At 51.6% G+C, this 109,749-nt stretch overlaps 4 protein-coding genes and 1 pseudogene across 5 annotated transcripts in view; all 5 read left to right on the forward strand.

Moving 5' to 3' along the window:
• The first annotated feature begins 2,234 nt into the window (after positions 1 to 2,234).
• Positions 2,235 to 2,730, forward strand: LOC126506988 (60S ribosomal protein L26). Its single transcript, XM_050151036.1, has one exon. The coding sequence runs from the start codon at positions 2,247 to 2,249 to the stop codon at positions 2,682 to 2,684; it is 438 nt and encodes a 145-aa protein (XP_050006993.1). The 5' UTR covers positions 2,235 to 2,246; the 3' UTR covers positions 2,685 to 2,730.
• Positions 2,731 to 6,537: 3,807 nt separating this feature from the next.
• Positions 6,538 to 13,547, forward strand: LOC126506922 (prothymosin alpha-like; annotated as a pseudogene).
• Positions 13,548 to 19,068: 5,521 nt separating this feature from the next.
• Positions 19,069 to 56,245, forward strand: Elmo2 (engulfment and cell motility 2). The gene is made up of 21 exons (XM_050151127.1): positions 19,069 to 19,137; positions 29,619 to 29,737; positions 29,961 to 30,001; positions 30,422 to 30,494; positions 31,111 to 31,161; positions 34,316 to 34,497; positions 35,861 to 35,960; positions 37,166 to 37,317; positions 41,042 to 41,120; positions 43,999 to 44,049; positions 47,319 to 47,441; positions 47,676 to 47,810; positions 48,438 to 48,542; positions 48,623 to 48,731; positions 49,199 to 49,335; positions 50,711 to 50,874; positions 50,978 to 51,090; positions 51,206 to 51,313; positions 52,033 to 52,115; positions 53,645 to 53,722; positions 54,874 to 56,245. The coding sequence occupies exons 2-21, from the start codon at positions 29,660 to 29,662 to the stop codon at positions 55,072 to 55,074; spliced, it is 2,163 nt and encodes a 720-aa protein (XP_050007084.1). The 5' UTR covers positions 19,069 to 19,137; positions 29,619 to 29,659; the 3' UTR covers positions 55,075 to 56,245.
• Positions 56,246 to 57,525: 1,280 nt separating this feature from the next.
• On the forward strand, positions 57,526 to 68,555 carry Slc35c2 (solute carrier family 35 member C2). Of its 2 annotated transcripts, none has more exons than XM_050151157.1 (10): positions 57,526 to 57,607; positions 61,486 to 61,832; positions 62,148 to 62,298; positions 63,164 to 63,227; positions 63,833 to 63,905; positions 64,324 to 64,492; positions 64,574 to 64,657; positions 66,847 to 67,022; positions 67,515 to 67,644; positions 67,821 to 68,555. In XM_050151157.1, the coding sequence occupies exons 2-10, from the start codon at positions 61,713 to 61,715 to the stop codon at positions 67,940 to 67,942; spliced, it is 1,089 nt and encodes a 362-aa protein (XP_050007114.1). In that variant the 5' UTR covers positions 57,526 to 57,607; positions 61,486 to 61,712; the 3' UTR covers positions 67,943 to 68,555. The 2 variants fall into 2 exon arrangements, with proteins under 2 accessions (XP_050007114.1, XP_050007113.1); XM_050151156.1 differs by lacking the exon at positions 57,526 to 57,607 and adding an exon at positions 57,636 to 57,795.
• A 39,407-nt stretch (positions 68,556 to 107,962) lies between these two features.
• Positions 107,963 to 109,749, forward strand: part of Cdh22 (cadherin 22) — a 122,940-nt gene continuing 121,153 nt past the window's right edge. The window contains exon 1 of the mRNA XM_050151287.1: positions 107,963 to 108,304. The gene's annotated coding sequence lies outside the window, so the exon portion shown is untranslated. The remainder of the gene's footprint in view (positions 108,305 to 109,749) is intronic.

Below are 109,749 nucleotides of genomic sequence, written 5' to 3' on the forward strand. Positions count from 1 at the left end.
GGGAAGAGGAAGAAGTGGGCTATGACAGAGACTCAGGAAAGGCAGAGCGGCCACCATTAGCAGCTTCCAAGTTGTCGCAAGTCGAAGTAAAGGGAGATGAGACTGTACATCTTCACGACAGCAAGGAACTGGCCACGGTTTAACACCAGGACTGCAATAAACAAAAATTATAAAGAAAAAAAGGAAGGACAGGAAAAGAATAAGAGAGAGGGGAGGTGGGCAAGAAAGAAACAGAAGAGAGAGAGGAGAGAGAGAGAGAGAGGGAGGGCGGGAGGGAGGGAGAGAGGGAAGGAGAGAGAGAGAGAGAATAAAATCCATCTTCAGTTGGGGCTCCAGTGAGTTTCTTTAAAATCAGTAGCTCTGTGAGAGAAGATAGGTCCATAGAATTAAAAGAAAATCGACAACTCAAATACATTTTAAAACTTCTTTAAACTCAGAATATATAAACAAGCATGAACCATTTATCAAAACTTATTATCTACTTGGGCATGAGGAAAAATCTTGCAAAAAATGAATTACCTGAATATTTGACAAGCTGTCTTTTCTGCTACAATCTAATATAAAAAGAAAGAAAGAACTCAAAAGGTCACCAACCATATGCTCACAGGTTGGAAATTACGTTGTGGGAATTGCTTTAACTTTTAGTTAAAGATTTGTTTCTTTTGCCTGTGCTGTGGGATATTACTTTAACTGTGTGAAGGTGTGTTTGTTTATGCTGCATTTGTTTAAGGATGTGAGGATGTGTTTACTCAGGCAAAGAAGTGTCGCATTTGTTTCACCTTGCCTGCCTAAGGCACCTGATTGGTCTAATAAAAAGCTGAACATCCAATAGCTAGGCAGGAGAAGGATGGGGGTGGGGGCTGGTGGGCGGAGAGAATAAGTAGAAGAGAATGAGAGAGAAGAAAGGGAGAATGGGGGAGAGAGAGGGACACGCCTGGAGGCAGAAGTCAGGCAGCTGCCAGTCAGCCAGTCAGCCAGACACAGGAGGAAGCAGGAAAGGAAGATACACAGAATGAAAGAAAGGTCAAAAGCCCCAAGGCAAAAAGTAGATAAAGAGAAAAAGGTTAATTTAAGTTAAAGAGAACTAGCCAGAAGCAAGTCTAAGCTAGGTCAGCTGTTCATAACTAGTAAGAAGTCTCCGTGTCATGATTTGGGAGCTTGTTGGTGGCCCAAAAGAAAAACACCTGGTACAAAACTAAGAGTTTTTTAGACACAGACACTGCCTGCACCAGCTGGATGAGGATCCTAATCTTCATCCAGTAACTGATGGAAGCAGATGCAGAGATCCACAGCCAACCACCAGCCTGAACTCTGGGAGTCTGGCTGAAGACAGGGAGGAGGGATATGAGCAAGGGGCTGGTCAAGATTATGACAGGGAAACCCACAGAGACAACTGACCCCAGCTCATGGGAGCTCACTTTAGACTGACAGCTGGGGAGTCTTCATGGAACTAAACTAGACCCTCTGCATGCGGGCAACAGTTGTGTGGCTTGGTCTGTTTGTGGGGTCCTGGCAATAGGACCAACATCTATCTCTGGTAAGGGAAGCTGACTTTTTGGAGCCCATTCCCTATGGTGGGATGCATTACTAAGCCTTAATACAGGAGGGAAGGGTTTAGTACTGCCTCAACTTGAAGTGCAGGCTTTGTTGACTCCCCATGGGAGGGCTTCCCCTTTCTGAAGAGTGGATTAGGGTGCAGAAGAGGAAACTGTAGTTGGTATGTAAAATGAATTAAAAAAAAATTAAAAAAGAAACACACCATTAGATCATTCTTGTATCCAAGAAAATAAAAAATTAAATTTAAAATGACCTGGAAAACAACACAAAGGGACCTTTCTCATACAATGCCCAGGAGACAGAGGGTATCCTGATCATAAATAAAATGTCACAGGTTTGAGAATCTTTAGAGGGCATAGTGGCGCACACCTTTAATCCCAGCACTTGGGAGGCAGAGGCAGGTGGATCTCTGTGAATTTGATTTTTTTTTGGGGGGGTTTTCGAGACAGGGTTTCTCTGTAGCTTTGGTGCCTGTCCCCGGAACTAGCTCTTGTAGATCAGGCTGGCCTCGAACTCCCAGAGATCCGCCTGCCTCTGCCTCCAGAGTGCTGGGATTAAAGGCGTGTGCCACCACCGCCCGGCTCTCTGTGAATTTGAGACCAACCTAGTCTACACAGCAAGCTCCAGGCCAGCCAAGGTTACATAATGAGACCCATCTAAAAACAAAACAAGGGATCGCAGCCGCCAAAATGAAGTTCAATCCGTTTGTGACTTCTGACCGGAGCAAGAACCGCAAACGGCATTTCAATGCACCTTCTCACATTCGGAGGAAGATCATGTCTTCCCCCCTTTCCAAAGAGCTGAGACAGAAGTACAATGTTCGCTCGATGCCCATTCGAAAGGATGACGAAGTTCAGGTTGTCCGGGGACACTACAAAGGCCAGCAGATTGGCAAAGTGGTCCAAGTGTACAGGAAGAAATACGTCATTTACATTGAACGGGTGCAGCGAGAAAAGGCTAATGGCACAACTGTCCACGTGGGCATCCACCCCAGCAAGGTGGTAATCACCAGGCTAAAGCTGGACAAAGACCGAAAGAAGATCCTGGAAAGGAAAGCCAAGTCTCGACAAGTAGGAAAGGAGAAGGGCAAATACAAGGAAGAAACGATTGAGAAGATGCAGGAGTAGGGGCGTCTCATACAGTTTCCATTAAAGACTGCTTGAGTAAAAAAAAAAAAAAAACCTCCACCAGCTCCATCAGAGGTTTTTGTTTGTTTGGTTGGTTGGCTTTTTTGTTTTGTTTTGTTTTTCAAGACAGGATTTCTCTGTAGCCTGACCTGGAACTTGCTCTGTAGACTGGGCTGGCCTTGAACTCACAGAGATCCACCTGTCTCTGCCTCCCAAGGGCTGGGATTAAAGGCGTGCCCCACCACCCCCCTGCTGGCACTTCATTCTTTTTTTTGTTGTTGTTTTGTTTTGTTTGTTTCTAGAGACAGGGTTTCTCTGTAACTTTGGAGCCTGTTCTGAAACAAGCTCTTGTAGAGCAAACTGGCCTCGAACTCACAGAGATCCACCTGCCTCTGCCTCCACCGCCCAGGTGCACTTCATTCTTGAGGATACCTTGGTTGACCAGTTGCTCCGGCTGCAGGGGAGCCCCTCCCCTTGCTGCCATCAGCCCTCCTCACACCACTCTGCACTTGTGGGAATCACCTCAGCTTGACCAGGAAGTCCATCTTCTCTCACAGACCACCTAGAGAGCTTATTGGAATGCAGACTCTGCCTGTCTAACAGGCTTCCAGACTAGTGCTGCTGAGGCCCTCTCCACACACATACACACGCACACATATGTACCTGAACACACATGTTATGGGGAGCCCACCAGAGATAAGCTCTCAGAACGCTTTATAGTCAGTCTATAGTTTTAATTCCAGCTAGCTGAGACTACATTTAGATATTTGTAAGGCCGAATATTTAGAATAGGGGGTTTTATTTTTATTTTTTTAGATTCTACCCAGGGAGCCTCATTTTTTTCTTTTATTAATTGTGATGAAAGTTATTTTTGTTATCTTTTTTACTTCCTTTTTTTACCCATCTATTTATTTTACATCCTGGCCACAGCCTTCCCCAATCCTCCCTCTTAGTCCCTCCCCTGCATTCGCACCTCTCATCCCCTCCTCTTTCAATTCCATTCAGGAAAGGGCGGTTCTCCCTAGAGTATCAATAAAATATGGCATATCAGATCTCAGGAAGAACAAGCATTTCCCCATGTATTAAGGCTAGGCAAGGCAGCCCAGTATGAGTAGGGCCCCAGCAGACAGAAAAAGAGTTGGCAACAGCCCCTGTTCCCACTGTTAGGAGTTCCACAAGAGGACCAAGCTACACAGCTGTCCCATATATGCGAGGGCCTAGGTCAGTCCCGTGCAGGCTCCTTGGCTGTCTGTTCAGTCTCTGTGAGCTCCTAGGAGCCCAGGTTAGTTGATTATGTAAGCCTTCCCATGGTTTCCTTGAACCCTCTGGCTCCTACAATCCTTTCTCCTCCTCTGCAGAATCCCCCAAATTCAGCCTAATGTTCAGCTGTTTGGTCTCTGCATCTGCCTCCATCAGTTGTTAGATGACGCCACTCTGATGACAATTGGGCCAGGCACCAGTCTGGTCACAGGAGATGGCCAGTTCAGGCTACTTATCAGTCTAAACTGGGGTCCTCCCCCATAGACTCCTGGGAGTGATCTCCCCTGCACCAGGCTTCCACCAGACCCCGAAATACCCCTCCCCGGCAGTACCTCTCAGCACTTTTCCTCTCCATGTCCCCCCAACCTGATCACTCATGTTCCCATCCCCACCCTCCTCAGTTCACTCTCAAAATTTCTTCCATTTCCCCTTCCTTTGGGAGATCTAGGTGTTCCCCATGAACCCTCCTTTTTTCCTAGTCTCCCTAGGACTGTGGATTATAGCATAGCGATCCTTTATTTTACAGCTAATATTCACTTAGGAGTGAGTACATGCCATGTTTGTCTTTCTCAGTCTGGGTTACCTCATTCAGGATGATTTTTTTCCCTAGTTCCATCCATTTGCCTTCAGACTTCCTTTTGTGTCCTTGTTTTTTAACAGCTGAGTAGTACTCCACTGTGTAAATGTACCACATTTTCTTTATCCATTCCTCAGTTGAGGGATATCTAGGTTGTTTTCAGGCTCTGGCTATTACAAATAAAGATGCTATGAACACAGCTGAGCAGGTGTCCTTGTGTTATGACTGAGTATCCTTCAGGTATATGTCCAGGAACAGAACAGCTGGATCTTGTGGTCGATCAATTCCCAGCTTTCTGAGAAACTGCCACACTGACTTCCAAAGCGACTGTACAAGTTTGCACTCCCACCAGCAATGGGGGAGTGTTCCCCTTGCTCCACATCCTCTCCAGCATGAGCTGTCACTTGTGTTTTTGCTCTTAGCCATCTTCTGAGGTGTAAGATGGTGTAATATGGAATCTCAGAGTCTTTTTTTATTTGCCTTGATGGCTAAGGATGTTGAACATCTCCTTAAGTGCTTCTCAGCCGCTTGAGAGTCTTCTGTTGAGAATTCTGTTTAGATCTGTACCCCATTTTAAATTATTTGTTGCTATCTAGCTTTTTGAGTCCTTTATATATTTTGGAAATCAGTCCTCTGTCTGATGTGGAATTGATGGAGATCTTTTCCCACTCTACAGGCTGCTGTTTTGTCCTATTGACGGTGTCCTTCGCTTTACAGAAACTTTTTAATTTTATGAGGTCCCATTTATTAATTATTGATGTTAGTGCCTGTACCTGTAATCTCCTGTGGCAGTGCATTCGAGATTATTTTCCACTTTCTCTTCTAGCAGGTGCAGTGTATCTGGATTTATGCAGAGGTCTTCGATCTACTTTGAGTTTTGTGCAGGGTGATAAATATGGATCAATTTGCGTTCTTTTGCATGCCGGCATCCAGTTAGACCAGCACCATTTGTTGAAGATGCTTTCTTTTTTTCCATCGTATAATTTTGGCTTCCTTGTCGAAAATGAAGTGTCCTTTGGTGTGTGACTTTACATTTGTGTCTTTAATTCTATTCCATTGGTCTGCCTATCTGTTTTTATGCCAATACCATGTGGTTTTTATTACTATAGCTCTGTAGTAAAGCTTGAAATCAGGGATGGCGATACCTCTAAAAGTTCTTTGGTTGTACAGGATTGTTTTAGCTCTCCTGGGGTTTTTTGTTTTTCTGTATGAAGTTGAGTATTGTTCTTTCAGGGTCTGCAAGGAATTGTTTTGGGATTTTAAAGGCAAAAGCTGCATCCTGGTATCTTATTTGGCAGTTTCAGGGGCTGCTTTCGGGAAAACAAGCAGTTTGACAAAAGCTAAAATAAACAGCTGGAGGGGGAGGTTTGCACAAGCAGGAGGCTTAGCAGAGTCCAAGATAAGTTACCTGGGGCATCTTGGTCTTGGGATCCTAGACTAGAGCTAGGTAAATTTCCACAAGATTCTCCATCAAGAAGGTCAAATTCTAGTCAAATGCAAATGGCCTCAGTAACAATACAAGATGGAGGAATCTCTGCACTATCTTGCCCTATCACAGACACATATGTTCACACACATATACAGACATATAATGCACACAGACATATATATACATGTATACACACATATACATGGACAGATGCACATACATGTGCACGAACACACATATGCATATAAATACACATATGTACACATATACATGTACAAAGTTATGCACATACACACATCTATGCACATCCACATGTCCATATGCAGACATATATACACACATACACACTTTGAGTAGTAAGAATGTACACGGTCTCCAAACAGTCTCCTTGCAGAATGGCTACGGCCTCTCTACGGTTCAGTTGAGGTACCAAGACAGCGTCTTTGGGAGTAGGGGTGTCTCCTCCAGCAAAGGGCAAAGTCTATGCCAGTATGTGTCGTGGTATCTTAAGAACAAGGGCCAGAAGCAGGATTAGTCATGTGACCATGTGGACTTTCATGCTGCAGGTTTAACAGGCTGAGGAAGGCATGGCCACACCGGGTAGGATGAGTCACCCTGCGGTGAGGAGCCCAGGAAACTGCAGAACAGTGGGGACCCAGGGCACCACTGGGACATCTTGAGCTGGGTTGGGAGAAGACAGTTAGACAAAGGCCAGAGCAAGGGCTCACACCCTGGTGAGCAAGGGCTGCTTCACCCATGATGAAATGGTGGCCAGGAGGGAGAGTCTGCCAGGCTGAGTGGCAGAAGAGAAAGGATGAATCTGAATTGTCACCCCGGAGCCAGTCACAGCAGCAAACACTGTAGTTTTTGTTCACCATCCTTCACTGAGGGAGCCCAGTGGGTAGAAGGGCTGTCTGTACAGCCATGAGGGTCTGAGCTAGAATTCCCCACCAAAAACTGCCTGTCTGTGTGCATCTGTAGCTCAGCGCTGAGAGTGAAGGAAACAGGAGGTTCCTAGTTGGGGAAGATGGGACTGTTGATAGCCAACCTAGCTCCAAGTTCAGTGAGAGACCCTCTCTCCAGGGAATAAGGTGAATGATGATTGAGCAAAGCACTGGATGTCCTCTGCCGGCTTAGCACACACACATGGTCATGCACACCAATACAAACATATGCATATACACCACACACACATCCACATACACACTTGCACACCCACACACTAACACATATACCACACTTGCACCCCACACTCACAAGCACACATTTGTAAACACAATCACACACATTCATATATATGCACACTTATGTTGACTTCTCATATATATATGCACATCTCATATATATGACATTCATATATATGCACACACACACACACACAGTTGACATCTCTTTGCTTACGCACTCCCAGACTGTGAATGTGAGGATGGTAGTTATTAATTAAGATGTTCTGTGGCTATCACCTGAGGTCTTCCTGCTGGCAAAGCAATCCTAGTGCTGTTGAGGGCAGAGCTCCTGTTCAAATGAGCGCACTACCCACAGGAGCCCCCCCCCCCCCCCCCCCCCCCCCCCCCCCCCCCCCCCCCCCCCCCCCCCCCCCCCCCCCCCCCCCCCCGCCTCCCTCCCTTCCTTGTACAGCAAAGTAGCCCACCCACGGAGTACCGGTACAGCTGCTTAATAAATCCCCGGAGGCTGAAGAGATGGCTCAACAGTTAAGAGCACTGGCTGTTCGTCCAGAGAACATGAGTTCCCAGCAGCCTGGTCAGACTGCTTAAAAGCCCCTATAACTCCACCTACAAGGAATCCAACCCCCTCTCCTGGCCTCTCATGTGTGAATACCCATATGTTGACACATACACATAATTAAAAATACTCCTTTTTTAAAAAAGCTCTGAGAAACTGGATGTGGTGGCATGCACCTTTGATCCCAGCACTCAGAAGCAGAGTGGATCGCGGAGTTCCAGGTCAGCCTGGTCTACAGGGCGACTCTGTAGACTCCAGGATAGCCAGGGCTACACAGAGAAACCCTATCTCCAAAAAAATAAAGCAAAACCTCTGAGACCCAAGTTTGGGAAAGGGAGGTAAAAGGATGGAGATTTCAAGGTTATCCTTGTCTACATAACAAAGTCAAGGCTAACCTGGGCTACATGAAACCCTGTCTCAAAAAATCAAGAGAGAAAAAGTGGGAGAGGGAGGGGAACAGGGAAGAAGAAAGGGCAGGAAAAACAAAGGAGAAATTCAGAGCCTCACACTGTCCCTCAAGTGAAGCTGTTACTGGGAGACAAGCCAGGGGGCGCTCCAGACCTAAGGGATGTGGAGTGGTTTCCAGCACTCTGACCCTCAAGGTCAGAGTCCACTTGTTCAAGCCCCAGATCTGCTACTAAATAGCTATAGAGCAAATGGCTTAATTCTGTAAGCGCCAACTTAAGCCTGTGAAAAATGAGAGCAATAAAAATAATTCCTGATCCAAAGAGGTGGGGTGAAGGTTCAACACAATGCAGTGTAGAAGTTCCCAGGAGTAAATAAATTAATGTACAATTCTTAAACTGGTGCCTGCCCTCCACCTCTAGTTACACTGGTAAGTGGTGGCTATTATTTTCATTACTATGTGTGCTGGAAACTTTGCAAGTTTCAGTGACTAGCCTCCTCCCTTTATGTGTGTGTGTGCGCATGCACACACACACACACGCACACGTGCACACACATACATACACACACATGCACATACACACGCACACACACTTTGGGTGTTGGAAAGGGCACTTTCTGCTCCAGCAATGCAGTCTCTCCAGGCTATCTGTGCTTGTTCCCCTGGGCAGACAGCTCCCTGCTCCCCACAGTCTCCAAGTGCCCACCCTTCCTTCCCTCTGCTTCCACGCACACAAATGCACCAGAAACCCCAGTTCCCAGAAGAACGATTTTCCCAAATTAAGTTATCATGAGTTATGTGAACCCCAGGCTCTGAGAGCCAAAGCGAGACTGGCTGGCTGCCTTGTGCCCTTTGCTTCCTGCTTAAAGAACCAAGTCCCCATAAATTTCCTCCCCGTGCTGCATTTGCTCATTTTAAGCCATTTTGCTTCTCTTTCTATTGGAAGCAGAGAGCTGTCCTGAGGGAGACAAGGTAATGTTGTCTCGGAAGAAGTCTCAGGCCAGGAACTCAGACAGAAAGAACTAGGTTTGAATGCCAGCTTCCTCTTAACCAATTAACAATGGCTGTCTCAGGTTTTTTATTTGTAAAATAAGAGTGATAACACACATACACACGTACACGCACACACGCACATATGCACATGCACACAGTGGAGTGGTGGTTTGAATACAAATAGCCCCCAGAGGTTCATATATTTGAATGCTTAGTCACCAGGGAGTGGTACTACTTGAGAGGGATTTGGAGGTATGGCCTTGTTGGAGAAAGTCATTGTGTCATTGGTGGTGAGCTTCGAGTTTTCAAAAGCCTAAGAGAGGTCTCTGTCTTCCCGCTGCCTGCAGATCTGGACACAGAACTCTTGGCTACTTCTCCATCATCGTGTATGCATGCATGCCACCGTACTCCCTGCCATGATGGTAATGGACCAAACCTCTGAAACTGTAAGCAGGCCACAATTAAATGTTTTCTTTTATAAGAGCTGCAGTGGCCAGGGGCTGGAGAGATGACCTAGCAGTTAAGAGCACTGGGGGCTCTTTCAGAGGACCCAGGTTCAATTCCCAACACCTATATGGCAGCTTACAACTGTCTGTAACTCCTGTTCCAGGGGATCCCACACCCTCACATAGACATGCATGTCGGCAAAACATTATTGTACATAAAATACAAATAAATAAATTATTTTAAAAAGTAATATTTAAAAAAGAGTTGTGGTGGTCATGGTGTCTCTTCAAAGAGGTAGAATCATGACTAACACATACTCACACACACACAAACATGATCAGAAGGAAATAAATTTAAAAATTAAAAGACATGAAAATTAAAATCCAGGAATGGTGGACGTCCATGTCTGAAGCTCCATAGTTTAGATTAAGGAGGAATAATCAGGAATTCAAGTAAACTTTGACCACACAAGAGATTCAAGGTCAGTCTGCAAGAGACGCTGTTGCATTAACAACAAAAACAATTGTGTTATGCTATGCTCTCCTCGCTCTGAAGATGGTCTGTCATGAGAATTCCCTTTGGGAGGGGATGGAAACCGTGTCTACACCTTCCTATTCCCCCAAGGACAAACCAAAGCACAATGGATCAGTGAGTCTATTGGCTTATTTGCAGAGCTCGGGTGAGGGTGGCTTAAATGAGTATGAGGGACCTCAAAGTAGCCTCACCAGAAAAAAATTTCCCAGATGGCTGATGGCTTTCCCAGAGCCACAGAGATGGAGTCCTCCCCTTCAGCTGACATTTCCAAGTCTGTACACTCTAGGACCTCCTGAGACCCCCAAGGCCATGTATAACTTGGGCAGAATCACATACAGTTGGCTGGGAGGTGTAGGAGGAACTTACTAGACTCCCTGGCAAGGGTCAACCCTCTCTATTCACTCCTTCTCTGGGAAACAGCAACAGCCTACAGGCCCACTCACGGTCGTCTCTTGCAATAAGGCACAGATGACCTGGTAAAAATGGCAACTCTTGTGCTCAGAGGACCACATTCTATACTGTGGTTCTTCTGACAGAATCCATGGGTGCTGATGGAATGACCAGCGCATTGCTGTGGCAGGAAACAGTCAGTGTTTGTCAGCCGGTTCTTTGCCCGTAAGAAACCCAGAAGCCATCAGCTTTGAAAGAGAGAATGTTTATTTTGGCTCACAGTCTGGAAGGTTCCAGTCCATGGTAGGTGTGCACTACTGCATTTTGGACCTGTGGTGATGTGGTCCTTCATGGTCTGAGTTGAGCTTGTGGTGGAGGAGGGCAGCTCAAGTCATGGCTAAGCCTAAGAAAGAGGAAGAAAGTGGTGTCCCACTGTCCCCTTTGAGGACATATCCCAGTGACCTAAGACCTCCCCCAAGCCACACTTCTCTGAGGTATCCACCACTTCCTAATAGCACCAGGCTGAGGACTGAGTCTGTAACACATGGGTCTATGGGGGCATTTAAATTCTGTAATAGTTAATGTTGGTTGTCAACATGACGGGACCTAGGAGGCAAGAGGGGGCACATCTGGAGGAAGTTTCTAGATTGTGTTAACTGAGGTGGAAAGACCTGCCCTGAATGTAGGCAATGCTATCCCATATAAGACCCAGCCTGAATGTGAGCAGTACCATCCCATATAAGACCTGCCCCAAAGGTGGGCAGTGCCATCCCATGTAAGACCTGCCCCAAATGTGGGCAGTGCCATCCCATGTAAGATTCATCCTGAATGTGGGTGGCACCATCCCCATATAAGACCCACCCTGAATGTGAGCAATACCATCCCATATAAGATTCATCCTGAATGTGGGTGACACCATCCCCATATAAGACCCACCCTGAATGTGGGCCGTGCCATCTCATAATAGATCCTCCCTGAATGTGGATGGCACCATCCCATGGACTGGGATCCTGGACTGAATGAAAAGGAGAAAGCTAACTGGGTACCAGCCTTCATCTCCCTCTGGTTCTTGCCAATGAATGTGATGTGACCACCCACGTCACAGTCTTGCCACCATACCTTCCTCACCCTTAGCTTGTGACTTCTCGTTTTCATGGGGTGGAGGAAAGAAACCATAAAGAAAGAACAACCTCTCCCCCACCCCAGCCCTAAAGCACCCTTGAATCTCGTTCCTTACCAGAAATGCCTCTCCCCTCCTCCAAGATCAGGGCCACTGTGCAGGCTCCACTGTCACTCTCCTGCTTACTCCCAGTCCTTGCTGCTGCTGCTACCTGCTTTGGGCCTTGTATTAGTAATCTTTCTCATTCCTTCCAAAAAAGTATCCAACAAAAGTAATTTAAGGAAGGAAGCGCTTCCCTGGGAAGGAAAGAGATTCAAGGGTGCTTTAGGGCTGGGGTGGGGGAGAGGTTGTTCTTTCTTTATGGTTTCTTTCCTCCACCCCATGAAAACGAGAAGTCACAAGCTAAGGGTGAGGAATCAAACCAAGATGAGAATATGCCCCGGAGCCTCCTGGTGCTGCCCAGAGCCACATGGTACAGTGACTTTGCCCCAGTGTGGGGAGGGCCTTCTTGAGCCAGAAAAGTATTGTGGTTTGCTCTGGCTTTATTCAGTGCTTGGGTCCTGGTCTAAGGAGAGTTGAGATTCCTTCCAGAAGTCACTGGGCAGGGGAGAGAGCATCAGAGTCGAAGACAAGGGAGTAAAGGCAGGGTCTGCTGGGCAAGGAGGGAAGTGAGGCCATGGGGGTGGGGAATGCTGAACTGTACAAAAATATTAGGTCAAAGGGATTAAGGAACTGCGAGGGGCATGCCCCTGTGTTCCAGTTTCAGTATCATTGCAGGGGAATTAAAAAACTATGGACAGTTCATTCAGTAAATACTGAACTGTTTAAAACTTAGGGGATGGCTCAGAAGAGAAAGAGAGGACCTGAGTTCAGATCCCAGAACCCATGTAAAAGCCCAATGTGTTAGTACACGTCTTCTGTAGAACATTGGTTTATACTGTGTGAAGATGTGTTCCCTGTGGATGGTTTAATAAAGAGTTAAATGGGCAATAGCTAGGCAGGAGAGACTAGGTGGTACTTCCAGGCAGAGAGAGGACTCTGGGAAGAAGAGAGGCAGAGGAGCCAATGAGATGTGGAACAAGTCAGACACATAGAATGGGAGAGAGGTCAAAGGCATGTAGCTGAAGAGACGGCTCAGTGGTTGGGAGCACTGGCTGCTCTTCCAAAGGACTCAGATTCAATTTCAGCACCCACATGACAGCTCACAACTGCCACAGCTCACAGCTCCAAGATCTAACACTCTCACACAGACATACATGCAGGCAAAATACCAATGCACATAAAGTAAATGAATTTTTTTTAAAAAAAGAGAAGTGATAAAACATAGATTAATAGAAACAGGTTAACTTGAGTTATAAGAGCTAGAAGGGCCCCCACTGGCTGCTCTGAAAAGCCATCTTTGCATTGTTCCCGGTGTTGCTTGGCGCTGGCTGCAGCTGCCTTCACCACCCGCCTCCGCCTCCTCCTCAGCAGCGGACTCTGCAGCTCTCTCGCCAGAGTCCTAGAACTCGATTCGCCTTGCCCTCGCTGCAGCGGATCCCCGACGTGCCCCACTGTGGACACCAGCTCCGAGATCACCACTGAGGCCTTGAAGGAGAAGAAGGAAGTTGTAGAGGAGGCAGAGAATGGAAGAGACGCACCTGCCAATGACAATGCTAATGAGGAAAATGGGGGGCAGGAGGCCGACAATGAGGTAGACAGAGAAGAGGAAGAAGGTGGGGAGGAAGAAGAGGAGGAGGAAGAAGGTGATGGTGAGGAAGAAGATGGAGATGAAGATGAGGAAGCTGAGGCTCCTACGGGCAGCAGGTAGCTGAAGACGATGAGGATGATGATGCTGACACCAAGAAGCAGAAGACTGACGAGGATGACTGGACAGCAAAGGAAAAGCTAAACTAAGGCCGCCGTGATCTGTTCACCCTCCACTTCCTGTCTCAGAATTTAAACATGGTCACCTTCGAGAAGAGGAGCAGACCCTGCCCACCCACAGATGACATGCGTTCTTCATCAACCCACCAAAACCACAACATGAATTTGCAACAGGGGAGGAAAAAAACAAAACTTCCAAGGCCCTGCTTTTTTTCTTAAAAATACTTTAAAAGGAAAATTTGTATTTTTATTTACATTTTATATTTTTGTACATATTGTTAGGGGTCACCATTTTTGGTGATGACGGGTGACCAGACCAGCCTTCAGAGCGTTCTCTGTCCTACTTCTGACCTTACTTGTGGTGTGACCATGTTCATTATAATCTCAAAGGAGAAAAAAAACCTTGTAAAAAAAACCCAAAAATGACGACAACAACAACAACAACAAAACAATCTTATTCTGAGCATTCCAGTAACTTTTTTTGTGTATGTACCTAGCTGTACTATAAGTAGTTGGTTTGTATGAGATGGTTAAAAAGGCCAAAGATAAAAGGTTTCTTTTTTTTCTTCCTTTTTTTGTCTATGAAGTTGCTGTTTATTATTATTTTTTGGCCTGTTTAATGTATGTCCAACAATAAACCGGAATTTTACTTTGCTGAGTTGTTCTTAAAAAAAAAAAAAAAAGAGCTAGAAGGGCCAAACCTAGGCTAAGGCCAAACTTTCATAATTAATAATAAATCTCTGTGTTATACAGCCCACAGGAAAGTATTATTACATTTGGTGCCAATGTGGGGCACAAATAATGTTTTGCTGTCAGCTTAGCAGCTGCGCATGAATCTACTAATATTTTAATGATCATCTGCAGCCTCACAGCCCCGCAGTCAGTGCCCTGACAGCCAGGCCTTCCTGTCCCACGCCCCACCCCGCTTTGCTGTGGCTCCTATATGTAGGCTTAAACTAAGTCTCTATCAATCTATTTACCAACAAAAACTTGGAAGTCAGATGTGGGGATAAACACCTGCTAGATCAGAAAAGCCAAGAAACAACCAGGGTAGGGTGGAGTCTTGTGTTTACTGGCCAGCCATTGTAGCCCAAATAGTAAGACTTGCTTCAGTGGGAGACGCTGTCTCAAAGGATTAGGTGAGGGGGGGGAGGCTGGAAAGATGGCTCAGCAGGTAAAGGCACTTGCTGGATAAGCCTGATGATTTGACTTTGATCCCTGGAGGAAAGGTGGAAGGAAAGAACCAGCTCCTGAGAGTTGGCCTCTGACCTCCACATGCACACACACCATGGTACCCCCTGACCCCCACTAATAGATAAACAAGGTGGAGAGCAATCCAGGGAGGTACCAGGTGTCAAGTTCTGTTCCCCACATTTACTCACACACACAGGTGCACGTATGCATAGGCCCCTTGAACATGGGCATGTGTACGTGTGCACACACAAATCGAAAACTTATAATTAATTGGAGGCCTATGATGTACCAGGCCCTATGCCAAACACTCCAGATTTGCTATCTCTCATTTAGATCTCGTGACCATCCATTGAAGCTGGTACTGTTATTGTCCCATTGTTCTGAGTCTCAGAAAGATCTAGAACCTCTTCTGGGGGGAGGGGTGTATGACAGCAGCGAGGGTTATGCTACCTTGGTGTGCTGAGTTCATGTATTGTGTCTCTCAGCTGAGTTACTCCACAGACTCAACCCCACCAACAGACAGGGGACCTGATCTTGGCTGCCCAGTGGTTGAGCTGGGGTAGCATGAGGGGGGGAGGGCTAGGAAACCCTTCCTATTTTGCTGAGTGCAGCTGCCCATTCCAAGGCTACTTAGCTATAAGGGAGAGACATTGCCCAAACTTGGCTACCAGGACTTCGACTCCAATCAAAGAAAGTACATGAGAAGGGGAGAAAGGAACAGAACCAATTTATTTTGGCAACTTGAACTCTCAAAGTGTCTCTGGTCACTGTAGCTTCCTGTCACTCACAAGTTAGTCACTCGCCTTTCAGGAAGCTCCTTTGCTGCTAAAGATAGCTCCTTAACCGATTGAGCCATGCCCCCAGCTCTGCCGGTGGCCTTTTAAACAGTGTTTATGTCACATTAATGGATTAATCGTGTGTCAGGGCACAAGTGTGGAGGTCAAAGGACGATTTCCAAGATTCAGTTCTCTTTCTCTGCCATGTGGTTCCCTGGAATTGAACTTAGTTCCTTAGGTTCAGAGGTAAGCACCTTCATCCCTTGAGCCATCTTGATGCTCCGTCAGTGAGTTTTTAAAGAGCTTATCCTGGACTCAACCAGCCTGGAGGGAAACCCTCTTAAATTTAATGCTCCTAAGAAACCATAGGCAAAGACCAAAAGGAAAAGAATTGCAAGCCCCACAGTGATTGTTCCTGGGATCGGTGTGCACTGAGTATGGCCAGGGCCAGAGAGAAGAGGTGGAGACACAGACGTTAAGGAGGCTTTCTCTCAAAGTTGTGTGCACACAGGGTCAGCTCTTTAGTCACTGGCAGAGCTGGGGGTGAGGCTCAGTTGGTAGATGGCTTGTCTAGTGTGAAGGAGGCCCTAGGTCCTATCTCCAGGCTGCACAAACCAGGTGTAGTGGTTTATGCTTGTAATCTCAGCTCTCAAGAGGTGGAGGCAGGAGGATCACAAAGAGTTCAGGGTCATCCTCCGCTACACAGCGGTGCTGAGACCGATCTAGTTCTGAAAGTCACTGACAAAGGTCAAGTCAACTGTCTCCAGGTGAGTGTTTCTGGGCCAGTGGAGAGCTTTCTATTCCAGGTGACTATTTGGGGACCGTGGCATTCTCCACACGGTGGCTCTGTCATTACCCCACACATCATGGTCATCACAGGGTCAAGGCTGGGTGTAGCCCACAAGGAGGAAGAATAGGGAGGATGTGCCAGCTGACTTCACACCTCAGCCTGAGGTTTCATGCCTTCGTGTCCACTGCTGAGAAAAAGGTACCCAGCTGGCTTTCGGTCTTTGTCACACATGAGTCATGGGGTGAGGGTAGGGCAGCCATGTAACTACAGAAGCAGGAAAGGGCCACTGGTGGACAGCTAGCAAATCCCACCAAGTCGCTGATCGCAGGGAACCTAATTTCCAGCAGGTCCTATTCTAACTGATACTAAAGATCGCTGAATAAGTATCTCGGGGGCTCAGGGAAAGAAAGGTGCTCATGGGCTGGAGTAACTGGGGAGGCAGAGGAGACAAGGGAATGCCGCCCAGAGGAGGAACTGCAGAGCATCCCACGGTACCAGGAAAGGGCTGGAGGACAGGGCCTGGCATCCTATTTTGGGCTAGCTCAAGGCAGGAGGCTCACTGAAGCCCAAGAGTGGCAGGCTTGCCGGTCAGTTGCCTGGGATTTTGTGCTAATTGCACATGACCTGTGGTCTCTGCAGGCTCTAAACTAGACTACAAGGTGGGAAGCTGACTGAGGAGAGGACTCTGGGCTGCTCTGGGGAAGCGATCATCTGTGCTGAGGTGAGACTTTCTGGGGTGTGGCTGTTGGGGTCTCCTCCCCAACACTTCTGTAAATAATCCCTCACCCATTGTGCTGGTCGGTTTTTCTCAGCTTGACACAAGCTAGAGTCGTCTGGGAAGAGGGAGCATCAGCTGAGAAAATGCCTCCTCCATTAGCTTGGCCTAGAAGCAAGTCTGTGGAGTCTTCTCTTGATTAGTGATTGATGTGGGGTGTGGTTACCCTGTGGGCGGTGTTACCCTTGGTCAGGTTGATTGGGCTGTATAAGAAAGTGCACTGAGCAAGCCAGTAAGAAGTGTTCCTCCATGGCCTCTGTTTCGGTTCTTCCTTCCAGGTTCCCAGCTTGAATCTCTGCCCTAGTTCTCAGCGATGGACCATAGATGGACCCTTTCCTCCCCAGGTTGCTTTTGGCTGTGGTGTTTTATCACAGCAATAGAAGGAAAACGATGACACCCATGTTCTGTAAGTGAGACCGATGAACTCATTGGTTCCCCAAGCTGGACTTGATGGAAGACACTTTGGTTTGTCATTGGCGCCTTAAGGGTGGCTTAGACATTTGTTCAGATGTTCCTGCAATAGCCTGTTACAAAATAAGCAAACAAACAGATAAACCACCCACAGCCATGAGGATGTTCACAACACTATGGTTGACAATAAACGATAACAGCATGAACCTGACAGGGTCTTCTGAACCCCCACTGAGCAGCAGACAACCTTGGCTCAACATGGTGGTGTAGACAAGGGTGGGTACGCTATCCCAGGCTGTGGTTTATGTTCGGGAATAAGGCGATGTTGGAGTCGCAACCCACATTTTCCTATGCTGCCTCTCGCGAAAACAGAGACAGAAACTGTGGCTGAAGCAAGCAGTATGTGGACCCACTGGAAGCTGATGCCCCTGCAGGGGCTTTATCAGCACCGTGACTGTGAGGGTAATTCTGCTGCCCGGGTACCACCCTACTCACCAGTTGAGAAGAACTGTTTTCTATTTTTTTTTTTTTTTTTTTGGTTTTTCGAGACAGGGTTTCTCTATGGTTTTGGAGCCTGTCCTGGAACTAGCTCTTGTAGACCAGGCTGGTCTCGAACTCACAGAGATCCGCCTGCCTCTGCCTCCCAAGTGCTGGGATTAAAGGCGTGCGCCACCACCACCCGGCCCGTTTTCTATTCTAAAACGTTTGCAGGAGTCAGTGTAACAGTGCCTATAAAACTGTTTCAAAGACAGCGAAGTACCACATGAAACGTGGCCATTATTTTATCTCTCTGCTGAGTGTCCGTTTCAATACAGAATGGATAACAAGATGTCTGTCTTCTGGGATTGCCATAAGGATCTGCTAAGAGAAACGATTTAAAAAAAAAAAATGGAATTAAACACAGAGAAAGTGCCCTGCTGTCTATCACCGGTTGTATAGTTGGTCCCGTAAGACACCCCCACTCCCACCCCAGCCTTCTCTTCTGCAACTGGGGATCTCATACTGCCCTCCCTATCAGCCTACTGGGAGCAGTAAGGGAGATGGCAGGAGTGAGTCCTTGGCGCGGTGCCCAGCCTTGTTAGATCCGCAGGTGCGGTGACGAACGCCACCTCCCACGGATCCCTACCAACAGCACAGCTGAGCTGTACCCCTCTGCCTCTGCTCAGCGCCCACGGTCAGGCCTGGGTGCCGGTATAATTAGCTCCATCTCGGCTGCTCATAGCCTCTGACACGACTGTCACCTCCCACTCAGTTCCCCAAATCAGCTATTCCCACTGCTGAGTCGATCAGGTGAGCGTCACCAGAGGACAGCTTGCTCCTTACAACAATGTGTCGCAAGGACCCAGAGGTCTCCCCCGAACTCCCTTCACCCTTAGGCTGTGTACAGAAATAAAAGGAAAAAAAGTTTGGGTGGGGAGCAGCCTCTAGTGTCTGCTGGGAAATCACGTTCCTTCAGACCCAATAGCCTGCAGGAGAAAGGCAATCTGTCTCTTTAAGAGGCCTCCGCGGAGGGGCGGGGCCGGCCAGCGACGCTCCAGCCCGCGCCCTCCGTTAGTCCCGCCTCCTCTTTAGTGACAGACAAACAGCCCAATGGAAGCAAGAATATTAAGCTTGACGGCAAAGGGGAGCAATAGGAGCCCGGGCCGGCCTGCGCAGGGCGGGGCCGAAGGAGGGCGGGGCGGACGAGGCCCGAGGAGCAGCGGCGGGACACGGGCGCGGAGCTGGGCCTCGGCGGGCGCCGGGTGAGTGAGGGGCGCGCGGGGCCGGGGGCGGAGGGACGGAGCACTGAGGATGGGGGACCCGGGACCGAGGATGGGGTTGAAGCCGAGGGCAGTGGCTGCCTGAGCTCCAAGCCCGGGCACGGCGATGGCCCGGTCATCCCCCTGCCGTCGATACCGGCCCTCTCCTTTCCTTCTCCGCCGCCCTGCTTCGGTGCAGGCCGCTCTCATCTGCTTCTTCCCGCAGCGCTGCAATGCCGGGGATGCTCCGGGGCCAGTCTCCACCCTCCTCTCTTTCCCGGGCCTTGCAGATCTGGTCCTTCGCCGCCCTGCCTGGGCTCAGGCTGCTCCCCGGCCTGGTTCTGTTCCTTCTGCATCCCTTTCTCTGGCCTCCCTCCGAGTCCTTCCCTTGGTATAGTCTAGTAAACTTTTCTCATCCTCCCAGCCTTCCTTCAGGAGGCTTCCGGGGTCCCGAGTTCTGATCCGGGTGCCATACTCTGAACGCTCTGGTGTCCCTCACAGCGCTTACACTCCTGTAGCTTTACAGCTGTTTGAAGTGTTGTTTGATGTCTGCCTGTTCTAGCAGGTAGAAGGACCGGACCTGATGTTGCTCCATGCACCCACAACGTCTCAGCAGGGCAGGCATCATAAATATTTACTAAATAAATGAACGAAGGGCTTGGATATGTCCAGAGGAATGCAAGGGCAGCCCCTGACATCCCATCTGTGGGACATGGAAGCCACCTTTTGGTATGCTCCTGTGTGTCAGGCAGTAGGCTCACCCTGGACTCTCCCAAAGAAAAATAATGCAAGTCATATTTGTTAATTAACGAAAAATAATGCAAGTCACATTTGTTAATTAAAGAAAAATAATGCAAGTCACATTTGTTAATTAAACTTTTCCAGCAGTCACATCTTGAGAATGTAAAATAAGCAAGTGAAAATAACTTAGTAATGTCTCATTTAATATGTTTCAGTATGTAATTAATAGTTCACATAATTTATGTAAAGCCGTGTTAATGGAGTTGGTGACTTTGTGTGCGCACGCTAACTTCTTGAACTCTGGTGTGTACTTTGCACTTGGGACAGCCCTTCTTGCTCACAGAGGCACAGCAGCAGCAGCCAGCAGCAGCCGTTTGTCAAGTGGTCCGTAACCACAAGACTACGGTGGCTGCGCTGGCTGGGAAGCGCTCAGGGCTGTGGGTATGTCAGGGTGTTTCATGCATTATGGTCTTTTGAGGGGACTGTCGTCATTCACATTTACAAGTTAAAAGGAGCAAAGTTCCTGAGAGAGTTTACCTCTCCGGATTCATTCTACAGTTTGTGAGCGAAGGAGCCAGGGCTAGGGCCTTCATCTGTTGTTCTTTTTAACAGTCGGATGGTGTATGTGTGTGTCTCTCCGTGTGTGGTGTTTTCCCAGATAGGGTTTTTCTGTGTAGTCCTGGCTGCCCTGGAACTTACTCTGTAGACCAGGCCTGCCCCTGGTTAAAGGCATACATCACCATGCCCAACTTGTTTGTTACTCTTGAATCTCATAATTTTTATGCTTTGATGCTACCTCTAAGAGGTGCCAAGAAAGTTTGGGGTATGGTTTGTGAGGAATAGACTTTAAAAAAAATCGCACTAATATTTAGTATATTCTAGCATTCTCTGTGTCTAGGTCATGTCTTCCTAGGTGGCTTACAAGCAAACATAGTTAAGGAAAACCTGTCCTGGGTTTGGAGGTGTGCACCTTTAGTCGGGCACTATGGAGGCTGGGGCAGAAGGATCCCCTGAATACAGAAGTTCAAAACCAGTCTGGGCAGTGTAGTGAGACTCCAACTCAAAAGGAAAAGAAAAACCCACAAGGCAAGTCCTCTGACCAAGTCACCATTCCTCAGCCCGTCCGCATTATTGCAGCCTGGTTCCAGGGTCAGGGCAGAAAACCTTCCATGACCTGTAGGATCTCAGAGATGCCTGGGATACTGGACCAGAGCTGGCAGTCAGTTAGTTCTCCAGGTGCTCACTGTTGCAGCGTTGTTCTGGGTCACTTGAGGTGGCTGCACAGTGTGAGAGCCTTCGTCTTCAGGATGCTCAGGATGGACGTAAACAGAATCGTATCACATAAGATCACTAGCGTGTGTACAAGAGAGCACATGGTGTGGGAATACCCAGAATCCCTTCTGTGTCAGAAATTGCCAAGTAGTGTCTTGGTCCAGCTGCGTGATGAGAGTGTGTGTGTGTGTGTGTTCGTGTCCACCCCAAGAAACTGAATTTGAACTTCTAGGCAGGGTAGAGCTTCATAGCTCACTGGGTCCCCGGTGTGGAAGCTGCTTGGTTTATTTACTTACATGCTTGGCTGCTTAAGGCACTTGAATTCCTCACCCCACTGGGAGTGCTCATTGAATTGGGGTTCCTAGGACCTAGTGGCTGAGTAACGGTTATGTTCCTGCAGTGGGACCAGAATAAGTGTCTCCACTGAGCGTAGTAGCAACAACACCACTTTTTTTTGTGGGTTTTCCTCTCCCCACTGCCCTGGCACTTGTTCTCCCATTTTGCCCACAGTATACCGCAGGTAGGGCTCCTTCATGCTGGGATACATGGTTCCCACAGTGTAACAGGTAGGGCTCCTTGGTGCTAGGATACGTGGTTCCCACAGTGTAGCAGGTAGGGCTCCTTCGTGCTGGGATACGTGGTTTCACAGTGTAACAGGTAGGGCTCCTTGGTGCTAGGATACGTGGTTCCCACAGTGTAACAGGTAGGGCTCCTTGGTGCTGGGATACGTGGTTCCCACAGTGTAACAGGTAGGGCTCCTTGGTGCTGGGATAAGTGGTTCCCACAGTGTAACAGGTAGGGCTCCTTGGTGCTGGGATAAGTGGTTCCCACAGTGTAGCAGGTAGGGCTACTTCATGCTGGGATACGTGGTTCCAGGAGTTTGTCAGTTCACACAGTTGAATTCTTCCTACTTTTGCCAGGTATTACGTGAAGCGCTTTGCCTACATTATCCCATTTCATGCTCATATGAAGTGCTGGTTCTAATCCCTGGTTTAGCTGTAATAGGGAGGCTGTCAAAGCTGGGATCCAGATGCAGGTCTGGCTGCTCCAGGATGCACACCCTTAATCACTCAGTGCCGTTGCTTCATGGGAGGGTCAGGGCGGGAAAACAGTTCATTCCCTGCCTCCACATCCAGTCCAGAGACACTGTGCTTGCAGCAGAGCTATGTGGCAGGCGAGGAGTGCCCCAGAAGTGGAGGCTGGGCTTTTTGTTGTTGTTGTCCCTAACTGGTGTCCTGGCCTGGCCTGGCTTTGCTAGTTCCCCTGGACCTCAGTTCTCTTCTTTATGAAATGAGAGGAAAAGCTTGGCCTCATTCTCAGAGAACAACGCTGTGTTGTTATGGTCTCTTTTGAAGGAGTTGGGCCCATAGCCTCCGGTTTTAGGGACAACTCAGGCTACTCTTAGCCTGCTGAGCCCCACCCTAGCCAAGCTCTTTCTCTGTGTGTAACCATTTGGTGAGAAAGTTTTTTGATTTTTTTTTTTAAGTTTTATGTGTATGGGTGTTTTGCCTGTAGGTATTTATATCACCATATGTGTGCCTGTGGAGTCCAGAAGAAGTCGTCAGACCCCCTAGAACTGGAATTAGAGACTGTTGTTAGCTGCCATGTGAGTGTTGGTTTGAACCCAGATCCTCTGCAAGAGCAGCCAGTGCTCTTAACCACTGAGCTATCTCTCCTGGCCTGAGAAACGTTTTCTTAAAATTCATCCATATTTTCTCTCTTTGTTTCTATTCCCCCTGAAATCTGACCCTTTGTGAGAACCACTTGTCTCTACAGTTATAGTCAGGGATGTACGAGTTTCAGGAAATGGATAATGCCGTCACTAATGGTTCATTACTTTTAAAGACAGTGAGGCCTGAGGGCATTTGGGTGGAATTCTATGGGCTCAGCTCTGTGCTAGGCATTGTACTGAAAACTGGGGACAGCTGGTAGATAGGGAGGAGGTGTGTCATCCAGTGACCCTGTCCTCAGGCTGCTTCCCCTCCTGGAGCAGGGTCTCCATCTCAGCCTCCAGTAAAATCATCTGCAGGAGACTTCAGTGACCCAGCCAGCCACTGGGGGTACACAGCCAGTTTGGAGAGCCATTGATCTAGAGTGGTGGTTCTCAACCTTCTTAATGCTATGACCCTTTAATACAGGTCCTCATGTGATGACCCCCAACCATATAATTATTCTCGTTTTATATGTTCATAACTGTGATTTTTCTTCTGTAATGAGTCATAATATAAACATCTGATATGCTGGATGATCTTAGGTTTCTGTGAGAGGGTTGTTTAACGTGCAGAGGGATCGTGCCCCACAGGTTGAGATCTGCTGGTCCAGGGCCTTTTTCACGACCTCATGATGCTGTGAACCACTTTGAATTGCATCTGAAGGCAGGTCCCAATCCAGAGGGTGTGAGCTGGAGGAGACTGGCTCCTAAGGAGTATGCCATGTGCCTAGTTACCGGGTAAGAGGCTTTCAGAGGCAGGATTATAAAATCCACAGTCGTGAAGGTGTGTAGCAAGGACTGGCACCATCACCAGTACCTGAGGGTCAAGGATTAGGAAGCCACAAGGGAGGACTTGTAGAAGGTGGCCGTTTGGACAGGGTGCTGGAGCTGATGAACAGCAAAGGGGCAGAGTCGTCCTGGTTTCCAGGGGGTGGGTGAGAGGTGCATGATTTGCACAGGGGTAAGTGTGGACACCACCACGGAGCTGGCCTAAGGGTGGATGTCTTGATAAGACCAATTACCCACCGTCCTCCAAGAACTGAAGTTCCGTAAGGTGGCTGCAGCGTGAATGAGCTCAGGGAAAGTTGCCATGCAGCCTCTTAACACATATGTTGCTTTTTCGCATGGTGGCCCTTAGCCACAGTTGGGCGAGGCCTGTGTTCAAATGTCAGTGCAAAGGAGATCCCTCGGTTTCTGTGGGTTTGGTAGTCCTGATCTTCTCTCCTGTGGCAGTTCCCGTTCTGCACCTAAGGGCCACACTCTAGTGTGGCTGAGCTGAGGGAAACTGAGTCATTCTTCAGATGAAAAGATCACAGGGGAGAAGCCTCTACTGAGATTGTGAGCTTGATTAAAAAGAGGGTGTGACCTGTAGTTACCTCCTTGGTGAGGCAGCATTCTGTCACAGGAAACATAAACCAAACTCACCCAGGCCTCCCCCACTCATGGCAAGCAGCATAGATCAGAAAGTACACAGGGATCCCTACCAGCTGGGGGCAGGGGGAGCTGGTAACTTTCTGGCATCCTCTCTCCCCTACACCTCCTGGGAGAGATTGTCTTCCTTCTCGAAGCTGGGCTCCAGTTCTACTGGTGGATTCAGCCTTACGCTTCCCTGCAGGGGTGCTGGACGAAACCTTCCTTCATGATGCACCTCTTCCAGATTGTTCTGTTGGAGCGCCTGTACTGCCATGCTCAGCTGTGCCAGCTGTGTCATTGGAGGGCAGCATTGGTGCTGTCCTTCCAGGACTCTCGGATCTGTGTGAACCTCTTCCATTTGTTTGATCATCTTTGTGTCTGTGGTGCCTTCAAGGCAGCTGCAGGCGACTAGGGTCTTGCTCAGGCCCAGAGACTTGCCTAGCATCCCTGAAGTCATGAATAAAGAAAGCTGGGGAGGAAGAAGGGTGAAGAATCATTGGGCCAGAAGGGGCTGCCACCTGGGAGTGGGACTCCAGGGCTCTCCAGGGGCCGTGGGCTGGGAGTGGGACTCAGGGCTCTCATGCTGGACGGTGGCTGTTGAATTGCTTGCACTGCTGTGAGTGGTGGAGCGAGTGGCTATTTATAGCCCTGAGAATTTTGCAATGTTATTGAATTGCTTCGAGCTAATTTCCCACTTCCTTTCTGAGATAGAAATGAAGAGAGTAAGCAGACACGTGCTAGAGGGTTTCCCTGCAAGGAGCTCCTTCATCCCTGAGTGCGCATTGTCTGGGAAGTCCTGCTCCGTTTTCCTCCCTCCTTGTGGTCCTGGGGAAAGGAGAAGATATTGTTTTCCCCTAGCTAGATTCCCCAGTAAGGCTTATTCTAAGTTCGTTCTGAAAACAGGATTGTGTGGGGATATTGTGTTGCAAGGCTTCCGGACTTGATGGGAACAGCTCCTGCCTCCTGCCTGTTGGGAGCCAGCTCTAGTTAGTAGAAGTGGAAGAAGCCAGAGCCACAGGGTTTTGGTGTACAGAGGTCCTTTTCGGTAGGAGGAGCTAGTGAAGAAATCTGTGGGGACACAATGTGGGGACAGTGCACACACAATGAAGAGTGCTCCAAAGGGGAGGTGATGTCCCAGCTGGGTCCTGAAGCTTGGATAGGAGCTCTCTGACAGTTAGTAGAAGGGACTTTTGAAAGGTACAGGAGAAACGAGGGAACTTGGCCACAAGCAGCCAGGAAGGGTCTGCCTAGACTGGCCCAAGCACCGCCCGTGGGAGTGTGGGCAGCCTTCTGTAGACCATGGAGGACCATTTCCTGTTGGACAGGGCTCTGGGCACATCTGGCTTTGCCTTTCAGTGCATGGACTTGAAGTCTCCACTGAGCAGCTGGGATGTTCACACACAAGGCTGCCTTCTTTGGTACGGCTTTCTAACACTTAACACCTGGTGACCAGGTGACTCCAGGTGACTTAGGATACCCCTGACTTCCCTTATGTAGAATACGTATCCATACAGATTGGCTGTGGGGTCCAGGTGGCACAGGCTTGTCACCCTAGCTGCTTAGGAGACCGAGACAGGAGGATTACAAGTCAGGCCTGGGCAACTTTATGAGACTCCTCCCCACTGCCTTAAAATAAAAATAAAATACAGTAAGATTAAAACAGGGCTGGGGATACAGAGTGCTCTCTAGCAAGCTCAGAACTCTGACTTAGAATCTCAGTATCTCTGTAAAGGAGAGGGAGGAGGGAGGAAGCTTCCTTCACCTGTATAATTGTTAGCTAATGTTACCTCATCAAAGGAAGGACAGCGTGGAGGGAAGACAGTGAACTTGGACATCACTGAGATCCAGTTCTGATGTAATTCCCTTCCCTCTTGCCCCTCCCCCCCTGCATCCCTCCCTCTCTTCCATTCCCTCTCTCCCTTCCAGTCGGATGAATAGGATGGAGGGTGAATTTCTCTGAACTTTGACCACCTTTCCTATTTTTTTTTTTAAATGTTTTCAGGGTCCTGAGGCATCAGCTATAAAATGACAGAGAAGCAATGAGTTAGAGGCTGTCTATACACAAGTGTCATGTCTGAGGGCCCAGAGTCACCCTGTGAGCGGGCCGCTGAAAGCAAACCAGCCCTCCCTACGTGGGTTTTGCTCATGAATTTAGCCAGTGCTAGCTGAGTGCCCACTGGGTACATCCATCATCTCGCACCATGACACCACTGTCTATTTTGGCCTCTGTTGTAGTTTCTCCCAGCTTGGGGCAATCTTAGACTTGGACTTTTCCCTTACAGCGAACAGAAATGCAGGCTAACACAGTGTAAAGGGCTGTCATTGGCAGGATACAGGGGCATTTTATTTAAGAAGTGTCTCCGTGGCATTTGGAAAGTGGTCAGGCTTTGCCTATCCCGTAATTTTTTTTTCTCATTGCTGGTTTTTGGCCTCACGTCAGCTGTGCGGGATAGCTTCCTCTGTGAGGCTCATGGCCTTTCCTATGGCGTTGGTTTGTGAGTAGCTTTGGCTCGCCCTGACACTCTCGCTGGGGCTGTGACCTTCCTGCTCTCATGTCTGTTACCACCAGCCTCTTCAGTCAGTGTCCTTCAAGTTCAGAGATGGGATTAGATTTGTCCACAAAAGCCAAGTGTTCTCTTCCTTTCCTTCAGCTGGGACAGTAGTCTGCTTGTCTGTGAGGAAGACAGTTGCTGACTGTGGGCTTGTTACCATCCCTTGGGTGCCCTGGGTGGCTGGAGATTTTCCTGCTCTGTATAACATGGGTAGAGTTTTGAAATGAATCATTCAAGACCAGCTTTGATTTGATGTGATGACTAAATTACTTGGAACCAAAACAAAGTAGTGACGACACACTCAGCTTGCGACCTTCAAAGGGAGTGCTCAGGAAGGAGTCCAGAGAGTTTGGCATGTTTCCTGATGGCAGAATAAGGGTTAACTCCTTGAGGACCTTTAGAAAGGTCATCCTCATTTGGGCATTTTTATGTTCTGCTTTGGAATCGTGAACTTGCACCTCAAAGGGCATCCAGGGCACTTTAGAACTAACACACTCGTGTTTCAAGAACAGAAGACAGGGAGGTGGGTAAAGACGTGACAGTTGTGGGCTCTGTCCACCTGCTTTCTTCAGCAGGGACAGCGTCCCAGCCTGGTGCTCTTTTCCAAGTGCCTGCTACTCACTGTGTGCACGTGTGTATGCATGCATATGTGCTTTTACCCACTGAGCCATTGATCCAGGCCCCACTTATTTTGAAAAGAAAAATCCCTTGTTGACAAATCGTCTGGAAAGCTGTACTGTACACTTCCATTTATAGGAAGCACCAAAGCAGGCCCGGCTCCTTGGTGGTGGCGAAGTCAGTAGGAGCTAGGAGGGCAGGTGTGTTGTCTAGAGTGGTACTGGGTGGAGGTTTAAGGGATCCTCGTGTGTTCCTATTTTTATAATCTGTATCCATATGCACATATGTGTAGATATGCTTCAGGTCCGTGCGCTTAGTTGTAAATTACAGGTCAGTTCTTAGAAGTGACCTCACCACATAGGGATATCCTGCTATCAGGGTCCCAGCTCCACGCGGGCCCAGCACACTCTGCCCTGCTGTCCCTGGAGCCCCTCCTCCAGAAGTTAGTGTCATGGGGCCAGTTTCCTTTTAGAGGTTTGGTGTGGGCCTAGGCACATAAAAACTGCACATTAAGGTTCTGCCAGGAGCTGCAGAGACAGCCACCCACTGCTGTCTCCTTAGGGAATTCAGACCCGCTCAGGGGAGAGGGAAGAGCTGGCTGACTCTAAGCTCTGGCCATCTACCCCACTTACTAGCTGGGTCAACTAGGGCCTGACCAAGCCTCACTCTTGTCCTCCTCAAGTCTGGTGCTGCCCTGCCTCTTCCTGAGGGCTGCTGGGAAGCAGCAGTGGATGTACTTTCACACCCTGATGTTTTTGACAACTGGCTCTTGACACAGCCCACCCCTCAGGAAATGGTGTGTGCTTCCTCCTCTCTTTCTGGGGGTGTAGAGGACACACTTCACGAACCCTTTTCACAAGAGAGGTTTGTGCCCACCAGGCTGTGAGAACTGGCATCTGCTGGAGCTGGAAAATTGATATCACACACGATTAACAGCTTAGCAACAGCGGTGTTACACACGCCAACAGAGGCAGGCGGTCCCCATTAGCCAGGCATGAACTGCAGCGAGGGGCTGAACCTTGAGGAGGCAAAAGGTCTTTTTCATTAAGAGAGCGCCCGCTCCTGAACCTGTAGGCAAGAAGTGTAAATATACATTGAAATAATCCATCAGCAGAGTGACTGCCTTCGTCAGACCTTGGAGAGAGCCTCAGTGCTGCCCAGAATACCACTAAGCCACCAGAGTTGCCTAGGATACCAGTCACATGAGCCCATCTCCCAGACTTGCCCCAGATGATTTATTTCCCTTTATTTTCAAGGGCAGTGGGGGGCAGGGGGCTCAGATGCACTTCCTCAGCTCCGCCCTCTAGAGGGGTCTTTGTGTGATGGGGGGGCTCAGATGTACTTCTACAGCCCTGCCCTCTGGAGGGGTCTTTGTGTGTGATGGGGACATACACTTAGATTCCCCACCCTCTAGAGGGGTCTTTGTGTGTGATTGGGAGGGGGCTCAGATGCACTCCCACAGCCCTGCCCTCTAAGGGGTCTTGGTGTGATGGGGGGGGCACACTTAGCTGCAGACCCACAGCCCCACCCTCTGGAGGGGTCTTGGTATGAGAGCATCCTTATTGCCTGCACTCAAACTCCTGGCAGCCCTTGCCCTTGGCACTAGGGACCAAAATAGCATTTCCTGTTTCAGTTCTCTTCTCCATTTTCTGAATTCCACATTATCCCACAGGGAGGAGGCTCCACACTGTGTCTTTTGAAGGGGCAGGAGTGGTCACAGCAGTGGGGAGGAGAGAGCAGGCTGGGCCTTGCCGACACTGGGATCTGCTGAGCATAAGTGGCCTGGCCCCTTCAGCCAATCACTCAACCAAGAAAAGACTGTCTCTTCCCTTCTGCTTCAGAGCATGGGCTTCTCTCGTCCTGAGGCCCCAGGATGGGAATTTGCACCCAGTGAGCTCTGCTCCCACCCAGTCCTGTTGGCCCCTCACACTGACTGTCACACTGGCCGATCTTGCTGCCGCCCGGGCTGCAGATGATAGAGAGCTTTGTCCCATTTCTGCTGCTGATTGGATCTAAGGAGACAGCGGCCCGAGGAGAGGCTGCGGCATGAACTTAGACACTGCACCGAGCAGTTTCGCGCGTCATTTTAGATGTTGTCTTCAGCCCTCCCGAGTGGACAGCGAGAATGAAGAGGAAGGCACACTTTGACCTTCCCTTCTGTTTGGTTCTCTCTGCAGGCAGCTGTGTCTGTGTCTTGAAGCAGGGCCCGCTGAGAACAATGCCTCCTCCTTCGGACATTGTTAAGGTGGCCATTGAATGGCCAGGTGCTAATGCCCAGCTCCTTGAAATCGACCAGGTATGTCAGCTGTAAGGAGGGGTCAGGTGCACAGAGGAGGAAGTGTTTAGGCCCAGAGGCCACTGGCATCATAAGCAAGGGCAGTGACAGGAAGGCTGTACGCTGGGCCTGGTCCTCCCCAGGGAAGGTAGTCACTGTGGCTTGGGAAAGACTTTTCATCAGAGGCTGAGTGGTCCTGCTGGTAGCATACCATGTGCTGAAGGATCTCCCCCCTCTCTTTCAGAAACGGCCCCTGGCATCCATCATCAAGGAAGTGTGTGATGGGTAGGTTGACTTCCTTTCCACAGTGACAGCTAAGAGTGGGGGAGGCTGCCCTGCCCTCGAGGAACTTGTACAGAGAGGGTCCATTTGGGCTGGGTCATTGTCTTACCAAGGAAGGTCAGTTAATGAGGATGTCCCTGAGGCGTCCTGAGATTCTCATTTATTCTTGGACCTAGGAGTGGCCTTTGGGAGGTGTGGGCAGTATGTGAGACTCACACCCCTCTGTCTGTACCTCCTCTTGTGGTACTGACCCTCACTATGGTGGAGAGCCTTCCTTTCTCAGGAGCTCTGCCCAAAGCTTTGTTTGGGTTCCACTGTGCTCCAAGGCTGACAGTCCTTAAGTCACTGTTGAAAATCATTTGTTACTGCTCTAGACAAGCCCAGAGGAGAGGCCAAGAGGGTGTATTGTTTTCTCTCACACAGGTGGTCACTGCCAAATCCAGAGTACTACACACTCCGCTACGCAGATGGGCCCCAGCTCTATGTCACTGAGCAGGTAAGAATGAAGTAATCAAGGTCAGGGCAAACTTAGCTTGCAAGTGACCTGCCAAGGAGATGGTACTATCCAGCTTCCTGGCTGTCTAGGCGGCCCATTTCCTGGTTGAAGAGCTGCCCTTTGGACAGCATGGAGCACACCAGCCTGCTCCCCAGTGGCTGAGTGCCTTTGCTTCTTGAGACCCGGAACTCTTGAGGAGAATCTTAGGATTTCTTTGCAAGGAGCAAGCAGGAGGAGGCCTGCTGCAGAGCCTCAGTGAACTATAGTTGTCCCTCAGTCCCCATGGGGAGTGGTCCCTAGAAGGCCAGCACAGCAAACTCTGGGTGTTCAGATGTCATATAGCTGCCTCTCATCTGACACATGCACATGAAAACCCAGTCGAGAATGTGCTTCGTGCAACGGGCAGGCCAAGGAAGTTCCTGCTGCCCAGCAATGCTTTGCGTATACCGTTCAAAGCAAACCTCCCCCTGCAGAGATCTGTGGTTCACTGCTGGCTGGATCATCTGCAGATGAGGAGAGCCAACTACACCTTTAAAATGACGGCAAGTGCCTATTGATTGACCTCCATGCACTCTTAATCTTGTCTTTTTGTTTTCTTTGATTCTCTGCTTCCCAGACTCGAAGCGACATTAAGAATGGGACAATCTTACAGCTGGCTATCTCTCCGGTAGGTATTCCAGTTACCTAACACCAAGTGCTGTGGTGGGACCAACTCTGCTGTTGGAAATCCCTCACCCTCTCAGCCTGGCTACAGCTTATGAGCAAGGGCAGCAGGCAGCTCTTGGCATTGGAAAGTCACTCCGGCTCTCGGGACTGAGAGGGCAGCCTACCTCAGCATGCGGGTTTCCAGAAAGCTTTGCTGGAGCCTGAGCCTCGAAGGTAAAGCTGGAACTAATGGAAGGAAGGAAAGACCTGTTTGCTAGTGTAGAGACCATGGCTTCAAGGTGTGCTGGGGCAGCACTGGTGGTCCAAGGACCCTGGAGACAGTCCCACAGTTCCTCGCTCGGCTGTCTGTGGGCTCAGACCTTACTCAGAAAGAAAGGGAATCAACAAAGAAAGTGGCCTGTGCTTCCCTTTGGTGTTACAAAAGTTACTTTCACAGGCAGGCAAGGGAGGCTGGTGGGAGAGTGATCTCTGAGACCCAGCGAAGGCGGTGGGATGACAGGGTTGATGGACATGAGGAGGACTTAGGAGATAACCTTAGTGAATGTGGCAGAGTGCTGGGTGGGGTTGAGGGGGTGCTCAAGGGGATCCTCTCATTCTGTATAAACAACCCTAAACATGATTAAAGGAAGCTAGCAGAAAGGGAGGAGCCTGGAGTAGTAGCACAGGCCTGTGACCCCAGCATTGGGAGGTAGAGGCAGGAAGATCATGAGTTGAAAGTCATCTTCAGTTATAGGCTAGTCAAGGCCAATCTCAGCTGTAGATCATACAGATAGTACCCTGTCTCAAAACAAAAAGAAGGGGTGTAGGTGGGGTGGGGGTAGTGGTGAGGAAGGATGGGAAGTGACTCAAGCAGAGAGCAGGATAGGGAAGAAGTGGCCTGAGGCTCGTGAGGAGCACAGCGAGAGCAGGGCGGCTGGAGGCACAGACTGCACAGCTCCGGTTCCAACAGGAAAGTGGACAGCCAGGTGTTCTGAATGACAGTTGGGGGCACTGTACCAGGGAGCTCAGTCTCAGAGGGAATAGGGGAGGACAGGAACTCAGGAGATATGGAGTCCAGAAGTGTTGCTGTGAGAAATAAGTAAAACGCATTAACGTGTTACAAAACTTGTGAAATTTGGCAAAGATGTGAAAGGTCTTTGTGCCCAGTCCTGCAGCCCGCTCTCCAACCAGAGGCTCCTTTCTTTCTCTTGCAGTTTTTTGTGTGTCCCATGGATGAGTTCAGATGGGAGAGGGCGAAGGTGCAGGAAAGGGGGTAAGGTTGCAGTGTGCATCAGGGCAGGGAGGCGGGCTTGCGACAGAAGTGATCACCAACGCTCAGCCTTGTAGGAAATTTAAGGCTGTGTTTTCTTGTTGAGGGAAGGACCAGCTTGTCCTAGGAGGGGACGGGGGAAGAGTGCCAGCCAGCACTTACCTTGTTTCTCTAATCCCTCCTGATTGCATCAGCTAATCCTACCAAAGAACCAAGAGGGAGGCATTCTCGGTAGCCCATTTTACAGACAAGGAGACTGAGGATTTAGGTTGAGTAGCTTGTCACTTGTACAACTGAAAAAGTAGCCAAGCCTAGTTCAGACTTGGACCTGTGAGGCTTGGCCAGTTTCCTCAGCATCCTGTTCACCTCCCTCCACTCGTGAAGGTGCTTCTCCACGAGACACACCATCCCCTTGCAAACACACACTAGGCTCTGCTGATTTCACATGACAGTTGTCAGAAGTGCAGAGTATCTTGTAGACCTCTGCATGAAGTGGAGGGGACAGCAGCCTGGGAAGGCCATCTCTGGAGGGAGGTTGACATTTGGATGGAAGTTTCTAAGTGTGATGCAGACCGGTACCCTACAGACTGTCTTGTTGGTGATCTTTTTCCTCTGTCCACTACATTTTCTGCTGTAGGGTTAGAAGGATTTGTGATCCCTGAACGGGCACAGCCCCCCCCCCCCTTTTCTTTTTCGAGACAGGGTTTCTCTGTACCTTTGGAGCCTGTTTTGGAACTCACTCTGTAGACCAGGCTGGCCTCCACCTCACAGAGATCTGCCTGCCTCTGCCTCCTGAGTGCTGGTGCTGGGGTCAAAGGTGTGTGCCACTACTGTCTGGCTCAGGCTCCTTTTTGTAACAGAGAGGCAAGGGAGGGGTAGCTGGCTCTGCTCCCCGGCCTCCAAAGAACTGGGTTCCTGACACCAAGCAGACAAGCAGACCTGGGGCAGTCTGCTCTTCCTGCTCCTTTCCAGAGAAAGTGTTACGTTCAAAGTGTGTGCGATGAAGCAGTGAGCTGATTCTGACTGTGTGGTAGCAAGTTGAGCATAGGGGTGATGAGTGGGCATCCTGCTTGGGGAGGACCCATGGTGGGAGGCGTTTGTCCTCACCAGCCATCATGTCTGGGAAGCTGTTCACGGTCGTGGCTTCTGGATCCTCCATCCTTCACATTTCACAAGCATGATTCTTTTGGAGTGATCTAGAACTTTGAATTTTAAAGTTTTAATTGTCAGGCCTATTACACTTTAGAATTAGATCCATCAGAGTCATCAGATTAAATTCTAGGGCAGGGCCCTTGTCCTCTGACAGATGATGTCCAGTTCTCCCCCACCCCCGTTGCTTCCAGGGGTGGTGCTTGGCTTTTTAGCAGAACCCCTACTGTCAGGTAGTGCTCATCAGTAAAATGCTTCCTGTTAAGCCAGATCTGCTTCTGCAGACTTGCACAGTTAGGAGATATCCCAGTTTTCTTTATCTTCTTGGTAGGAATTAAAAGAAAAATCTGTAGACCAGGGGCTAGCATGATGGCTCAGTGGGTTAAGGCACTTGCCGCCAAGCCTGATGGCCTGAGTTCTATCCCTTGGACCTCATGGTGGAAGAAGAGAGCCTACTCCTATAATTTATGCTCTAATTGCCACACTCAGGGTATGGCATGCACATGCGTACACACAAAAGAGATGTGATTTTAAAATAAATCCATAGGCTGTAGGGGTATAGAAAAGGAAAAGATACGGATATCTACAGATCAGTCTCAGAATTCTGGAAATTCTCTTATTGGTCCGTCCCATAAACATTTATTTAGCAGTTCCTAAGCCACGTGAAAACCTAACTCTGCCTGGGGCTCGGCTGCGAGCCCATAGTAGTAACCTGCTGTAGGAGCAGATGGCATCTCTTTTGTCTCTGGCCTCACAGTCCCGGGCTGCACGCCAGCTGATGGAAAGGACCCAGTCATCCAGTATGGAGACCCGGCTGGATGCCATGAAGGAGCTGGCAAAGCTCTCAGCTGACGTGACTTTCGCCACGGAGTTCATCAACATGGATGGCATCGTCATGCTGACCAGGCTGGTGGAGAGCGGAGCCAAGCTCCTGTCCCAGTGAGTATGGCCCAAGTCTTCCCTTGACCTACAGGGCTCCTCTTCTCACCTCTGGGTGTCAGCAAGGAGTCCAAGTCCACATACAGAGAGCTCTCGTCCGTGTTGGGGTCCTGCATCTCAGAGTCCAGGGGACTCTCGTGGGTTGAGTGACCCAGTGTTGTGTTGTACTAGGTGAGTAGTGAAAGTAGGGGCCGTGGGCGTCAAGAAGGAAGCCAGTGCACAGCAGAACTGTAACTTATGGAAAGTGCTTGGCCTGATGAGGTTCAGGGGAAAGAGGGGAGCTGTCTGTCATCTTAGTGACCTGCCTGCCCTCCCTGATCCCATCCCCTCTCTCCTGATGTGCTGCCTCCCTTTGGATGCCATCTCCCTGCTCCACACTGTCAAGAGGAACTCAGGACTTGGCACCACCCCTGGACACCTCTACTTCCCTCCAGGCTCAGGTGGCTGTGCCCTATTTATGATCAGCAGTGAGTGATAGGGGCCCAGGTCTCCAACTAAACCTGTGGAGCCTAAGCTATCAGGCAGGGAGTCAGAAATCTCACAGGCAGCAGATCAGCTCCCAAAACTGTCAGCCAAGCCAAGCAGCTAATCCTAGGCATTTGTTGTAAAGTCTTGGATCCTCCAGCTGCACCAAGCAGAAGCCTCTGACTACCGTTGGGAGAGTGTTGGGCTGCAGCAGACCAACCTTAGTCTCCTCTCTGAAATGGGATTGACACTCAGCCCCGAGTTCTGCTAACAGCGTTATTACCTCTGGCAAACGGGGCTCTGGCTCGTTAACTGTAGAGCACTGTGCCACTGCATGAATGATTAAATCTGTAAGGAGAGACAAAAGGCAGACGATTAATCCTTACACCACATTATTGTAAGGGCACAGCAGACCTCATCAGCTTGCTCTTCCCACAGCCCTGTAAGACGAATGCTCAGAGACTAACTTGATCTTACAGAAGAGGAAGCTAGAGCTGGGGAAGACAAAACAAGCATGGCTACTGCTCAGACAGAAACCGAAGGTGTATCCACGCCCAAACTGTCCCTTTCACCCCATGCCTCTCGGTCTAAGGGGCAACATGGGATATAAGCTCTCATAGGTCCCCCAGCAAACTGCATTTTGACAGAGTCTTTGTTTGGGGAGCTAACAGACTAAGCAAGATGGTGAAGACAAGCCTGGGTGCCTACAGCCCACTGACTTTGCAGTGTAGGTACCTGGGCCACATCTGGCCTGCAGCTGACTGGACGCTGCAGGCACTGACTGCTGCTTCTGCAGATTTCCCATGGGTGTTTACTGAGAGCTGTCCCTTTTGTAGCTGCCTTCACACTTGTGCTCCCTGGATCTGAATCTGTGTTCTGTGTGTTGCACATGTCTCAGCTACAGTGAGATGCTGGCATTCACCCTGACTGCCTTCCTAGAGCTCATGGACCATGGCATTGTCTCCTGGGACATGGTTTCCATCACCTTTATTAAGCAGGTGAGGTCTCCAGCACTCTGTTTGTCTCCTCCCTCTCCCTGTACGTTCTCTGGGACATGGTTTCAATCACCTTTATTAAGCAGGTGAGGTCTCCAGTGCTCTGTTTGTCTCCTCCCTCTCCCTGTACGTTCTCTGGGCATAAGGGGAGAGCAGACACTGCAGTCTGTATGCAGTCTCTGGCAGGAGTCATCTTTGTATTCCCTGGGGCTGGATTTTTCATCCTCAAGCAATAATCTTCCCAGGACTCCTGAATGTTGTATACTCTAACACATGCTCCTCAATTTACTGTAGGTTCTTTCTTGATAAACCCATCATATGTTGGAAATGTCACCAGATTAAAAATGAATTCACTTCCCTTGGCCCGTTGAACATCCTCCTTAGCAGCTTGTAGTGGCTCCTTTGTTTGTCTCTTGACCGCATCCCTGGGAAATATGGCTCAGTTTTCACAGCCTGGTCTCAAGAGAGGCCATTGTCACTTGCCCAGGAAAAGCTCTCAAGTCACAGTTTGCTTTCTCTCTCGGGGCCTGCACCAAGGACAGGGCTCAGAGCAGAACTGGTTGTCAGGGAGGCTGGCACAAAACAGCCAGTCATCAGCTCTGAGCTACCTGCTTCCTCAGCTCTTCTGAGAGAAAGCTGCATCTCATTTGCAAATGTGCTTCCTTTGTGCAAATCTGACAAGTAGCCTGCTTGGTTACAAGATGAACCAGAGCAGCTAGAAGAGCCTTTCCCAGTCTGCCATCCGGTCTGCTACCAGAAGGGGCAGTCTCAGCCCAGAAAACTGGATGAAAACCAGGCTGTCCATTGCCTAGCAGTTCACATCTTTGGCTTGAACCATTGAGAACTTCCCAATGTTAGGAACACTTAGGCAGAAGTGAAGTGACAGTGTGTGGAGGGTTTGGCTGATGCTCTAACTGTAGAGAGTGGAAGGGCAGGTAAAGATAAGACACAAGAGTCAGTACAGCAGGTCCACCTCAAGTTGAACTCTTGTTTTGAAAAGGATTAAGGTGTTCATCACTCAAGAAACACAGTTGAGTGGATACTGTCACATAGATGGAGGCGTCCATGCTGAGGGAATCCTGGTTCATTGGCCAGAGCAGTCATAAACCAGATGTTGTGATCCACATAGAGGCAGTCTGCTGAGAAGAGAGCATCAGGGGCTTCCTCGGCTCCAATTTCCCATCCAGTGTGCCTCTCCCTGGATCTAGATTGCAGGGTACGTGAGCCAGCCGATGGTCGATGTGTCTATCCTTCAGCGGTCCCTGGCCATCCTAGAGAGCATGGTATTAAACAGCCAGAGCCTGTACCAGAAGATAGCAGAGGAAATCACCGTGGGACAGCTCATCTCTCACCTGCAAGTGTGAGTAAGGGCCTGCCCTCCCCTGGCCAGTCCATCCTCTGTCTTATAATTCTGCCTGGCCCTACACATTCCTTCAGCACCTCCTCCTCCTCTGTGGGAGTTCTTTTCATAGTTCAGACCCCAGCTGCCAGGCAAGGTTAGACACTCCCTCTTCTATGGGCCTGATAGTCTTGTTTGTACCCATGACAATGATATTTATGTAAAATACTGTATTTCATCACCAGTTGCCATCTGAAGTTCTGAGCTCCCTGGAAACAAGGACTCAGCCATTTCTGAAGCCCCTTCCTGATGTAAATGGAAGCTTGGTTTGTCGGGTGGTCATTTACTGTGGTGGCAACAGTGTGATGAAAACATCCAGAAATTTGGGCTACGTGTAAGTTTGGGATGCCAGCTCAGACCCAGGCTCTGGCGTGCCAGGGTTTGGCCTTGAATTACCTACTTGAGTCCTTTGGCCTTGATTTTCTCATCTCTGGATCTATAAGTCATCTCTACCTTCCACACCTATGTGGGTCAAGGGAAATTTAAAAACTAGCATGATGGCCAGCCCAGATGGTTTTAGTTTGCTTTTTTTTTTTTTTTTTTAGCAAGCTTACTTTATCAGAACACACATTTAGCCTGTATTAAAAGCAGGAGACATACAGGCACCACTTGGAGCTAGTGTTCATGATTAAAGGGACCAGACTTGCCTAAAGAAGGGTGGTAATCCTGTTGATTGACGCTGATGCTCCTTCCTGCTTGTTGGCCTTGATTGGAATGGGCCGGATGCCCTGTGGGGCCCTGAGCATGCAAGACGGGTAGATGCAGCTTCACCCAGGACCACCAGCCCAGGAGTGGCTCCCATCAATCACTAATTAAGAAAATGCTCTCCAGGCTTGCCTACAGCCCAGTCTTACAGAGGCATTTTTTCGCTTGAGATTCCTTCTCTCAGATGATTCTAGCCTGTGTCAGGTTGACATAAAACTGGCCAGCACAACTGACCTTTTGTCTAGGAGTCCACATCTTTTCCTTTCCCCAAGACCACACATTAATAAAGACATCAAAATAGAAAACATTTTACAAGCTTAAAAAATCTCACAGCCTTACAAAATTCAAGCACTTTAGAAGTAGTTTCTTTAAAAATATAGTCTCTTTTAAAATCCAAAGTCTCTATAAAAGTCTTAAATCTTTTTTTAAAAAAAAAAGTTTGAAGTCTCTCAACTGTGGGTTCCTGTAAAATCAAAAATAAATACTTTCTTGCTTCAAGAGGGAAGAACCAGGGCACAGTCACAATCTGAACAAAGCAAAACCAAACTCCATCTGTAAATAACTCACAATCCTCTGAGGGGCTTGGGTCAGTTCTCCAGCTCCGCCTCCTGCAGCACACACAGCTTGTCTTCTGGGCTCAGGCTGCCTCCACTCCACTGCTGTTGCTGTTCTTGGTGGCCATCCCGGGTACCAGCATCTCCAAGACGCTGGGGTCACACTCTGCAGCTGGGCTGCGCTTTCACCAATAGGTTCTCTTCACGGTGCCACGCCTCAACTTCTCTGCACGGCCCCTTCAGTCCTGGGGCTTCCACTGCACTCCAGCTGCACCTTCCCCAGTGCTTCTCCTGGCCTCTACCATGCCACGCCACTGGTGCTCTCCAATAGTCCTTCATGCCTTTAAAACCAGTACCACCTGGGTGACTCTTACATGAGGTACCAACCTTGGCTGCCTCTGGAACACAGCTTCCCTGTGCTCTCAGGAAACACTTCCCAGATTTCACCTCCGTGATGCTGGTCTCTTCTTAATCACTGCTAATTTCTCAGCTTCAACAAACCAGCATCAAGTGTCCCAGTAAAGCAACGGTTTCGCTTCAATGGTTCTGATCCCTTGCTAATCACAGCTGATTCTTCAGCTCCAGCTGAGCAGACACACAGATGTACTGGCAGAGTCTTTGCCTCCCTCTGGAACTCAACAAGCCAGGTCATCAGCCTCTGCATTTCTCTCAGTGTTCTTATCTTCCAGGCTCCCACAGAACAGCTCTCCAAGCTTTGAACACTCAATGGTTTTTATAGCCCAAAGTTCTAAAGTCCTTCTACAGCCCTCCCAGAAATATATGGACATGTCTGTCACAGCAATACCCCACTCCTGGGCCCAGTTTCTCTCCTAATTAGGGTTACTATAAACACCATGACTGAAAGCAAATTGGGGAGTTTAGGGTCTGTTTGCCTTATGCTTCCACATCACTGTTCGTCATTAAAAGAAGTCAGGACAGGAACTCAAACAGAGCAGGAATCCAGTCAGGAGCTAATGCAGAGGCCATAGAGGGCTGTACTTACTAGCTTGGTCAGCCTACTTTCTTACAGAACCCAAGACCACCAGGCCAGGAATGGCCCCACCCACAATGGGCTGGGTCCTCCCCCATCGATCACTAATTAAGAAAATATCCTGTAGCCCGTTCTCATGGAAACATTTTCTCTTTTAAGGTTCTCCACTTTTAGGTAACTCTAAAGCTAGCCAGCACAACCCAGGAGTGCTCCTAACCCATTTCCCCATTAATCTAGAATACACATATGTGTGCCCTGATCCCACCTTGTCACTGGTGTTTTGGGAGGAGGAGTGGGACCCATGCTGTCCATGCTGACCCTGGACTCATGTTCCTTTTCCTTTCACATCTCACATTTGGGAATTACAGGTGGGTACCACCACCCCTGGCGTCATCTTGTCATTTTTAAAGGATTCCTCAGCCCCAACTTTCATACTCAAAGAGCCAGGATAGAGAGATCACAGACTCTTGATAGAGATTTCATGGGTCCCGGCAACCTTACTCCTCTTTCCTCCTCTCTGAATTGGAGGTGACCTTAGCTGCTCTCCCTGAGAACAGTAGAGAATTGTGACGTTCCTTAGACTTTTGTCACCAGTGTACATATGAGGCACCCACAGTGTGGCAGATAGAAGCCCCAAGCCAGCATTATACGATTCTGGGGAAATGCTTATGATTATTTTATTTACTTAAAGTAAGATAAATTTGTAGTCAAACTTTGAAAACACGGAAAAACATAGCACATTATTTGCTCATCACCCCACTCCAGACTGGACCACTGCTGAACACTAAGTTGAACGTCCCCGTAGCTTTTTCCTTTGTATGTTTTCACCAAAATTTAGATCTTGCTCTACATTCATATGTACCTACGTTTTTCTTCTTTTTTTCTGGCTAAATAATTCATCTTGAACATTTTCTCATATCAAGCTTTTTTACAAGGATGCTTCTAACCCTGTTCTACATCCCAGGTGTTTGTGGAAACGAGTACCAGCTGAGCTTTTCTCTCCTTGAGAAGGTCACACACAGTCAGCTAGATACTCTCTGTACCATATCTGGGCTTCACAGATACTCCAAACCCATCTCTGAATCCCAGGTTAATAATCTTCACCCCAAAGCAAGATTTTTAGGAGGCCCTTAGGAGTTGCGCATATTAAACAGCCCCCAGTGAGAGCATTTGGATTACTTAACATTCTTGTCTTTTTAATAGGACTCTAGTGTAACAGCTCGTCAATAAATCATGCATAGCTTCCTGATTACTATCTTGGATAAATCCCTCCCGTGAATTACGGGGTCAAGTGTGCGCCTGCGCAAAATGCTTTTCTGACTTAGCCCCAGGTCATTGTTTGATCACAATCTGCGAGTGTTTTAAGCTGTCTGTGAGCACCATCCTCTTGCTCTGCAGTCCCCTGATTCCCTTGCCTCTGTCTCTGTTGACACAGTTCTAACCAGGAGATCCAGACCTACGCCATCGCTCTGATTAACGCACTGTTCCTGAAGGCCCCGGAAGACAAGCGACAGGTCTGTAGCTGCCTTTCCAAACTTTTCTCTTGGGCTCTTCTGAGAGAAATGCCACAGTGCCTGCTCTTCAGGGCAAAGAGAGGGATCCACCGGTGCTCCCAAGTGCTCCTTCCCAACATTTCCTGCCAGAGCCCAGTAGGGTGTTTTTGCTAAGGAAGCCCCAGGAAGGAACTGGGAGGTGGGGGACCTGCTTTTGGGATCAGGGCAGAGTTCTGATGGGTTTCCTCTGAAGGCTGGAAGGTAAATATTTTTTTACTTCTTGTGGCAACCTGTGAAGTTCGGCTGTTGTAGCCAAAAGCAGCTTCAGACAGGTAAACACTGGTACAGCTGTCTTCCAGTCAGATTGTTTACACAGACAACACACCCAATATGCCTTTAGTTTGCTAATTCCTGGGCTAGAGGACCGAGAAGAGGAAGGGGTAAGGGGAGACCCTCTGACTGCCACTGGGGCTGAAATGGGGCTGGGCACCAAGTTTCACTGTGGAAGTCCCTGATCTACATCCTCAGCCTCCATCCTCGCTCACCAGCTGTGTGGCGCAGGTGGTTGTGACAAGCTCTTCCTGTCTTATATTTAGTCGCTTACCTAAAACTGTGGGGGTGACAGCATTTGCCCTGATCACTCACTCATGGCACTGTCCTTAGGTCACAGGAGAGCCCTGTTTTATAGTGTGGGACCTGGCAGCTGGTTAATGGGGCTGACACTGACCTGAGTGGAGGACCTGGACAAGTGCTTGTCCTTCCTCTGACTAGGCCCGTGACTAGCCTTCCAAGTCTGAGTTCCCCTTTTTGTGAAATGAAAGGACAAAAATGAAACAAGCTCTAAGCACCCTTCCTGCCCTGACGTCCCAGATCTCTGCTAAAAGCATACATAGTGTACAGAAGTAAGACTTTCTAATTCTCTGTCACTATCATGAGCCACAAAATGAAGTTCAAGTGGGGCCATGCACCAGGCTCTGGAAAGTTCCTTTATCAGAGGGAGGGGCGGAAGTATCCATGTTCTGTCCTGTCTGTCTGGATGGTGTGACTCTGTGACCGTCCCCCTTCCTGTCGTGTTACCCATAAGCCCAGCGCTCACCCTGTCTGCTTCTCTCTGTGCTCTTTGCTTTCTGCTGGCAGGACAAGCACCTTAACCCTCTAGACCTGCCCGCCACTGTAAGTAGCACTGCTGTTGCAGAGGGCCTGACTCTTCCTGGGGGGAGGGTGTCAAAGCTGGACAAGAAGCATAAGGACTGGACTGGCTGCTCAGGGAAGCAAGGCCCTGGAAAGGTGACATGTCTGTTTATTGGAATGCTAGAAAGGCTCCATAGGTGAGAGCCATAGACGGACGGAGGGTTGCCTGCTCTGGGAGAGTGGCCAGGCATTCCCTCAGGACACCTTTGTGAAAGTCTGGAATTAGCTTGGAATCAGATGCAGAAGCAGCCTGACTTTCTTCCATATGATTCCAAGAATGTGTCACCTCCTTGCCAAAGCCAGAGTGAGGGTAAATCCAGGCCCTTTCTGGACTGTTCCTAGATAGATAATGAGAAGGGTTAGACAGTTTACAAAAGGGAGTTTGAGGTCTAAGAGATGGTCTGGCTCTTGCAGAGGACTCCAGCACCCACATGGAGGTTCACAATCATTTCTAACTCTAGTTCCAGGAGATCTAACACCCTCTTCTAGCCTCCTCAGATACTGCACACATGCACACATACAATCAAAACACTCATACAATTTTTTAAGGCTAAAAAGAATTTGGGTGCTTATTCTTGGTTAGAGGGAGCTTTGGAGAGACCTAAAGGAGGGTGTGCTCCCGGATGCAACGCCAAGGGGAAGCTCTAGTCTGCTGGTAGTGCCTCTCTGTGAGTTGTCCACTTAGGGTTTAGTCTTAACGTCTTGTATTTAACATTCCAGGCACCGTCCTCTGCTGGCCAGGATATACTCGGGGGTCACAATGAACTCAGATGCTCCTGACCAGACATGTGGAACATGAACAGAGGCTTATAAACAGGAGGGAGCACACAGGAGCAGCAGCTCCCTCAGGCCCGCTGACTTACAGTCATCTCTAAAGGTGGCCAAAGCTGCAGTTTAAAAGGGAGTCTCTGTAATTATTATCACTAAGACAATGCTGGTATTAGAAGGAAGGGACCAAGAAATTGAGAAAAGCTGTGATAATATTGGAAGCATCCTGATATGGGACCATTTTGTTTAGGTGAAATTTCAGCAGCTCCTCAGGGTGACAGTGTCATGGCAGAGTGATCCCCAGCGAGCTGAGGAGGAGCTTGCGTGATAATCATTGTAGCCCTCATGTATCTTTTTACAAGATGTCAGAATCTACCGGTGGGCCCTTAAAAATCTCCGTGGAGAATGCATCTCTTAGGATATTTTATTTCTGGATAGTTAATAAATAAAATGTTACTGTCAAAGTTTGAGCCAAATCTGATGGAAAAGCTGAGTCCATTGTTAGAGATTACCCAAAGGCACACAGCACGCCCCTCTAAACAAGTAACCAGGCGTTGGTGCTGGCCCAGCGCCCTGGTCTTGGAGGAGAGTGCTGCTCGGGTTGTTCAGCTGTGGCCATCTGCCTGGAGTGGTGCATGTGCTGCTGTGTGCTCTGCGTGCAGTGTCCATCACCAGCATCCTTGTAACATGTGTCTTGTCCTCAAGCAGTCTTGGTCCCCTGTGAAGATGTTCAGTTTATTGTGCCTGTTTGAGGGAAACTGTCTGAGTCCATTTGCACTTGTGAAAAGAAGCAGGGAAACTTAGAGTCAAATGAATGTGAAGGTCGGTGGGTTTCTTCACTTTCAATTGGAAGGAAAACCTTCAAGACTGCGAGGACACCGTCCCCTTACAGCAGTCCCAGGTACCACCTGCCTTACCTGTTTGTTGCTTCCCTCCCTAGGACATGGCCAACGCCTTTGCACAGAAGCACCTTCGCTCCATAATCCTGAACGTGAGTTCCTGGCGACTGCCTTTTGTTAATGCTGTTGCTGTTGCTGGTAGTCCTCATTCCACTGGGGGCTCTGATTATTGCCGGCGGAGGGCACAGAACAGCTTCACTGTTACTACTTCTTAAGGTGCTAGGTCATTCTGAAACCTGAGCTTTTTCTTGGACTTGTCTGAACCAAGCTGCCTCTGGGAAGCCATCCTGTTTAGTTAGGGTTTCTATTGCTGTGAAGAGACATCATGACCACTGCACCTTCTATAAAGGAAAACATTTAATTGAGGTGGTGGCTTACAGTTTCAGAGGTCAGTCCTTTATTGTCATGGAAGGGAGCATGTTGGTGTGCAGGATGACATGGTGCTGGAGAAGGAGCTGCTGCTACACGTTGATAGCAGGCAATAGGAAGTGGACTGTCTCAACAGGTGTGACTGACCATATACGAGACCTCAAAACCCACCTCCACAGTGTCACTTCCTTCATCAAGACCACACCTCCTAATAGTACCGCTCCTTTTGGGGTCCCCTACATATCTCCACTACAGCTAAGAGATTGCAACCCTTCCAGGAAGAAGAGGTGAAAGCCATCTCTACTGCTTGTTATGACTTCAAAACTGTTAAATAAATACAAAAAAAAAGGAGAACCAGCAACAGCTCAGAAATTCAGAAAACTGGGCCATACAGGGCACTGACAGCTGAGGGCAGCGGGCCTGTTCTCAACCTTGTGCTCTGGTAGGAAAGGTGGGGTCCAGCACAGCCATGGCCAGGAGAAAGCAGGGCCGGGATCTGCTTTGCGGGGGAGGGGTCAGGAAGCCTTTCAAGGAGCTGTAAGTATCAGGTACACAGGCAAGACACCCAGCCTGACCACAGAGCCCAGCAGTGCAGGGTGGAACTAGGTGCAGATCTGTACTGAGCACCTGCTCAGGTCAGGCTTTAGTCTCCCTCCCGGCATGGCTGTAATTCAAGATGGTGGTAGAGGTACAGTTGGCTTCTAGGTCACCACAGACCATGCTGCAGGAGCTGGGCACCTGCTGAGGGGTTGGAGAGGAGTCTGGAAGGAGGTCTTCATTCTTGTCACCATGATGGTGACGTGGGGTATGGGAAGGCAGCAGGTGGGGGTGGGGAGGGTATCAGAGATTGGGGCTAAAAGGAAGAGAGTTTATTAGTTGTCAAAAACAAAGGAAAGAAAACAGAAATGGCAATGATGGTAATAAACATCAGAGTCAATCATAAAGATTTGGTGCTGATGGTGGGCTTTAGCCATTTTCCAGTTTGCTGTGATCTTGAGCAATTGACCCCGAATCCCTGGGCTTTGATTTGCTTAGCTAGGTGTGGGGACTGGAGAAGCTAATGCACAGAGCATGCCTGGCAGGGTGCACAGCATCTGGGAAACTTCTCTGTGGCATGTATGTAGGTGTGCGTGTTTTTGAGAGAGACAGAGTATCTGAGCAAACCTGCAGAGTCTGCTGGCTTTACCTGGCATGACTGGGTCCCCAGGTCACTGCAACCCCTGCTCCCAGCAAATGCTTGAACACTGCCCCTACAGGGTGGGGGGGTGCACAGTCTCCTATGCGTTCTTGTGGGCACTCCAGAACAGGCCAAGGTACCCCCCTCTTCATGTCGTGTGAGGAGGCACTTCTCGGGAAAGTCTACTGAGTTTGAGACTTAGCTTGATGGATTAGAAGAGAATCCCTCGGAATAGACATCTGAGCGACAGGACTGAACTGATCTCCCAGGCAGTGGATAAGTGTCTGAGCGACCCCAGAGTGCTGTGGCATTGGTAGAGCACCCACCTCCCTCTTCACCTGAGAAAGGGGACAAAAACCCAAGAGCATATTGATGTTCACCTCTCTTCCTAGCCATCTCGTGAGGGAGGGAGAGATATGAGGAAGAGGGACTAGGGGTGGACACACGGGTGCAGTAGGGTGGTAGAGAGAGTGGGCAGTTGAGGAATTGGGGGCAAGGTAGACGAGATGTAGAGGAGACAAGGGTGGCAGAGCCCCTGGCTATAAGAACAGAACAGAGCATGACATTGGAGGGTGCTGAGTGGACACCTGAGTTTCAGCTAGCAAAAGACATGCCAGGGAGATGTAGAGGACATGAGTCAGTAGATCGAGGGCAGGAGACTTCCCACTTTTGTTCTGAGGGCAGCTGGGCAGATACACATTCCACTTAGGGAAGTTCTGTCCAGAGAGGATGCTGCTTGGAAGGACCAGGGGTCCAAATGGATGACTTTCATTTCAGTGGCAACCATACTGGGCAGCGGAGATGTAGAAACAGCAGACCGCCTGAGGGCCACAGCTGAGGATGAGGTCTAGGCCCAGCTGGAGGAAATACAACTCAAGCCTGGCGTGGACTTGAGATGGGAGAGGTGGAGCTTAATGTCCGGTGTATTTAACACATGATACCTGAAACACTTCCGCACGCAAGAGATGTGTTCATGAAGCATCATGAGGCACATGCCAGCCTTCTCTGTTCACACTAAGGCTTCCTGGTCTGCTGTATTGTAGACTCTGCATACCATAGTTTGGACCTGGCCAGTGTTCACTAGCCATGTGAGCCCAGGGTCATCGGTTTGTACTGCGTAGGTTCCAAAAGGCTGGTCTAGAGTCAGAGCTGATGGGGGAGAGGGGTCGAGTTAGGGGAGCTTTGCTGAGTTAGTGCTAGGGTGGGGTTGTGTGGAGGTCCCATGCTGCTGTAATGCTCTGTGATGGGCCCACAGTGGGAGGATAGAGAGGATACTCAATGATAGTCAGGGGCATGGTTTGGGGGATACAGGGCTTACATGGGGTGACAGGAGAGTCAAGGAGAGAAAGGACTAGGAGGGTGGTGTGAGGTTGGAGAGGAAAGTCAAATGGCCCTCCTTGTAGGTGGCTGCGTATCATTTAAAGTGATAGACTGGAAAGTCTGTCTGCCAGTGGCCCTCTTCCATGCACTGGCTGTTGCCCTGGCTTCAGTCCCGTGTAGTGCAAGCCTGGGTGGGTCTAGGTCTGGTAGCCTGTTCTCACCTTGATGGTGTGTCTCCCTACCTCGATGTCTGAGGTTGAGCCTTCACCCTCCATCCCACCTCCCCTGCCCAAGAGTGGAGAGGAAGGCCTGCATGAACCTGCTCTGGCTGGGTGGAGCCCCCTTCCACTCCAGCCTCTTTGAGAGCATGCAGGCTCTGTGGAGGGAGGAGGTGATCCCTGTCCTGTGTACTTGCCCCGCCCCCAGTGTGGATGTGACTTTTCAAGAAGAGACAGTCCTTTGAGCCCTGCTTCCTCCTGCCTTTGCTTTTTCTAGCATGTGATCCGGGGGAATCGTCCAATCAAAACAGAGATGGCCCATCAGCTCTATGTCCTTCAGGTCCTGACCTTTAACCTTCTGGAAGAAAGAATGATGACTAAGATGGATCCCAATGACCAGGCAGGTGCTAGGGGCCTTCCTGGTATAAGTTGTGCTATTTCTTCTTGACTGTGGTCATTCCACCCTCCGTGTGCTGGGAGTGCTGCGTGAAGCGGTCTGTGCCAGTCCTGTCAGCGTTAGTGTGAGCTGCCCCCTTCTGTCCTGTATGTTGCTGGTCCCTCCCAAGAGACTGGCTGTTCTCTTCCTTGCTCCCTTTGGTAGCTGCTTGACCTGCCTACTGTGTACACCTCCCAGGCTCAAAGAGACATTATATTTGAACTGCGGAGGATTGCCTTTGATGCAGAGTCCGACCCTAGCAGTGTTCCTGGGAGCGGGACTGAGAAGCGCAAGGCCATGTATACCAAGGACTATAAAATGCTGGGGTTTACTGTAAGTATCTGGGGTGCCCCCTCCTAGACAGGAAGTCAGGAGGCCTTCTGCCAGCCCTGGCAGCTCCCCAATTCCCATAGTGGTAGCTCTGGAGGAGTAGGCAGAAAGAGGTTAGGACCTGTGTGTTCAGTTCACCTTGGCCATGGCCACTCAGTGGGCATACATCATCTGGGCATCCATTAGTTAAGCCAGCCTCAGCAGAGGGGAGGGGATTGTGTACCTAGAGTGGTTCTAGCTGTAGTGGTCTCTTCTCACCTTAATGGGGAGCCTCCTCGTCTCTGGTATTGAGATTTAGCGTCTGTCCTCTGCCTCCCCACCTCCCGTTCTACAGTGGAGAGGAAGGGATGGCACCCATAGTCTGTGTGAATCAACTCTCCGACACAGCTTGCTTTTCATAAAGTTAGAGTGCCCTTGTCTGGTTCAACACAACTCAGTTGGGAGTGAGTTTGGTTTAACTGCACTGTGTACATACTCGGTGCTGGCCTGCTAGCTGCTGGGGTGGATGACAGTCAGCCTTAGCCTGGTGTTTGGACATGCTAGAGTGGAGCTGAGAGAAGGGAGGGCAGGAGAAGGTCCTCAGGTTGTTCCACACATTCCTGTTTACACCTGGTCTCCTGGTTTCTCCAGAACCATATCAACCCAGCCTTGGACTTCACCCAGACTCCTCCTGGAATGCTGGCTTTGGACAACATGCTGTACCTAGCTAAAGTTCATCAGGACACCTACATTCGGGTAAAGGCAGGGCAGCCTCTCAGTCCTGATGCCCATCCATGCCTTCCTCTCTCCAACCCCCATTCCTTCTCTGCTTGTAGATTGTGTTGGAGAACAGTAGCCGGGAGGATAAACACGAGTGTCCATTTGGCCGCAGTGCCATTGAGCTCACCAAGATGCTCTGTGAGATCCTGCAGGTCGGAGAGCTCCGTAAGTCTCCTCTCCTCCTCTGCCAGCCAGTGTCCAGCTAGAGATGATAGACAGCTAGATGTTGGGGACTGGAGGGCTGCAGGCAGGGGCCATTTGTTCTTAATTACTCCATGGGCTTATTATCCATTTTACCAGTTCGTGGCGATCATGGCTTTGTCTGAGCTCCTGTCTGTGGTGATCATGGCTGCTGCTTTGTCTGAGCTAGTCATCTGAGGTGTCTCTTAAGCCCCCAAGTACTCTGTGTAAGGACTAGCGGAGTTTGTAACCAGATAGAGAGAGACCCAGGGAGAAAACACCTGGGAGAGCTAAGGCCTTGAGGGAAGGCCCCTCCCGTTCCTTGATGTGCTATAGTCTGTGCTCTGTTTTCCTTGTCCTCAGGACTTGGGCGCAGAGAATCCAGTGTTTCTAGATGGGTGCCCCTGGGTGCCTGAGGGCAGAGCCTTCATGCTCTTGGTTTTTCTCCACAGCAAACGAAGGGCGCAATGACTATCACCCAATGTTCTTCACCCATGACCGCGCCTTTGAAGAGCTCTTTGGAATCTGCATCCAGTTGCTGAACAAGACCTGGAAGGAGATGAGGGCGACAGCCGAGGATTTCAACAAGGTCAGTGCTGCCAAACCACTCAGAGGCTGGCGGAGGAAGACCATCACACGACAGCCTCGGACAGCCAGCCAGTGCCTGGGGAGTCCCTGAGCTGGAAAACCAGCTCAGTCGGCAGTTCTGAGTCACAAGGTCGAAGTGCTGGGGAGCCTGGTTTCAGCTGCTGTGACTCCCTTTGTAACCTTGAGCGGACATCTTCCTCATGGTGCCCATGACCTTCATTTGCCTGGGGAAGCTAACACCTGCCACTGTTCTCCACAGGGGTCAGGGGAATAGCTGAGCAGGATTGCTGTGCCTGTCATGGCTGCAGTGTGGTAGATGAGATCCACGGACAGCCAGTGTCAGCAAGGCAGGAGAGCTGGCACGCTGTGCACATCACAGTGCCTATCAGGCCTCTTTGCTCTGAGTGCCCCAGTGTGGAGGGCCATACTAGACCCTCACAGGCCAGCAGTCCAGGAGCCCAGTATTTTGAGACTGACCATCTCATTGTGGAAATTTTAGAAGTGAGCCGGCGTGGTGCTGCATGCCTGAGAGGCTGTGGGTCATAAATTCTAGGTCAGCCTGGTTGTACAACAAGACCCTGTCTCAAGAAAGTAAAACTAAACAACAAACCTTAGGAAGTGTAAAGAGTCGTCTATAAGACTTTGTGTGGGTGTGCGCACGCGCGTGCATGTGTGTGTGGGTACTCGTGACTCCTTCCTGAGATTTTCTCCCCTCACTTGGGTCATGCTGCTATACAATGGGAAGGCAAGCATCCTGCTTTGTTCTCTGACAGTTGTTTTAGGGAAATGGGCACACTGTAACACCCTATCTGCTGGGCACCGTGCCCGCCTTCCATGTAGCATCTTCTGTTAATGGCACCGTGTATAGGAGGATACCTCTCTGTAGAGACAAGGGGATGGAGCCTGAGATGTTTAGTCTTAATGAAAGAACAGGTTTAAGAGCGTTCAAGAGTTGAGCCCAGGCCAAGCAGTTGTGGTGGCACACGCCTTTAATCCCAGCACTCAGGAGGCAGAGGCAGGTAGATCTCTGTTTGAGGCTAGCCTGGTCTACAGAGTGAGTTTCAGGACAGCCAGGGCTACACACATACACACAGACACACACACACACACACACACACACACACACACACACAAACCGTCTCAAAGACACCAAAAGATAAAATAAAAAGAGTTGAGATCAAAACCCATTTCCTGCCACCATGGCTACGTGATATGTGTGAGAAATAGAGCTCCTGTCAGCACCAGTCACATGACCTGAGTCATCAGCTGAGAAAGTGTCCATTAGGAATCAGGACTCTACACTGGGTGAGGGAAAGCCTTGGTCTCTATGGGCCTGCCCATTTTCAGAGTGGCCTGGGGCCTCCTTCTTTGCCCAGGTTATGCAAGTTGTCCGAGAACAGATCACTCGGGCTCTGCCCTCTAAACCCAACTCTTTGGATCAGTTCAAAAGTAAACTTCGCAGCCTGAGCTACTCAGAGATTCTGCGGTTGCGCCAGTCCGAGAGGATGAGCCAGGATGACTTTCAGTCCCCACCAATTGTGTAAGTGTTAACTGAGAGGGCCCGTGAGGGAGGTCACCTGCTACCAGCTTTACCTCCGGAGTACCACCATCTCATGGTCTTCTGCTGGGTGTGTGTGCCACAGGGAGCTTCGGGAGAAAATCCAGCCCGAGATCCTGGAACTAATCAAGCAACAGCGCCTGAACCGACTGTGTGAGGGCAGCAGCTTCCGAAAGATCGGGAACCGCCGGCGGCAAGGTAAGGGGGCAGCTAGGGCACTGGGAGCCTGCCTGGGATGCTTGCCTGGGAGGCTCTCAGAGCGGCCCTTTGCCCAGCACTGCCTGCCTCACCGGCTTGCCGTCCTGTATTCCAGAGCGGTTCTGGCACTGCCGCTTGGCACTGAACCACAAGGTCCTGCATTATGGTGACTTGGATGACAACCCTCAAGGGGAGGTGACGTTTGAATCCCTGCAGGAGAAAAGTAGGTGTATGTCTCTGTTGGCGTGTCGTGACACCTGTGCTTAACAGGTCCCCTGAGTGCTGGTCCTCACTGTCTCAAACCCAGTGTTTGGTCTCAGGCACACGCCCTCAGTTTACTAGTCTGCCATTTATGACCCACCTCAGGGTGGCTGGGAGTTACTGAGATCCCAGATGTGCCAGTGTGTAGGTCAGAGGGCAATACAGGACTCCACTGAAAGGCCATTGGTGTACAGAGGCTCTAAAGCTACAGGGTCTGAATGGAAACCCTGGCTTACTCCCTAGTTGATTGCTAACACTAGTTGTTGTGAATTAATACTCACTCCTATACTGTACAATGGGATTAATGCCATATTTCTATCCATAGAGGACTGTGTGAGAAATGCCATGTTTCCACAGGGCACTGTAGCAGGTGGTAGCCGTTTGCTTTGGCCTCTTTGCCACCTTCACTACTGGGAAGAGAAGTGGGAGGGGTGCCCAAAGCTCTACTCCTTAAAGGAGATGAGCCCAAGTAGCACCTGTGGAGCACAGCCAGGTGTACAGGAAGAGACAGAAGAGCAGGGCAGGTTCACATGGGCACACCTCCCTGAGCTGGGAGGGCCCTTGAGCCTGGGAGCTGCTGCCACCTGGCACTCTGCCCAGGGCTTCCCTTCTAACACTGAGGCCAGTGCTAGACCAGTTTGCAGCTTCAGCTTCCAGATGTTAATTCCCATTGTTTATCAGTTCCTGTTGCAGATATTAAGGCCATTGTCACTGGGAAAGACTGTCCCCACATGAAAGAGAAGAGTGCCCTGAAACAGAACAAGGTGAGTGGGGAGGCTGTCCTGAACACCAGTACCCGCGTGATACCTGCAGGCTCCAGGTGCATGCTGAGTCTCTTCCCGCTGTAAATTATTCCTGTACACTTGATATCAAGAGGTTTGAACACTATAAAAATAAATAGACCTCATGGCACAGCTCACCAATCTCAGCAAATTCTGCCCCCCCCCCCACTTTTCCTTTTGACTTTGGAAAACCCCAAGTAGAATATCACTTTATTCATGAGTATCTACTGTATGTCTTTAAACGATAAAACCACGGAGTTTCATATCACACCTGGCAGAAGATAAAAAGCAATAATTTAATATCAAATATTCCATTAGCCTTGAAATGTCCACCCACTGTCTTATGAATGTCAAGTGTACACACATGCACACATTGCACCCAGTTTTAAATTGGTTCTGGTCGGTTTGCTTGCTGCAGTGTTTGCGTCTCTAAGTCCTTCATTCATGCCTCCCCCTCCGTCTTTTTCCCGTCTTTGCAGTTTATTAGCTTAATAGACCATGTTGCTTATGTAGTCATTTCCCAGAGTTCGGGTTTTGCTGACTGTCTCTCTGTGCTTCTGTCCCCAATCTGTAAATTGGCACAGGGACCTAGAGGTTTGATTTGGTTCCGATTTGACTTTGCCCTGGTGTGGCCATCTCCTAGATGGCATTGGGGCCTATCAGGAGGCCCATAATGGCCAGGTGGTGCTCCTTCATGTCAGCCGACTACAGCTGCTCAGCGGCTAAGGTTTGCAAACTAGGGGTATTCCGTTTACTAATGAGCTGAACCACTTCTCAGTAAAGAAACCTGCCTTTATCTACTTCCCCGTTGTGGTTTATAGGAAAATGGCCAACGGCTTGACTCTCCTTTCATATAATGGCTTCTAAAGCTATGAGTTGTTTCCTGGTGCCACACAGTGATAACCAATTTTTATGTCTCCATTTTGTGTTTTTAGTGTTCTTATGAGCTCATGGGTTTAAGCCGATCACGTGTGACTCTGAGCTCATAGGTTTAAGCCGATCACGTGTGACTCTGAGCTCATGGGTTTAAGCCGATCACGTGTGACTCTTTGTACTGCAGTTGTTTTCTTGATGCTCAGACTGTCTCAGCTCGTCAGTAATTTGCTTTTGTTGGGGTGTTTAGCTCTCAGGACTTTTTTTGCACTGAGTACAGCACCATACAAAGAGAAAGCCAGCCATCTTGGGATAGAAGATAAAAACATAGGGTCCTGGCATTCAAGGTTCTGAATGTGAAAAATACTTTGCAGCAATTGTTTTTGTTTGTTTGCTTTTTTGAGGAAGGTGGGTCTCCCATATAGCCCAGATTCACCTCAAACCTCACTCTCCCACGTGCTGGGATCCAGGCAGGCACCACCACACCAAGTTCCAAGTTTAAAACACTACCACCACCTTTTAGGTGGACTGTGCCAGGGAGTGGGTGAGCTAAGGTTAACTCCCCCTGGGCTCATGGTTAGGGACTTGGTGACATCATCACTGATCACCGCTCCATATCACTCAAACTCTCTCTGTAGGAGGTGTTGGAATTGGCCTTCTCCATCCTGTATGATCCCGACGAGACACTGAATTTCATCGCCCCTAATAAGTATGAGGTAAGCACTGGGCCACACTACCTTGAACAGCAGTGCCCTAACTGTGGCTCTTAGTTAGAGAGGAGCTGTGGCCAGCACAGCAGTGTCCCCCTGAAAGCAGGTGGGCATAATGGACCACCAAGTCTGTGGGCCTTCTACCTCCGAGTTGGATTCGCCACTTTACTTTGAGGGAAGTTGTTTTGTTTATTTGTGTGTGTGTGTGTGTGTGTGTGTGTGTGTGTGTGTGTGTGTGTGTAGACCAGACTGGCCTTGAACTCACATAGATCCTGGGATTAAAGGCCTGCACCACCACACCAGCCTTTCATCTGACTCCTTAGGAGCAGCTGCAATTATTAGACAGTTAGGCATGGCGTGGGGATGGTTTTCCTCTGTGTGATCTTGCAGTCACATCTTCCCAGATGAGTTGAACCCCAGTTACACGCAGTGGATGCAATTAGACTGTGGAGCTAGATGTATCTGCACCCCCAACAAGGGACCCCAGTTCACCAGTAGCCAGGACGAAGCTAGTGCCCAATTAATTCAGTTAACTCATTGTTAACTGGGGGCCTGCTGTTGAGCACTTGGTGTCGGGCTGCAGGAGGAGCAGGCACTGGGGCTAGTAGGGCTGTGTTGGGATGGCAGAGCCCGTGCACAAGGCACTAACTAAGGAGAACAGCATCAGAGGGCTGACAGAGCAGACCCTGTGCTGTACCATTGCATTCTGGGAACTGAGGCTAGCCTTGAACCCTTGGTCCTTCTGCCTTTATCTCCCAAGTGCTTGGATGTTATAAGCATGTTCCATCATGAAAGTTATGCCAATTTCTTTTGTACTTCCCTTAAAAATATTTTTTAACATAATTGAATTTTTAAAAAAAAAAAAAAACAAATAGCACTGCTGAGTCCCTGTCTGCTTCCTTCTCTTTTGAGTGTGTGTTTTCTGCTCCTGTTTCATCCCACTGCTCCAGTAGTTTCCATCTTCTTGTATTCCTTATTTAAAGTTTTCACACAAATCCCACCTAAAATCCTAGCAGTTGATAGTGACAGCCATCTCCTATCTGCCCTTGCCCTCATCTCCTATGAGCTTTGCATATCCCGAATGGTCCCAACCAGCACTGCCGTGAGTCCCACTGCAGCCCTTGGGACCACGGTGTGACATTTGCAATTGCCCACAGTACTGCATCTGGATTGACGGACTCAGCGCCCTCCTGGGGAAGGACATGTCCAGCGAGCTAACCAAGAGCGACCTGGACACACTGCTGAGCATGGAGATGAAGCTGCGTCTTCTGGACTTGGAGAACATCCAGATCCCCGAGGCACCACCGCCGGTCCCCAAGGAGCCCAGCAGTTATGATTTCGTCTATCACTACGGATGAGCAGGAAGGGACTGGGGCCCAGGAGAGACACTGGCAGACTGTGCCTTGCCTCGACTTGTACAGACTCTGGAGTGGTCATAGTGACTACCCCTCAAACCCAATGGGACCCAGGACTTCTCTTGGACCCCATTCTCGAGGAGTCATGAAGTCAGGGCCTGCCGCCCTCCTCAGCACCACAGAGCCTGGGGTTGGGCCTGGAGGAGTGAACTCAAGATGCTCTTTCCTCCTACCCTGAGTCTGGAATTGGACTTACCAACAGCCATCCCATCCCGAGCCTACTCTCTGGTTTTCTGGAGAACTCATGTGGGCTGGAGCTGGCCCAGGAAAGGCTGCCCATGGGGACTGGAGGACTGGGATGGTGTGAGCCTTGGAGTGACTGTCTTCGGTGGCTCAGGCAAAAACAGGCCTAGTGCTTCTGCTTACTAGGTCTCTGAGGGCTCATTCCAGCCTCATCCTGTGCCAAGATGCTGCAGCCTCAAGGTTGGCCCTTATATCTCTGTCTCTAGGAGTATCCATCTCTCTTGCCCACACAGGTAGCAATCTCTTCCCTCAAGCACTCGGTCTCGTGCTGGCCAGGCAGATGCCTCCAGCCTGATTCCTGCTCCCTTAGGCTCCAGGAAATACTGCAGGGAAAGTCAGGTTGAGGCCTCCTAGCTGTCTCCCTCCATTTCTATCTTTTCCTTCCTGAGGAAGAATATTCCCATGCTCCCTAGTTGCAGGCCCTTCTGTTTGCTTCCCTCTTGCTCCCAGACTTGGGGCAGTTTGCCTTCCTTTCTTTCCTTTCTGGCACTGGTTTAGCCATTAGCCATGATTTCAAGAAGCAGCTAGGGCCACAGCTGTGCCATGGGCCTTCTCTGGTGCTGCAGCACTTGAAGCACACGCACAGCCTCTCCTTGGACGCATGTTAACATGATGGTATTCAGTACTGGTAGCCTGGCATGGTGGTACTGCCCAACCAAGAGTGTACTATATATTTTCTTTACTATAGGCCATACTTATACAGACGTGTATATATATTTATATAAGACCATCCTATCCTAGGACAGAATGTTGAAGGGAAGATGAAACTGAGCATAAAAAGGGATGCTCTGGGTCATGAGCTAAGCGTGTAACCAGAGAGCAGCCAGCTTCCTGTCAGTGACCGTGTTTTCAATAAATACTCTTTCATGGAGACTGTTTCCTATAAACACCGGCTCCTCTGCACTTGCTCCCTGTCACAAGGGTAGGGAGGCGCCTGACAGCCTTCATTCCATTTTGCCTGGGAGCGCTCCCAGCCTCCTTCCTGGAGCCATCCTCTCCCCTCCTTGTCTATCCTGTTGTGTCATGCACAGACTACTCATACCTGCTAGCTAAGCATGCTCACAGATTGTGGTACCAGGACAGAGTGTTTCCTGCTCAGCCCTGCTGGGTACAGCGTGGAAAGACGTACCATACACCCCCAAGTTTCCATCCTCCCTCTCTTCCCTGCCAGGGACACAGCCAGGGAACAGCTCGAGTACTTGTGCCTTTCAAAGAAGACATGTTCTGCACCTCGTGTGCTGCCTGGACTTGGTGCCCAGCCTTCCAGCTGGTGTTTTAAGCTGTTGCTCCCATCAGCAGCCTTGGTAGCTGGGAGGCTTGAATGAGGGCAGTGATGAAAATAGATACTTCCTCTTGCCACTGTTAGAAGGGGGTGAGGACAGGCGCTTTCAGAGGGCATAGAAAGTGCATGCAACACAGGCCTTGAGGGCTGAATGAAGCCAAGACCTTGGGCTGCGATGGGTACCATTGTAGGTCTTAGGAAGCGTTGAATGAACTAATGCTTGCATGATGCCAGCTGGCAGCAGCCTGCAGCAGCACTGTACACAAAGCACAGCTTACACTCTGGCCTTGAGCCTTCCGCTAGGAGCCAGAAACCCAGCCAAGTCATGTGCAAGGATCTGTTTGCAGTCAGTCTTAGTACAGAGCCCAGAAGGGCAAAAGCAGAGAACCGGGCCAGCTTGGGTCTGCAGCCCTAGCTCGCATGGCTTATGAGGTTCTCTTGCCCACATGCCCTGTGCTTAAAATAAATCGAATCTGGGTGTGCATGACTGGCGTTCTGAAGCCACTGCAACCTGCTTTCTTGGGCTCTCAGTAAAAACACACCCTTCCCATCCCTTCCTTTCGGGTTTCGTTTCCTCTGGGATGATCTTCACCCACACAACCTATTGAATAATTCTCACAAATGTATATGTAATTTCACAAGTGTCCATTATTACTTTGCCCAGACTGTCTACATTTCTAAAATTTAATGGTCCTCACATCATCTCCTGATGTTTAAGGCCCCAGAAAAAAAGCACATGAAAGAGTTATTAGTATATGTAATTCGTTCCCGTACGTCAGTTTAGGGAAAGAGACAGAGGTTATAAAGCCTGCTGTGGCCGGCTTGGCTAGAGAAAGATGCTCTGGCTCCACCCACCCTCACCGGCTTCCGGCGGAAGTCTCGCCTCCAGCGGCCCAGTGCCCAGCTCGCGCTTCCGGCAGGAGTCTCGGGGCGAGCGCCTGAGCGGAGGAGGTAAGTGGGCGTGCGGTGGGCGGTCCCCTGCGTTCCCGCCCAGCCCCGGCCTCAGTTTCCCCAGGCCTCTCGTGGCCCTGGGCCCATTCGCCGGGCATTTACCAAGCACTTACGAGGGGCCGAGTCTTGGGGGAGGGAACCAGATGGACGCTGCCGGGCAGGCGCGGCGATGACACGTGAGCAAACACGTACGTCACGCAGGGGGATGTGCCACTCGCGGTGGGGGCTTTGGGGAAGGCGGACAGAAGCAGAGAGCATCGGGTAACCTGGGAGGACACCGGCTGATGTGTTGGGCACACGGCTGAGTGTGCGGTTGCAGGGCTCTGGCAGGCGGGATCCTAGGAGGACCTATGACCCCAGCCCAGGGGTCTCCAGTCTGTTGGTGCTGTCTCTCTTAGTTTCTCTCCCTGTTGCTGTGCTAGAGCACTCCAACCAAAACAACTTAGAAAGGAAGGGGAAGGGCGCGATTTTCCGCACAGTTCTGTGTGCAACATCGTGGGGAAGTCAGGGCAGCAAGAGCTTGAAGCAGCCGGTCACGTCGCATCCACAGCCCGGAAGCAGAGAGTCACAAATGTGTGCTGGTGTCCCATTCCCCTCCATGCAGTCTGGGAGACCCTGCCCACAACTAGATGGGTTTCCTCGTATCAGTTAACCTGATCTAGAGACTCTCTCACTGGTGTGCTCCAAGGCCCTTCTCCCAGGTGATTGTAGACTGTGTCAAGTTGACAACTCAACTCCAGTTCTGAAGTGCAGGCGGTAGGTGAAAGGTAACTGTGGCTTAGAGGCCAGTAGAGAAGGGAAGAGAAGTGGGTGGGTCAACACATAACTAGAGGTGGTCTTGACAGGGCAGGATAAGAATGCAGAGGGGCGACTGCCTGTGGCCAAAGCAAACAGTCCTTAGGATGACTTTCTGAGTGACTTCAGAGTGGGACGGAGATCCGAGGAATATTAGGGTAGCTCCCTGGGGCACCTTGAGTTGAGCTGTCAACTGGAGCTTCCTAAATGGCAGTTAGGTTCCTCTGTCCTCACAGGAAGTTTAAGGTGGTCTTGGTGGGATAGGGACGAAGGCAGAAAAGCTGGGTTCCACCCCTCAGGGACCAGTTCTGATCAGCTGAGTTGGAGAGAAGGCACTGGCCAAGCAGCAGTCCGGAAAGCAGAAGACTTCAGGGACTGCTGCAAGTTACCGCCCCATAGGTCTCTCAGGAGGAAGTGGTCAGTTTCGCCAGGGAGCCACAGAAACACAGCCCGACAGACTGACTGGAAAGCTGTGTTGTAAGAGGTGACCGTGGGTCAGTGTCAAGTGCTGCTTCTCATGCTGGTGACACCCTTGCCCCAAAAGCACATGGTCAGAGCATCTGAGTCCTCTCAGGCCAGGTGCTGTGATCTCAGCAGGAGGTGGACGCAGAGGGGTCTGCTCACAGGGCTTTGATGTTCCAGCCTGGGCTTTGAAGCACTAGGCTTCACCATCGGGGCTACAGCTGAGGTGGTAGAGGGCAGCCAGGTGCCGCAGCGTTGCTCCACCCTGCTCTGAGGTAGCTGCTGTTTCTCGGGAACAGGGAGACTGAATCCCTTGCTTGGGCAGACATGATCACAAGTCTGCTCTCACCGCAGAGTGAGGGTGAGGGCCGCAGCGGTTTCACGTCTGTGTGTCTGGTGTGAGGCCAAAGCACTGCTTCGTGATGGCACGTGGAGCAAGGGGCCGTGTGCTTCCCGGGGCTTTCCAACTGGCGCTTGGCTTTGTGTTTGGGGCTAGTGACTTTCTGCATGGTCACCTAGAGGTGGGGAGCTAGACAAGCTCTCCGAAGGAAAGGCAGGCAGAATAGTGGACAGAGAGCACCGTAGTGACCAGGTAGGAAGTCATCAGAAGGTGGCAGGCCAGTAAATTTGATAAAAAAAAAAAAGGGAACAGGCTGTCCTGGCGTGTAGCATGCTCCACCGGGGAGGGGAAGCCGTGGTTCAGAGGGAGCAGTGTTTTTCCTGCAGTGTTGGAGACTCAGCCCAGGCCCTCCACATGCTCGGCCAGCACTGCAAGGTAACTAACTTCTGGACCCAGTATGGTTGTTACAGTGTGGGGTTGGGGGCCTAGTACCCCTGGCATCCCGTGAGTAGAGACAGGGATTTGATCATGGATTGCAGTACACAGGACTGACTTCCCCCAGGCCACAGAGCGCTGGCGTTGAGGGAATGTGGACATTGAGGTCTGTTCGAAGTTGGTTTGAGCCTGTGTCCCCAACTGTCCAGCAGTGTAAACAGGACCCTGTGATTAATGGCCCAGGTGAACAGGTCTAATCAGCGGTTGGATCTGCCTGTAGGGCTCATGGGGACCAGAGCAGGCTGCATGCTGGGGAGATGTTAGCCTGCAGAAAGGATGTCAAGATGCAAGGCTGCCTTAGGCCAGTAGGGCAGTGCCTCTCCCTTGGACCCACCATGTCTTTCGATCTTAGACTGTTCATTAACCCGAAAACCAGTGGTGTCCTAACCGTAGGTGAAGGGAAGGTAATTGATGACGAAATAAAATGTGTCCATCTGTCGGTTCTGACAGAGGTGCTGGAGTCACATGAGGTCACTGCTGTTCCTCTTGCTATAGAATACCTGGGAATGAGCCCAGCATAAGGCTAAACTCACAGCAACCATGATAGCAGCCCCAGAGATGTGAGCTGTTGTCAGCAAAGAAGTTTTCCAGAATGGGGACTCTTGGTTCCACTTTGACAGCATGCAATCTCATATGATAGAGCCCTGGAAAACCATGTTTGCAGAAATCAGAAGTGAGCCCTCTCTGTGACTGTCAGAGATGTTCAGAATACAGAACGGTGCAGAGCTCCTTGGGCAGGGCCTTTGCAGGCCCTACTCACCGAATGCCAGGAGCTTCCTCCAGGTTCCAAACTCCTCGGAGATAGCCACAGTCCAGGAGTCCTTTTGGCAGAGCCCAGAGCCAGCCTAGTTTGCCTCAGGAGGGAATGTGATAACAGGTTCCAGAGTGCAGAGTGGACTGACCAGACTGGAAGGAGGGAAGTCAGATTCCACGATGCTGGAAGGCTTCCAGGGGAGCTGGCATTTCAGCACGATGGGGAGGAAACAGCTGTAGTATGCCCAACGATGGGCCAATGCTCCCCAGTGTTCCCTGAGCCAGGCTTGCCCTGGGCACTCATGGTGTTGCTGGGCTGATTGACAAGTGGTAATTTGGTTTGGTGGGCACCTGCTTTCTAGGAGTAGCTCTTGGAGACCAGGGCAAGGGATGCCTGGGTCACTTTAGCTCCTCAAGACCTGATGAGTCCCCTGAAATCCCATACACACACACTGTCATGGGGCCATCAGACGAAAGGAGAATATAGAGAGTGCCAGGTATGTGTGAGACCCTTGTGGAGTGCAACCTTACCAGGGACAGCAGCATTACTCGGGGATGGGGGTGTGGCTCAGTGGTAGCATGGCTCCTAGCGCGAGACTCTGGGTTCTGTCTACAGCACTAAAAAGAAAAAAAAAGTTTTCTCAAATCACACCCCTCTCAGTTGCTACAAAAGAAAAGTAGGAGAGCAATGGTGGCTCGTAGACAGGTCCCCGAGGAAGAGGATTTGTACTGAGGAAGGATGGAAGGGTGGTCATCCCCTCTGTGCTGGGACAGACTGGCAGAGACAGACTAGACCAGATTAGACTCAGAACTGCAGGCGGACTCTGGCCTTTGTGAAGGTACCTGGGCGCTGCTGGAGGGTTGAGGCAAGGTCCGACAGCACTACACCTACCTGTTGAAAGGTCACTTTGGTGGGAACCCATGGAGGCCCGTGTGAATGTATACTAGAGCCCTAAGTCCCTGTGCTGGGTTGGGACCCATGGCCTCTGTGGTCACTGTGGCCAGACCCTCCCTCTCTTCTCTCCATTGGCAGAGCTGGGGACCTGAGACCTCCGTATCCAGCTAGCCATGGAACAGTTTGGCTCTGGCCACCAGCCCCTTAGGTGAGGACTCCGTCTGGGGCCCATTCACAGCCACACCATGGAGGTGAAGAGGACTCTTCCAGCCAGGGGAACTGTCCTTTGAACACCGTGGTCCAGCTCTGCTGGTTCTTCCTGCTAACCATCTTCAAGCGAGGCTCCTGCTCCTGCTGGCCCACGGATGGGGAGGTGGGCCCTTGATGTCGCCTTTGTGTGGAAGGCGGTGCTGACGCTGGGCCTGGTCCTCCTCTACTACTGCTTCTCCATAGGCATCACCTTCTACAACAAATGGCTGACCAAGGTAACCAGGGCCTCGCCAGCACAGGGTCTGGCCTGCAGGTGGCTGGAATTGGTACAGTTGTATTGGGTCATGGTGGCTTTTCCTGGACATTGGCCTTGAGAGGGCTAAGCAGGTGACCAGCAGGTTGTGATGAAACTGGGTAGGAATGAACCCCTGGGCTGCCTCCTCTCTGTGTGACCTACACAGTGGGGACTAACCCTTGTTCCAAGGGGTCACTGTGTGGCTGAGTCCCTGGGTTGACCCTGACCACCAGAGGGAGGAGATAGAGGGGCGAGCCACATCTCTCCACTCCTGCCCTCTGCTTTGGCCCCACAGAGCTTCCACTTTCCCCTCTTCATGACCATGCTGCATCTGGCCGTGATCTTCCTCTTCTCAGCCCTGTCCAGGGCGCTGGTTCAGTGCTCCAGCCACAGGGCCCGAGTGGTGCTCAGCTGGACGGACTACCTCAGAAGAGTGGCCCCCACAGGTAGGTCCAGCCTGAGGACGGCTGCTGGAGAGATCAGAGGAGCCCTTGCTCCCTACCTGTCGCCCGCTCTCCCCCTCACCCCCACCCCGCTTCTTCCTCACCTGTCTCCTACTGTTGCTTCTCATCAAAGCAGGCAGCATCCCTGTCCTTGCTGGCTTATGTGGGCCTCAGTGGGTTCCACCAAATGCGAAACAGGAGCCTTACTGGGTGACCATGCTAGGTCAGGCTAAAAGATTTCCAGGGTCTTGAGTGACAAGGCCTGAAAGGTGGATGGGCACCTCTGGCCCTGGGAGTGTGTAGTCAGAAGGGAGAGCCCTGCTGTTGGAAGAGCAGAAGTTGGCAGGCTGGGCTAGTTGTGGATGGCCAAGTGCTCTGGGAGCAGCTTGACAGGATCAGGTTAATACTCTTGTCTGGAGCCGTTCAAATTACTAAATAAAGGAGACTGACAGGCCTAGCCAATCAGGATGGACTCACAAAGGAGACTGATGGGCCTAGCCAATCAGGATAGACTCACAAAGGAGACTGATGGGCCTAGCCAATCAGGATGGACTCAAAGGAGACTGATGGGCCTAGCCAATCAGGATGAACTCAAGAAGGAAATTGATGGGCCTAGCCAATCAGGATGGACTCACAAAGGAGACCAATGGGCCTAGCCAATCAGGATGGACTCACAAAGGAGACCAATGGGCCTAGCCAATCAAGGTGGACCCACAGAGGAGACTGACAGGCCTAGCCAATCAGGATGGACTCTTGGCCAAGTGTTAACCTGGAGTTGCTTGGAAAGGAGGGGCAAGCAGGGTCTCAGGTGCCTCAGCCACATGCTTGCCAACTGGCTTCTCTGACCGGGTGTCCTCTGTCCCCATAGCACTGGCAACAGCACTTGATGTGGGCTTGTCTAACTGGAGCTTTCTCTACATCACCGTATCACTGTGAGTACTGGCCACACCCCCCACCCTCCATATAGGCCAAGCTCACTTGCTCTGTCCAGCGGGCAGTCTGTGTAGCCAGCAGTGGGCCAATTACTCCATCAGTCTCTGGGACCATCCCTTGTTCTCCCTCCGCTCCTTACTGGCACCCAGCAGTACTCCAAGAAGTCTCCAGCTCCTCCTTAAGCCCAGTGCAGAGAGAGATGCTGCACCTGCCCGCCAGGCAGCAAGGAGAAGCCAGGGGACTGGACAGAGCAGCTACAATTGCTTGTTGGGGGAGCAGTCAGCAGAGTAAAGAACCAAGCAGTGGAGCATTGCCATCAGCCCAGCTGGTCACCAGTCACAGCTCTGATATCTTGCTTTAGAGAAGGCAGTCCCTCAGGTCTCTGTCCAGGTTTCTCTAATCTTCCTTACCTAGACTCTGCCAACAGCCAGGTAGAGAACAGAACTTGGTGAACTTAACGTCAGACCCACTACTCCTCCCCCAGTGACTGTCAGGCCCCTAGGAGGCTTCTCTTAAAAGCTCATATATCAGCACAGATCTCACTGGCTTCCTGCTTTTGCTCTTTGGGTCTGCAGCCGTGTATTTGTGGGTATCTCTGCTCCAGGTATACAATGACCAAATCGTCCGCCGTGCTCTTCATCCTGATCTTCTCTCTGATCTTCAAGCTGGAGGAACTGGTGAGGCCCCGCATCCCTTTCCCTTCCTGTCATTGCATATGTGGAGACCACTGGCCTGGTCTCTTAAAATGTCTTTCTTGGGGAGGGGACCTAGATAGGTGTAGAAGAAGCAAGTGCAGGAGGGCCAGCATTCCCTGGGGTCTTGGGTTCCCATGAAGAAATTTGGTACTCATTGGGCACACTTGGAGCCTGGAATGGGCACCAGTACTTTGAGTACGATGTTAGAAACATGCCAGCTGTATGTCAGCCGTGTCTGCCAGTAGAACCTCTGATGGGGCGTGGAATGACTGGCTCCTGATCCCCAGCCCCAAATGTGGCACATGCTTGAGGCTGGAGCTCCCTGTGAGCTGCACTGTTCCCCTCCTAGCATGTGGCTTGAACCCCAAGCTCCCTGTGAACTGTACTGTTCCTCTCCTAGCGTGCAGCCCTGGTCCTAGTGGTCCTTCTCATCGCTGGGGGCCTCTTCATGTTTACCTATAAGTCCACACAGTTCAACGTGGAGGGCTTTGCCTTGGTGCTGGGGGCTTCATTCATCGGCGGCATCCGCTGGACCCTTACACAAATACTTCTGCAGAAAGCTGAACTGGGTGAGCCCAAGGGGAAGGTTGGGAGTCGGGCAGACAGGCCAACAGGCCAGGTATGACAACTTCCCATGTCGTGTTCTGCAGGCCTTCAGAATCCCATTGACACCATGTTCCACCTGCAGCCACTCATGTTCCTGGGACTCTTCCCTCTCTTTGCCATATTTGAAGGTACACTCTGTTTTCTACCTCTGAGAACCGTAGTACAGCAGATCCCACATTACTGCTCTGAGCTCAGCACAGTGCTACCCACAGGGGTTGCCCAGATCTAAAACTCAGTCCCTCCCCAGACTCCGTGGTTTGGGACTGGACAGACACACAGAGAATGACTACACTCTCATGACAAGGGTACAAGGAGTCAGTGTGGACAGCTCCAGATTTTCATTGCCCCATAACCGGATGTGGAGGACTATTTTCATCCCTATGTGGCAGGAGAAAGAAACTAAGGGAATGAGAAAGATGAAAGCTTGCCCAAAGCTCATCAGCAAGCCAAACTTGGTGCTCAACAACCTGGCATTAGGAGGCTAGGCCCTCTGTCACGTGGAGTGCATGCCTCCCAGGGAGCAGAGTCAGGGTCTGCCCCAGGTGTCATGCTTGGGTCGGAAGGGGGGATGGTAGAAAATGAGTGGTGGATGTCTGGAGTGATGACACCAGGACACCCTGGGAAGCAGGGCAGGAGGCTCTGCCTTGTGTGCTCAGGGAACGCGAACGCGGGCAGAGTGGCAGCTTCCGCGGCTGGGGTAGGAAGACAGCCTGGGTACACGGACAATTGTTCTGTCTCCTGTGGCTTCCAGAGAAGAGGCAAGGCCAGGGGGTTGTACAAGGTGGGCAGGATGTTGCCACCTTCCTTTCTTCTCTTCGGGGCTTTGGGATTAGTCTTGTTTACCCTCCTTCTCAGAGTCCCAGCTGTCCTCAGGGTCATTACCGAAAATTCCAGCCCACATCCATTTACGTTTCAAGCAGCGAAGCGTCTCCAGCCTCCCTGAGAAAATGATTCTGCAGCCTCGTTGTCCAGGAAACTTGTGTGTGGAGCCTCGTGCTCTTCCTTTTTAAAGACTCTCCCCATTCCTTCATTACGCCCCTTGTAGCAAACACCACACTCACCTCCTCCCCAGGCGTCCTCACTGTGTCCCCCCCCCCCCCCCCCCCCCCCCCCCCCCCCCCCCCCCCCCCCCCCCCCCCCCCCCCCCCCCCCCCCCCCCCCCCCCNCCCCCCCCCCCCCCCCCCCCCCCCCCCCCCCCCCCCCCCCCCCCCCCCCCCCCCCCCCCGCTCTGCAAACCTCATCCAAAAGCCCCTGGTCGCCGCCACTTAGCAAAGCTGCATGGATTTAGCTCCTTTAATCTTCTCTGGTAAATTAATCCCCCAAGCGCCTTCATTACTTATGTTGCTCTTACCCGAATTCCCTTCAATTTGCCACTGCCTTTGCAGTGCTGCTGAGCCCCGCACCAAAACAAGATGGCCCGCGTGCCAGGCTACTGGCCTGGGGCACACTGTTGTCACAGTTCTGTGCCCCCTCCCCCTCCTAACCCCCAAAGTTCTTGTCCCCCGTCAGCTCCCACCAGTGTCTACTGTGCCCAGTGGATTCTGACCTCACCCCTCTAACACGCCATGGGGACCTTCTGTGGAAAGAGCCCAGGACCTCTTTAGGGAGGGGCCGCAGCTCCCAAAAATGAAGCAAGGATTGACACTTGTACAGTGTGCTCTGGAGCGAGGGGCTGTAGGTTTGTCATGAAATTACATGTGTGTGGTTTGGTTTGGTTTGGTTTGGTGTGGGATGTGTCTTATGTAGGCCAGGCTGGTCTTGCGCTTCCTATATTGCTGACAGCTGAGGTCACAAGTGTGCGCCACCACACTCTGCTTTGAGCTTTTTTGTTTTTTGAGGTTTGTTTTGTTTTTGTGTTTTGAGGTCTGTTCATTAGATTATACTGCTCGTTGGAGAGATGACAGTCTAGTTGCAGCCCCATCATTCTCTCAGTAGGGAAACCGGTAGCCAAAAAGGAGGCATCTCTCCACCCAAATCTATCTGCAGCTTTGTAGTGGCAAAGCCCAGATTTGAGCCGGGCTGTATAGTTCAGTGGTAGTATATGCCTAGCGTGTGTGTGTGTGCACATATATGTTCACATACACACAATCTAAAGGTGAGGAGCCCTGCATCCATACATTTTGTGCCCCTGTACAATCAGCCTCTACCCACAGGTTCAGTTCCTCCTTGTTCTGTTAATGGGATCTGTAGTGCCACCATGGTCCCTGAGTCTCAGATCATCTGCATGGGACTGTTTTCACACACCCCATCCTGTCTCCTGCCTCAGACAAACGTCACACCAGGCCCTGGCCTCCCACTCTCTCCCTGTGGCTTTCAGGTCTCCATTTGTCCACCTCAGAGAAGATCTTCCGCTTCCAGGACACAGGGCTGCTCCTGTGGGTTCTTGGGAGTCTCCTCCTTGGCGGGATTTTGGCCTTCGGTTTGGGCTTCTCCGAGTTCCTTCTGGTCTCCAGAACATCCAGCCTCACTCTCTCCATCGCTGGCATTTTTAAGGTACATACCGGGAAGTAACCCTAGGCCTGGGTGTGCCTGCGTTGTACTTCACTGGCAGCTTGGCTCCCATGGCAGAGGCCTGGAGCCCTCATCTAGGTTGATCAGTGAAAAGTCCCAGCTTTGAGAGCTGGGCACATGAGTCAGGTCTGTGGAGGAGCTTCCCTCTAGACAGGTAGACCTCGTGCTGGAGTAGTAATACCCAAAGCAAACATTCGGGTGTAAGGGTCCTCTGGCTATGATGAGGAGAGCCCTGTCCATCTATGGGTGCCTGGCAATGGCAGACTCCCTCCTGTAGGGCACCTGAGTCGTCGCCTGGGGCCCGAATGGCTTTCTGCTTTTGCTGGGAGCCTGTGGGGAGCACCTGTGCACCTGCATCTCGGTGACACCGGGAAGCCTGCAGGCTGGTGATCCTGGCATAGAGGTCCCCCACTTCTGCCTCAAGGGTCAGCCTGTCATACCAGCTTCTGACCCAATGTCCTGCCTCTGCCACAGGAAGTCTGCACCCTGCTGCTGGCGGCTCACCTGCTGGGTGATCAGATCAGCCTCCTAAACTGGCTGGGCTTCGCACTCTGCCTCTCTGGCATCTCCCTGCATGTGGCCCTCAAGGCCATGCATTCTAGAGGTATGGTGGCCTCCTCCCCATGGCTTAGTATTATTGACTGTCCCGCCTACCATCCAGCTACCTCTTACCAATGGTTGCTGTAGCTTGGGACATGTGCCAGATGGCACTGCCACCCCGGGAGGATAGAGGTCATCTCCAGAGGTTACTAAGTCAGTAACCGGTGTGTCTACCCCAAGGTGATGATGGCCCTAAGCTCCCGAAGGGCCCAGACCCCAGCGCTGACCTGGAGCTGCTGCTCTGGAGCAGCCAGCAGGAAGAAGATGACGAGGAGTATTTTGTGACCCAGGGGCAGCAGTGACCAGTCCAGGAGCAGTGGAAGCAAGCCACTCTGCTGTCCTCTCTGCTGACCACTCTTGGTGGGGACAGGGGCCTAGCTGCTTCCTCAGAGCAACTGCAGGTGGTGGCCTTAGAGTCACCTATAGGACCCTGGTGGGGGGTAGGGGTGGCTCCTGCTCTTTCCTGGGGAGTGTGGTCCAAAAAGTGGATGCCAGGCTCACCCAAGACCTGGCAGTGAAGGGAGCCAGTAACCTCTTCACCACTGTTGCTCTGGCTCAGAGAGCCAAGATGAACTTCAGGTGTGTAGTTTCTCCGGTTGCTGGGTTCGGACTGCAGGGCATTGCATCTGGGAAGGAGCCATGGAGAGGCTGGGCCTCATCACCTGGACAGCCGCTTCCTCAGAGAGTGGATTTATTTATAGTTGAAATAATGATTTCCTTCTCCACTGCCCAATGTTGCCTGAGGCATGAGAGCAAGGAGAACCCTGGGGCCTGGCCTCTCCTTCCCCTGCCTGGGGCCTTTTCCTCTGCCCTGCCCTGCCCTCTGTACCTCCTGCTCCTCTTTCTGCCCCAGACCGCATCCTTAGGGCCATACTACAGACCCACCACCAGAAATAAACGAGTATTTGCTCAGTACCATTGTCTGGAGACTGCCAGAGTCACAGCCTCGGTTTGCAATCTCTCTCCGCCATGTCCTACCCACAGCCTCGGTTTGCAATCTCTCTCCGCCATGTCCTACCCGCAGCCTAGGTTTGCAATCTCTCTCCGCCATGTCCTACCCATTGTGCGACTTTAAGTGGATGACTTAGTTTCTCTGTGCTGTAGGTTGTCTGTCTTTTAAGAAGAAAAGGAAAGAAGATAATGTCTATCCCAGGCTTTCTGGAGAATGTCACAGATTAAATATTATGTATGTATTCTTTAAATATTGTCAAGAACCGAGAGACCATGGCCTTAAAAAGAATTTACCGAGCTGCTGGGTGAGGATTCAAGGCTGCTTGCTGCGTGCTATGTGTGAGGAGGGACTCAGTTCCAGAATGTGGGCCAAGTTGTGCACTTGTCTAGACCACAGTCCCATGGGAGGCAACAGGGCCATGCTGGGGGGCTGAGCCCTCTCGTAGCTTGGCGACTGGTGGTTGCGCCCTCCTCAGAGAGCTGGTCCCCTCTGCTTTGGCAGGGGAGCCGCCGACCAGGCTCTCCTATAGAAGTGCTTCAGGCACTCACGGCAGGTGGCGCCATTGGCTCACAGTTTGGCTCCAGCCCTGCCTGCTACCACCCCTGCCCAAACCCTGGCAGCAGAGGGTGCCTGACAGCAGTGGCATCTGTGTAAGTTTGGGCAAAGACCCAAAAGGGGCTCTGTGTAGAGCTGGAGCGAGCGGATCTCCATTGGTGCCCAGAACGCACGGACCACAGACTTCTGGAAGGGACAGATAGTAAATATTTCCATTGAGGACCATATGGTGTATGTTGCAACTTGAAGCAGGAAAGAAGCCTTGCATGGCACAGACACAAAGGGGTGGGGCTACAACCCAATAAAATCTGGTTTCCGAAAGTGAGTTCTTGCCCACCTCCTGCTGGAGAGGGATCCCTGGGAATTGAGAGTCTGGCAAGGAGACTGAGGCCCAGAAGCAACCGTGACTGCCTGCAGCCAAGAAGCTGGAACTGTGATTGGTGTCGAGTCCCGGGCACCCTCCGCTCTCTAGAACACTACCTTATCTGGCTCCTGCCCTCTGCCTTGGGTTCTGCAAGCTTGGAGGTCAGAATCACACAATGCTCTTGTTCCAGCCCAGTGATGTGGGAAGAAGCGGTGGGGGTGGGGGAGAGAGTGGGGAGCTGAACTGGGGAGGCTGCCTGCGAGGGAGAGGGCTGTGCAGCCCAGCCTGTTGCCTCAGGTGGATGAGAGCTTCCTGTCTACTCTGCACCGCCCCCCTCTCCAGGACACAAGCTGGCACTGCTGTCTGGTGCAGTAATTACAGGGTGTGGAGTGGGTCCTCACCGCTCACATGTTGGGTTCAATGACAGCCCCTCACTTAGCAGCAATTACCAGCCAGGCCTAGAGGAGGCCTCCTTCCCTCCTCCCCCACCCAGCCCGTCCAGCTGCCTGGCCTCCTGGTCTAGACTGTCCACCCTCAGCCCTGAGCCCTCCAACCACCCATGCTGTCTGCAACCACTGCATCTTGGGGGCTGCAGCGTCACCATGGTAACTCAGCGTTTGCCCAGGTTGAAGGAAGCTGAGGATGTGACTGGTCTCTGAGGCTGTACTGTTTGTCCCCAGCTCCAGGGCTGCTACAGCAGCGGAAAGGGGAGGGCTGACCTAGGTCTGAGCTTTAAGTGCTTACATGCCCACCACCTCTCCCAGGAGCCCACAGTGGGAGGAAGGTTAATGACCCCAATATACTAGGACACTGTGGTTGGTGTGTGGACAAGAACAAGCCAGAGGTTTGCTGTGAGAGCCTGGTATATCTACAATTCCATTCTGGTACCCTCCCTACCTTAGGGACTCAGGAGCATCCCCCATCCATTTCTTCCTGTGTTAGAAAAAAAACCAGTGACCTAAGAGAAGTTGCCTGGCACCAGGCAAATTTGCCCCATGGTACCTACAAGCATCTTAGGTATCGTGAACTGGTGTAGACCTAAGGGCGGAGTTTCCTGGATCATCCTTCAGGGTGAGCCATCCAGGGAGTGTTGGCCTACTGCTGGGCTTGAAGACAGGGTCATTGTCCTTCCAGCCCAGGAAAAGAGTGGAGTGGGGGGGACAGACAGAAGGGCCATTCCCTGACCCTTTATTTGGGTTATTTAATTCCAAGTGGCCTAGTACAGCTAGAATTTGTGGGCCCTTTTCATCCTGGCTGTGGATATGAATCTCACAGAAGAGCCGGGCGGTGGTGGCGCACGCCTTTAATCCCAGCACTTGGGGAGGCAGAGGCAGGCAGATCTCTGTGAGTTCGAGACCAGCCTGGTCTACAAGAGCTTGTTCCAGGACAGGCTCCAAAACCATAGAGAAACCCTGTCTCGAAAAACCAAAAAAAAAAAAAAAAAAGAATCTCACAGAAGCCAAGGGTCTAGAAGTCATCTGTTTCCCTCTGCCCCACTGGGCTGGGTGACCTTGGACATGTTGCTCCTCTTTGTGCTTGTCCCGAGCAACTGTAAAGATAAGGGATGTATGGAAATCCACTGGCCATGTTGAACACACAGCTGTTAGCTCTCTCTATCCAGATTTCCAATGTCACAACCTACCCAGGTGACAAGGGAGAGGAGCAACCAGCACCAGAGCCCCAACACACACAGGAATCTCTTAATGAGTGTTTGCTTCATGGAAGAATTTCCAGTCGTGGGGAGATGGCTCTGTGAGCAACAGTGACGACAGGAAAATGCTCCTCGCCAATTCCTAGACTTGAGTGGATCCTGGGGCCCCTGCACAGTAGGAGGAGACAACCAGCTTCCCCAGATTGCCCTCTGACCGCCACAGGGTGTTGTGTTGCTCACGTGAGCACCTCTCTAAATGTTATAAAAATATTTTTCAAAATAAAGTGTGCAGGGGTGGTGCTAGTTGTAATTTTGAAATGATTTGTTCAGTAAGACGGGCAGGTTCCCATCCCCCACCAGCAGCAGTGAGTGCCAGTCCAGCCTCTGCCTGCCCCCTGGCCACACAGCCCTGACATCAGCCAGGCCCCTTCCCCCAGCTTCAGAGCAACCAATGAGCTTGACTGCTGTTCCCATGGTTATTTACAGTTTCGTTTCGTTGGCAACCCAGTACATTTCCCTGAAGCAGGCCAGCAACCCCCAGGCCCTGGCATCTGGTGGCAGGGCCATCCCTTTCTCTTAATGCCTGAGAAGAGTTCTCCTGTTGGGGACAAGGGAATCAGAATACATTCAGGAAATGCTTCTGGAGAATCTGCAGGCGCCTGCCTGATGTGAGCCATGGAGATCGTGAAAGTCATTAAAACATCCACTCGCCCTCACCGAACCCAGTGTCCCCTCTGAGAAGCCCATTGAGAGCCATGGAAGTCAACTAGAAAGTGGCCCTCGGGGAGAGAGATGGGTGGGACTTGGCAGTCCTGGTGCCTAGGCACTGGAGCTGAGGGCCCATCAGAGTTACCCTGAGGGATAACTGCCTTTACCTCAGTCCTAGTGGTGGGCTTACCTCTGGAATGAGGCATGACTTCCCGTAGGCAGTTTTCTTCAAGACAGTCAATCCCCCACTGCATCATGGTGTCGCTCTCCTCAGGACCGGTGCCAAGCTCCAGAACCATAAAGAATCTCAGCAGAGTAGAGTAACATCTAGCGTGGATATGCACACCTTCTTTGTTTTGTTGGTTCTTTTTGTTGTTGTTGTTGGTTGGTTTTTAGGTATAGTGCTCTTAACTCCTAAAACATTAGGAACTGCTGCTTTTCTTATTTTGGGAAAGCCCGGCTTGTCCAGTGTTCAGTGAATTCAGAGGTATACACTGAAGGCAATGCAGCGACTGGGTAGAGTTGGGTGGATGGATGGATGGTGGATGAACACTTGAGATGGGTGTGTGGGTGGTGGGTGAATGAGTAGATGGATGGATACGTAGATAAATGGGCAGTCGAGGAAATGGGCAAGTAGCTTGATGGATTAATAGGTTGGTGCATGGATGGATGGATGGATAGATAGGTATGTAGGTATATGTGGAGATGGATGATAGATTGACGGGTGAGGGGTAATAGACAGTGGTAGGATGGGAGACAGAAAGGGGCATAACCAATTGTCTGAACCCATCTGGGTCAGGAAAGGCATTTTGAGAAAGACTTGGCCTTTTGAATTTAGTCTTCAGGACAACATGGGCGCTCACTGGGACACAGAATAAAAGCAAAGCACACAAAGGCACGGAGGCTGGGTGGGCACTAGGATGGTACCTGGACTTTGAGGTCAAGTTCACTGTTGCTAGCCAAAAGTGCACAGGAAAGGGGGTGAGGACTGACTGGCTTGCTTCTGAAAAGACCCCAGGAGGCATTCTGACAGGCACTGCCCATCTTGTCCTCAGGAGCAGGTGTCCCCAAACAATGTTCACTAACAGGTCCTGAAGAGCATCCCAAACAAAAACTTTGCCACTTGCCCATCCGTGCCGTCCCTGCTGTTAGCCTGCACCCTGGAAATGGTTGTGTCCAGCCCTGTGTCCAGATTAAAACAAACAAAAACTGGGCTGAGAGGGGTTTGCCTACTGGCCCAAGGTCATTCACCCTGGCCACTCAACAAGGAATCCTTCTTCCCAGAGTTCCAAGCCTTCTTCTTCACAGCACTCACTGCTACTCTCTGGGAGGGATGCCAGGCAGTTTTGATTCCCTCCTGCCAATTAGGCCCCTCTGCCCAGGGGCAGCAGTAATGGCCCACCACAGGGGGCTGAGGTCTAGCAAGGCAGAGACCCCTGCTGCTATCTTTTGGCCCTGGGAGGAATCCCCCACTGCGCCTTGCCACCGTCCTGTTCCGGGCTGCCCCATGAATTAAACATGCCCCCGTGGTTAACTCAGTAATGCTTTTATTAATAGTTAATTACTCAACGTGCACTGGGGAAATGAGACTCACTCAGGCCTCGTAAATTAAGGCAGTGATCTCGCGCAGGAAACCAATGGGAGTTCATTACCAGGGCCCCTTCCCTCACTGTACCTCTGGGCTTGCCATTTAGCGGCGCTAATCGAGACGTGCTGGGTGGCAGGGTGAAGGGACAGGGACTCTCTGCAGGGGCGGTGGTGCTGTAGGGTGGCATCTGGGTGGGAACAGGGCCCACGGAGAGGAGTGAGGTACGAGCTAGGAAACGTTCTTCTGCGCTGAAGCAGCTTGCTCCCTGCCCGTGTGCCCTGTCATTACTAGGGAGGTGAAGCCTCCAGGGATTCCCAGACAGGACAAGGCTGCCAGGGCTGGACCAGGACCTCGTCCACTCAGTCCAAGCCGGGACCTGTCCCTGCTGCTGCCAACACCCCCACACACACACGCACACACACACACACACACACACACACACACACTAATGTATGCACGCACGCATGCACAGCAAGGCTCCCCATCAAGGCTCTCCCCATCCCTGCCCGCCTTTCTCATTTCACAGGTGTCAAGACTTCCACTTCTGTGTTTTTGTTGTGCCTGAAGCCAATTTCCCATCCTGAGTCTGCTGCCCGGCTGGATAAGGGTCTAGTCTAACCTGCCTTAGCTTTTCTAAATTTAACCCACTCTTGTGTGTTTTGTTTCCCAGGAGACGGAAGTCCCGGGAAAAGCCTGTCTTCCAGGAAAGACAGCTAGTGGGTACGCTGAACCTACTGTGTGCCAGGGCCTGTCCTCAAGTTCTCATGGTTATTGATTTCCAACCAAACCCCCCTACCTTTCTGTACCTCCTCTTCTGATCTGAAAGTGGAATCGATAAGACCTGTGTTGTGGGGTCGTTGAGATAGTATGTTTTGGGGGTGCAAGCACACGCGTATGTACATTGTAGTTTGTTTGAAGAGTCTCCCTGCTGACTGGAATTCATTCAGTAGACTAGACTGATTGGCCAGCGAACCCTATAGATCCACCTTCCTCTCTGCCTTTCTCCCACCCCCCACTCTCTTTACCTCCCACACTCCAGCTTGGATTACAAGCAAGCACCACACCTGTGGTTTTTTTTTTTTTTTCCTTAAAGGGAAAAAAAAATTGAACTCAGGTCCCCACACTTATACTGAAAGTTCTTCACCAATTAAGCTATCCCCAGCCCTGTTTTAGTTTAGGGGTTTTGTTTGTCTGAGCCCAGGTCTCATTCTGTAGCCCAGGCTAGACTTGAACTCATAGCAATCCTCCTGTCTCAGCCTCAGGGCTAGAATTACAGGCCTGAGCCATCACATCAGGCTTTCGGTGGCTGTTATAATTACTGCCTTCCTCATCCGCATCTGCCAGCTGAATATGTCTCCACATTATAGATATGCAAAATGATTTGTGTCTGTGCCCTTCAACTTGCCTGGGAACACAGAGTTCAGAATGAGTTACCAACATCACTACTTACCTCTGATGGAGGCAAAGTGGGCAGCTGGTTCCCCTGGCAGGGCACATTGCCCAAAGCTCAGCAAAGCTCTGCCATCAGTCACAAAACCTCCCCGAGGCAGTGTGGATGAGAGGCTGCGAGTCCCACCATGTGTTTGGACTGGCCCAGCTCGGAGTCCTTTCTCAATCAGCAATTGTGTCCACTGCTTCAGTTTTTTGTTTGTTTTTTTGTTTTTGTTTTGTTTTTTTGAGACAGGGTTTCTTAGTGTAGTGTTGGCTATCCTGGAATTTGCTCTGTAAACCAGGCTGGCCTCAAATGCACAGAGATTGCTTGCCTCTGCCTCCCGAATACTGGGATTAAAGGCGTGTGCCATCATCTCCTGGAAATTGCTTCGGTTTTTACAGCTAGAAAATGGGCACACAGTGACACTTCCCTCCATGGGAGGACAGCCATAGGATTTCTGGATATAGGGCCTGACATCTAGAAGATTCTTTTCAGAGCACGTCACTGGTCTCTCTGCATGAAGTGGGGCTCAACAAGGACTCCCTCCCTTTTTTATGGAGGCCTCAGTGGTCACACAGGGAATAGACCTCCCTGAAAGTCTCAGCTTCTAGGGTTAAATGCTTCCCATTCAAGGTGACCCATGAGGGCTCTCCTAGACCAAGAAATGCAGAGGCGCGGAGACAGGTGGCTGCCCCACACCCACCCCAGTTCCGAGCCGCTTTGGCAGTGGAAGTTAGTGTCTGGAAATGACCCCCAAACTGCTGGAGCTCCTGGCTCACAGGCACAGGTTGAAGCTTAAAGCCTCCCCAGTTTGGGAGCTCTAGCCTCAGGAGTGCAGCTTGGGGTTCGTTTATAATATGTAACGTCAGATTTAAATGTCACTGCTGCAGGCAGCTGACCCGGGTTCCCACACAATGGGCCATGAGGGGTGCCTCTGCCGCCTCTTCATCTTCCTGGCGGTAGCTGACCAAAGGGAGGGAGATTTGGTTTCTTAAAAAACTAAACAGTTGTTGAGCACTCTGGCGTTGCCTGGGCAACAGCCGAGGGGGAGAGAGAAGCATCTTATTGTTTAAAGTTATTCTTGCTCGATTTCAAAGGTCTGCTCTGAAAAGACCGTATTCTCCAAACAGCCCAGGTTCTCCTCTTCAGCACAGGCATGCAGGCAGCCCCAGCTGCCCTCAGCCCCATCGCCACTCCAGCCTGAGGCTGTGGAGGGGCCCTGCTTGAGCTGACATTAGGAACCCAAGGCTACTTCCCTGCTGTCTCCTGGGCACTCACTCTAGGCCAGCGGGGGGGGGGGGGGGGCTCTCCTGTAAAGGCACGGGTTGCATACCGGGCTGTCCCAGCCACTGACTGCTTTTCCAGTCACTTGGGGACCTGGACATTTGGTCACAATGACAGTGTCTTGGGGGATGGAAACATGCAAGGGCCTGTTCTTGGAGGGGAGACCCACATTGTACTTGAGAGGCAGACATCTTGATTTTCAACCCAGGGGCTAGATGACAGTGACGACATCCAGCCGTCACTTGCGGACAGTAGCCCAGAGCAGTCACTGGGACCATTTAAGAAACAGTTAAGCAGCCTGGCATCCATGCTTTCTGCCCCTCCCACAACACTGTACTGGAATTGTTTGCTCTTCTCTCTTCCCCACGAGACTGTCAGCTCCCAGGCAGCAGGACCACATCTATTCATCTCTGTATGTTCTCATAAGCCCGAATTCCTTGCAAACGCTGCAAACCCAAACAAGATGTACATTTATTTTCTTAATTAAAAGTATTTAGATAGCGAATACATACACACGATGCAGGACTCAAAAGGTTCAAGGGACCAAGTACTCGTGGCTCATAGCACTCACTTTTTCTGCATGGGGACAGTCATAGTTCCCTTCTCCAAGAAACGTCTGCCATAAAACGCAAGAGAGTGTCCAATAAGATGTGTTACTCATATCTCAGGCCTCAGTGCTTAGCATAAGGTATAGCATACAGTGGTGGGGGTGGGGAAAGAGTGGATGGATAGCAGGGTGGTGGAGGTGTGAGAAGATGGATGGATGGGTATATGGATGGATGGATGGATGGATGGATGGATGGACAGATGGACGGACGGACGGATGGACGGATGGATACATGGGTGGGTGGATGGGTGGGTGAGAGGATAGATTGATGGTGGTGTCTTACAATTTCTATTGCTGTGATAAAACACCATGACTAAAGACAACCTGGGGAGGAAAGGGTCTATTTGGTTTACACTTCCACATCTCAGTCCATCATCAAAGGAAGTCAAGATAGGAACTCAAGCACGACAGGAACCTGGAGGCAGAAACAGATGCAGAAGCCACAGAGGAATACTGCTTACTGGCTTGCTCTTCCTGGCTTGCTCAGCCTACCTTCTTATAGTACCCAGGACTACCAGGCCAGGAGTGGTACCACCCACCATAATCCCACATCAATCAGCAGCAGCAGCAGCAACAACAGACATAATGACAAAATGTACCATAGTCTTGCCTACAGGCTTGCCCACGGGCCAAGATGGTGGGAACATTTTCTCAAGGGAGGTTCCCTTTCCCCAAATGACTCTATCTTGGGTCAGGCTGACATAAAACCAGACAGAACAGGTGGTTAGATGGGTAGGTGGGTAGAAGGATGGATGAGCCAATGAATGAAGGGATAGGTGAGTGAGTGGATGAATGATTGGTAGGCATATGGTTACATATTAGGTGGGTGGGTAGATGGGGAATGGATGGGTAGGTGGTGGGGCGAGAGGTGGATGGGTGATACGTGGGCAGGTGGGTGGTAGACAGGTAGGTAGGTGTCCCACGTGCCGTGTATTCGCTCGTCCACCTGTTCTCATCCTCTAAGTGCTTACACACCGACCTTATACCACCAGCTCTCCTTTGTCTCGTGTGTGCAGACTCCCCGAGAAGTCCCTGAGAGGACAGGTGACTCAGCATTGGACTCACCAAGTCCCAGGGGCCTTGCATCATCCAGATGGCACTGTCCAGCAGAAGCAGGATTTGTAATTGTGTCCAGTGGAGATTCTATCCCAATGTTAGTGACAAAACCCAATTAAAATGGCTCAGGCCCTTAAAGGGTTTTGTCCCTACCAAGGGGAGTCCAGATAGAGGCTGATCCTTTAAAATATCTAGGTCTATAGTGTCCTGGTTCCCTTCACTTTTCCTCATAATATACCAAAAAGACTCTTGGAGACAGAGGCCTTCAACATCCTGCCCATGTTCCAGGAAGAAAGAGGAAGAAGAGGGGCAAAAGAATGAGTCAGCCTCCTATAAAAAGCCTGTTCCTGGAAGCCCCACCCGATGACTTCTAATTAGATCTCCATGGCAACCCTTAACTGCAAAGGAGGCTGGGAGATATGGCCTCTAAGCTGGCCATGTTACATTGCAGACGAGCTTGGGATGCAGTCCTCATCATCAGAAGGGGGAAATGGACCAAGGCAGGCAGCTGGCAGCCTCTGCCACGGGTGAAGAATGAGGAGCAAGATGACCGAGGACCAAGAGCCCAGCCAATCGGCTGGGGACACGCATGAGCCAGGCCAAGAAGGACTTGGGGCTCCTTATACTGGTGCAAGCTCAGTCTCCAGTTCTCTCTGCAGGAATGCCCACCCCTGTCTGGTACAAGCCACCATCATGCCTCCCCAAATGCCTGACCTTGTTCCTGGTCTTCCTCTTCCTTTTCGGCTGTTCCCAACCTCTCCTCCATCTCATGCCAATATCCAAGGCAAGTCCTTCTCTCTTCATGTTTGTTTGAATGTGTGTAGTGGGCTTGTGTGTATTTGTTTGAATGTGTGTGTATTACATGCGTGTGTGGGCATCCTCCTCGACCACTCTCCCCACCTGATTCTTTTGAGACAGGGTCTCTCCGAACCTGGGACTCAGCTGGCAGCCTGCAAGCCCCAGCATTCCTTCTGGTGACAGGTGTGCATATAGCCACACCTGGCTTTTCATAGGAGTGCTAGGGATTTGAACTGGGGTCCTCACTCTTGTACAGCAAATACTCTAACCCACTGAGCCATCTCCCCCGCTCCCCAAAGTGGTCTTTCTAACCCACACATCTGATGGCACAGGCCTGCTCGGCGGCAGTCCTCCTCACTCAGAAAGTGAGACCATAGGCCATGCTTTCCTTGCTCGTCTGCCTTTTCTCCCATGCTAACTTTGCTCTAGCGCCCTGGGCTCTCGGATCCATCTCAGGCTAGGGTCGTTGGCCCTGGGGTTCCCCTTTCCCACTGTGAACTTGACTATGCAGTTCATTTTGGAGGCTACCTTTGAGTAGCTGATAGAATACCCCTCCCCCAGAGGGTGTCCTGTCCTGGGTACTCCATCTCGACCTGGTCCTGCTTATCACCCTCCTGCGGAGGCATAGGTGATAACCCATTAAAGGCAGGGCTGTGTGAAGCTTATGACCCCCTAACTCAGAAGAATGTTTGAAAAACAAAGGAAAAAATACACAGATTGGCAAAGGCAGCTGATTATATTGAAGTACAGTCTTCAAAATATTTGCAAAACAAATATGAGATCCGGTCCCATACCACCGTCTTACTGGCACATCAGACACAAAGATCACGTAGCTGTTCCATTAACTGCCACGATTTTGAAGCGGTGATAAGTGTCAGTGATCTTTCGAAATGTCTGCGACAACCACCACGTGACAGGGAATATCTGATTTCTACAGGTGACAGAGTCACGGGCACTGTAATACTGCCTCCTGCGTCCCCAGCCTGCGTAACTGAAAAGAGATGTTGCGTTTCAGGGAGAGACTGGGGAAATAGGCTGTTTTCCTGTCGTCCCTCGCCCCTCACTGATCGCTGGAAGCCTATCTGAGGAGTCTCACTTTCTTTTCTTTTCTTTTTTTCTAACCTTCCCATCCCTGCAAGAACTTGGCTTGCTCACTGTCAGGTCCTCCAGGACGGCAGAGCGGCAGAGGCCTTGCCTATCCTGTCCTCTGCTGTGTCTGGAACACTGCCAGGCACACAGGTGGTCAGCAGAGGATTTTAGTACAAATGAGCAATCAAGAGGCCACGCTGGGGAGATGGGCCCACACAGAGAGGCCTTCAGGGCTGCGCTCAGAAGCATGCCTGAGACCAGAGGGAACAGACTCGCTCTAGGAGGGGAGGCCAGCCTGAGGGATGTCCGTGTCCTCACAAAGTTAGGCTGGCAGGCGGGATGACTAGAGGTGTGCAGGCCGCACGACCGATCCGGGCATCAATTGTGAATGTCAGCAGTTACTTTGCTCCCGGCTGCCCTCTGTCCTCATGGCCTCCCTGGATGTTAAGCAGGGACCTTGGAGAAGCTTGGCCCAGACTACTGTCATCAGCTTTCAGTGTCTCCCGGGTGGTAATGGTATGCCAGGGACAAGGGGAAGCAGAGGGCAGAGGCTAACAACGTGTCTTGGGGCTGTCCCAATGGCAGCTGTGGAGACGAAGCCAGTGTGTGGAGTCAGGAAGACAAGGATGAACCAGTTCAGTCATCTCAGACTGGGGCAGGGTGTTCAGGGGCCCAGATCTCACAGCTACCTAGGAGTCAAAGAGAGAGCCGCCTTCTGGAACCTCAGGTGACACCCACCCTGCCACCTGTTTGTTGTTATTTAGTTTTGAGAAAGAGTCTCACGTCACCCAGGGCAGCCTTGAAATATAGGCTAAAGATGACTTTGGATTTCTGATCCTCTGCGTCTGCGGCTGGGATTACAGGCGTACGCCACTAAACTCTGTTTCTGGGGAGTAAACCCAGGGCTCCATGCCTGCTGGGCAAGGATTCTGTCAACCAAGCTATGTCCCCAGCTCCACTGCCACCGGCTCCTTCCCTGCATGTGTCCAACAGGTTACATTCTAGTCCTACAGCTCTGTCCTGGTCCCTGGGGTGAAGGGATTCCTTCTGCATGGCAGGTTTGAGAGGGAAGCTCTACAGGCCAATGTCAGGGACACGAGAGACACTCAGCCACCCTTACTGTGGCCTTTGTCACCACTAACAGAGACGATGACTTGATGACACAGCCCATAGTCCTGCCGTTTCCCTCATGAGCCACCTCATCGGCCTGCCCAGAAGGGGAGGGAGGGTGGAGAATCTAGGGTTAGCATGAGGCCAGTAGGTCAGGGGTGGAGTGAAGAACTCCGCTGTTAACGCCTGTGTGTCTCTGGGAGAGCCACAGCACCTCTCTGAGCCTCACTGGCCTCATCTCATTAAACAAGGGAAATGCTTTACCCCCTGCAGCGTCTCGAGCCATTACAAGCCAGGAATGATGGGAGCAGAGTCCCTGGGACAGGCCCTGGCCCTCCATAAGCATTCAATCAGCGGTGGCCATAACGGCATTATCCCAGCCGCAGCCCCGCGCAGGGAGCCAAGGACACAGGTAACAAGGATCATCTGTCACTCTGGTCATCCTTAGAAAGCACCTCTCCCGCCAGCCCTGCGGGGGGGCCTGGGCTTGCTGCCCTCAGTCATGACAAGCCAAGCTGGTGACAGGGACTTGCAGGAGCAGCATGCTCCGAGCTTGCAGGGCCGGACGTCACTGGACAGACAGACAGGCCCTGAGCTGTCCTGGAAGGAAGCACCACTGAGCAGTAGGCCCAGAGCTGCCCTCAGCCTGGAGGACTCAGGTCTAAATTGCCCTGTTTCTGCAAGGGGAGGGAGACCCAGGATTGCTTATGAGTGTCAAACTGGCAGCAGCTAACCATGTGCTCACCCTGACCTGTGGACAGGCCAGGAAGAAGAGGTCTTGCTGCTCTTGATCTGGGCCTCTCCTTAGACCACCGTGATCCCAACACAAGGGTCCTACGTGGAGGACCAGAGTCCTAACACTTGGGAGGAGCTGTGGCATCCCAGCTTTCCTCTTGCCCAGGCTCTTTGGAAAGTTAGACCAAGAAGAAAACGCTGCCCAGACTCATCTGATGTCAGGAACCTATTTTACAAAGCCACATCCCTTGCCTCTGGGCTGTGCAAAGGAAAGAGCACAGGGTCTGGACTCAGGCCAGCGTGGTTCCAGGGCCAGCCTTAGACTGGACCAACACAAGATGAAACGTGGAGATGGTGGAACCCAGAAAGTGAAGTGACGTGATGGGATCGAGGACACCCAGCAGTCCTGGTCTAGATAGAACCTGGGTCCCCAGACTGTCATCAAGACACATGGCATGGCTGTCTCTCTGACAACCAGGTGGCCTGCTAGGGTAAAACATCTGGGGCCACTAGCCCATTACTACCTCAGGGCTCACAAATCCAAGACAGGACACATGGATTGATGGAGCACCTTACATCCAGGGCATCAGCCTTCTCTTGCCTCTCAGCCCAGCACCCTTGTGCCGGGTACAACCTATAAAACCATACACGGTAACCCTCGTTAGCTCCTTCATGATTCCTCGCCCCTCCCACCCCCGGTGCCTGCACACCCAGCCCTCAGGGTGCTAGACTGAGCCCAGTCTATGCCCCTGAGAGTTCAACTTGGCTTAGGGACAGCCTAGTTGTTAGGTTGCACTTTCCGAAGCCCCAGAGCCGTGGCGGCCAAAGGTGCTGACTCAGCAAACTTTAATTTATCTCACAGGCCAGGGGTGCACATGAAGCAATTAGTGAAATAATGGTTATGTCGCACTAAAAATTATTTATAGAGTCACCGTGCACACAGCTGTGATTAAATTAGACAACCAGGGGGACTTTAACTGCCAGCTGAACTGTCATCCCAGACCCAGGCTCCAGCTGGCTAGGGATAGGGCGGAGCTGCTTCTCACACATTCAGTGAGCGCCCCCACCTACCCCCTCCACCGTCCAGCCAACCTGAGCCAGATGGGGTGGGGAAGGTATGTGTAGGAGGGGTTTGGGGGAGGATTCTGACCCTGCCAGATGGCCTGAGCCCCAGGGCCCTTACACATGCCTTCAGCAGGGGCTTCCCACAGTGGCTTAGCTCAGGCACCTTCCTTCCACCTTCCCTAGTGAAAGTGATCAAGTGACCTAGCAAAGTTGGTCTTGGAGCTCTGTGGACTTGACAATGACCTTACCAAGACCCTGAGGTCTTTGGGGGGCCGCACTGGAAAGTGACAAGGGCTGAAGATTGGCTCTCTGGCTCCTCACAGGCAGGCTGTGGAAACTTCAGCCATGCCTTTCACTGGACTCAAGTCCATGTCCCTGAGAGTTCAGATACGGCACAGGGTGAGCACCTGCAGCAGACTGTCATCTCCGTGGGTGTTTGCTTTCTATTTAATTTCTTACAGCATTCCTGTATCCATTCCCTCTGTGTGTCTGTCTTCTTCCTTTCATTCCATCTTTTAAATTTATTATCTATCTATCTACCTACCTAGCCATCTATCTGTCTGTCTGTCTGTCTTTGAGACGGGGTTTCAGTGTGTAGCCCTGACTGGCATGGAACACACTCTGTAGATCAGGCTGGCCTCAAATTTCCAAATATCCATCTGCCTGCAGCGTGCTGTATTATGCCCAGCTCTCTTCTTCCTATTGAGACAGGGTCTCATGTATCCCAGGCTAACCTAAAGCTCAATATGTAGCCAAAGACAGACTTAACCTTCCAGTCCTGCTGTCTCCATCTGGATTTCTAGGGTTGCCACTGTGGCTGGTTTCCTTGGTACTAGAGACTGAGCCCAGGGCTTTCTGCATACTAGTCAAGCACTCTGCCAACCGAGCCACACCCTCGGGCTTTCAGTAAAGTCTACTTACTCCCACTTTACAGATGGAAAAACCAAGGCTCGGAGAGGTAAAAAGAACTGCCCACCATTATACATCAGTGGACAGAGGGGGGTTTCTGGAGCACTGCAGGGTTTCAAGCATTTGCGGGATGCTTTCAGGGTGATGCAATGGGAAAATAGGGCTGTCCTTGAAGGGCAGCAGGACAGACACTTGGACGCAGGCAAGGAAACTTGAGTTGCAGGGTGGTTCAATGACTGGCTCCCAGCCCCTCGGGAGGGGTAGACATCACATGATGTCTCTACCTGAGCTAAGAGCTTGAGTAAGGATATAACTGAGTCAGGTGCTGCAGGAGCCTGGCAGCTGCCATCAAGGGACCTAGGTGACAGCTGTGACCATCTGCAGTGCCTCGCAGGCTCTGGCTTCAGCTCCTGTCCCTGTTGTGATATGAGTTCAGGCCACCTCCCAGCTCTCTGCCCAATGGCCAGGCTCCCTGGGACTCCGGATCTCCCTCCGCATGGACAGCGCAGCATGTGAGTCCGCACTGGGAGCATGGATGCATTCAGAGGCCCATGGAGTGCCAGCTCCCAGCCTGCCCCCTCTCCTGCCCCAGGCACTGCATTGCTGGCACTCCTTTCCCTCCCCTCTGAGCAAAAAGATGTTTCTAGATTAGTTCACAAAGCTTCCAACTTCATTTTTTCATACTGCCTGGGGTGCTCTTTGGCCCTCTCTTCCTCCAGATAGACTCTGAGAAGTGGGGTAATGGAAAGGGGCCTCTAGACAGGCCTCCCCACTAGCACACCCCAGTCCCTTTCCCACCAGCACCTCTCCTGTCTCTGCCGTGACCATGGGTTCCTCTGCCTGGCAATTCTGCCAACACAGAGGAGGGAGATGCTTCCCCAGATGCCGCCTGTCCAGGGACACAGACTCAGGTTTTTGCCAACCCACACGAGACCACCCCCAGAGGAGGGCTGAGAATAAAGGGCACAGCTGAGATCACCGGGGGACCCAGGGTTCATCTCCCAGCAGATGCTACATGAGATGGGCCCTCACTCATGGCTCCTTTGGCTGCCCATTGTGCCCCTTCCTCCAAGTCAAAGGCTGGCTTGGGTTACCTCCCTCTATATAGAGGCTTGCCCCTCTTCTGGGCCTCTCTGGGGCCTGCCACTGCCTCTGGTCACTTAACATGCAGCCCTGATGGTATGGGCTGCAACAACCAAATGAGATTAGCTTGCTTGCTAACGCAAGCCCCTATTCGCTACCACCCACGGCCCTGCGCAGCCACCAGCTGTCGCAGTGAATCTCCCGCAGCCGCAGCCAGCACCACCCATCTAAACTGGGGCAGCAAAGGCCAGGTAGGAGCATAAAAGACCCTACCCATCTCGGAGAATGCCGTCTTTCCCCACTGGGGCTCAGTGATGGGGTAGAGCGCAAAGGGAGATGCACGGGGTTCAGATTCCACACAGCCATCTGTCCTCCATGACACGTGAAAGAGACTTCACAGGGCCACCTTAGCCACAGGCCCCCTGTGTCTCTGTAACTGCCTTAGCCTCTCCACCTATAGGGCACCTGCCCAGCCAGCAGCAAGATGCTGCCAACGCCACCCAGTGGTCTGCAGTCTGGGGATGAAATTCCTGCTCCTCTTTCTCCCTCTCCAAAGGGTCCAGCTGATAGGAAGGAGCCAATGTGAGGGAGAATTCTGCCTCCTACCCTTGCCTAGAAGAAAAGGATCTAGTGGGCCTTTTCCAGTATTGCCTCTCCTACCCCTTTCCCTGTTTGTCCTGTTTGTGCGAGCTTCCCAGTTCCCCCACCACAGCCCCACACATTTCCAGACTCTCTCTTCCCATCTGCAAGATGGAGGGATCCCATCTAGTACGAGGTCCAGTGAGCTCACTGCTCTGTCTGAGGGTGTGAATTACTTATAGCGCAGCCCTAGGAATCATCTGCTGTCATCGACAATTCTGGTCCTCCTGGGTCTGTGTCCTCTGGCCCTTGGCCTTTGTCCAGCCATGGATCCACTGCTCAGCAGGGTTCACTCGGAGTAGAGGGCTCTTCCCGAGACGGCACGTGAAGCAGCAGAGGAGGGAGCCTCAGAATGCAAAGGCAGCTTGGATTAGAAGCCCATCTCGGGAGGGAAATGGCTTTCTTATCATGACACAGCCTGATTTGCCAGGTCCAACACTGGAAATTGAATTGCTTCCCCCGATGGCTGCCTCTCTCTTACCTCTTCCTTCTATGGTTGCCCCTCTGTTACCCCTTCCCCCATAGCTGCCCTCTGTTACCCCTCCCCCCCATGACTGCCCCTCCATTATCCCTTCCCTCCGTGGCTGGTCCCCTGGCAGATGAGACCAAGAGAAGAAAGTAAGAGAAACAAGTACTCAGGTAGCTAGGCATTAGATGGGGACAAAGATTGGGGACAGAGGCAGGGTCAGCTGGGCCATGAGGGGTGAGACAAGGCAGAGAGATGAAGATGTCCCCCATCCTGCTGGTCCTGCACATGTCCCTTGTCCATTAAGCCTAAGTTTCATGGGCCAGGTTGCGCCCTCTCTATCTGCTGGCCCCCGTCCAGCCTCCACCTTGGCGCCTCCACAGGGCCCAGGGAAAAGTCCTGATGGCCAGGGGCAGAACCCTGGGCTGGAGCCCACCAGTGCTTGGAAGAAGCTGCAGTGAGTTCCTGGCAGAGCCAGGCTGCAGGTGGTGGGGAATGGGCCATGGTGGCCAGGGGACAGCCAGCTGTGTAATTAGGCAAGCTCTCACCATGAAAACCGTGAAAGCTGAGAGTTAGCAAAAGGCAGGAGGCGGGCAGGTCTGCAAGGCTGGTGTTTAGGGAAGACCTGATTCCCTCACCTCTGCTGCCTACCTTGGCCTCCAGGCAGGCCAACCTGGAGCCTGGGGCGGAGTTTAGAGTCTAGAACCACAGCAAAAGCTGCAGAAGCTACGCAGAGGAAGGCTTGGAGGAAAGCCCCCATAGCTCCAGCCCAGCCCAGTGTGACCAATCAGACGGTGCTGCCCCACCCCCACAACTTGGTACCCCCTTTACCAACCAGCACCTCTGCTAGCAGCCTGAACGTCCAAGGGGCTCTCCCTAACTGGCAGGCCCTCTCCAGGAAGGAGTCTCTTCCCTCAGTTCCCCTTTCCCAAGGCCCCAGCTCCCGACCACCATAAGCAGACTAGTCCAGATGGCCTGGGGATAGCAGCCACAGAAACCAGGGAGCCCAGCACAAGGAACATTAGCCCAGAATCAAGTGACTCCTCTCTTTATCATCCTACTTTCCTCCAAGCCCCTCACGCCCTCCTCCAACCCCCCTCACACCCTCCTTAGTGTGTTTTGAGCACTGGTAAGATGAACCAAATGGACAAGCCTGACACCCTAAGTTCTATCACCAGAACCCACATAAAGCTGGAAGGAGAAAACCAAGCCACAAAATTATCCTCCGGCTACATGCACACTGTGGCAAGAGTTCACTCACAGACACATGCACACACACACACAATCAAAAAAAATTTTTAAAAAGCGAGGCAGGGTCTTGCTGTGTAGCCCAGGCTAGCCTCCAACTCAAAGCAGACTTTCTGTCTCCAGTTGCCAAGAGCTAGGCTTACTGGCAGGCATTACTATGCCTGCCTAAAAGGTATTGTTGAATCTCAAGTTCGCACGTGATAACTCTGTTTTTTTTTTTTTTTTTTTTTGAGACAGGATCTTATAGATCTGTCCTTTAACTCTCTAGAGAGGCAGAGGTGACCTTGAATTTCTGATGTCCCTGCCCGCATTGCCTGAGTGATGGACGATAGGCATGTGCCACCGGACCTGCTTTATGTGGTGCTGGGATTGAGTTCAGAGCTTCACTCATGCTAGGTGAGCGCTCTACCTAGTGAGCCACGTTTCTCAGCCGAGCACGCTATAGGACTTAGTCAACTCCTTTTACAGACGAATAAGCTAAGACCCAGAGAGAGACAATGGCCTAATCCAATGTGACACGGGACTCTTCCTCAGCCCAGCCAGCTCTCCATTTACAGGAAGATCTCCCCAACAGCCCTTACGGGCCACAAACTCTTGTCCAACTCTTGGATTTTCCTGGCCTCGAGTTTACCTGGGTCTTTCAGACTTGGCCAATTGCAGAGCCCCAAAGTTAATAAATCAAGGTGACTTTGGGGACAAGAATCGGCCTCTTTCTCCCTTGTCCCTCCCATTTGCATAATCCTGGCTGGCAATATGATAATGATGTTTGTTAAAGACAGAGCACAATAAATTAATACCGTTAAGTTGTTGCTGCGAAATGCAAAACAGGTAATTTACTGCCAGCGAGGAACGGAGCCTTTAAACTGTAATGGATTAACTTTCCCAGCAGCAGCGGGTTCCCCGAGGGAGGGAGTTGGGGAGACTCAGGCAGGGCTGGAGGACCACAGGAACCAGAGTCATGGCTGGAGTGTCCAGGCCCCGTGGAGTCCTCCGCAGGGCAGGGAGCAGCAGAGGTGCTGGGGCAGCAGGAGCTCCGTCTGGAAGCTCACTCCCTATAGGGTAGAGAGTCTTAGATGCCCATTTGCACACTGGCTCCAGGGGCTCAGAAGCAATCCTTGTGATGAACCCTCAACGGAACTATAGATGTCCTAGGACCCAGCCCCACCTCGTTGCCCTGGACCACGCTCAGCCAGGGAGGGTCCTGGGTTGGATGAAGACCAGAGGAAGGAAGTGACAAGGGAAGCAGCTGGGTGATGCTGACACCCTGGCTGGGGGACCTTCAACAGCCCCCAACCATCCTCAGATCCCAGAGAGAAAGCTGTGGACCGAGACAGAAAGGGCCTCAAAGGGTCAAAAGTACAACTCCTGCGGGAGGGGCAGGGGCTCAGGGGGAGGCCAGAGGCTGGAAGGATGGAGAGGCCTCTCAGAGACAGCCCCTCCATTAGGACTCAAGACAGCCCCGCCTGTCCGGGGGAGAACTGCGCAGCCTCTGCTCAGGGCAGGCTGGCAGGCTGGTCCCGGGGACCCCAGTAGAATTCTAATTTCCCATTTATCTCTGCAGCTTCTCTGGCAATATTAAAGGGACACGTTCTGCAGCCGGCTCCCAGGCTAATTGGATTTGGGCCTCCTCCTCCAGGGCGAGGGAGGGGCATCCTGATGGGGGAGGGGAGGCCCAAGGATCTAGGTTTGGCCCAGTGTGAGTGTGAGCGGCTGTGGTCCCTAAAGCCAGGCCCTTAGGTGGCAGCTCTCCACACAGTTCTGCTTGTAGAGTGGTCTTGCTCAAGCCTTTTTCCAGCCCGGACCCCTCACTCTGTGGTCTCAGGTGGTGATCATAATATAGCAGGTTTTCTAATGGCTGGACACTGTCTAGGTGTAGCCCAGACCCCAGCTCCTCTAATTCTTACAGCCCAGGCCAGTGGGTTCAGGCGAGTATGCTGAGGCCCAGTTAAGAAAAGCCCTACACTGACGGTTTCAGATCTGAAAGGCATAGAGTCCCGGTTTGAAAAACTCAGTTGTGCCCAAACAGACTTGAGGTGTGGATGGTCTTCCCAGTGCCCATTTTTCAGATGAAGAAACTGAGGCTTGCTCTGGAACTGCTCTTGGCACTAGGATTCTGGCTCTCCCACTGAGAGCTTCTTTCCCCACCCCAGAGTCCAGGGCCCAAAGCTGGGTTTTCAGATACATCAGGGTGACTAAGGTCCTCTACCTCTGACACCTGCCCTTGCTGAATCCGTCTGTCACTCCCCTGACCAGAGTTGAGACTTCCGTGGGGACTCTGGGCCTGCTAGGTCACCCTACTTGGGGGGGGGCAGACCCCCTCTTTAGCTCAGAACCATTCTGAGTGAGTCCAGTGAGCACAGGTCCAGTGTGGGTGGAGGGGGCTCACACCACTGGAGCCGTTTCATATGAACCAGACTCTTTGTGTGGTCCCCAGGTCACCTTCACCATGGACCTGGCACTGCTCATAGGCCCCTTTCACAGATTAAGCACCTCAAGCTCCTGTGAAGAGCTCGATGCAGGGGATGGGACTGAGAAAGATGCCAATCAGGTGTTTCCAATGCTGAGCTCCGCTTGTTTCGCGATGGGGATACACCGCCAGCCCTGGGCAAGCTCTCCAGCACTGAGCTAGCTCCTCGTTCACATGTTGCACAGTGGAGAGGCAGAGCCACCAAAGCTGCAGCCCAGCGTTGGGGTGAGGTCTGGCGCCAGGGCAAGAAGCTATGGCCTAGGGCAGCCAGCAGGCCCAGAGTTAAATCTCCATAGGGCCCCAGTCCACTGTGGGGTCCTGGATAAATGATCTCACTTCTCTGAATCACAAGTAAATGGAGATGGTAGCAATTTCCACCTACTGCTCCAACTATGAGAAAGTACTTTCTACAGGCAGATTCCTCCGAGCCTCCCTGGGTTGCTAGAGTCTCACATGGGACCAACATGGAGAATGCTCTTGCCCTTCGGATGGGAAAACTGAGACCCAGCATCAGAACAAAAATTGGCAGGGCCGGGACTGAACCCCAAGTCTCTTGCTGCCTCCCTGCTCCCACTGAGTGATGTCTCTTGTTCCAGTCTTCTCTTGTCCTGGATGTCCGTAGCATCTGTCTGTCTGGACATCCCTCCCCTCCGAGGCCAGCTGGCCAGCCGACCAACCCTCTGCCGTCCACCTTCCTGAGTCAATGCAAAGAGAGCCCCTCTGGAGGCCGCTCTTGCCATGCGTCCTCTGCCCAAATGTTAATTTTGCCAGGACTTTGATAAATCTTCCTGTCGTCTCCATGAGCTTGAGACATAGATTTCATCTTATTGAGAGGTGACACTTCTGCCCTTTGGTACCAGCTATCAATTTCAAGCAGAGAGCAACAGAGGCCCAACCTTGTGTAACCCCTCTACTGGCAGAGCCTCTCCTTGAACCCATGGGGCCAGCCGGAGACAACTGCTGAACCCATCTTTCCAAAGTGGCTTCTCGTCCTTAGCCGTTCAGTACACAGCTACATGGCTGGCTTCCAGCTTCTGGCACCGGCACAGCTTCGCTGTCCAGGTGGCAGATGGGAGAGGCTGGGAACGATGTCCAGCTTGTAAGTGATGACTTAGGACCTGCAGCTGAAGTGTCCAGGACTGGGATGGGACTCTTGCGCAGGAGTGGAGCTTCCAGAATCCTCAGGGTTCTGCTCATCTGTTGGCACTGTAGTAGCAGGGTGTTTGTTTGTTTGTTTGTTTGTTTTTTGTTTGTTTGTTTGTTGTGCTGGCTGCTTTCCCCACTGCAGGTACTTCAGGGATCACTTCCTAACAGCAGGTTGCCCTCGAATCCTTGTCTAGGGTCCTCTGCTGAGGGAAGTCCCTCCCCAAATGCTGAGCTCTTGAAGACCTGTTGCTGTCTGGCCAGTGATAAAGAAGCATCAGGAAGGGATGGGGAGCTAACTCAGGTACAGTGCCTACCTACATAGCATGCACGCCAGAAGAGTGCACCAGACCCATTATAGATGGTTATGAGGCTCCGTGTGGTTGCTGGGTATTGAACTCAGGACCTCCGGAAGACCGGCCAGTGCTCTTAACCACTGAGCCATCTTTCCAGCCAGGCCCCAGACAAGCCTTTCTTAACACCAAGATCAAATTACATTTCAACAGCAAGCCTGCATGGGCTTTCCCAGTTTTGCAGGTAAGGAAGAGGCGCTAAGAGAGGTAAAATCATATGCTGAGCATCACGAAGCCCAGCAAAGACAAGCTGACATCCAAACTCAGGCTGCACCCTGCCTCATCTGCTCTCTTCCACCCCTCTGATAATGGGCATGCCATGGAGCTAGGACTACTCCCAGCTATGAACAGCGGTTCAGTCAAGCAGGGTTCGCCTAGGGTATTTCTCTCAGTAGCCTTCTGCGAGGTGCTAAGGGCACAATAGTAAAAAGATGCCCTTCCTGCTGGTGAAGTTGCTGGAGGTCTGGTGTATGTGAGGAGGGTAAATCCCTAGGCTGTCGGATAGAGGTCTATCTCAAACATTGCACAAACAGAACAAGCAAGGCCCCAAGAGATTGACAATCGCCCATGGTCATGGTCCATCACCAGGGTGGCCCCAAGAGATTGACAGTCGCCCATGGTCATGGTCCATCACCTGGGTGGCCCCAAGGGATTGAGAGTCGCCATGGTTGTGGTCCATCACCTGGGTGGCCCCAAGGGATTGAGAGTCGTCATGGTTGTGGTCCATCACCTGGGTGGCCCCAAGGGATTGAGAATCGCCGTGGTCATGGTCCATCACCAGGGCTCTTGTCTGTGAGCTCTTCTGATCATCGTTCACACCCATGTCCGCAACCTTGTCTTGGTCCGTCCAAAGTCCCCAGAGAATTAATTAGCCTCCTAAGTAACTCTCAAAACTCAGAAGGCTCAAGTTTTAAATTTTTTAAAGATTTTTTTCTATATAAAATGTTTAAACTTCTGAACTCTTAAGGAGAAGTCTTTGTATGGATTTAGGAGAAGATATAGCAGAGAAACACCTAGTAGCCTTACTATACAAAGAACTTTTGCTAGTCAATAAGAGAGAGTAAATTTAAAAATAGACAAAACGTATGGGCAGAAGATGCCAGTTTAAAGCGCTGATGGCAGAGCTTCAGGTTCCTGAGGATTCTGAGGACATTAAAACTGTCATTACTTGTTAAATACGTGCTTATTTATTATTTAAAGGGCCATTAATAGAGTGGGTCACTCACAACTGCTTGTTAAACACTTTCAGTGCTGGGAGGTACTTATTTACAGTTACAACCAAGAGAAAGGTGGCCAATTGCCAGAGCCACAGACCTGTCCTGGAACCCACTTCCTGCCTCTTTTCCAGGATGTTGTCATTCATGGTCCCTCAACTCTAAGTGGAGTTGTAGTCCCTGCAGCCTGGATGAGGCCACTAGGGGCATCAGGTGGTCAGGGTCATGGTGGTCCTGTCTCTGACTGCTGGTGACCTGGGCCCCATCTACAGGCTTCAGGGTACTGCTCACCACCATGACATCCAGGGTCCCTCATGAGTCAAGAAGCCATCATGCATGGTGGAGGAGAACGGGGAGAGACTTATCAGTCTTCCCCTTCTACACTGAGGCAACCAGCGGAGCTTTAACCAACGTACAGAACCTCGCCCCCACCCATCCCCACTCCACCCTTCGCCACCTCCATTTCTGACCCAAGATCAAGATTTCACTCTGCGTGTGTTAAGTCAGGTCCGGAAGTCAGGACTTCCAGAAAACTGGTCATCTAGTGGGTACCAGAGCCCAAGACATGGACCCCCTCTTGCTCTCTGGAGAAGTGGAGGTTGGAGCCAAAGGGGTTCTGCCTCCAGTTTTCCTTCCCGAGGCTCCGCCTCCTGGACTCCTGGGGCTCCTCCCCCTTGGGTGGGCAGGAGGTGTTGGCTGCCCAGTGGGGATCCCCCAGCCAACTCTGGGGGTGGAACTGGGATGGGGGAATGAGGGTGTGTTCCCTAGCTCTTCTCTGAAGGCCACTGTGCCTAATACATTCTTGTCGCTTTGGGTAGGTAAAGTATGACCTTATGGGGAGGAAACTGTCCGTACACTTCACAGTCTGTATCTATGGCTGCTCCTCAGGAGTTCAGTAGCAGTCCCCTATGCCCCATGATGGCAGTAAGAAAAGCAGGGTTTAGGGCCAATTCTGCCACTCACTGTGTGACTCCAGGCCAGCGGGTCACCTCCACCTCTTTCAGCAGCAGGACTGTTGTGAGGGGCCAGTGGGATGATGAATTAAAGGTATTAGCAGAGGCCCAGGACCGGCAGAGGCGGGCAAGAAGTAGCTACTGAAGCTATCTGAAAAATGGGATTAATAACACCTACCGTAGGCTTCTCGGAAGGGTAATGGCATAATGCATCCGAAAGGCACGACAAAATAGCAGGGGCTCATTTAGTGGCCGCCCTGGGCCCAGACCAACAAAGGCTGTGGTGGCTCTGAGGGCAAGGGGGTCCATCCTGGCAGCTCAAGTGTTCACTACAAAGCATGACCCCTCATCAGCTCCCATCTGGTACCCAGCCTGGGGACATGGTCAAGCTGGGGGAAACAGTGTCCAGGATAGGGGGGAGCTTGGAGCTCAGGGAGGGGATGCAGTGATCGATACTAAGTCAATCTCCTACAAGATTACCCTGGCCTCCAGATCCAGCGGAAAAGAAAATCACTGGGCACGCGAGGGAGATGTGAAAAATGCCGTAGATTACAGTTTGGGATGTTCCAAGTGAGAAGAAGTGAGTCTGCGATTGTTTGCTGCGGTAAATAATTCATCCACTTTAAATTTTGTTCTTTCTTGCCAACTCCCTCACCCCTCCCACCATCTCGTTCTCAGTCCACTCTTTCCAGGACTCCCACCCCTGCCTCTGTCCAGGGCACCTCAAAGCCAGAAAGGAACCCATCATGCAAACATTTTGAATCTGTTAACGACCCTAATCGTCTTTCGCTGCTAATTAGTAACGCTGCCAAAGAAAGTTCTTTGATAATGAAGCCACGGACCACCCAGGCAGGGCAGCCTACTTAGGGCAGTGTGGGAAAGGTTGTGGCTGTGCTGGAAGCCAGATGTCACCAGTTGAGAACACAGATCAACTGCAAGACAGTTCCGGGAGCACGGGCTCCAAAAAGATGATGGGGAACACCCAAAGGGCACTCGAGGGGAGCATCCATGTACCCAAGGAGCACTGGGGGTTATCCATTCACTCGGAGCATCCATACACCTAAGGAGCACTAAGGGGGCATCGAGACACCTAAGGAGCACTCGGGGAGTGTCCATGCCTCTAAGGAGCATTCTGGGAGTTTCCATGCATCTAAGGAACCCTCATGGAGCATCCATGTACCTAAGGAATAGTCTAGGGGCATCCATGTACCTAAGGGGCACTCAGGAGGCAGCCATGAACCTAAGGAGCACTCGGAGGGCAGTCATGCACTTAAGGAGCATTCGGAGACATCCTTGGAGTATCCTGTCTGTGCACAGGAGCTGGGTGTCAGCAGATGGTCAGTCAACAGTCTGGACTCTACTCCAGCCACTAGAAACTCACAGCTTGTAGAGGGAGATGAATCATAATAATCTTTCTCCTTCCTCCCTCCCTTTCTCCCTTTCTCCCTTTCTTTCTTTCTTTCTTTCTTTCTTTCTTTCTTTCTTTCTTTCTTTCTTTCTTTCTTTTTTCAGTGGTGAGCACAGAACCTAGGGTCCCCACATAATTCTAAGCAAAGTGTTATGCCCAGGCACTACACCTCAGTCCTTGGTTTCTATATGTATGTATGTATGTATGTATGATGTGTGTATGTATGACTTTGTTTGTGTATGTATGAACATATGTATGTATTTTGTGTGTGTATGTGCCGATGAGTCATGCTATGTCACACATGTGGAGGGCAGAGGTCAACGTTCCAGAGTCTGTTCTCTCCTCCCACTATGTGGGTCCTAGGAATTGACCTCAAGTCATCAGGCTTGGCTACAAGTGCCCTTACCCACTGAGCCATTTTTGCTCCTTGGTCTCTGTAGACAGCCCCTCGCTCACTATGGAGCCCAATATGGCTTTCAACTTTCAGGCCTCTTTCTGCTACTCCAACACTGGGATCTCAGGCCTGCACAGCCACGCTCAGCAACAGCCTGCACTTCTTAGTCACCGTGACAGGCACTTAAGCACTTCACTTCAAACGATGTGGAGACAGTACCTTTTTCCCTAGGGTTTTTGTTATCTCTTGCTTTTAATTTTTTTCCAGATACTTTTACCATCTCCAAGGCACAGAAAGATCAAGCAACTTGTCCCTGCCATAAGGTCACCATGGCCACCATAATTTCACCATGGCAGAACCAGGACGGCGCCTCCAACTGCCCAAACCCAGCTCATTTGCTTTAACCATAAAACCAAGCGGAGAAGTAAAATGTCTTTTTGGGACATGCTAGCAAAAGGGACTTGGGTTGGTGGATCACGAGGAGGCATGGCATGAAGCTTCTGGCGCTCAAGGCGCGCTTCCTGGAAGAGGCGAGCTCTCGTGGGGCCTTGAGGGATGCATAGGTGTCAGCCGAGGGAGAAACAAAGATCTCCCAAAAGGCCGGGAGGGGAGCAGAATGAGCCAAAAGCCCTCAGGTGGACTCAGTGTTAGAAGGTGAGGGGTAGGGGCGTGGGTTCTGGGAGACAGAGGGAAGGCAGAAAGCACATGAAGCTCAGGAACTATGCAGGTGCAGTGGGATACCTGAGTCCAGGAGGCTCCCCCAGGCCACAGGCTGAAGAGGAACCAAGACAAGGGGATCTGCTACTGGCAATAGCCCAGAAAACCAAGGGCTGGGCTCAGGGCAGCCTAGGCTGGGATGAAGAGGAGACAAGCCCAAGAGTGATTTGGAAGGGCAGTGGGTCGGCGGGGTGGATGGGATGAGGATGAAGAGTAGATGGGGTGACAGAGAAGAGGAGGCTGTACCCCTTCCAGCATTAAGCTGGTGTCCTATGGTGGGGCCTAGCCTGCGAGATTAATCCCAGCTGGTGCTGCAGGGGTCCCAGCTGCCAGGAGCTGATAAGACAAGAAGTACCCATGCCCAATCTGGCCCGTGGCCAGCCTGCTTCTCCCCGGCATCTAAAATTCAGCCTCATTGCCTTGGCTAAATGATGCCTGCTCTCTGATGCGGACATCACAGGAGACTAGGACTCAGGCAGAGACACAAATAACATATCGTTGAGTTTGAGGTGCAGCTTTCCAGGGTTTCCCTAGACAGAACAAACTGTTTTGTGCCTCCGTGGTCCCCGAGTGCCTGGCATGTGTCAAAGCCCTGATGAACCTGGAGGGGTTTTCACCGCATCTCCCAAATGCCCCAGGAAGTTTCCAAAGGCAAAGCCATAGGCAGTCTCTGGGCACATGCTCTTGCTAGCCTGTTGGACTTGTGCGAATGTAGTTTTGCATTATCTATTCATCTCGAGGGTGTGTCTGTGCGCCTGTGCATGCCACAGTGCAGATGTGGAGGTGAGAAGATGACATGCAGGAATCCATTACATCCTTCTTCCATGTGGGCCCTGAGAACGGAGCTCAGGTCGCTGGGTGCATTTACCCTCTGAGCCATCCGGCCAGCCCTGAGTGCACTTTGGAAATGAACGTCTTTCCGCCTAAGCCGCAAGCCCTCTGAAGGTGGTCTCTTGTTTGTTTTATTTGAATCATCATACAGTAGCATTGACTTTTTTTTTTTAAAAGTGTACTCAGTCCTATAAATTTGAACACACATCTAGCTTTCGGCGACCTCCTTCTGATCAGACTTTCAATCCACAAATGGTATTATGCTGTAGAGACCCGCCGGTCTCGTTCCTTTGATCACATGCTTCAAAGCTGCGCCCTCGGCTCCCTCGCTGCGCAGTGCCTACTATTCTCAGCACTGCCAGGACAGGCACAGTGTGTGTCCCCCAAGCCTTTCCTGCTTGTCACTCACGTGGGTGCCCGGTGCCTGGACCTCTACCCTACCCCATCCCCAGCACAGTGTCAGGATAGCCACCCTCAGGTTTGTCCTTCATGAGGCATGCTAAGCAGTGTACGGAGATTTATAAATCTCACTGAGATTTTAAGCAGAATCTTTGTGTTTGGACGTTAGTCAACAATTCTTTCTAAATCTCCAACCATTGTGGAGGACAATCCCCAGTGGGCTATGCAGAGCTGGTGTGTACCAGTAGGGCTGGCTGTGCCGGCGCTCAGATGCGGACATATATCTGTGTCTACTCTAATGGGCAAATGGCTGTGTCACTGTCTTGACCCCCTGAAGGCTCAACCTACCTCCTCAGTACCAGCTCCTTCCCCGGCCCTTGACTCCATCCGGCATCTTGGAAGCAAAGGGCCACAGGTGGCCCTGCCTGGCTTCTAATGCCTGTGACAAGCCCTCACACATTCTGAAGGTCATGCATGCGTGTCGATGACCTCTGTAGGGGAATGGCGCCTGGGGCTGAAGCTCCCATCTGAAGGAGATGTAGGTCTTCTTAGCTCATTCCCATCATCCCCACATCCCCACAGCACATGATGGGAACTTCACTCATTCTCTCTCTCTCTCTCTCTCTCTCTCTCTCTCTCTCTCTCTCTCTCTCTCTCTCCCCCCCCCCCCCCCCCCCCCCCCCCCCCCCCCCCCCCCCCCCCCCTCTCTCTCTCTTCCCCTCCCTCCCTCCCTCCCTCCCTCCCCCCCCCTCTCCCTCCTGTGTGTATATAAGCCAGAGGAGAAACTGCAATGCTCTCCAGTCCTCAGCCACCTTTCTTTTGAGACAGGGTCTCTCACTGGCCTGGAACTCATAGATTAGGCTAGGTCAGCTAGCTGGCTAGCCAACGAGTCCCAGTGCCTAAGACCATGCACCACCATGCTCAGCATTTTTATGTGAGTTCCAGGACTTGAACTCAGGTCCTCATGCTCACAAGGCAACTTTACCAACTGAGCCATCTCTTCAGTCCTCTGGGTTTACTGAGACAAGGTCTTGCTATGGAACCCAAGTTGGCCTCAAACTTGTGATCCTCATGCCTCAGCTTCTTGAGGAGCAGGGAATAACAGGTGTGTGCCTCTGTAATGAGCATTTTTAAGTGCCTGCTGCCTTCCCAGAGCAGGCTCCCATCCATCTCAAGGCCATCCTGGCATCCAGAAAGTGGTTCTCCCTGTCTGACAATGAAGACTCGGACCCAGGGAATGGCGGTGGCGTGTGCAAAGTCACTGAGTTGGGAGTAGAGCCCAAGAGAGTCTGAAGACCCAGGCGGATCCCCAGCACCCCTGCTTTGAGAGTCCTCATCCACTGTATCCCACATGCAGTCAGATGGCGATCCCACCTCATCCATTTTCATCAGTGTGTTTGGAAAAGAGGAGCTGGACCACAGTTGACCAGTTGGCCCAGTGATGGGTCTTGCAGACACTTGATTAGACACACGTTCATTTATATTTTATAGTTTTCTTTTGGCATTTTGTAGCTAATCTTTGTTTTTGCTTCCCTTTACATCTTAATGTTTTCTGTGGGCCCTTAACAGCTCCCTGAGGGTTGGTCATAGGTTCTGGGCCCTGAAGTGATGGAGCCAAGTATCCTAACATCTTGGATGAACCCTGGGCTGTGGTGGAACAGTTGTTAGAGAGGCGGCCAGTCTGCCACCCTGAGAGTCTACATTCTCACCAGTGAAGGCTCTGTCCTAGGAGAGGGTCCTAGGCTCTGATTCTGGAGGCTCGGCACAGAGAGCCCCTGGGTGCCCAGCAGATGATGGGGGGGACTGTGACATTGTGGGAGGAAACTATAAATGACTAGAGTTTTCCAAAGGGTGGGGAAGGTGGGGAAGAGAGAGATTGACCATCAGGATTCATGGCTAACAGCTGTGCACCAAATCAATGATGCCAAGTAGTACCTGTGTCTACTACACTCCTACGGGATGTAGTCATCGTACCCCATCATCTCATTTAATCTTTGAGCCACTCTAGGACACAGACAGGGAAGATGTGTGGAATACTGACCCAGTGCAGTGTGGAAACAGCAATCAGAACATCAAGTGCAGGTGCTGAAGCAGGCTCTTGAGGCCCTAACAATTTGACCTTCGGTTTGGGCATCATGAAGAAGGGAGGTAGTGGGTGGTGGCCCAGAGGAAGGAGCAGGGAAGAGCATTTGCTGGGTTGGTGATTTACTGACCAGCGTGGAAATCTTGTAAGGTTTGTTTCATTTTCATCTCTTTGAGGCAGGGTCTCACCATGTGCCCTGGCTGGCCTAAGGACTCACTAGTAGGCCAGGCTGGCCTCAGTCTTACAGAGACCCACCTGCCTCTGCTTCCTCAATGCTGGGATTAAAGCTGTGTTCACCACATACTGTACTCTTGCAGGGTTTTGACAAACCTTAGCTAGCGTCAGTTCAGGCTCTACACCCCCATCTTACACCAAGGAAACCAAGGTTCAGAGAACTTTACCACCTGTCATCCAGAAATGCTCCCTAAAATCAGGCCTGTGCTGGGCTCACTCCAGTGCTCATTCATCACTAGGCCATCAAGGTTTAGCATTGCTATCCCCAATTTAGGCAGGGCCTGTGTGTGGCAGCCCCCAGACCCAAAGGACTGGTACAGTGTTGGCAGCAAGAAGGAAAGGGTTAACTGGGTCACAGCCCAGGACCGCCATGACCTCTTTCACAGGCTTGACAGACTGGCACTTGCCCTGGCCTTTCATCTCCATGGGCTCCAGGTGAGAGGAGCTGGAGCCAGGCCTGCCAGGACCCTAGCCACGTGGCTTCTCTTTGATTCCTGTGGAGTCTGCCTGCTCTGAGCCCAGAATCAAAGGCACGCAACAGCCGCCAGTGCCCCCAGCGTCCCCAGGATGGCAGCCTCGCCAGTGCCCCCAGCGTCCCCTGGACGGCAGCCTCCTGTTGCCCCTTCCACCTGCCTGGCCTGAAACTCTGCCTGGGGAAGGCCCTTCCTGCCAGACTCTCAGGGACAGAGCAAGGCCATAGAGAGTCTGGGGCGAGCTAGGGCTATAGGAAGAAAAGAGACAATGATGACAGAGGGTGTCAGGGACTCAACCCCGAGCGGTTTATGGGGAAGTAGTTCTAGAAGACTGGAAGAGAGCGCTAAGGTCCAGAGAAAACACAACCATGACTTTTCCCTGTGGTGCTGATAACCCCCAGGGTTCAGGTCTCAAGGTGAGAGCCTGCGGGGGGCCAGAGAGAAAAAACATGGAATATAAAAGGAATTAGTCAGGAGGCAGTGACAGGCCCATTCTGAAGCAAGATGAATGGGTTTCAGTTGGCGAAAATGATTCTAATTTATAATCTGCTTCTCGCTGCCGCTCGCCAATTAATTCTCTATAGATACATAAATAGGCCGCGTGTTTGCTTTGCTTCAAACGTAATAAACATTACACTCTGTCCCCTTCTTTTGTGCCGGTTCCTGTCACGGCTTTAGTCCCCACAGCTAATTCCTCACACCTGTCTTTGCCGCTCAGGGGAGCGGGGCTGAGTGGGGAGGAAGTGCTGGGCTCCAGGAAACTCCTGGCACCAGGAGATAAATTGCGGATCCAAAGCTGCAGGCCCCCGCAGCGCAGGCTAGGAGGGTAGAGGGAGGGAGAGCGGTGCATGGGAGCCCCCCTTTCCAGACTCCTATGTCATCAACATTGGGACCAGCTTTCTGTGGAGAGAAGGATGAAGGGAAGGAGACACAGGAGCGATCACCTGACTCTCCGACCCTCCTAGCGCCCACGGACCCACTGAGTGCCACACTCACCAGGCCGCCCCTGCTTCTCCCTTCTGCGCCTGCTCTTTCCTCTGCCTAGAAGGCTCTTTCTCACCAATACCACTACCTTCTTTGTATCTCTCTGCCTGGATCGTCTTCTAGGGGAGCTGTTTGCCTGCTCCTCCTTCCTAAAACTGACAGCCCTCTGCAGTTCTCCTGGGGCCCTTTTCCTGCCTTAGATTTCTCTGACATGCTATTTATTTTACTAATTTATCTTGCTCACTGGCTTCCCTACTGGAAAGGGAAGTCCTGGATGTCTGACACCATAGATGATCAGTAAGTGTTAGTTGAGTGAAAGAATGAGTGAATGAGCTAAAGAGATGGAGATGAGGTGGGCGGGGAAGGGCAGAAGATGTGGCCCAGAGATCGAAATGACACACCCCCTGAGCTCAAGCTGCTGTCTCTGCTGGACGTGAGAGGAAGGCGAAAACCAAGGCATGGGTACTGGTGACTGGTGGCTGGGGACTTGTCTGAGGTAACACAGTGAGTTAGAGGTAGAGACAGGACCAAGATCCCAGACCTGGGTTCTTCTCTGAGGCAGCTTCTGAGCAGCCCACAGCACCTCCACCAACAGGAAACTCAGAAAGAGAGGGGTGTGACTCACCTAATCATACAGCCACCTGCCCCATGAAAGAAGGAAACAGTGGCTCTGCTAGGCAGTGCTGGAGATGAGGCTGCAGGAGTGGGTGGGACAGGAGAGAACCCTGTCCTCAAACCGCTCCCACTCTAGAGGGACACAAACCCGATGAGCCAAAAGTGAAATGGAAGCGTCGCAGTGAGGAGAGCACCTGAGATTGATAAACAGGGCTAAAAGAATGCGCAGTGGGGGAGGGGTTGGTGCAAGAGGGATGGACCTCTCCACCAAGGCACCATTGAGCAGAAACACCGACAGCAGGTCTATGAGCCCAGAGCAGCGCTGGGTGTCCATTCTCATTGATCCACTCCTGAGTGCCTACTGATGCGCTTGGACTATGGTCCCTCATGAAGAGCATCTCAGACAGGGAGGATGAGTGTAGGGCAAGCAAGGAGTCCTGAGTGGGCAGCCATTGAGCAAGGAGGGAGGTAGGAATTGAAGACAGGAATGACAATCTCTCTAGCAGGCCCATAGGGGCAGGGCCTGAAGTGGGCACTGGGAAGTCCAGGCTGACCAGTTGGTTCTGGAGCAGCCTGAGGGCAAGGCTTGGATAAACACGCCCAACGGGCTACTTCCAAGGGCTTGCAAAACTGGCTTGTAAAATTTCTAGCACGTGTGTGTGTGTGTGTGTGTGTGTGTGTGTGTGTGTAACAGTTGTTTTGGATAAACCAGTATAAACCAGCTATTTCAGGCCTGAAGTAGAATTCACGGAGTGGGAAATTACACAGAGGCAAAGCCCCCTGGGTGCTAATGACTGGGAAAGCAGTGCTCCTCATGCAATGATCAGTCACCCTCCTCGTCTCCTACAACGCCCCTTCTGTTTCACAAGGTAGAAAATCAAGGCTAAGAACAAGACAGGGACCTGCCCAAAGCACAGTGCCCTGGGACCAGTGTGTTGGGACCATAGCCAGGACTGGGAGGAAATCGCTTCTCAGCAAGCCAGGGACCTGCCCGAAGTATAGTAAGCTGGGACCATAGCCAGGACTGGGGGTGGAGGGACACTTCTCAGCATCCCCACTTCCTCTCTCTGCTTCCAACCACCTGTTCTCAAGTAGCTGTGATGGCAGATCACCGGTGATGGCTGTATGCTGTTTGACCATTGAGGATTCTGATATTCATTTCGCGGTCCACAAAGGAGGCAGCCAGAGCCAGGTGTTCCAGGCTGATGAAGTGCGGAGGCAAACAAGCTCCTTGCCATCCACTGGAATTGGGGTTTGAGAGATAAACAGGAGTTTTCCAGCAAGTCTGAGTCCCAACAGAGTTCCAAGTGGTAAGAACACTGTAAAAGATCAGAGTTAGGATAAAATCCTGAAATAGCTTGGCGTTTCTAGGATGGGAGATGCAGGAAGGAAGCCAGTAGCAACACAGGCAGCTGGAGAAGTGGTGCCCTGCTCCTCCCCGAGTGCTGAATCGGGAATGGTGGGCTTTCGGGTAACTGCAAAGAGCTATTTTTAGATGGGTGTTCCGGCTTACCAGAGCAGGTGAGGGAGGGAAGCACTACACCCTTCACACATGAGGACCAGCAGCATGGGGATCTGTGGCATCCTGGCCCAGCCTTCCTACGATTTAGTGGGTCACCAGTCCCATGGTGGTCTCTCTCGACTGTCCCTCACAGATCCACACCCCTTACATACCTGTTCTTTTTCCAGGCCAGGAATAGAACCTCATGTCTGACAATCCTCAGTGGTGTTTAAATTTAATGGGCCTTCCTGGTTTTTTTTTTTTTTTCTTCCTTCCTGCTCAGCACCTGGGTTGGGCGCTCTGCAGCAGCCCTGGGGAGAGGCAGGTGAATAATTCAGGGAGAGAGAAGTGTTTGAAGTGTGTGTTTTTGGGGAGTGGGGGTGTCAGGGCTGTCTCACCCTGCAACCACAGGGAAGGAGGGGGTCAAGAGGGACACTCCAGGTGCTTGGGCCCTGTTCCAGGCTGCTGGATCTTTAGGGATGATCAGAAAAGCCCTGGGGACCTTTTCTCTCATCTCCACACAGCCACCTGCAGTGTCAGCCTCAGGGCTGAAGGCAGTGAAGAGAGGAGGCAGGAGAGACACGTTCCCCAGTGGGACTCCTGACTTTGGATCTGGGGCCAGAGGGAACAAGAAAAGGGACGTAGCAAAGCAGGCGAGATTGGCAGCGGGGGTCTGGGGTGGGGGCGTGGGCAGAAGGCTGGAGCCTAGCTCCAGGCAGAAGCTGAGAGAGCCGGCCAAACGGGTTAGAACAATCTCTGGACAGCGCCAAGGCAGGTGGGTTGCCTCCTGTCACCACGTCTGCTGTCCAGGGTGCTGCCGGCTCTTAGGCCAGATGGGAGTTATGGATTTGAGCAAAATCCCATTCTAGAACTCCCCAGGGCAGGGTCCAGGCTCCTCTCCAAGCCTCACTGCTCCTCATGCCTGCCCCTCACACACCTGCAACCGAAGCACCTTTCAATTGTCTAACCTTGATGCGTTCCAACATTTTTATCCATCTATTCGCAAGCGTTTATTGGACATCTACTATGATCCCCCTCCACAGGACATAGCAGGGAAGCGAACAGATAACTCAACCAGCTAGAGTGCGAGTCCCAACCCTGTGCCCACAAACCCCAGGAGAAAGGAAAAGGAGAGAGGGAGGACTTTAACCCCTGCTCCTCCCTTAGGTCATCTCCTTCTCTAACTCTTGGTTTCCCTTCTGCAGTATAGGGGCCCACCATCCTATCCAGCAGATCCATTTCTTGTTGGCTACAACAAAAACCTATTCTAAATGTCATGCATGGGTTAATTTATCTAACCTTCACCCCAGGCTTCCGACATGGACGTTGCTAGAATCATCTTTGCTTTCCTCTGAAGAGCAGGAGTAAAGCTACTTGCTCAGGGTGACAGGGCTGAGAAGTGGCAGGGGTAGGGTCTGCATTCATACACTCTGGCTTTGGGTTGGTGAGTTTGAACAGGATGAGTTGGTGGGGGGTAACAAACCCATCCAGCTCTGCTCCCCAGAGCTCCCAAATGCCAGCTGCCAGCCTAGTCTTGCCTTGGTCCAGCTGGCAGCCTTAAGGTCTTCTCTTCCCCCACCATGCCTGCCTCTGCCCCACCCTGTGCTGAGATCAGCTTTGAAGAGGTACAGAGCCATGATAAGGGACCTCCACCTTGTCTGGGTCAAGAATCCCCTCCTAGGAGTCACAGGGGTGTGCCCCAATAGTTCCCCCACCCGCCTTGTGGGCTGGCGGCCCCATCCTAGCATTGACATTTCTTTGGTTGTTCATGTCACGGCCCTTCAGTCTGCGCAGTTTTACAAATGTGCTGGCGAGATGAAAGGCGCCGGGAACAGCGACTGCAGAGCAAGTTCGGAAGAGCTTTTAACTTCCAGCTCCCAGGGACAGAGAGGGAGGGGGAGAGGGAGTGAAGGGGGAGTGCAGGAGGGAGGAGAGGAGGGATGGGAAGCATGGAAGGGAGAGGAGGAAAGAAGTGAAGAGGGAGGAGGGAAGATGGGAAGGGACCAAGCTGAGGTCAGAGAGTCCAGGGAGGGGGGACTATGGAGACCTGAGAGCAGAGGGGCTGATGGCAGAGACAGAAAGACAGAGAGAGAGAGAGAGAGAGAGAGAGAGAGAGAGAGAGAGAGAGAGAACGAACTAAGGAGAAGCAGACAGCCAAAGACAGCGACAGGGTGGGGGGATGTGGGGACAGGTAGAGAGGACAAGTGAGGACATACATTCAGGAAGCCTCAGAGAAACACTGCTGGAGAGGAACAGACAGCCAGGATGGAGGGTGTCAGAAGAGAAGGCAGAATGTGTGTATCAAGGCAACAGGCAGACAGACAAGCAGGAGGACAGAAAGCCATTCTGGGTCTGTAGGTGGGGAGAAAAGAGAGGCAGGTGAGCCCTGTGGGGTCTGGTTATAGTGTAAGCAATTGTAAAAGGGAGAGGAAGAACCAAGGAGAGGAAGAGCCTGGACCTGAAAGTGTTTCTGTGTGTATGTGTATGTGCACATGCAACACTCTTACATATACATAGAAACACACACAATGTGTGTATACAGACATATACATATAAATGCACACACATACACATATACACTCTCATATATACATATACAGACATATACACACATAAACACACATAGACACATCTGGTAACACCTGTTCAAAAGCACAACACCCTGGGGCAGACCCTCATGCCGGAGCCCTGATGGTCAGCTAAGGCTGCCTTTGCCCTTCAAGAAACGTTTGGCAGCATCTGAATGTTGTCTTATGGTTGTCACAGCTAGGAGAAGAGGCTGATGCCACAGGACTTAGTGAGCAGATATTAGAGACACTGCTAGGCAGACTGCCATGCACAGAACAACACGGTGACAAAGGGTTATGGCCCCAAATGTCATGAAGTAGAGGAGGAGGAAGCCTGGGTTCAAAAGAGGGTGAAGGCCAGGGGCCCAAATGACTACTCCAAAGGTCATCAGCGTAACGAGGCCGGTTGGCACTCTTTCGAAGGAATCTCAAGCTTCTCCCAGAAAAAACCCTAATTCATTCCTCCAAGTTCTTCATGTCTCCATCCAGTCCTGGAGGAGTGGTTCTCCTCTTCCGTGGTCACCTTCACACATGACATAAAGACACCCGGGATGCACTAGGCCCATTGCTAACCTGGAAGCAGAATTCCATGCCAGTTCAGCTCAGAGGCCTGTGTAGGCCCCAAGTCCAGCTCTTCCACGTGCCCTGTGACTTTCAGCAAGTTTCAGGGTTTCTCTTTGCCCCAGCCTCCCTGCGTATAAAATCAATGGGCAGCACAGGGCCTGCTAACCGCTATTGTAATGATCATCTGATCCGTGCATCAACACTGGGGAAAGAGGCCTGCCTCCTCCATCCCAAGCAGAACAGAACGGAGACAGTTCTATTACACCACCCTGCCTCTTGCTGCGTTGGTCACATACTGCAGTCAGCAAGACTCTTGCTTACCCACTACCAGACCGGAGGAGAACAAGGGTGAAGGACCCAGGCAGAATGCATTAATCTGCTCTCACCACTTGTTGCCTGTGTATTCCTGGTATTCCAAAATGTGACACCTCAGTTTCCTCATCTGTAAAATGGGACTGATATTGTATCTTCATAAACAGGATCACGACAATTGTGATGATGGTGAGTCCCGTGTATTCCCAGAGTCCAGGACAGTACCCCTGGCATGTGTCCAGAGGAGGTTTGTGGGGAAAAAAAAAGAGTCAAAGGTAAGGGCAGAAGGCAGCCTCAGATGGGGAGGCTAGATATTGGCAGAGTAAAAGGTGAGGTTTTAATAAAGAGTTCTGGGTAGGAGAGCACCCCAGTATGTACAGTCAAGGGTGGAGGGCAGCCCAGGCCCAAATAACCTGTGGCCATGTAATTAGGTCAGACTCCTTAGAGAGCAGCACACACCCAGGCGTGGGGGGGGGGACAAGAAAGGAGGACCCACAGCTGCAAAAGTCAGTCTGAGAGACGCAGAAAGGGAAGAAATGCATCTGGAAAGGCCAGCCTCTGGTCTCTGAAAGCATGAAAGAGTAGCAAGAGTAGCGGCTAAGAATAGGGAGAGGAGGGAGGAAAGAGACCAGAAGGGGCTATACAAAAGCGAGGCTTGGGAGATCAATGAAGGGACTGAACCGCGAGAAGGACTTAAGGGAGGGAACTGGCTGTCGAGGTAGAGGATAAATCTCAAAATAAATAAGAGTGATGGAGTTTAGCGGGGAGGACCAGAAATGCAACCACCCAGAGGGGAATCGGGTCACCAGGGACCAGCGAGTGTGAGGGGTGGAAATTAGAGCGCCCGGCGGCGGTGTGAGCGGGCCAGGGTAAGCTGAAATGTGGCTCCCTGGAGACCCACAGGAGACAGGGTCTTGGAGGAGGGTGCTGCCTCCACTTTAACGTTAGTGTTGTTTTGCAGGCTAGGGTGCCTGGTCAGGGGCGGGATGGCAAAGACATACTTCAGTCACCTAGCTGGTCCCAGTGCAGCCAAGAGAAAAAGCAGTCCAAGCAAAAAAGACAAGGGGCAGTGGGCTAGCTCAATTTGAAGAAGGATGAAAAAGCCGATTTTCCAGGCGTTTCTGGACAGCGGGTGGATTTTATTACACCCGTGCAAGAGGACACTAAGTTTAGGCTGGGCTGGTTTGTATTTTGTTTTGTCTTGGTTTGGGTTTTTTGGTTTGGTTTGGTTTGGTTGGAGGCAGGACTCCGGAGCTCTCTCCTAAAGAGGGATGGTCCAGCATGGCTCTCTTCCCAGGACTGCTCACCTTCCACCTGCCAGCAGACTCCCAGCCCCAGAAAGGGGCTCTGTCCACCTCAATGCACAGTGATTGTTTCTGAAGCCTCAGTCTGTGCAAAGGGCCTTTCTGGGCAACCAGCCAGGGGTGGCCTCTTGAGAAGCCAGCCCCTACCTTAGCTTGCACCCCCTTCTTTTGAAGCCAAGCTTTCAGTGGTGTGTGTGTGTGTGTGTTCGTGTAGGTTAGATACAGCGAAGTCTCTGGCCAGGGGAGTAATGGGAACAGGGTCTAGTCTGCCACGGGTGCCTCGGGGCAGCTGAGCCGCCAGGCAGGGAGGAGCGTGCTCCCCTCCTGGGGGCGCTCCCTTCGCGCGAATCGGGGCCGGGAGGAGGAGGAGCACTTCCCCGGGGGCTTTCCCGCGGCCGGCGGCAGGGGAGACGGAGCCTCCCGGCCCCGCGGGCGAGGGAGGGGCGCGGTCGGGGCGGGGGGCCGGGCTCCCCGGCTGGCTGCGGGGTCCGGCCCGGCGGCCGCCTGCGGCTCGGCACGGCGCGTCGCTCCTGCCCGGCGGGCGCTGCATTCTCCGAGTCTCCACCAGAGGCTGCGGGAGGAAGGAAGGGATCCGTCCCTTGCACACTTCCCCCCTAGTCAGACACGCACACTCCCTCGCTCTCTCGCTCCTCCACACACGCGCGCACTCGCCGCCGCGGCTCCCCATCTCGCTCCCGCTCTCCCTCGGCTCCTCCAGGCGGACGCCGGAGCCGGACCTGGCCGGGATCCCGTAGCTCGCTGGCGTCCCGAGGCGAGGGGACCAGGGTGCAGCCCGGCCGCTCCCCGAGGTAAGAGCGCGCGGCGCCCGCGGGAGGCCAGCTGAACGCCGCCGGGGGAGGCTGCGGGCCGGGAGGGCGCACGGACCGGGGAGAGGCGGGCGCGGCGCGGGCTCCGGGGCAACGGCACAAGCGCGCCCATCCCGCGCCCCCACCCCGGTAGGGCGAGGGGGACTTTTCCACGTCCAAACTTTCCCCGGCTCTGAACCCAGCCCGGCCACCTCCCGGACCCGGAGTCGCGGTCCCTGAGCCCAGAGCTCGGGGATGCCCCGCAGGCCGGGGGGCTGGTTGGGGGGGGGGGGGAGGCGGAGGCCGCACCGGCTAGCAGGGCCGGCGCGCGGGAAGGGGTGCGGGGATGGCAAACCCAGCCTAGACACCGGCCGGGATCCTGGCGTCCCCGCAGCTCACCCCGCGCTGCCCGGGCTGGGCTCATGGGCTCGTGGGCTCGCGGCCCCTCCCGGAGGTTCGGCGATCTGCGCGGCGGGAGCGTGTGCGCCGCGCGGGTGCGTGTGCGGGTCGGGCCGCCGAGACACGCGCGGCTGCGGCCACCCTGGGGTGGGGTAAGCAGGACAGGCTACGGGGACCCTTGCGGCCCTGCAGACGTGACCCCTGCACCCCTCGGCCGTCGGATGAGGGCGGAGATTGAGGGGCAGCGCTTTCCTCTTCCTCCGCACCCTACTCCGGGGACTCTGTTCCCACTACGGAGAAAGACCAGGCTTTACAAGCTCACGTCCAAAGCGAGCGCCACTCGGGACTGACCCTCGAGGCCCGGGGTGCGGAACCGGGAGGCGTGAACCGTGTGGCCGTGAGGGTTGCGGGACCCTCGGTGGACACTATCCCTATCCATGTCGCCTTTGCCTGGAGACCTGACCTCACCACTCCCGCTGTGGCCTAGTAGGGTCCTTGCCTCAGTCGGGGAGCTGCGGGAGACTACCCTGTGGGGTTCAGCGAGCAGAGCGCAGACAGAAATCGGAGTCCCCCGAGGTCTCCCCAAGCCACAGGGGCACCCCCTGCTGGTGGGCACAGGAGCGCCGGCTGGCTGAAGCCAGCCCTTAGGTTGAAAGAGCAGCTGGGAACCCTCTGCTTTCTCTCCCACTCTCCCTCCCTGGTCGCTGGCTTGCGGGATGGTGTGCGGTCCAGTTCTGCTTTCAGGGTCTGATTCTAGCGCTCCTCGGGTTCCAGAATGGGCTGGCCGGAGTGCCCAGCCTAGCCAGTGGCTTGTTTATTAGCCTTGGCAATTGCCTCTGCAGGGCTGCTGGAGCGGGGTGCATCCTCCCAGCTCCCACCCTCTTCTTTCCCTACTGTCCTGAAAACCTGCCTATCACGTGCTCCGTCCCTAGGTATATCCCTCACGCTTTCCCACCAGTGCCCACTCCTACTCTTGTCCGTCTCATCCTTAGTGTGTCCACCTTTTTTCAGCCTGCCTCAGTTGCCCTCTGCCAGGTCAGGAGGCACCT

This window comes from Alexandromys fortis, unplaced genomic scaffold (genome assembly GCF_014885135.2).
Source record: "Alexandromys fortis isolate MF-2015 unplaced genomic scaffold, M_Fortis_MF-2015_v1.1 scaffold_27, whole genome shotgun sequence".
Taxonomy (NCBI): domain Eukaryota; kingdom Metazoa; phylum Chordata; class Mammalia; order Rodentia; family Cricetidae; genus Alexandromys; species Alexandromys fortis.

What these genes read in the sequence shown, in the direction of transcription:
- LOC126506988 (XM_050151036.1), top strand. Translation starts at nt 2,247, where the DNA reads ATGAAGTTCAATCCGTTTGTGACTTCTGACCGGAGCAAGAACCGCAAA.
- Elmo2 (XM_050151127.1), top strand. Translation starts at nt 29,660, where the DNA reads ATGCCTCCTCCTTCGGACATTGTTAAGGTGGCCATTGAATGGCCAGGT. An exon ending in GGAGCCAAGCTCCTGTCCCA is followed by an intron (nt 34,498 to 35,860) that starts GTGAGTATGGCC and finishes CACATGTCTCAG; the next exon opens with CTACAGTGAGATGCTGGCAT. An exon ending in GTGCCCTGAAACAGAACAAG is followed by an intron (nt 52,116 to 53,644) that starts GTGAGTGGGGAG and finishes CTCTCTCTGTAG; the next exon opens with GAGGTGTTGGAATTGGCCTT.
- Slc35c2 (XM_050151157.1), top strand. Translation starts at nt 61,713, where the DNA reads ATGGGGAGGTGGGCCCTTGATGTCGCCTTTGTGTGGAAGGCGGTGCTG. An exon ending in CAGAAGAGTGGCCCCCACAG is followed by an intron (nt 62,299 to 63,163) that starts GTAGGTCCAGCC and finishes CTGTCCCCATAG; the next exon opens with CACTGGCAACAGCACTTGAT. An exon ending in TCTGCAGAAAGCTGAACTGG is followed by an intron (nt 64,493 to 64,573) that starts GTGAGCCCAAGG and finishes CGTGTTCTGCAG; the next exon opens with GCCTTCAGAATCCCATTGAC.